Source organism: Rana temporaria, chromosome 3 (assembly GCF_905171775.1).
Source record: "Rana temporaria chromosome 3, aRanTem1.1, whole genome shotgun sequence".
In the NCBI taxonomy this organism is placed as follows: Eukaryota; Metazoa; Chordata; class Amphibia; order Anura; family Ranidae; genus Rana; species Rana temporaria.
This window is the reverse complement of record NC_053491.1, coordinates 355,427,254-355,571,432: the sequence shown is the minus strand read 5'-3', so window position 1 is coordinate 355,571,432 and position 144,179 is coordinate 355,427,254. Positions and strand designations below refer to the sequence as shown.

The following is a 144,179-nucleotide window of genomic DNA, read 5'->3' as shown; positions in this document are numbered from 1 at the left end:
TACAAGTTCTATTGCATGCCCCTTCCAAAATGTTGGTGGCCTACTTTAACTGCTTGCCGACCTGCCGCCGTCATTCTACGGCGGCAGGTCGGCTCTCCTGCGCGAGAGCCCGTCATACTACGTCGGCTCTCTCGCAGGCTACCAGGGGCGCGCGCGCACCCCCAGCTCGCCCCTGACTCCCATGCGCGTGCCTGGCGGGCAGGGGGGGAAATGCTGTCATACAATGTATAAACAGAAGATCAGTGATTTCCCCTAGTGAGGCCACCCCCCCACAGTAAGAACACACCCAGGGACATACTTAACCCCTTCCCTGCCCCTTAGTGTTAATCCCTTCACTGCCAGTGGCATTTTTATAGTAATCCAATGCATTTTTATATCACTGATCGCTATAAAAATGCCAATGGTCCCAAAAATGTGTCAAAAGTGTCCGAAGTGTCCGCCATAATGTCGCAGTACCAAAAAAAATCGCTGATCGCCGCCATTACTAGTAAAAAAAAATATTAATAAAAATGCCATAAAAATACCCCCTTTTTTGTAAACGCTATAACTTTTGCGCAAACCAATCAAACGCTTATTGCGATTTTTTAAACGAAAAATATGTAGAAGAATACGTATCGGCCTAAACTGAGGAAAAAAATTGTTTTTTTATATATTTTTGGGGGATATTTATTACAGCAAAAAGTAAAAAAATATTCATTTTTTTCAAAATTATTGCTCTATTTTTGTTTATAGCGCAAAAACTAAAAACCGCAGAGGTGATCAAATACCACCAAAAGAAAGCTCTATTTATGGGAAAAAAAGGACGCCAATTTTGTTTGGGAGCCATGTCGCACGACCGCGCAATTGTCAGTTAAAGCGACGCAGTGCCGAATCGCAAAAAGTACTCTGGTCTTTGACCAGCAATATGGTCCGGGGGTTAAGTGGTTAAGGAATAAACATAATAAACAACAGGCGCTTGCGATCTAAGGTTCTAAACTTGCATACTAAGGCCAATTTAGACAAGGACCAATTAAATTAATAGCATGTCCTTGGAGCGTGGGAGGAAACCCACACAGACACAGGTAGAACATGTCATTTAATAGTCTAACTTCAGTCTCCAAACTGTGCACAGTGCTCCACAATACTAAGATTACTCTCATTGATATTACATCTCACACTGCATGCTTCTGTTAAATCATGCTGTGGATAATCCACCCACTCATCAGACCATGAGATCCGTTAATTTAATAAGTGGGTCAATTGTGCTTATTGTTACTCCAGGAGACACAATCATCATTCATATGATTTCCATTATAAGAAGCAAGAAAAGGTAAAAAAATCCCATAGTGTAAAAACCATTTATTAAAATGAATACATAAAATAAGATCACTCACAAAAGTCGGTGTGTGATCCCGGCACTAAGATTAAAAATGTGTACCCTGTACTAGATACTGGCTCCACTTTTTTTGCCTGGTGCAGGTTGACGTCAGCATGTCTAGAACCGTTCAACGCGTTTCATCATTAGGTCGTCATCAGGAGTGGTGACTATTGTGATTCTTATAACTTGTTTTATGTATTTATTTTAAAAAAAGGGTTTTACGCTATGGAATGGAAACCATATGAATGGTGATTGTGGCCTCTGGAGCAACAATAAACACAACTGACCCACTTATTAAATTAAGGGGTCTTATGGTCTGGTGAGTGCTTGTCTAATTGAGTGAATTATCTACAGCAAGATTTACTGGCAGCACGCAATGGCCGAAGGAATAACAATGAGTGGCACTGTGCACAGTTTGGACAGTGAAGTTGGATTATTACATTGGCCCAGCAATAAATAAAGCATTATGTAAAGCAATATACAGTAAAACCTTGGTTTGCAAGCATAATTTGTTTCAGAAACATGCTTGTAATCCAAAGCACTTGTATATTAAAGCATGTTTTTTACAGGGAATAAAAGAGAAGAGAGGCGCCTCTAAGTGTAGCAATAAGTTGCTAAATGTTGTGCCTTCATTAAAGCGGAGATTCACCCTAAAACATCTATATACCATTAAGTCCAGCATACTTCCGACATGTACAGTATGCTGGCATTTTTTAATTTTTTTCGCTGTACATACCGTCTTATAGTCCACTTGGAATTAACTTGTCTACAGATGGGGATTCCCCTTCAGCCTGTCCGCCAGACACCAGGGGACGTCCGCTACTCTACGCTGCCCCGAAGATTTAGATGCCTTTTGTGACACGCTGGGCATCCCCGTCCCTCAACTCCCAGAATGGGACGTGGTGGCCACTCCGCCCCCCCCCCCCCCCACCACCACTGGTCTGGCAGAGGGTTCCCTTGTCTAAACGGCCCAGGGCTCCACTTGTTGCACCTTTTTTTTCCCCCGGTTGCCTTTGCTTTACCCCTGATTCGCACAACGGCACGTCTCAGATGAGACCCCGCTGAGGTTGACTCTCTGGTTGCTAACCCCCCCCCCCCATGGTTTGTTGCCTGAGAGTTCCTTTCTCCCCAGCCCCCCTTGTGGAGTTTCTCCACATCACCCCTCTGCCCCCCCGACCCAAATTTTTGGACTCCCTGGTCGGGTGGTCTTTAAGGAACTATTGTTGTTTGCTGCTATACCTGCTATGTGTTCTTTTGTTCTCATTTCTCTCTTTCTTTTCAGGTCCCCTCTTTCTCTTTCCTTTGCAGACTGGATCCCTGTGAGGACTTCGGTGGCCGTCGACTTTGCGACCCCTCCAGCCACCCTCCCAGACCAGGACTCAACATCTACAAATTCAGCTAAGTATGACTGACGTACACCCCACCCCACACAATGGCTAAGTTAATGTCATTAAATGTTCACTGCCTTAACTCTAACAGGAAAAGACATCTAGCACTTAGGGAATTTAAGCAGTCAGGGGCAGAGGTCATCATGGTACAGGAAACTCACTTTTCTAAGGGGGACTCCTTCACATTTGCTTCCAGACAATACCCTCAAATCTACCAGGCTTTCATTCTGCGTAAACGGGTGGGGGTCGCAATACTATTTAAGCGTGGCACCCCTTTCACCTGCACTGCCTCCTACATTGACCCCCTGGGCCAGTTCATTATCCTACGGATTCTGGTACACGCGAGAAATAACCTTTTGCACCCTCTACGCTACTAACCAACACCACTTTTTGGGCCGGGTCCTTGCTCGCCTGGCCCATTCCCCCCATGACCTACTGGTAATTGGGGGTGACTTCAACCTCTCCCAATCTGTGACCTGCGATCGTCTAGTGGTGAGCCCCTGTGCTTCCCAGCCCAGAGCCCTAGGGGACTCCAAGCTTTTTTGCCAACTTACGAAAAAGCATGCTCTATTTGACGCCTGGCGGGCTCTCCACCCGGGCGATCACCAGTACACCTTCTACTCGGCCCCCCATCGTACCCACTCATGAATAAATTACTTCATGGTTAACAATACCACACTATGTTCCACCGACTCTGCACGGATACTGCCCATCTCCTGGTCCGACCATGCCCCCATTACTTTGACACTCAACCTTAGCGCCCCCAGCTGTAGGCACTGTAACCTGCGACTGAATGACTTCCTACTGAAACAAGCCCCCTTGAGGACCGAATTAGAGTCTACCCTACAGTTTTACTTTAACGAGAATGACACGCCTGACGTCTCCACTGCTACACTCTGGGCGGCCCACAAAACGGTGATCAGAGGGCGCTGCTTGGCCCTTTCCTCGGCCCTTAAGAGGGACGCTAAGTCCGCCAAAATCGCATTGCCCATGTATGGTCGACGCTTAGGGATCTCGCGTTAGGTCACGTTGAGAAGGCACTGATCCATCTGCGGCAGGTGTACTACAACAAGGGCAATAAGGCACAAGCACTATTAGCGAGGAAACTGGCAGATCACGCGCTCGCCTCCACCCCACACCAGGTACAGGATAAATTGGGTAACACTTTGTCCCACCCCCAAGGCATAGCAGACGCATTCGCAGAATTCTACACAGATTTGCACAATAGGCCGGAGATACCCCACAATCCCCCCTCTCCTGACCTGCTTGACAGAATGGCACAATATCTTGACCAGGCAGGCATTCCTCGGCTTCAACCGGCTGATCGCCTCCTGGGGGTTCACCTAACCCCGGCCTTTGCCTCCATGTACCAGGCCAACCTCCCACCTCTGTATAAGTCAATCAGGGAGCTGATCCACAAATGGAAAACCTATCAGATATCTCTCCTAGGCCGGATAGCGGCTATTAAAATGGTTATTCTCCCTAAACTGTTGTACCTCTTCCAGACTCTCCCCATCCCTGTCCCCTACGCCCATTTGCGCACGCTGCAAGCCGACCTCCTCCACTATGTGTGGAACTACAAGCGCCACAGGGTCCCACGTTCGGTCATGACGGCGTCACGGACTGAAGGGGGCCTGGCATTGCCCGACCTGGTTAAATACTACCAAGCTGCCCAGCTGCGGGCGATAGTGTCCTGGTTCCCCCAGAGGTCTTATAATAAATGGACGGATGTAGAAAAAATTTGGCTAGCATCGGTGCATCCTAACAATCTTCTCTGGAATGCAAATGTGGAGGTTGAACCTTTCTAGTCTGCCTTCTTTTCTCTTCCCCCTCTTTCTCCTCTCTCTCTCTGATTCTCAATTACTTTTGGATGTTTCTGATTGTACAATTTACTGTGATGCTACTGTTGTACAGTCCTGTGCCACTTGAACTCTCTGAGATGTCTCCACTATTGGTGGAAGGACCGGCGATGGAGAGTGAGGGTGTTTGTCCCTCCCCTCTCCTGCGCTGGGCAAACTTTGGACATGCACAAGCACTTATCATTATACTTTTGTATCTTTTTATATATTTGTACTGCTATTCTGTTTTTACTGAACTTTACAAAATAAAAATTGTTATTTGAAAAAAAAAAAAGGTCCCTCAAAGCCTATTCACAAGATACAATAGACAGCATATAGTGCTGTTCACACTAAGCGTTAGTGCGCATCGCTTCAAAATTGAAGCCTCGTGTTGAGTTGGGAGGCATTTGAAGCCTTTCAACGCCTCCTATTCAAGTCAATGGTAACGCTTTCCAAATGTTCTGGCAGGCAGTTGTGGAGCAGCTTTAAGATTTGTTCATTTACTGTAATGGAATAAGCATTTAGTCAAATGCTTTAAAACTGCCCATAGGGCGTTTGGGGAGCATTTTTAACTCATTAATGCTTGTAAAAAGCCAGTCTAATGCCCATACTAAAGCTCATTGATGCCTGTCTGACGCCCATACTAACGCCATACAAATTCTATAGGAGCATTTGTTGAGCGATAGAAATGTAGTCAAGTGTGAACAAGCCATTAGATTTGAAGCAAAGTTTTGTAGATAGAGCTTCTTTTGCTATAAAAACATGCAATCAAACAGTCTGTTCAATTTATATTCAGTTAGGTAAGCTTTTGTACTACCTACATGGTGGTAACTCTAGAAAATATGCAATAAGATAGTTAGGTGTAGAGCCAGGTTTACTCCTGTAATCTATCACCCCTAATGTGGTATGTGGCTTTATAGCTGTAGTGGGCTCCTAGGTTCTAGGTTAGGTAAATTTAGTTCCTGGCTCACTATAATCAGTTGAGCTCAATGTGATTGTTTTGGTCTGTTCCATGTTTCACAGGCTGCAAGGTTGACTGCTTCCCCTTGTCTGTCTGCAAAGGTTCTGGAAGATAGTGGTCTGGGAGAGTCATATGCATCCCTGGTCAATCCCTGGGGAGAGGTGCCCAGATGGTGGCTGGGAAAGAGTGCAAATACTCTAAGACCTGGAGCAGAGGGGTCCTTATTCTGGCCCGGAGGACTGCTGCCCTCCTGGAATGCTTGCCATGTGTCTGCTGCTCATTGGGGTCCTAGCTAGGCTAGCTGGGGGGGGGGCTATTCTGCTTAAAGTTGCTGGAGCTGACTGAGAGACTTTCATCTAGGGATCTGGCCTGGTTTTTAGAAGATATTGGAAAGAGGCGTACAACTATCCAAGGACATTAGTGAGCACAGAATGGAGCGAGAGATCTTTCAGAATGTGTTCTGCTGCTATCCCTCAGGTGCTAGATTCAGCATTGCTCAAAAGGAAGAATTGTGTCTGGAGTCCTGGTATAGCTCAGTTCACTAACTGCTTGTGCAAGGCCTTTGCTTGGTATATTTAAAGGAAGATTAGTGTCCTTAAGTTGCTGTGAAAGTTACTGGAGTAACCCACAGTTACCTCACTCCTATCCAAGTTCAAGTTTTGCAATAAAGCATCAGAAAATAGACTGTTCATTGAGCCAAATGATTGACTGTGACTGTGTGTGCCTTGCTGCAGGTGCAACTTCAGGAAAAGACCGTAGGGACTTTAAACTGTGTGTTCCTGCGGGTGTGAGCGTTACATAGCATAATGAGATGATAGCATTTTTCACAGCACAGTGCCTTCTCATATCTGCCCTCTCTAATTTTAATGAATAGGGTGAGCAAAACTGAGTTAACATTTTCCCCAAATTTTCCCTAAAATGGAAAAATGTTAGCAAAATGTCACCATCTTGGCAAAATTCATTGGATTCAGTAAGGGAAGGTGATAGATGATTTTTAAGGGTGCAGTGGTCTTAAAATGTCTCCCAAGGGTTACAGGAGCTCCATTCAATTGGCCTGGTCCTGTTCTTGTGCCCCTCTCAAAGGGGTTGTAAACCTTCCTGTTTTTTCACCTTAATGCATCCTATGTATTAAGGTGAAAAAACATCTGCAAATTACCGGCCCCCAGCCCCCCAGTTTTACTTACCTGAGCCATTGAAAGTCCCGCGTCGAGAATCAGCTGGATCTTTGCCTGGGCTTTTTCATTGGATAGATTGATATGGTATTGCTTTAATACAACCATATCAATGCTTTAAAAAGAAAAAAGCCACATTTACAAAAAACAGTGGTGTGTGTTACACATGTGCATTGTGCTCTGCTTGCTTCAGGACTCTAAAGCAAGCAGAGAGCAATAAAATGAACAGAAAAAAAGAAGAGATAGGTCATGTGATTTGCCAAAGTCATGTGACTGGCCCTTCCTCCATTCACATACATTTCTCTGCAGTCTTAAAGCGAGTGTTCACCCAAAAAAAAAATTATAACATTACATTGAGCCGAGTTGTGAGAATGACATTATGCTGACCTTTTTAATTTTATTGCTGTACATACCGTTTTATCTATATTTTCACTGCGGCTTCCGGGTATGTAATCTGCGGGACTGGGCATTCCTATTCACATGCTTATTGATTGACATGCTTCCGACCGGTGCATACAGCGGCTCTATACGGCGCCTGCGCACTGACGTTCGGCTTCTTTCGGCAACTTGTGGCGCACTGTATGCGCCGGTCGGAAGCATGTCAATCGATTAGCATGTGAATATAAACGCCCAGTCCCGCAGATTACATACCCGGAAGCCGCTGTGAAACTATAGATAAAACGGCATGTACGGCAATAAGATTAAAAAGGTCAGCATAATGTCATTATCACAACTCAGCTCAATGTAATGTTAGAAACATTTTTTTGGGGTGAACCCCCCGCTTTAAGCAGAGGGAAACACTAAAGGTATTTTATACATTTTGAATTATTAAACAAAACATACTTAAAAAGTCTCAGTACATGTTGTACTGCACAGTGACAGGGTACAAATACAGCAATCTTGTTATATCAGGTCAGAATAGGGCTTGCACTCTTCTATGTGCAAGGATGTTGCGTGTATAAAGTGCATTTATGTAATCGACAATTTCATTATCAATTCATGTGAACACTGGGTGTGCTTTATAAAAGGAAACTGTCACTGAAATAATATTTGTCAACAGATTTCTGAGCAAAGTCAGTCCATCCAAAGACTCATATTTCAGGTTTTGTAGATGCGGTATGGTTGGCATGTGCACCAAAGACTTGCAACAACGATATACAAGCTATATGAGTGTCATTTAGATGAATCTATCTGATCTAATATTGTGTAAAAAGTTATTTACAAAAAAATATGGTTAAAATGTACAGTACATCTGACAAAATATATATATACTGTATATAGATAGATAGATAGATAGATAGATAGATAGATAGATAGATAGATAGATAGATAGATAGATAGATAGATATGCAGTATCTCTGCAATACATATACCATCCCCTGTTTTATTTCTCTACAAACTCTGCCTTTGTTGCATTAAATCTTAAAGAGTAAGTAAACTCAGGGTTTACTCCCTCTTTAGGTAATATTATCAGCCCTGTCCAGTTCATTCATCAGAATACTGAACCTCCTCCTTATGTTATGGTGGTGAGGAGAGGCGGAGGTGTTCTGCAGTCTTGTCCTACAGTGACGACACTGCTCCTCCATACCTATGGTATAGTAATGCCTGGTACACACAATAAGAATATCCACTTATTGTCCACAGCGCGGCTCTCAAGTGCCAGGTGGACGTCCCTGGACGTCCTGCTATTTACATTCCCCGAGCGCGCCACTGGGGGCGCGCAGCGGGGAAACACTGTGCCCGGCGCATCGCTGGGAAGCCGATGCGCGTGCCTGGCGGCCGCGATGTCCGCCAGATTCCCGCGATCGGCGGTGACAGCAGGGACGTGGAGCTCTGTGTGTAAACACAGAGCTCCACGTCCTGTCAAGGAGAGAGGAGACCGATGCTGTGTCCCTTGTACATAGGGACACAGCATCGGTCACCTCCCCCAGTCAGTCCCCCTCCACACACAGTTAGAACACACCCAGGGAATACATTTAACCCCTTCCTCACCCCTGGTGTTAACCCCTTCCCTGCCAGTCACATTTATACAGTAATTAGTGCATTTTTATAGCACTGATCGCTATATAAATGTGAATGGTCCCAAAATTGTATCAAAAGTGTCCGATATGTCCGCCGCAATATCGCAGGCCTGACAAAAAAATCGCAGATTGCCGCCATTAGTAGTAAAAAAAATCAAAAAATCATAAATCTATCCCCTATTTTGTAGGCGCTATAACTTTTGCGCAAACCAATCAATATAAGCTTATTGCGATTTTTTTAACAAAAATATGTAGAAGAATATGTTTTGGCCTAAACCAAGGAAAATTTTAAAAAATGTGGGATATTATTATAACAAAAAGTAAAAAATTGTGTTTTTTTCGAAATTTTCTGTCTTTTTTTGTATATAGCGCAAAAAATAAAAACCGCAGAGGTGATCAAATACCACCAAAAGAAAGCTCTATTTGTGGAAAAAAAAATAATAAAAATATAATTTGGGTACAGCATTGTATGACCGCGTAATTGTCATTCAAAATGCGTCAGCGCTGAAAGCTGAAAATTGGTCTGGGCAGGAAGGGGGTTTAAGTGCCCAGTAATGAAGTGGTTAATGATCGTCTGTTTCTTTTTGCATGCTAGTCTCATATCGAAATCCAATAGGTTACTAAAGTTACGAAAATTCTTGTATGACAGAATACTGAGCCAAGTGCATTTGGCGATATGTGTTTTTGTGCATTTTTCTTGCGTTTTTTTGTTGCATGTAGAACCCCCTAATAGCCACAACAGGTGTGCAGAACCAGGAACTCTGCAAAAATAACTGCATATGTAACTGTCTATTGGTTTAACACTTCAATGGTTTTCAAAACCTGAAATATCAGTTTTGCATGAACTAATCCTTGAATGGATTAGTCACACATTTATTACAAAAGCATGCAAGGGGTGCCCCCTCTGTTCTGTCACAGGCATTGTTTGTGGGGTCATTGTGTATGACCTGGAAATTTTGGTGGTTGAGGCTGTTGGACTTGTTTTGTCAGGCCTGCGATATTGCGGCGGACATATCGGACACTTTTGACACAATTTTGGGACCATTCACATTTATATAGCGATCAGTGCTATAAAAAAGGCAAAAAAAATAAAAAATACAACTTATGCGGTTCCACTTTATCACTGTTAGTACAATAAAATATGAATTCTGATTGGTTGCGTCACATTGCTGTGCTCTGCGTGCATCGCCCTTTGCTTCAGTTAATGGCGTAACAGCCACTTAATTAGGCAATAATTGCTAAAACATCTGCATTCTGGAAATCAAATGAAAACAAGAATACATTCTTTTACAGAGGAAATTACGTACCTGCAGGAGAGGCTGGAACTGGTTTCCAGGAAGACAATACAGAGCAGATGATATGTTGATGCTGCTTGTTTACAGGCTTGCAGGCTGCTGACAGAGCGCAGATGCCGGGATCCAAACACACTGAATGAATAAAAAGGGAATGGGCGGAGTTTAGTCACAAAAAAATAGCTTTTTTTTTTTTTTAAGGCTGCACATTTTAATGCTTAAAGGGAAGAAATCTGTGTCCTGTTTCAAAGTTATGATGAAATGCTAGTCCCTAAATTACATTTTTTTTCATGCTTCTGAGTTGATAAACTGGTTCAGCTGCAGAAAAAAAAAAAAGCAAAACTAAAATATCACAAACAATAAATAAAATATGACTAACTGAAACCAAAAATCTAAAGCTGAGCTCTGGGATTAAATGTGAATACACATGTAGCCAGGTACTGGCACAAATAGGTAGATTCAGGTACATTGGCCTAAACTTGCGGCGGCGTAGCTTAGCGTGTTTAGGCTACGCCGCCGTAAGTTAGCTAGGCAAGTACATGATTCACAATGTACTTGCCTGTTAAGTTACGGCGGCGTAGCCTAAAGTGGGCGGGCGTAAGGGCACCTAATTCAAATGTGTGTAAGGGGGCGTGTTTTATGTTAATGGGGCTTGACCTTACATTTTTGTTTGTTTTTTTTAACTGCGCATGCGCCGGGTGCCTACATTTCCCAGTGTGCATTGCAGCTAACTACGCCGCACGGGCCTAATGATTTTGACGTGGACGTAAACAACGTAAATCGCTATTCGCGGACGACTTACGCAAACGACGTAAAAATTTCGAAACTCGAAGCGGGAACGGCGGCCATACTTTAATATTACTATTCCATCTAATAGATGGAATAACTTTAGGCCTGATAATGCCTAACGGAAACGGCGTAAATGTACTGCGGCGGCCGGGCGTACGTTTGTGAATCGGCGTATCTACTAATTTACATATTCTACGCCGACCGCAATGGAAGCGCCACCTAGCGGCCAGCCTCAATATTGCAACCTAAGATAGGACGGCGCAAGCCTAAAAGACTTTAGAGTAATAACTAGAGAACTGAGTAGAGGAAGTCTTATGCCGCGTACACACGATCGTTTTTCGGCATGAAAAAAAACGATGTTTTCCAGCATGTCCAAAAAACGATGTTTTTCCAACTTCATCATTAAAAACGATGTTGCCCACACACCATCGTTTTTGAAAAATGATGAACAAAGCGCGGTGACGTACAACACGTACGACGACACTCTAAAGGGGAAGTTCTATTCGCCTTTGGGCTGCTTTTAGCTGATTCCTTGTTAGTAAAAGACGATTCGCGCTTTTTTGTCTGTTACAGCGTGATGAATGTGCTTACTCCATTATGAATGGTATTTTTACCAGAACGAGCGCTCCCGTCTCATAACTTGCTTCTGGGCATGCGCGGGTTTAATTGTTGTTTTTGCCCACACACGATCATTTTTTACAACCCGAAAAACAACATTTTTAAAAACGATGTTAAAAAATGCAGCATGTTCGAATTTTTTTTGGTCGTTTTTCAGAAGCCGAAAAACGATGTGAAGCCCACACACGACTATTTTAAATGACGTTTTTAAAAGCGTCGTTTTTTTTCATGCCAAAAAACAATCGTGTGTACGCGGCATTATTCTGCTTTCCTCTCTTTGTAAAGTAGCAGCAGTGATAGCCTGAGAGTATCACATCAACTCCAGAGGAACCCATATACCGCAAGAACTTGCCACGGACGTGCCAGAGTTGATGGGAGGGTTATAAACCCACCCTTACTTTGCTCAGTAAATGCAGGGCCCCGATGCAAGAAACCATGAAGGGCCCCCCTGACCCCCCTGGACAGGGCTCTTTTCTACGAGCTCGGTGGCGGAACAACAGGACCCGGTTGCTAGTGGGTGGTTGCATATAAAGGAACCGATTTCTCCATTCCCCCTGCTTCTCCTCCTCTCCCTCCCGCAGGCATTCAGCGGCTGCAGGAGGAAAATGGAGAGATTGGTTCCTCTATGCCAGTGTTTCTCAATATTTTTCCAGCCAGGGCACACTTGAAGTATACTCTTAGGTCAGTGAAGGTGAACCTTGGCAACCCAGATGTTTTGGAACTACATTTCCCATGATGCTCACCTACACTGCAGAGTGCATGAGCATCATGGGAAATGTAGTTCCAAAACATCTGGGGTGCCAAGGTTTGCCATCACTGCCCTAGGTGAATGGGGCTGCAATGCAACCACCCTGCAACTGTGTGCATTGCAGCTTAGCGATGATGCATTTAAGGCCCCGTACACACAACCGAACATGTCTGCTGAAACTGGTCCGCGGATCAGTTTCAGCAGACATGTTCGGTCGTGTGTAGGCCCGAGCGGGCAGGATTCCAGCAAACATTTGCCCGCCGGGCCTTTTTCCAGCGGGCAAATATTTCTGGACTTGTTTTAAAACAGCCCGCTGGAATCCTGCCCGCTCGGACATGTACGGTCGTCTGTACAGACCTACCGTACATGTCCGAGCGCCCGCCATCCCTCGCATGCGTCGAATGACTTTGACGCATGCGTGGAAGCATTGAACTGGCAGCCACGCCCCGCGTATTGTTTACGCGCGGATTTCTGTATGATGGTGAGTACAGCCACCATACAGAAATCCCCGGGCAGACATGTACGCTGAAAACGGTCCGGCGGACCGCTTTCATCGTACATGTTTGGTCGTCTGTACACGGCCTAAGGGGTTAAAACAGGCAGTCAGGAGGCAACACATTGCCTCTTTACCAGCTGTCAAATGCCTCTGAAAAGCGATCTGAACATGGATTGCTTTTCAGTGGAAGAGCATTTTTTTGCTGGTACTATGAACAAGCAAAAAATAAATAAAAAATCGGTTCTGATTGTACACATACAGTATAGGGGGTCATGTAAACACACATACATACACATACACTGTTTAAATACATATATATAAATGCACATATGCACACATATATAAACCAGTGGTGGCTGGTGCTCAACATTTGGGGGGGGGGGGTGCAAGCAAACTGAAAAATTCTTTAAAAAAAAAAAATTGCAGTCTCACTGTGCCCATCAAAAGCAGCCACTGTGCCCATCAAAAGCAGCCACTGTGCCCATCAAATGCAGCCACTGTGCCATCAAACGCAGCCACTGTGCCCATCAAATGCAGCCACTGTGCCCATCAAATGCAGCCACTGTGCCCATCAAATGCAGCCACTGTGCCCATCAAATGCAGACACTGTGCCCATCAAATGCAGCCACTGTGCCCATCAAATGCAGCCACTGTGCCCATCAAATGCAGACACTGTGCCCATCAAATGTAGTCATTGTGCCCATCAAATGCAACCACTGTGCCATCAAACGCAGCCACTGTGCCATCAAACGCAGCCAGGGGGTGGCTGGAGAGAGGGGGGCGATGCCCTGCGCTCTTATGGACGCACCGCCACTAACACATACATGCACACTCACATACATACATGTTCACATGCACACACACATTCATACACATATGGCATGCACACTCGCATACATACATATGCACATGAACACACACACATGAACACACACACACACGCATGAACACACACACACACGCATGAACACGAACACACACGCATGAACACACACACACGAACACACACACACACACACACACATGAACACACAAAATGTTCTATATTTTATGCTTTCCAATGTCCTACCTATAGTTTACACACAGGCTCCCTGTGTACCTTTTTGGAAACGGTCACACTAAGCAGAATGCATTGGACCATGGATGTACAGCCTTGCAAATAGTGGAACTTGATAATGCTACTCTTTTTATATGGTGGTATGTTTTATTCCAGAAAAGGGAGCTTGATCCAGGAGATTTGGCCAGTTTCACTTGTCCTGGAAATGACTGCTTGTTTATGAAGTTACCAGGGGGCACATTTAACACTGGCAGCAGGTCTGGCTGGCTTCACAAACACTGCTGGGTTTGTAACTTGCATTGTTCTTGACAAGAAGTTGCTGCCTCTAACCATGCTATGCAACACATAAAGTGGAAGTTTTTATATAAAGGACGTCACACACACACACAGTAGATAAACAATGGCAGACTTACCTTAGCAGCTCTTCCTGCCGGGTACTGCACTGTAGGGGGAGACAAAGAGCACTCAATGTGCTTTCACTTTGTAATGAATGTGACGAGCTCCCCGCACAGTGCCGATTACAGCTCGGCCTGGGAACGGGAGCTCGTCTCCGATTCTCGTGTATCAAAGCACTGTATACAGGGGGCCCTCGAGGGCCCCCTACAGCAAGGGGCCCGGTCGCCATGGCGACCTCAGCGACCCCTATAATTCCGCCACTGCTACCACATCTCTACCATACCAGTAAGTCTGTATTAAAGGGGTTGAAAAGGTACAACTACAGGAGAGTCAGGACGCTCTCTACGTTGCAGATAGAGGAGCTGCGTGTTAGTGGGCATCCTGACTCTCCTGTAGTCCAAGGGAGGGGGCGAGCATGACACTCCACACCAGGGAGAAAGCCTCGCATTACTGTGTGGAGTTATCTTTCAGGGGCGTTGTTAGGGCGGGGCTTGGTGGGCTGAAGCCCCGAATGGTACCCCGAAAAGCCCAGAGTCTCGGCCGTTTAATATAACATTATTAGCCCCGAATCGTCGGGCCAGGGAAAACTTTTATCTTTGTCAAGTGCAGACAGTGCTGCTTGTCAGCAGACTTGCCGTGCGAGTGCGACGGACGCATCACGGTCCCGCCCGCGATCCCAGGATTGGCCAGTGTGAGATGTCCATCATAGGCGCGCTGTGCTGTTATGATGGACATCACAGTGGACAAATCCGCAGCCGGGACGTGATGACGCGTCACGCCACGCATGGCCGGACCCATGCGCTGCCTGCAAGCTGAGAAGGCGGCAATTACAATGCCGCCCGGCGCGCCATGATGCGGCTCTCCTCCTCGGCTCCTGACAGCGCTGCCTGCACCCCACATCGCTGATCGGCTCCCGAACCTCCTCGAGTCCTGGCTGCATCTGTACCACGAGGTAGGTCACCCAGTGATTGTGTATGTAGGTCAGTGTAGTGAGGTCAGGGGTCAGTGTAGTGAGGTCAGTGTAGTCAGGTCACCGGTCAGTGGAGTCTGGTCTCAGTGGTCAGTGGAGTCTGGTCTCAGTGGTCAGTGTAGTCTGGTCTCAGTGGTCAGTGTAGTATGGTCTCAGTGGTCAGTGTAGTCTGGTCAGTGGTCAGTGTAGTCTGGTCTCAGTGGTCAGTGTAGTCTGGTCAGTGGTCAGTGTAGTCTGGTCAGTGGTCAGTGTAGTCTGGTCTCAGTGGTCAGTGTAGTCTGGTCAGTGGTCAGTGTAGTCTGGTCTCAGTGGTCAGTTTAGTCTGGTCAGTGGTCAGTGTAGTCTGGTCAGTGGTCAGTGTAGTCTGGTCTCAGTGGTCAGTGTAGTCTGGTCTCAGTGGTCAGTGTAGTGTGGTCAGTGTAGTATGGTCTCAGTGGTCAGTGTAGTCTGGTCTCAGTGGTCAGTGTAGTCTGGTCTCAGTGGTCAGTGTAGTCTGGTCTCAGTGGTCAGTGTAGTCTGGTCAGTGGTCAGTGTAGTCTGGTCTCAGTGGTCAGTGTAGTCTGGTCTCAGTGGTCAGTGTAGTCTGGTCTCAGTGGTCAGTGTAGTCTGGTCTCAGTGGTCAGTGTAGTCTGGTCTCAGTGGTCAGTGTAGTCTGGTCTCAGTGGTCAGTGGAGTCTGGTCTCAGTGGTCAGTGGAGTCTGGTCTCAGTGGTCAGTGGAGTCTGGTCTCAGTGGTCAGTGGAGTCTGGTCTCAGTGGTCAGTGGAGTCTGGTCTCAGTGGTCAGTGGAGTCTGGTCAGTGGTCAGTGTAGTGTGGTCAGTGGAGTCTGGTCAGTGTAGTCTGACCAGACTCCACTGACCACTGAGACCACAGACTCCACTGAGACCACAGACTCCACTGACCACTGAGACCAGACTCCACTGACCACTGAGACCAGACTCCACTGAGACCAGACTACACTGACCACTGAGACCAGACTACACTGACCACTGAGACCAGACTACACTGACCACTGAGACCAGACTCCACTGACCAGACTACACTGACCACTGAGACCAGTGTAGTCTGGTCAGTGTAGTCTGGTCTCAGTGGTCAGTGTAGTCTGGTCTCAGTGGTCAGTGTAGTCTGGTCTCAGTGGTCAGTGTAGTGTGGTCAGTGTAGTGTGGTCAGTGTAGTGTGGTCAGTGTAGTCTGGTCAGTGTAGTCTGGTCAGTGTAGTCTGGTCAGTGTAGTCTGGTCTCAGTGGTCAGTGTAGTATGGTCTCAGTGGTCAGTGTAGTGTGGTCTCAGTGGTCAGTGTAGTGTGGTCAGTGGAGTCTGGTCAGTGTAGTCTGACCAGACTACACTGACCACTGAGACCACAGACTCCACTGAGACCACAGACTCCACTGAGACCACAGACTCCACTGAGACCACAGAGACCAGACTACACTGACCACTGAGACCACAGACTCCACTGAGACCACAGACTCCACTGAGACCACAGACTCCACTGAGACCACAGACTCCACTGAGACCACAGAGACCAGACTACACTGACCACTGAGACCAGTGTAGTATGGTCTCAGTGGTCAGTGTAGTCTGGTCTCAGTGGTCAGTGTAGTCTGGTCTCAGTGGTCAGTGGAGTCTGGTCTCAGTGGTCAGTGTAGTCTGGTCAGTGGTCAGTGGAGTCTGACCAGACTCCACTGACCACTGAGACCACAGACTCCACTGAGACCACAGACTCCACTGAGACCACAGACTCCACTGAGACCACAGACTCCACTGAGACCACAGACTCCACTGAGACCACTGAGACCAGTGTAGTCTGGTCTCAGTGGTCAGTGGAGTTTAGTCAGTGTAGTCTGGTCTCAGTGGTCAGTGGAGTTTAGTCAGTGTAGTCTGGTCTCAGTGGTCAGTGGAGTTTAGTCAGTGTAGTCTGGTCTCAGTGGTCAGTGGAGTCTAGTCAGTGGAGTCTGGTCTCAGTGGTCAGTGGAGTCTAGTCAGTGGAGTCTGGTCTCAGTGGTCAGTGGAGTCTAGTCAGTGGAGTCTGGTCTCAGTGGTCAGTGGAGTCTAGTCAGTGGAGTCTGGTCTCAGTGGTCAGTGGAGTCTAGTCAGTGGAGTCTGGTCTCAGTGGTCAGTGGAGTCTGGTCAGTGGTCAGTGGAGTGTGGTCAGTGTAGTATGGTGTCAGTGGAGTGTGGTCAGTGGAGTCTAGTCAGTGTAGTCTGGTCTCAGTGGTCAGTGGAGTGTGGTCAGTGGAGTCTAGTCAGTGTAGTCTGGTCTCAGTGGTCAGTGGAGTGTGGTCAGTGGAGTGTGGTCAGTGTAGTCTGGTCTCAGTGGTCAGTGGAGTGTGGTCAGTGGAGTCTGGTCTCAGTGGTCAGTGGAGTCTGGTCAGTGGAGTGTGGTCAGTGTAGTGTGGTCAGTGTAGTGTGGTCTCAGTGGTCAGTGGAGTGTGGTCTCAGTGGTCAGTGTAGTGTGGTCAGTGGAGTCTGGTCTCAGTGGTCAGTGTAGTGTGGTCAGTGTAGTGTGGTCAGTGTAGTGTGGTCAGTGTAGTGTGGTCTCAGTGGTCAGTGTAGTCTGGTCAGTGTAGTCTGGTCTCAGTGGTCAGTGGAGTCTGTGGTCTCAGTGGAGTCTGGTCTCAGTGGTCAGTGTAGTCTGGTCAGTGTAGTCTGGTCTCAGTGGTCAGTGGAGTGGCGTCTGGTTGTGTAAGTGTATGCAGGTTATGTCAGTGTGTACTGACACACACACACACACACACACTGACTTAGGTCAGGGTATGTGTCAGGTAGGTCACCCTGCGCCGCGCCACTCCACCGACCGTGCTACAACACCCCCCCCCCCCAGGTGGCGGCTTGGCTTCGGGCTGAAGCCCCTGGTCTTTTTGCCACCTAGCAACGCCCCTGCAGACAGAAGAACAGGAAGTGAGAATTTCTCAGAAGAAATAAGGACATTTAAAAGCAAAATTGCGACACTTTCCAAGCCAGTTAAATGTAAGTTTTGGTGTTGGAATTTTTTCTCTTTCTTTGACGTTCACAGTAATACCTCACATATGTGGTGCAATCACTATTTACATATGTGTGCAGGATCTGCATGCACTTTCACATCTGCATGCAAGCACAGAGAGACTGGGTTGCTATAAATTAGCTTTTTTTTATTTTAAGTAATTTTTTTACACTTTTTTTAACATTCATCTTTATTGCTATCACATTTTTGTATGAGCAGTGACAGGTTCTCTTCCATTTGTGACAGGCAGCTGATCAAACTGATATCGGTTTGATTGGCTGCTTCACTTGCCAGTATAGGCCAGGTAAACACCGACCCGAAACCAGAAGTCACAAAATCCTTGTTGCTTCCGGATTCATGTGTCACAGAGGAGAGGGAGGAACAGATTATCATCCCTCTCCGTGCGCAGCTGGCCCGTCAGTTTGTAGCCTCCAACATGAGAACCTGAGAATGGCGGAGAGAGGGCTGTTAAGGTGTAAAGGTGATCGGGCTGCTGTAGAGCCACTCAGATCACTTTTACTGGAAAGCACATCACTAGCTAAAAAAATTGATAACAGCCTGTAGCCATGATCCTGGTATAACTACTTGTTCCCAAGGTTGTATAAGTATATACAGCCTAAGGACGGCAAGAGGTTAAAAGATAACTTCACCTTTGTGACAATGTTTCGTGTTACACCTGTATTTTGAGTGTAACAGGAATAATGGTCAGTATGCACAGCCTCCCACCCCCAAACTGGTTCCCCTCCTTACTTCTTTTACAACATTTTTACAGTACAACTTAATTCACAAGAAGTTGAACATTTAAATACTACAGCCACTTCCTGAATACAAGAACTGGTAGTGGATCCTAATATTTCTGAGGATTGGAGCAGTGGTCAGCTGAACACTGCTCCAATGAAATGAAATGCTGTTGTAACGGTCACCACCGTTTACGATATTCCCATTCCATCAACCACGACAGATTATCTGACACTCCACAATCCGACAGGCACGATCCATTCCATTCCCCAGAATAACCGAGACTCACACAGCTCTGGTACTGGTTTCAAAATGTATGAACGAATCTTTAATGGTCAGCTCTCTTATTTACAGTTACAAGGCATGTTTCAGTAAGCACAGGAACAATCAAACGCTCCACCCCCAATATCACTCAATGCTTTAACCCCTTAACGCCCGCCGCACGACTATTTACGTCCACAGAATGGCACGTACAGGCAGAAGGACGTATATATACGTCCTTGCCTTCTAGCGGGTGGGGGGTCCGATCGGGACCCCCTCCGCTGCGTGCGGTGGGCGGATTCCCTCGGGGAGCGATCCGGGACTACGGCACGGCTATTCGTTTATAGCCGCTCCGTCGCGATCGCTCCCCGGAGCTGAAGAACGGGGAGAGCCGTATGTAAACACGGCTTCCCCGTGCTTCACTGTGGCGGCGTATCGATCGAGTGATCCTTTTTATAAGGGAGACTCGATCGATGACGTCAGTCCTACAGTCACACCTCCCTACAGTTGTAAACACACACTAGGTGAACCCTAACTCCTACAGTGCCCCCTGTGGTTAACTCCCAAACTGCAACTGTCATTTTCACAATAAACAATGCAATTTAAATGCATTTTTTGCTGTGAAAATGACAATGGTCCCAAAAATGTGTCAAAATTATCCAAAGTGTCCGCCATAATGTCGCAGTCACGAAAAAAATCGCTGATCGCCGCCAATAGTAGTAAAAAAAAAAATTATAAAAATGCAAACTATCCCATATTTTGTAAACGCTATAAATTTTGCGCAAACCAATCGATAAACGCTTATTGCGATTTTTTTTACAAAAAATAGGTAGAAGAATACGTATCGGCCTAAACTGAGGAAAAACATTTTTTTTATATATGTTTTTGGGGGATATTTATTATAGCAAAAAGTAAAAAATATTGCATTTTTTTCAAAATTGTCGCTCTATTTTTGTTTATAGCGCAAAAAATAAAAACCGCAGAGGTGATCAAATACCACCAAAAGAAATCTCTATTTGTGGGGAAAAAAGGATGCCAATTTTGTTTGGGAGCCACGTCGCACGACCGCGCAATTGTCTGTTAAAGCGACGCAGTGCCGAATCGCAAAACCTGGCCTGGGCATTTAGCTGCCTAAAGGTCCGGGGCTTAAGTGGTTAATCACATTAATTTAGATAATTACATAGAGGAGTTAATTATCCCCCAGACGTTACGTCTCCGACAATAAGTGATTCACCTGTATAATATACATTTCTGTCAGACGTTTTGGCACCGATCTGACATAATTACTACAGTTGACAAGTACATTCCACACATAAAACAGTATTAGCATACATAATGAGAGATCTAGGGGCCAGGCTGTCTACCAAGCTCAAATCCACCTCACCCCAGTACAGACTCAATTAGCATATCAACAGCCTACGTTACACAGAGGAATGAGTCACTATTGACCGGTAGGGTCAGCATGAAATCAAACTGTAGTATTCCAAGATCCTGCAAAACATGAATTATCAGTAATGTCCCATCTCATGTAATTTATAATTAATATTTCTCAGTCACCCTATGCCCAAAAGGGGCACAGGATGACCCTACACCCAAGAGTTATTAGTGACGCTGGCACAGGTGTACCCCTCATCCTTCAAAAGTCTTTGGGTGTCATGGGTCATTCTGTTACAGCTGTAGATTATGAATGCTTTCAGAAATAGAAGTGTTAATGGTATATGTTTATCAATTAACAAAATGGAAAGTAAATGAACAGAAGAGAAATCCAAATCAAATCAATATTTGGTGTGAACGCCCCTTTTGCCTTCAATTCTTCTAGGTACACTTGCACGCAGTTTTTGAAGGAACTCGGCAGGTAGGTGGTGCCAAACATCTTGGAGAACTAACCACAGATCTTATGTGGATGTAGGTTGCCTCAAATCCTTTTGCCTCAATATGTAATATCGATGATAGTCTCAATGATGTTGAGATCAGGGCTTTGTCTGTGGGGGCCAAACTATCACTTCCATGACTCCTTGTTCTTCTTTACGCTAAAGATGGTTTTTAATGACAGGATACATTTGGGGCCAATCACACATCTCCCTGCTGGTATGGCATGATGGATAAGCTTCTGACTGTATTTCTCAGCATTGAGGACACCATGTATCCCGATTCTTGACCAAATCTCCAAAACAGAAATGCAGCACAAACTGGCAAGTAGAATGTGCAATTCGTTTAGTTCCAAATTCATTTAACAAATTTTGACAAATTAGTTATTTCCGAAATTCTCTAATTTTCGGACTTCTGAAATTCCTGATCTCCGAAATTTCTAATTTCCGCATTTTAAAATTTCCTAATTTTTGCATTTTAAAATTTCTGAAAGTTTTAGTTTTGGAATTCGAAAATTCAAATTCGGAAATTTGAAAATTCGAAAATAAGAATGAAAATTCAAAAGAACGAAAATTCGATAATTAAAAAACCCGAAAATCTGAAATAATAACTAACTAATAATAACTTAACTATTGCTAACTATTAAAATATAGGTATTGGAATTTCCTTTCAAATTTGGCTGTTAGTGAATGTAACGAATACGAATTTATCCAAAGTAACAAATTATCCAAAATAACGAATGCTGTATCTAAACAAATGGAATGTAACAAATTAATAATAATAAATAACAATAATAATAAAAACGTTTTATTTTTATTTATTTGTTCCGTTCCATTTGTTTATTTCGCAATATTCGTAACTTCATATAAATTCCTTTTCGTAATGTTCACTAACAGCCAAATATGAAAGGAAATTCCAATACCTAAAATTGAATAGTTAGTTATTATTAGTTATTATTTTGAACTTTCGGATTTTCGTTCTTTTGAATTTTACGGATTTTCTTTCTGATTTTCTAATTCCAAATTTCCGAAAACTCGGAATTTGAAAATGTGAAAATTCAAAAATGTGGATATTTTTATTTCTGAAATCCAAATATTTTCATTTTCGAATTGGAAATAGGTGGCACTGACGGACAATGATAGGCGGCACTGAAGGGCGGCACTGATTGGTACTGATAGGCAACACTGATGGGCACTAATAGATGGCACTGATGATGAGGCAGCACTGATGATGAGGTATTGATTGGCATCTGACATGGGCACTGTTGGCATCTGACATGGGCACTGACAGGCGTTACTGAGGGGCACTGATTGGCACTTTGGTGGGCACTTATTGGCAGCTGGGCTCTGGTAGGTGGCACTGATGAGGAAGCACTGATTGGCAGCACTGGTGGGCACTGTTGGGACTGCACTGATAATCAGAACACTGATAATCAATGCCCTGATTATAAGTGTCAATGTCCCTTTAACAAAAGCCAGTTATCGGCTCTCTCCTTCTCTCCTCACACTGTCAGGATGAGAAAGGAAAAGCTGATAACCGGCTTGTGTTTACATCTGTGATCAGCTGTCTTTGGACACAGCTGATCACGATGTAAAGGGCTGCTGTGATTGGCTATTTACCCCGTTCTTGATCAGCGGAGTCCGAAGCACTGCAGGGGGCACGCAGGCAGCATGATCACAGGAAGACATCCATGTATGCCCTCCCGACAATGTAAGCCCTCAAAAAAATACTTGATTTTTACAAGGTCTCTTTAAGTCTTTTGTAGAACTCCACATAAGTTAGACCCCTTTCACACTGAGGTATTTTTCAGGTGCTAAAGTGCTAGAAATAGCGACTGTAAGGCCTTGTACACACGATCAGTCCAAACCGATGAAAACGGACTGAAGTTCAGTTTCATCGGTCCAAACCGACCGTGTGTACGCCCCATCGGTCTGTAGTCCTTCAGTCCAGAAACAGAGAACTTGCTTTAAAATTGGACCGATAGGTCAAAACCGATGGTTAGTACGCAAAAGCATCGGTTCCAAACCCGGGCATGCTCAGAATCAAGTCGACGCATGCTTGGAAGCATTGAACTTCAGCACGTCGTTGTGTTTTACGTCACTCGATCGGTTTTTGAACTGATGGTGTGTAGGCACATCAGACCATCAGTCTGCTTCATCGGTGAACCAATGAAACTGAACTTTAGTCCGTTTTCATCAGTTTGGACTGATCGTGTGTACAGGGCCTTAGCACCTGAAAAACGTCTCCCCTGCAGCCACAGCGTGAAAGCTTTCACACTGGAGCGGTGCGCTTGCAGGACATTAGAAAAAGTCCTGCAAGCAGCATCTTTGGAGCTGTTTAGGAGCCGTGTATATCACCACCCCTGCCAATTGAAGCAATGATTTTCGGGCACATTTAACCCCTTCTTTGGCCACTAGCGGGGGTTTAAAGCACAAAAGCGCTGCTAAAACTATGGTAAAGTGCCACTAAAACTAGCGGTGCTTTACCCGCCCGCTGGTAGTGTGAAATGGATCTTAAAGTGATATTAAAGGTTCAAGTTTTTTTTTTTTTTTTTAATAACAAACATATCATACTTACTTCCACTGTGCAGTTAATTTTGTACAGAGTGGCCCCGATACACCTGTTTTGGGGTCCCACGGCGGCCCTCGCGGCTCCTCCCCGCAATAGATAACCCCCTCTGGGAAGCTCTCTCCCGAGAGGGTTTCCGTGCGGGCACGCTTCTGTTGCATACACTCCATAGACGCCGAATGTATTACTCCCCGGCGGCCGCATAATTGAATTTTATTGACAGCAGCGAGAGCCAATGGCTGCGCTGCTATTAATCTATACTATGAAGAGCCAAGAAGCCGCGGAGAGAGTGACGCGGGATTGCGCACACTGAAATTCAGGGCCCAGGTAGGTAAAAGGGGGGGGGGCTGGACACTGCAAGGATGCCATAAGGTGAAAAAACACGAGGGTTTACATCCCCTTTAAGGTTTGAAGTAAAAATAAAACACTGTCATTAAAGAAACAGGTAGGCTGCCATTGCTAAACTCTTTTTAAAGTCAGCTGTCTGGTTGTAATCCTTATTGTGTTGCTTCACTACTTTGCAAGCCCCTGAATAAATGCACAATTTTTTTAAACAAATTTTCTAAGGAAATGTTCCTATGGATGAATGTGTCTCGGAATAAAATACCATTATGATTTGTAAATCATTTTTGTACTGCTTTCAATCACATTGCACACCTGACAGACAAGTAAGGTAAGGTTTACGATCACGGTGCAATTACAGAGAATCAAGGTTCACGATCACTATCCAATCACAGAGAACCAATCAGTGAGGTGTTTGAAGCTCAGGTACACTCAGATCACAAATCACTGGCCCGGATGATATTATCTGACTTTATTCTGGGTTGTTTCGAAATCCTTATCATGTAGTACCTACGTGTTTATGGATCCCCTTTTACATTCTGATATTTAAAAACATATAGAATTATCCATAAATTCTGCAAAGCGCTTTAGTACGAGAATATGTCTATAACTACCTTTCAGTTTGTCAGTCTCGTGCAATATTATAAGTCGTGTACAAGCTGAGATAATGATTAACAGAATAGCTTTGTAAAAACCTTGTCTTGACAAACAAGACAAATCACTAAGCACTGAAGTCCCAAGCTCAATGGGTTATATTGATTTGTCTCTTGTCATTTTTCTTCAGTACAAAAATACTATTTAGATTTGTACAATTGAAGCCATTTAAAGGATGTACATTTCAGCAAGACAATGATCCCAAACACATGGCCAAGAAAACTGTCTGTTGATTTAAAAGAAAGATAAAAAAGCTGCTTGCACCCTGGCTGTACATAGCGATCCTTGCACCCTGGCTGTACATAGCGACCCTTGCTCCCTGGCTGTACATAGCGATCTTTTCACCATAGCTGTACATAGCGATGCTTGCACCCTGGCTGTACATAGCGACCATTGCTCCCTGGCTGTACATAGCGATCTTTTCACCCTGGCTGTACATAGCGATGCTTGCACCCTGGCTGTACATAGCGACCATTGCTCCCTGGCTGTACATAGCGATCTTTTCACCCTGGCTGTACATAGCGATGCTTGCACCCTGGCTGTACATAGCGACCCTTGCTCCCTGGCTGTACATAGCGATCTTTGCACCCTAGCTGTACATAGCGATGCTTGCACCCTGGCTGTACATAGCGACTCTTGCACCCTGGCTGTACATAGCGACTCTTGCACCCTGGCTGTACATAGCGACACTTGCACACTGGCTGTACATAGCGACCCTTGCACACTGGCTGTACATAGCGACCCTTGCACACTGGCTGTACATAGCGACCCTTGCACACTGGCTGTACATAGCGACCCTTGCTCCCTGGCTGTACATAGTGACCCTTGCACCCTGGCTGTACATAGCGACCCTTGCTCCCTGGCTGTACATAGTGACCCTTGCACACTGGCTGTACATAGCGACCCTTGCTCCCTGGCTGTACATAGTGACCCTTGCTCCCTGGCTGTACATAGTGACCCTTGCACCCTGGCTGTACATAGCGACCCTTGCTCCCTGGCTGTACATAGCGATCTTTGCACCCTGGCTGTACATAGCGACTCTTGCACCCTGGCTGTACATAGCGACTCTTGCACCCTGGCTGTACATAGCGATCCTTGCACCCTCGCTGTACATAACGATCCTTCACCCTGTCTGTACATAGCGATCCTTGCACCCTGGCTGTACATAGCGATCCTTGCACCCTGGCTGTACATAGCGATCCTTGCACCCTCGCTGTACATAACGATCCTTCACCCTGTCTGTACATAGCGATCCTTGCACCCTGGCTGTACATAGCGATCCTTGCACCCTGGCTGTACATAGCGATCCTTGCACCCTGGCTGTACATAACGATCCTTGCACCCTGGCTGCACATAGCGATCCTTGCACCCTGGCTGTACATAACGATCCTTGCACCCTGGCTGTACATAGCGATCCTTGCACCCTGGCTGTACATAGCGACCCTTGCACCCTGGCTGTATATAGTGATCCTTGCACCCTGGCTGTACATAACGATCCTTGCACCCTGGCTGTACATAGCGACCCTTGCACCCTGGCTGTACATAGCGACCCTTGCACCCTGGCTGTATATAGTGATCCTTGCACCCTGGCTGTACATAGCGATCTTTGCACCCTGGCTGTACATAACGACCCTTGCACCCTGGCTGTACATAGTGATCCTTGCACCCTGGCTGTACATAGCGATCTTTGCACCCTGTACATAGAAAACGTCTGAGCCTTGCACCCTGTACATAGCAAACTTCTGAGCCTTGCACTCTGTACATAGCAAACTTCTGAGCCTTGCAGCATCTACATAGCGAACTTCTGCACAATGCCTGTATCACACTCCTGAACGCTGCACTCTGTATGTAGTGTACTTCTGAACCCTGTGCTTAATGCACTCATGGTATTTAACAATGCCTTTGTAAGGCCCTCCCATTGTTAGTACAATCAGCCATACCTACTCATTATCGCAGTGTACTCTCCCCCTGTGGGGGGGTTGTGGTGGAGGCATGGTTGAGCTCTTTGGGTGACACCATGAAGTCAGTGCACTGTGGCAGGCTAAACAGGAGAGAGCCTGGTGCGCTAGCCTACCAAGTGCCTACTGCTCTATCCTGCTTCTGCTGTCACTCCCAGTGTGCACAGGGGTTATACTGAATCCATTCATACACAACTGATGGTTTGTAAAACAAGTAATGAAGTTGTTCTTAAAGCGGGGGTTCACCCTTAGAGGGCACTTTTCCCCCTTCGCTTCCTGCTCGTTATTACTAGGGGAATCGGCTATTTATTTTAAAATATGTGCAGTACTTACCCGTTTACGAGACGCATCCTCTCCGTCGCTTCCGGGTATGGGCTTCGGGAATGGGCGTTCCTTCTTGATTGACAGGTTTCCGAGAGGCTTCCGACGGTCGCATCCATCGCGTCACGATTTTCCGAAAGAAGCCGAACGTCGGTGCGCAGGCGCAGTATAGAGCCGCACCGACGTTCGGCTTCTTTCGGCTACGAGTGACGCGATGGATGCGACCGTCGGAAGCCTCTCGGAAGAATGTCAATCAAGAAGGAACGCCCGCTCCCGAAGACCATACCCGGAAGCGACGGAAGAAGATGCAGCTCGAAAACGGGTAAGTACTGCACCTATTTTAATACAAATAGCCGATTCCCCTAGACCGAACGAGCAGGAATCTAGGGGAAGAAAAAAAAAAAATTTAGAAATGGGTGAACTCCCGCTTTAAGTGAAAATGTAGTAATCCTTGCCTATTTTATATAATAATGCCTTTTCTCTGTAAACAACATAATGCATCAATTAAATGAATTCAAAACTGAGAAGTCATGTGGTATAAATGATTCATTAGCATTAGGTTTTAATAAAGCTGTGATCGTTTGCGCAAGGTTAAAATAATATAGAATAGTATTTTGTGCATCAGTTAGTCTGTGACCGGATTAGAAATGCTTATAGACATTACACATTGGTCTCTTGTGTGCTGGACCATGTGATACAACACCAGAAGTCTTCAATTGTGATGGTTTAGGGGGAAAGGCTCGAGTTTAATTCACCTGACCTGTGCCGTGTGAAATCTGCATTAAATGTTTTAGACAGTGTGACAGGATGGCTGACGGAACCGTGAAAAAAAGTGAGGAAATGTATTCACTTGCTTGGGGCCTTACGTATATATGACTGTCTTCACCAATGTGAGAAAACCCTACTAAATAATTATATTAGGGTTTTTTGTTAATTATGGAACAGAAAATGAATACCAAATAAAATTGCAAATGCAAGGACAGTACAAACTATCCCAAAATGACCCCTTTTTGAAAAGTAGACACCCCAAGGGGATGTCTGTTGTTGCCAAATCTTTTTGGAAACAGACTGGTGTTGAGTTTGATAATTGTGCACTGGATTTATTAATGTACAGGCCATATACAGAGGGAGAGGGTAAAGGGGCTAATGTACAGGTCACATACAACGGGAGGATGAAGATGAAGGGGTTAATATACAGGATAAAGTGGTTGTTAACCTCTGACATGAAATATGAATAAAGCATATCCCTCTATAGCAAGGGTGTGAAACTCAATTTCATTGTGGGCCGCATCAGCATTATGATTGCCCTCAAAAGAGCCAGTTGTATCTGTAAGATTAGCTGTCCAGCGCATCCCCTCCCCTTTACATTAGATGTCAAGAGCCACCTCACCATCAGAAGTTGAGTCTCCCCCTCTCCCTTACATCACAGTGCACCCCCTTTCCTTTTGCTGCTGCTGAGAAGAAGCTGGATGCATTGCTTGAAAGCAGAAGTAAGGGTCTGGAGGAGGAGAGGAGGGCTGGAGCTTTCCTGCAGCTGCAGGAGAGGTGCGAGGGCCACATGAAATGGCCTGGAGGGCCGGATTCGGACCGCGGGCCTTGTGTTTGACACCTGTGCTCTATAGGGCAGGGATATGCAATTAGCGGACCTCCAGCTGTTGCAGAACTACAAGTCCCATGAGGCATAGCAAGTCTCTGACTGCCACAAGCATGACTCCCAGAGGCAGAGGCATGATGGGACTTGTAGTTTTACAACAGCTGGAGGTCCGCTAATTGCATATCCCTGCTATAGGGTGTACTTGTCTCAATCCAGAGTACTAAGTGTGCATTCTGTCTGCTGCCTCCTTCCTCTGCTGAGAGAAAAACGGTAACAGGGGAGGGAGCTCCAACATACAGCCTGTGATTGACAGCCTCAGCTTTGTTCCTGCATGCTGTGTGAAGGGGGCTGTGTCCTTTCCCTCCAATCAGTTCTCAGGGCTCTCGTCACTGAGCTACAGAAATTAATTTCAGCTCTCTGCCCCCTGTTCTCTGACAGCTCAGGCAAGCTGTATAAATTCTGCACTTTGAATGGCTGTAGAGCTGAGTCAGTAGCAGATAAACAGGTACAACTCTTGTAGGAAGATGTGTTTCATCTCTGTGTATCACCTGAGGCCAGTCACTTCACTGGGTATATGTAAGGGTGTACAACCACTTTAATATACAGGCGCTACAGAGACAGAATAGAGGTGAGATATGTAGGGGGGGGGGGGGGGTTTATAGACAGAATAAAACAAAACCTCACACTAAAATTATTCAAATATACCCCTGCCTGGGTATCAGGGCCGATCCGCCCTATATGCAGACTACGCAAGCTGCGTAGGGCCCCCGGATTGACTCGGGGCCCCGCTGGGAATCTCTTTGTATTGGCGTCGGATTCCTAAACATTGGCCGCCCGCGGCGCTGAATCAGTAGTGAGAGTCAGACGTTGGGTGACATCATTGAGACGGCCGCCGCTAATGTTCATGTAGTCTCTCCCTCTTTCTTTCTTTCTCTCCCTTTTTCATTCTTTCTCTACCTCCATCTCTCATTCATCTCAGACTCCGACCACACCCACGGGCCACGCCCATGTACGCCACTCCCACTATTTCCTGCAAACACGACCATTTTTCACCACCGTAGAGGGCCCCTTAGCAGAAGTTTTCTTAGGGCCCCAGGGAGGTCAGGATCGGCACTGCTGGGTATAATCTCACCTCACTTTCACCATCAAAGGAGTGAGCTCTCAATCGCTGAGCACAGAGATACGGCATCAGGGGAGAGACGGATTGTTCAGATGTTCTCTGGAAGTATACAGCGCTCTGGTCTCTCATCAGCAAAAGTCTGGGTACCGCCAAAAGGTTACTCCTCAGCCTCTGCGCACTCCGATCTGCTCTCTCTGGTCCCCACCACACAGGACCCCAATCTCTGGCTCAGGTGGGTACACATCCAGAAAGGCAAGTGTGCCCACTTTGGTCCCGGTGTGGCAAAAGAGGTAGTTTCTTGGTCTACAACCTGAAAAATTTAACCTTTCCTCCTCCCTCACACTGCAGTTCAATAGTCAATAGCTTGGACAAGAACCAATCACAAAACACAGGAAAGACCCTTCTTCTGGCTTAATTGGCCCATGTTGATTCACACCTCTATTGATTATTTCTTATATGAGGATTTATTTTGAGTACATCAGACATTGATTTTTCGTGCTTATACTACCGCTAATCTGACCTTAATATAAACGGAATAATTTTTAATTAAAAGCGGTGTGTCTATCCTTTGTGTGATAACCGGGGGGATATCTGGCCAAGGTATTACACAGTGTCACCAGGGGTTGTGCTCCAACCAGGACTCAGAAGTGAACAGGGAACCGCAAATACTTAGCGACACCTGAGGGGGTAGCGATACACTAAGTTTAGCCTAGCAGCCGAACTAGAGGAGGTCGAAACATCAGTACTACTAGGCTACTCGCAATGTCAGTCATGAGGTACAGTCCCTTGAAACTTTCCACATTTTGTCATGTTACAGCCAAAAATGTAAATTTATTTTATTGGGATTTTATGTGATAGACCAACACAAAGTGGCACATAATTGTGAAGTGGAAGGAAAATTATAAATGGTTTTCAAAATGTTTTACAAATAAATATCTGAAAAGTGTCACATGCATTTGTATTCAGCCCCCTTTACTCTGATACCTCTAACTAAAATTGAGTTGAATCAATTGCCTTCAGAAGTCACCTAATTAGTAAATAGAGTCCACCTGTGTGTAATTAAATCGAAGTAAAAATACGGCTGTTCCGTGAAGCCCTCAGAGGTTTGTTAGAGAACCTTAGTAAACAAACAACATCATGAAGGCCAAGGAACACACCAGACTGGTCAGAGATAAAGTTTTGGAGAAGTTTAAAGCAGGGTTAGGTTATGAAAAAAATCCCAAGCTTTGAACATCTCATGAAGCACTGTTTAATCCATCATCTGAAAATGGAAAGAGTATGGCACAACTGCAAACCTACCAAGACATGGCTGTCCACCTAAAATGACAGGCCGGGCAAGGAGAGCATTAATTGAAGATGCAGCCAAGAGGCCCATGGTAACTTTGGAGGAGCTGCAGAGATCCACAGCCCAGGTGGGAGAATCTGTCCACAGGACAACTATTAGTCATGCTCTCCACAAATCTGGCCTTTAAGGAAGAATGGCAAGAAGAAAGCCATTGTTGAAAGAAAGCCATTATAAGTCTTGTTTTCAGTTTTTGAGAAGCCACACGGGGGACACAGCAAACATGTGGATGAAGGCGTTCTTGTTAGATGAGACCAAGATTTAAATTTTTGGCCTAAAAGCAAAATGCTTTGTGTGGCAGAAAACAAACACGGCACATCACCCTGAACACACCATCCGCACCGTGAAACATGGTGGTGGAAGTATTATGTTGTGGGGATGCTTTTCTTCAGCAGGGATGGGGAAGGTGTTGATGAGAAGGTGGATGGAGCCAAATACAGGACAATATTAGAAGAAAACCTGTTAGGCCTTGTACACACGGTCGTTCCAAACCGATGAGAATGGTCCGACGGACCGTTTTCATCGGTTCACCGCTGAAGTGGCCTGATGGTCTGATGTGCGTACACACCATCGTTCCAAAAACCGATCGGGTCAGAACGCGGTGACATCAAACACACGACGTGCTGAATAAAACGAAGTTCAATGCTTCCAAGCATGTGTCGACTTGATTCTGAGCATGCGCGGGTTTTGAACCGATGCTTTTCTGTACTAACCATCGGTTTGGACTGATCGGGCAGCGGTCCATCGGTTCGGTTTTGAAGCATGTTTTAACATTTTGGACCAAAGGAAAACAGACCGATGGGCTATACACACGGTCGGTTTGGACCGATGAAACTGAACCTTGGTCCATTCTCATTGGTTTTGTCCGACCGTGTGTACGGGGCCTTAGAGTCTGCAAAAGACTTGAGACTGGGGCGGAGGTTCACCTTCCAGCGTAAATTTCTCTCTGGTGCTGCTTTGCTGTCTTTTTCTGTGGTGTGTTTCATGTTACTAGGAAGTTGCTTCCCTGCTCTTGCTAGGAAGATTTACCTTGGCTGCTGAGCAGATCTTCAATCAGCTGAGCACTGGATTGGTGACAAATCTTTTGGTGGGAAAACAGCTGGCCAATGAGTGTAACCTTTCACCTTTATATACACTTGGGTGGTGTCAGCATTTACTTTAGGTCTGTCATCTGGACTCACCTATGGAATGGATTATCTTCAGCCTTCCCTTTGGACCTTCTGACCCGATTCCCCACCCACCCTCTCCTTTACTCTATTTTTGTTCACCACAATCAATCTTTATGGGTTAATTTCGCTCACTGTGTGGGTTCACAGTGGTTGGTAAACTGTCATTTGGTCAATGTAAGATATTGCTGTTTGAGTCTCGGTCATGTATACAATGAGGAGGCGGGTTCCAGATGATAATCACGCCCCTTAAGCATCTTTGTCATCATGGCAACGTACGCAACAGGGGGTGGGCTCCGAATGCCAATTGGGTAAGATGGTGTTGGTGTGTATAAAAGGTAGTTGACGCACAAGCCTCTGTAATCACTGAGGAAGTCCCGTCCACAGGGACGATACGCGCGCGGGAGGACTCTGTGACGTCTTTGCAGCCACCTTCTCTGTCTCGATGTATTTTTCATTGATTTTACTCAATACTGCATAAAATCAATTGTATTTCTTTATAAAAAGCAGTAAATATCATTGTTGGACAACTGGTACGAGTACTTGTTATAGACATGGCACAGGAGGGGGACAGAGGCTGGGGACATGGCACAGGAGGGGGACAGAGGCTGGGGACATGGCACAGGAGGGGGACAGAGGCTGGGGACATGACACAGGAGGGGGACAGAGGCTGGGGACATGACACAGGAGGGGGACAGAGGCTGGGGACATGACACAGGAGGGGGACAGAGGCTGGGGACATGACACAGGAGGGGGACAGAGGCTGGGGACATGACACAGGAGGGGGACAGAGGCTGGGGACATGACACAGGAGGGGGACAGAGGCTGGGGACATGACATAGGAGAGGGACAGACGTTGGGGACATGACACAGGAGGGGGACAGACGCTGGGGACATGACACAGGAGGGGGACAGACGCTGGGGACATGACACTGGAGGGGGACAGACGCTGGGGACATGGCACAGGAGGGGGACAGACGCTGGGGACATGACACAGGAGGGGGACAGACGCTGGGGACATGACACAGGAGGGGGACAGAGGCTGGGGACATGGCACAGAGGCTGCAAATAAATTATCATATCACTTCTTCACATCATCAGTATGCTGTGTCTTCCTCCTGTGCCCCTTTCACCTCTCCACAGATCTGACCTGTGGAGAGGTGAAAGGGGCACAGGAGGAGGACACAGCATACTGATGATGTCTAGGTAGGATAGCACTTCACACTCTGCTGCTGGACTGAGGAGGACTCACCAGACAAGGCCAGGGCAGAGGCACTGAGGGCAGGCAGCAGGCGTCGCGAGGAGTCCTACTCCAACGAAGAGAGTGGAGACCAGGGTCCACTCCAGGTCCGGGCACCAGCATGGAAGCTGGCCGACTGCTACAGTCAGTCGGGCAGGCAGAGCAGGCAGGCAGGCGCACTGGTCAGTCTCCGTCTGCCTTCACTCAGTCCACTCCGTCACAGTGGGGGTGCGTCTTCAGTGTGTCCACTACATCTGCTGCTGTGTGCTATCCCGGCGGTGCCGCTCTCCACAGAGTCCACACATTCTACGATGTTCCTCAGTTTCCCCGCGCTGCTCTTTTGAATAGGCTGGCAGCAGTGTTGTTAGCGCAAAAATGCGCTTTGATAATTGGCTGCGCGGCGGGTGGTGGTTGGCTGGCCGATCAGAGAGGGTGAGGCTATGCATAATGTAGGAGGACTAGACGCTGCCTGTGCTGCGGCTCACATTTGGATCTTTTTACGGGCACATTTCCCTTATTACGGACTTTTACGAACAGGGAAAAAGTGCCTTTTATTTACGTACTGTCCGTAATTCTACGGACGGTTGGCAACACTGCCCGGGGGCCGGATTAAAAGGTCCGCCGGGCCGTATACGGCCCGCAGTTTGCCCAGGTCTGCCTTAGAGGCACACTTTCACCCCTGATTACCCTTGTGGGAAATACTTGATTGACCTGTTTTCTCAGAGGTCTACAGTTTGAGGTGGGTGGCCTGTATACACAGTGGTGGAGGCACCAATAAGGATGCACGTAAATTGCAATGTTTTTCGAGCACCCTGATCACTACTGAGGAGAATATACTTACCTCTGGTGTCATCCTTTGCTCTCATACTATATGAATGGGGACTTTTTATATGGCTCTCTTTTGACAGATATTATTCTAATGTAGGTTTAGTGATATGACTTGTTTTTAGCGCTGCACTGTTTATTCTTTTAGGTATTTAACTCTTAGTGAATAGCCCCTATAGTCTTAACACCTTAAAAAGGCCACAACATGAGTTAGAAATCAAACTATCAATACACATGTATCCGGTAGGGATAAAAATAAAATAATTATATGGTGGGGTTATCGTTTAAAAGATGCTTCTGATCTGGTTTTTGATGCTTTGGACTGCCAGTTAAAGGGTCACTAAAGGATTTTTTTTTTAGCTAAATAGCTTCCTTTACCTTACTGCAGTACTGGTTTCATGTCCTCATTGTTTTCGTTTTTGCTTTGAAGTAGCTGTAATTCTGCTGTGATCTCCAGACTTCCTGGTTGTCTGGCTCCTTATAACCACAGTACTGGGAGCTTTTCACGGTGGTCTAAGCTGTCATTACTGTGTGTCTAAAACTTAACATAACCAATCAGATTCATTTTAAAAACAAAACACTGCCCTGGATTTGTTTGTTTTTGTTCTGTGTGTCTCTTTACTTCACAGAAACATGAAACCAGTTTAAAACCAAAAGTGAAACTAGAGGCACATTATATGATTGATTTTTATCTGTTTTTAATCATTTTTAAAAGGAATCAGTTAACTTTTATGTCTCTATACCCTGTAAACAGTCATTTGAGCAAACAAAATGTTTTCCTTTAGTGACCCTTTAAGTTTCATGAGCAATGGTATCCCAGCCACATGTGTATTCTCTAAGGTCATTATACACTCACAATCCACTTTATTATGTACACCTGTTCCATTGCTTGGTAAAACAAATTGGTAATCAGCCAATCACACGGAAGCAACTCAATGCATTAAGGCATCTAGACGTGGTAAAGATGACTTCCTGAAGTTCAAACTGAGCATCAGAATGGGGGAAAAAAGGGGATTTAAGTGTCATTTTTAATGTGGCATGTTTGTTGGTGCCAGACAGGTTGGCCTGAGTATTTAAAAAACTGCTGATCTACTGGGATTTTCACACACACAATCATCTCTAGGGTTTACAGAGAATAGTCCGAAAAAAAGAAATAATCCAATGAGCAGCAGTTGTGTGGACAAAAATGCCCTGTTGATGGTAGAGGATAATGGGCAGACTGGTTTGAGATGATAGAAAGGCAACAGTAACTCAAATAACCACTCTTTACAACCAAGGTATGCAGAATACCACCCCTGAATGCACAACACATTGAACCTTGAATAAGAAGGGCTACAGCAGCAGAAGACCATACTGTGTGCCACTCCTGTCAGCTAAGAACAATCTACAATTCGCACAGGATTACCAAAATTGAACAACAGAAGATTGAAAAAATGTTGCCTGGTCTGATAAGTCTGGATTTCAGCTGCGACACTCAGATGGTAGGGTCAAAACTTGGCATAAACAACCTGAAAGCACTGATCCATCCTCCCTTGTATCAACAGTTCAGGCTGGTGGTGGTGTAATGTGTGGAGGATTTTTTCTTGGCACATTTTGGGCCTTTTAGTACCAATTGAGCATTGACCTGAGTATTGTTGCTGACCATGTCCATCCCTTTATGACTACAGTGTTCCCATTTTCTGATGGTGCATTATGCAACTGCTAGTAGCCAAGTCACAAAGCTCAAAACATCTCAAACTGGTTTCTTGTACATGACAATGAGTTCACTGTGCTGCAATGCCTCCACAGTCACCAGATCTGAATTCAATAGAGCACCTTTGGGATGTGGTGAAACGGAAGATTTGTATCATGGATGTGCAGCCGACAAAACTGCAGGAACTGTGTGATACCGTCATGTCAAAATCTCTGAGGAACGTTTCCAGCCAAAAATAATTAAAAGCAGATCTGAGGGCAAACGAGGGGCCAATCTGGTCCTAGCAAGGTGCACCTAATAAAGTGCCCGGTGAGTGTTAGTCAATAGAAAAATACTGGTATGTTAAAAAAAAAAAAAATAATAATTATAAGTAGGTACTTGCCAGTAAATCTTGAAATTCTTACTTTAGTTGAGGTTAAGCGAAGCGTACTCCATTAAGGATTTTTTTATATAACAAAAAAAGAACAAAAAGCCTTCAGTAAGTGGAAGTTCTGTGGATACAACACCTTGTGAGAGAATCGATAATGAAATGTAGGGTGTATCTATGAACCTGCTCAGCTCCTTGCCATCCATGGCTAGCTGCAAAGAGGGTTGTTTGGTATCCTGTTGATCACCATCAGAACACAAGCCAGACCCCATCACTGCGAGTGAGGCCCTGTACACACGACCGGTTTTCTCGGCAGAATCCAGCAAGAAGCTCGATGGGAGACATATTCTGCCGAGAAAACCGGTCGTGTACACTTTTCGGCGAGAATCCCGTCGGGAAACTCGTCAAGCCAAATAGAGAGCATGTTCTCTATTTCCTCGTTGGGCAATGGGAACATTTGGCTCAACGAGTTTTCTGACAGCCGAACAAGGAACTCGACGAGAAAAACGATGCGTTTTGCTCGTCGAGTTTCTCGGTCGTGTGTACGGGACCTTACACATACCACCTCCAAATGCTAAAAATCAACTTTATTGTTCTGCACTAGTACAGATACTTCACCCAGGATCCTCCCTCATGTTTTACCACTTACTGGGGCTTACTAGAATGTTACAGAATTGTGTGTAGGAGGAACCGACCCTAGTGTAATGAGTATGTGTGAGCTGGAGTTGAGGATTGCAGGTCTAAAAGTGATTGCAAGCTTTTTTTTGTTTAACCACTTCAATACCGGGCATCTTCACCCCCTTCATGCACAGGCCAATTTTCAGCACTGGCATGCTTTGAATGACAATTGCGTGGTCTTGCGACATGGATCCCAAACAAAATTGACGTCCTTTTTTCCCCCCACAAATAGAGCTTCATTTTGGTTGCATTTGATCATCTCTGCGGTTTTTATTTTTTGCGCTATAAACAAAAAAAAATGGTGACAATTTTGAAAAAAAAATAAATATATATATATATATATATATATATATATGTGTGTGTGTGTATACATGTATAGTTTTTTTCTCAGTTTAGGCCGATGCGTATTCTACATATTTTTGGTAAAAAAAAAAAAAAATTGAAATAAGCTTTTATTTATTAGTTTGTGCAAAAGTTATAGCGCCTACAAAATAGGGTATAGATTTATGACATTTATTTTTATAATTTTTTTTTTTTTTTTACAATTTTTGTCAGGACTGCGATATTGCGGTGGACAGATCGAACACTTGACACCATTTTGGGACCATTCACATTTATACAGTGAACAGTGCTATAAATATGCACTGATTACTGTATAAATGTGACTGGCAGGGAAGAGGTTAACACTAGTAGGTGTTCACAGGGTTAATGTGTTCCCTAGGGAGCGATTCTTACTGTGGGGGGAGGGGACTGACTGGGGGAGGTGACCGATCGGTGTCCCCATGTACAAGGGACACACCATCAGTCTCCTCTCCCTGACAGGACATGGATCTCTGTGTTTACACAAAGAGTCTAGATCTACATCTCTGGCGCTGTGACGAGCAATCGCGGGTGCCCGGCGGACATGGCACGCGCATCGGGTCCCCAGTGGTGCGGCGAGTGCACGCGCTCCACACTGCAGGAATCCCAGGACGTCATATGATGGCAGGGCGGAGGGACAAAAACAGTCACCATCAAAAACAACAGATGGATTACCTCACAGCGATGTCCCTAAATCTGTAGTTTATTCACAAAAAAATTAAATAAATAATTTTCATAACACACAATAAAGAGCAAGTGTTACATGCCAACAGGTTATGATTAAGCCACTGTTAGCGTTAAATGCGTCAACATTTGCCCTTTTTATGTGTTATGTATTTGGATTTTTCTTTTTTGTTAGTAAACTTCACAGATCTTAGTGATATCAGTGTGCGGTCAGCCACCTGTTGATTTTCCATTTAATTATATGTAAGAGATGGACCAGCACCAAATGCTTTGGGGTAAGTGGACCAGCCTGGAGCAGTGAAAATATATAAGGCCCCGTACACACGACCGAGTTTCTCGGCAGAATTCAGCCAGAAACCTGGTCGGAGCTGAATTCTGCCGAGAAACCCGGCCGTGTCTACACTTTCGGCCGAGGAAGCCGACGAGGATCTCGGCAAGGAAATAGAGAACATGTTCTCTATTTCCTCGTTGTTCAATGGGAAATTTCGGCTCGCCGAGATCCTCGGCGGCTTCACAAGGAACTCGACGAGCAAAACGATGTGTTTTGCCCGTCAAGTTCCTCGGACGTGTGTACGGGGCCTCAGATGCAGTCACCACATTTGAGAACTGGTAAGCTGCATTGTACTAAACAAGATTCTGTTTTTGGGCTTAGATACACTTTTAAGCAAATCTGTCAACAATTTCAACAGTGGAAGTAAAGAACATAGACAAGCTTTGTGAAACAGATTTTATATTTTTATTAGAAGGGTTTGTTTTTTCATTTTTTGAAAAATCAAAAAAGGCAATGGGTGTACAAAGAAAGGACAAAACAGGAACCTGACAGTAGTACAGCAATTAAGGAATTCGCATGCAAGCAATATACACAGCAGTGAATCTGACAAGATAAATATAATAATAAATAAAAAAAAAAAACAACCAAAAAGAACATGGGATGAATTGAGCCAGAATGGCCAGAAGCACGCAACTACGTGATACAGACCACTCTGGCCAAGGAACACAAAACCTGTCTGTACAACCTTTGTTTTCTGAAACTGCTGTGTGATCACAAGCCTTCCAACGATTATACCAGAGAAAAGTGAATTCTGGGAGATGTCACTTCAATGTAGAAAGGATATTTTCCCAGCAATGCACTTTTAAGAGACTAAACAATAAAATATACCCTCTGTGTTGTGTCAATAAGAACTTTATTAATAAAGAAATCACTAAACCCAACCGATTAAAAATTTTCACTTTTCTACTTTCGTGCCAATAAAACATTTCTATAGACTGAGGTGGGCAAGGCTTAGTAATGGCATTCGTGGGGCTTAACTGCTAAAATGAACCATACGTTTATATAACATGCAGCCAGGCAGGAAGAAATGTTAGCAAATTTACTTGCACTTCATTATACCATACCATTTTTAATAACTATTATAAAAAAGAAAGAGACAGGTTCTCTTTAACAAGGTAACATTTTCTATGCAAATTAATTCCCAGCACATTTTAGTGATCCAATCAGATTGTCTCCAGCAATAGACTCATTAGTGCAAAGAGCAGATTATCACTAGCACACCAAACATGAGTGTAGAGGAAGTAAACCCTGATGGGATTTACTTCCTATTTTTTCCCCCAGCAAAGTAAAAGCATAATGGGCTAGTATGCATTGCATACTAGTCCATTATGTGGCACTTACCTGCAAACAAAGCCAGTGATGTCCCCGCATCCATCTTTGCCCCTCTTCCTTCCAGGGCCACGGACTCTGGCTCTATGACTGGCCGGAGCCGAGTGACATGTGCGCGGGAGCAGTCAGTCATGGGACACGCGAGTGAAAAGACGGCACAGAGGTCCGTTTCTTCACAGCGCATGTGCCGCAATGACATAATCGGCACACTTCTAGGTAAATATCTCCTAAACAGCGCACGTTTAGGAGATATTTACTCTTCCTATAGGTAAGCCTCATTTTAGGCTTACCTATAGATAATAGTGACAATCAGGGGTTTACAACCACTTTAAAGTGGAGTTCCACCCATTTTTTTATGTTTGTCTGTGCTGCATGCCCTAATCTCATAGTGTTCAGAATGGACAATTTTTATTTATTTTGTTGCTTGTAAATACCTTTATTTTGTAGTCCTTCATTACTTCCTCCTCCTTATTAGCCTAGGCTATTAAGTCACAAGGCTATTCGCAAGGGTTTCTGGGATAGGCATCATGTATCCCAGTAGTCCTTGCAAATAGCCTATTTGCATAGAGAAGGGGCGGCAACTTCCTCTGACACTCCCGTTGCTATGGAAACCTGACTGAAACCTATTACATCGCTTGTGCAGCACTGAGCATGTGCGAGATCTGCAAGGCTGAAATCCAGGAAGTCATACAGTCTGGCTTCATGATGCCCACACTTAAGATGGCCAGGGTCTATTTCTAGATTATAAACTAAACTAAATGCTCTAACAACCTAACAAAACAGACCTTAGTTTACAGACTAACTTTACTAGACTACATTAAGCTTGTGTATTACAGGGGTATTTATATTTAAAAAGTGAAATTGTGGGTGGAACTTCCCTTTAAGGTTATATTCCCACTGGTGACTAGCACTGGTGTCAATGATATCGGCAGCTGCCGATTCCTGCAACTGTTTTAGACACCTAAGAGTAGCTATTCGCAGTCGCCAAGCACTGTACACTTCAATGACAGGTCGGCGGTGGCCACAGATGTTCATGTCTGTCTGCCTAACCAGCAAATACTTGCAGTACCTGCTGCTGAATCATCCAGCAGTGATCACCACAGTTAATCACTGTCTGGGCAGGCAGTAACAGAAAGCCATTCTTCGGTGTCTAAAGCAGCTGGAGGTATCAGCAGATTCTTGCCATTGCCATTCGCACTGGCACTAGTCGCCTGTGTGTATGTAGCCTCAGGCCCCTTTAACATGTACGGATCATGTGAGGATCCATACATGTCTCATCCGCTTGCTCAGCGGGGATCGCTCCGTTGATCCCTGCTGAGCCGGCAGACGACAGGGCGGTGCCTGCACACTGCAGGGACCGCCCTGTCAGATCTTCACTCTCCCCAATGGGGGGATCGGATGAACACAGACCATCTTGTCTGTGTTCACCCGATCCGCTCTGCAGATGGATGGAAAAATAGGATTTTCCTCCGTCTGCAGAATCGGAGCATAGTGGACACCGATGAGATCGGGTGTCAGCGGATGTTCATCCGCTGACACCCGCTATCTCATAGGGTTTAATGTATGTCCCGCTTTCATCCGTAAACGGATGGATGAAAAAGTGGACATACGGTCCGCTGGTGTGAAAGGGCCCTAAGGTGTGATTTCTGCCTGAGAAAGGGGTCCTCAGTGGCCCTGAAATGTTACTGTTTTTGGGTGGCAAATAAAATGTCTTGCTGGTGATAATTTGCTGTTCAGGCTACGCACTTGACAGCACCACTTGTTTCACCATTGCTCTTACTGATATCAACTGCTGCTTGGAGTGCGCTGGATTACATAAATGTAGGGATTGCTAGTGTGACATGGGCCTAAAAAGTAATGTGTGCCTATTTTAAATCAACTGCCAGAAAAAGACTGCCCTTTTGAAAAATGAAGGCGCTCAAGTTATGTACCCATTTTAGCTCGGTCTAAAACTGCTTAGCAGAGTTCTCCTTTAATGCCTGTTGGAAAAGATTCAGTTGCTTTTCTCTAAATTAAACAAAAATCTGGGACAGAAAGGGAACAGAGACATTTAAAACACAGTATATAAACTAAACAAAAACGTGGCCTTTTCAGTAACGTCAAGTTGTGAAAAACAGCCAAGTTTTGTTGTTATTCTGGTGCTGGGAAAGAGGTTGTATACAGCACAGCTTCCAGAATCTCCCGTTTAATATAGCAGTTCCCCCTGGAACGTTCGCGGAGTACTATTGCACAAACATACTGGTTTTAGAAAGATCTCCATTTTGCGTAAACAATAGTCAGCCATAAAACATACACTGGACTTTCACGTTGGGGCTAAGGTGTCTTAACCAATCATAAATGATCAATAAAACTCATCATAAATGATGGAAACACAAATTCTGGTAAACAGCAGTAACAACTTATCATATATTAACATAATAAAAATTAAATAAAAAAAGGTATTGTATTCCTTATTTGAATGGCAGATGTCCAAAAATGAAACCTGTGCTAAGAATAACCATTTCCTCCAATAATGCTGTCACTTTTCCTTTCTGTTACCTTCCAAGCGACCTGCTTGTTGAAATGACGCCGCTTTGCTTCTCCAACAGCTTCCGGGTGTGTAGAATACCTGCTCCCTTCCTACACACTGTGGTTCCTCCCACCGATTTGTAGATCACTACAGCACATGCGAGTGCACAAAAGAAACCACAGCTTGTGCCGGGAGTAACAGGTGTTTAAAAGGTTGAATTCCTCCTGCAGTCATGGAGAAGCAAAGCAGCAGTGTTTTTAATAAACGGGGTACTGGAGCAATAGGTTCCTATGGTACCCTAGAGATTACAGGGTGTTTAAGTAAAAATGACCCTGTGGTGACTGGGCCATTTTAAACAGCGTTTGTGAAAGGAATGATGCAAGACATGTGGAAACACTGGTAAAACCGATTCATTATATACCGGTGTTATACAAACTAAGCAACAAATGTCCAGGCAGAAATGAATTTCAGTGAAAACCGTATGTGAGAACAAGGATTAGATGTTCAGATGTATGCAGCTAAAGTTCTGTGCAAATCTTGACTTTTTTTGCAAACGTTTAGGCTGGTCCTGTCTTCTTCATGCAGGTTTTTTCTTTTTTTTCTTGCATGCTTTATTTATACATGGTACAAAAGCAAAGAAAAAAAAGAAAGGTACGTGGAAGGCTGTGGGAATGGGTAAATCAGGGAAAGCAAAACACTCTGTATAGAACACGGGGTGTCTAAAGCCTCGTACACACGGTTCGATTGTTGCCAGGGGATTGTGTGTTGACATACTGTTGTCCTAAAATCTTACCATTGGTATACTCCTTTTGACAATTGTTGTCCAACTTTTGGCCAACAAATGTTGGATGACAGGCTAGTAAATTTTTGGCAGACAACGGCTTGACATCTGATTTTCATATGGTTAGTACACAAATCCATCACACAAAAGTCTAAAGTACAAACACGCATGCTCAGAATCAATGCTCACCAAACATAAAATTGGCAGAAGGGGCCCAAAGCTGAAATTCCTTGTAGTACGTCACTATGTTTGTGGCCCAACAATTGTATACCGTTAGTATGCAAGACAAGCTCCTTGCACACGCCCTTTTTACAAAAATCAGACGCTCGATTGGCCAACAATCGTACTGTGTGTACGAGGCTTAACATTGTACCATCTACGAAAACAGGCTGTAAGACCTCATGCAAAAATGAAGTGCAAAGAACATTGAAGAAATAAGTGGGAGGGCAGACTTATGTTCAGCTTCGAATCAAGAATGTCCACAAAAGTCTGGGCGTTAAAGGATCCAAATGCTTGGTTTTATGCAAGTTATTTTTATTGTGATGGGTGGCCTCATAGACCATGAGAAAATAGCAGAAACAGCTCAACTTAAAGACTGTATTTATTGCAGTATAATGCCTCGTACACACGGCCGGACTTTCCGAGGAAAAAAAAGTCAGACAGGCTTTTTTTCCCCTCGGAAAGTCCGGCCGTGTGTAGCCTCCATTGGACTTTTTTTGTCGGAAGTCCGACGGACCTTAGATAGAGAACCTGTTCTCTATATTTCCATCGGACTTCCAACAGACTCATGGCAAACTTTTTCATGGTCAAAAGTCCGACAGTGTGTACAAGGCATTAACACTCACTTTTTCACCCTGCAAATCGGTTGCAAATAGTATGTGCTTGTTTTACGTTGATACTGTAATTTGGGCTGCCTCGGGGAGAACTGGGAGGGGCTCGGGACAAGCGCCATCAGATTACATACAGCCGAATCTCCTGTTTACTCAACAGCCTCTGTAATAGGAAGTCCTGTCTCCTGGGCCGGCATTGGACCAGTGTTCTGTCTATCAAAGAAGCCAGTCCAGGAGGCGGGATTTGTATTAAAGAGGCCGCCGAGTAAACAGGAGATTCTCGCTGTAGGTAATCTGACAGCGCTCATCCCACCCCCTCCCTGAGATGGGCATTGATCAGGCTGCATTCATGGCAATGGGGAGGCTTCAGATGGGCAATTGCGAGGCTGCAGATGGGCATTGATCAAGCTGCATTGATGGGCAATTGTGAGGCTGTGGATGGGCATTGATCAAGCTGCATTGATGGGACCCGACCCTTATTTTGCTTCAAAGTTCTTTATTTACATGTTTTTTTCATGAAACTTCCCTCTTAAAATGAAGGTGCGTGTTATATGCCGATAAATAAAAATGAAAGTTAAAATGTGCATGGAACTTCATCTGCCTATAAAACTGGATTTGCTGACTCCTTGTGACATACGGTTTTCACTAAAGGTAACCTCATGCTCAGTGTGAATAAGCCAGGTTTTCGACAGGTTCACTTTAATTAAACATGTAGTATAATACAGGAATAGTGCCATAAAACAATAAGATTCAGAATAAGAGATCCCGCAATTTTTGTATACAGTACAAAAAGCCTTTTCTGTTTGTTATATAAAAGACAAAAATTGTGTACAATTTAAGTAAATAGATACCTGTAAAAACAAGTTTTTCTTGAGGTCATTTATTCCCCAGGGAAAAGCTCTGGGTATATTATACATACACAATAGACCAGAGACTAATATATAAAATGGGGAAATGTTGGGCAGATCTGGGTTATGTAGTGAAATACACTTAGTCCCAAATTTGGGCATTTGTTATAAATGGAAAAATGCATTAAAGTGGCGCATGCACCCAAACTCTGTTCAGCCATTTTTGTGGTTCTCATACTCCTGCCAAACAGTATAGATAGGAGGGTGAAGCCACAATTCACTGTTGTATTTACCAAACCACCACCTTCAGGTTCTGGAAGGCTGACGGTTCAGGTTCAGAATCTAAAATCGAGGAAGAAAAAAGCTGCAGATAAGCTAGTCATCAGGATACTCATCGCTCTAGAACTCTCTACATGGCTGCTTCTATGGATAGGAGTCAGACCCTTGCTGTGGATGGCCACTCCCACATCTACCTGTCTTTGCTGTAAAGAGCGACAATCACCTGCCTTTGCTTTAAACGGCCATGCCCACATCCACTTTTTTTCTATGAATGATTACCCCCCACCTCCCTTTGCTGCAAAAAATCATTCCCAACTGCTTTTGCTCTGAATAGCCAATACCATATCCTCCTGCTGCAATTACCCTTCCCATCAACCTTCCCTGTGAATGGCCATTTCCACATCCTCCTGCCCTTTCCTGTGAATGGCCTCTTCCACATCCTCCTGCCCCTTTCCTGTGAATGGCCTCTTCCACATCCTCCTGCCCCTTTCCTGTGAATGGCCTCTTCCACATCCTCCTGCACCTTTCCTGTGAATGGCCTCTTCCACATCCTCCTGCCCCTTTCCTGTCAATGGCCTCTTCCACATCCTCCTGCCCCTTTCCTGTGAATGGCCTCTTCCACATCCTCCTGCCCCTTTCCTGTGAATGGCCTCTTCCACATCCTCCTGCCCCTTTCCTGTGAATGGCCTCTTCCACATCCTCCTGCCCCTTTCCTGTGAATGGCCTCTTCCACATCCTCCTGCCCTTTCCTGTGAATGGCCTCTTCCACATCCTCCTGCCCCTTTCCTGTGAATGGCCTCTTCCACATCCTCCTGCCCTTTCCTGTGAATGGCCACTGCCACATCCTCCTGCCCCTTTCCTGTGAATGGCCTCTTGCACACCCTCCTGCCCCTTTCCTGTGAATGGCCACTGCCACATCCTTCCTGCCTTTTCCTACGAATGCCCTTGCTGTGGAATTGCTCCTTCTTTCACCGCCTGCAACTGGTTCACTGAACAAAGTGGTTGCTTTAGCCGTAACCAAAAGATGAGATATTTCAAATGACTGGACTATAATAAACAGAAGGCCTCCCAACCAGAAAATTATATAAAAAAAAAAAAAAAAATAATCAAAAAGGAATTAGTGACTCCAAGGTCAGACTTTTTCTTGCCATACAGAATTTGTTATCAAAAATATATTGAGCCATCTATATCTAGTTCAGATATTCATATTTACACATTGGTAAAGCAAGCATCACCAAATACTTACAGAAATATATACAAAATGGGAAATGAAAGAGCTTACTGAAATATTCAAAAAAGAAGAAATGCAGCGATAAATTAAGCTTTCACAAACTGATTAGCTTACAACAGTCCACAACAGCTCCAAGAAAAAGGCTGCTCTCAAAGTTTTTTTTTTTTGGTATTTACACAGTAAAGTCCAATACTGAAAAAAACATCATATGCAGGTTTTCTTGGTGAACTCCATAATCTGCACAAGGAAAAGAAAAAAAAAAAAAAGACTGATGTGATAAATGCTATTAACAGAGGAAAAAAACAAAACAGTAAAAAAAACATTTTTCAAGCACTTTTAATGGCTGCAGCTGCCAATTGTCCAAGCTTATAACTGGTTCTTTAGGAGTTTTAGAAGCAGGGCTTTTTTTCAGGGGGAACTTGGGGGAACTCCGTTCCACCACCTCTGGTTGAGACCCTTTGGCGCCTGCTCACCACAATCACTTGTAAACACAGAAGTCTGGCTTCTGTGTTTACAAGTGACAGCTCTGCACTCTGTGTGTAACCCCCCTGAACTCTGCACTCTGTATGTAATGCAATCCTGGTATTTAATGCCCCAAGACCCTTCTACTGTTTGTGAAATTTGAACGGGGTTGTGGTTGAGTTCCTGCACCTATTTTCTGAGAAAAAAAAGCTCTGTTTAGAAGTAAATAGCTGAACGTTGTCCTGGTGTCAGCCTCTTGCTGATAAGAGAGATGAGCTCCTCATTCTGCTGCTTCTCCTTCACTGTCCAACAATAAAGTGAAAGAGGAGAAGAGACATCATTTTATTATCTCACTGCAATAGGGAAAATTCAGGACAACAGGATGGCTATGCTGGGTGGCTCGGTGTAAAAATCAGGACTGTACAAAGAAGAAATACAAATCCTTTGACAGGTAAAACAGGCCTTTCCCATCTCTACTAAAGAAAATCATTTTTACTCCTTTGTGTTGCTATTGGAGACTTACTTTCTGTGTGGTTAAAACGGTCTGCAGGACAGGAAGTGAAGGCAAATCTCTCTAATGCAGGTATATGCAATTAGTGGACCTCCAGCTGTTGCAGAACTACAAATCCCATGAGGCATAGCAAGACACTAACAACCACAAGCATGACACCCAGAGGCAGAGGCATGATGGGACTTGTAGTTTTGCAACAGCTGGAGGTCCGCTAATTGCATATCACTGCTCTAATGGATCATTTACACTTGCGAATCGGGAGGCAGTGAGCCACTTTTTTACTGCCCTTCAACTATACCCCCCCACACCCCCCCTTTTGCTGCAGAGGCAGAAGCCAGGGTTGTACACATCGCAATCCATATACAGATTTCTAGGGGCAGCACAGTGGTGCAGTGAGTAGCACTTTCGCCTAGCAGCAAAAGGTTCGCTGGTTCGAATCCCAACCACGACACCATCTGACTGGAGTTTGCATGTTCTCCCTGTGTCTGCGTGGGTTTCCTCCGGGTACTCCGGTTTCCTCCCACACTCCAAAGACATGCTGGTAGGTAAATTGGATCTCGTCCAAATTGGCCCAGTATATATGTATATGTGTGTATGACTGTGTGTCCCTAGCGTGTCATGATCCTACGGGGTAAAAATGACCGCCCCAGCCAAGCAGATACTGGCTGGAAAAAGCGCCCAGAGGCGATTCAGTTCGCATGCGTTGCGCTATACAAGTCTTGCAGCCAGAATCTGAAAACCGATCTGCAGTCAGCAAGTCATCATAGATAAGGATGAAAATCAGAGGGAGCATACATGGCACATGTTTGTATCCTGGATTACAACTTCTCTGGTTAATAGTGCAGCATTGCCAAGGTAGGGATGGAAACTGTATGCTTCACAAGAAGCTGAAGGTAGGAAAATTGATATGACAGCAGAAATTCCTTGATTTTTATCACAGTGGCATTAAGTGGTTGTTTTAGCAACTGTTAATGAGCCTAATATGTTTCCATATATCAGTTGTATTGGTCATCCAAGGCTGTAGAGGGTGGGGCAATAAATTAGATGATTCTCTTAGGTACCAATCTATGAAGAGTAAAATGGGTTCCCATAGTGACCACACTTTTTTTATTTTCCCCTAGAGAATTAAAATGATTATAAAGGGGGGGGGGACGACGACGACATGTCTATATATAGCTGCTCTGTGCAATGGAATTGCACAGGGCAGCCCTGAATCTCCTTTTCTTCAGGTCCTCCACCGCCACTCCTGGCCCCTCCTCCTCTGTCCACCACCCCTATCGGAAGCCACTTCCCCTGGGGGCAATGGAATTGCACAGGGCGGCCCAGAATCTCCTCTTCTTCAGGTCCTCCACGGCCACTCTTGGCCCCTTCTCCTCTCTGTCCACTGCCCCTATAGGAAGCCACACAAGTAAAGTGCTGCAACCTGGTTATGACTCTCTCAGGCTATAGTATGGCGCTTCACAGTGCCAGACTAGCTGTCTTCATCTGCTTCCCACTAGAACGAATGTCCGCAACAAGGCCAGGCTATGAATGGGGTATTTTTCTGGACTGAAACGGATTAGCGTGGGTTGTGGTATTTTTTTTTTTTTTTGCCTTCACCTTGTCCTTGTTGTCGATGTTCATTCATGAGCTTCCCATGGGTGCATGCTTGCTCCTAAGTCCCGCTGCTGTGTCCATCTCTGCCTCATCACTGGCTTTGATTGACAGCAGCAGGAGCCAATAGCTCCCAGTTCCCCAGCAAAGCCAGTGAGACATGGAAGTGAGGGGAGAGAAGAGCTGCACACGTGCACAGTGCTGTATCGAATGAGAGCCCAGATAAGTATTGGGGGGGGGGGGGACTAATACTGATGCCTAAGACCCCTTTCACACTGGGGCAGTATGTGTGGTGGTGGTATAGCGCCGCTATACCATCGGAATTGCCGTGGAATTGCGGCGGTATTCGGCCGCGTGCGGTATTAACCACCGCTATCGGCTGAAAAAGGGTCAATACTGCTGGCAATGCGGCTCTGCAGAGGCGCATTGCCGGTGGTATTACTGCAGTGTCACATTGTTTTCAATAGGAAGGAGCGGTGAAGGAGCTCCTCTCACCGCTCCAAAGATGCTGCTTGCAGGAGATTTTCTTTTCTCGCCAGCGCATCGCCTCAGCGTGAAAGTCCTTGGGCTTTCATATTGAGAATTCTGGGGCAGGAGTATTTCAGGCGTTATTTATGCGCTATTTTTAGCGCTAAAACGCCTGAAATACTCCTCAGTGTGAAAGGGGCCTAAACGTTTTTTACATTAAGGCAAGAAATGTCTAGGCTTCAGAACCACTTTAACCACCTGCAGCCCAGACCAATTCTGGCATTTCTCTCCTACATGTAAAAATCATAACTTGTTTTTGCTAGAAAATTTACAGAGAAATCCCAAAACATTTTATATTATATATTTTTTTTAGCATAGAACCTAGAGAATAAAATAGTGGTTGTTGCAATTTGTTATGTCACACGGTATTTGCACAGCAAGTTTTCAAATGCAATTTTTGGGGAAAAAAAATATACTTTAGTGAATATTAATGCAAAAAAAAACACTAAAACCAAGATGTTACGCTGAGTAAATAGATACCAACATGTCACACTTTAAAATTGCGCACACACACCTGGAATGGAGCCACACTTAAAAAAGTCTCCATAGGCTACGCTTCAAAAATGAGCTGGAAAGGTATTTAAAGCGTCATCTATTGTTTATTCCAGTACTGTTATTTTTCAGCTTTTCACATGCATAGGCAGTTTTGAGGCTTGACATATTTGGTATCTACTGTACTTAGAACTACCTCATCTTTTATTTTGTACAAAAATTCATTGGGTAGTAATTGTGTAAACTAAAATTTATTTTAGTGTACTAAAGTAAAAAAAAATAAAACACAAAAAAGATCGGATAGGCAGTTGCTCAAAATATCATGTGACATTAAAAAATTGCGAAAAGTTGATGCTGCTGCAATGTTACCCAGGAAAAAATTGTAAGACATTCTTTGTGCATAGCAAATAAACAAAAAGGACAGACACTCACTAGGTTAATGGCTGCTTTGTCTCTGCACCTTTGGTCCAATACTTTGAGTCTCCTCTTCAGGGCTGGGACGTTTGCAAGAAGACACCACAGAGTTCATAGCATTCCTCCCTGAGTAGAGAATAGACAATGGTCACATGTACCAGGTATGCCACAAAAGGAGGTATAATTTCCATGTATGTATACAAACGTATGATGTTCTACTCTTCCACAGTATATACATATTAGAAATACCATCTCCTGAACTACAGCAGAGCCTCGTACTTGCCTAGTTCTGCAAACCGGGGATATACACTAAACAGTTCCAGCAAAAAAGGCATCTGCTGGACAGCAGAAGGAACCGACACCTCTATGTTAATACTACATGTTCTGTAGAATATTTTTTTCAAAAGGGGGCCCATAGTGCTTTAACCTCCTGAGGCCCGCGCTATAGCCGAATGACGGCTACAGCGCGGACCTGAAAATCCAAGTGGACGTCAATTGACGTCCGCCCCTTTCCTCGTTCCCCGAGCGCGCAGCGGGGAAACTCTGTGAGCGGCCAATTGGAGTGGCCGTTCGGTAGGCGATCTGTGCGGCCAATGAGAAATGATCTCATATGTAAACATATGAGATCATTTCTCATTGCCGGCTCTCACAGACAGGGTGCTGTCAGGGAGAGAGGAGACCGATCGGTGTCTCTTGTACATAGGGACACAGATCGGTCACCTCCCCCAGTCACCCCCCTTCCCCCACAGTTAGAACACTAAGCAGTATACACATTTAACCCCTTCCTCACCCCCCTAGTGTTAACCCCTTCAATGCCAGTCACATTTATACAGGAATTAGTGCATATTTATAGCACTGATCGCAGTATAAATGTGAATGGTGTCAAAAGTGTCCGATGTACCGCCATAATGTCGCCGTCCCAATAAAAAAATCACAGTTTGCCACCATTACTAGTAAAAAAAAAAAAAAAAAAAAAAAAAATTCTGTCACCTATTTTGTAGGCGCTATAATTTTTCGCAAACCAGTCGCTTATTGTCAGTTAAAGCGACGCAGTGCCGGAAGCTGAAATTTTGTCATGAATATGCATCAAGTCTGTCCGCTTACCTGATCTCCACTGTAATGGATCATCTGCGGGGAGCGGCATGTCGGCCGGATTCATGGCTGTTCAAACTGTCAGGTCACCCGTAGCCAGGTGACAAGTGCACCCCGTAGGGGTCAGGGATGCACCACAGGGTGGTGAATCCTATGGCCGACTGCTGCTAGCAGAGACGAAGCGTGAACCTAAGATCACCCAGGGCGCGGAGTCTAAGACCCAGTTTTGTATTCACCAGGGCCCTTGATGGTAGGGATGGTCTTGGCCGCAACTGGGTCCAGGTCGCATCCCCGAGATTCCTCAAGTCACACTCCACAGGGAGAAGGGGGAAGCAGTCAGCAGGACAAACAGTGGTGATGGACAGGCCGAGGTCAGGGCAACAGGCAGACAAGGATAACCGTGGAACATGCAAATAGTCAGGAGCACAGGCAGACAAGGAAGTCGGGGACAAGCCAAAACGGTACACGGAAGATGATCGTAGCACTCTGCAAACAGGAACTAGCGATTACACTGCAGACAGGAACTAAGCATAGGAACACTGTTGAACAGCACTGCAGACCTGTAGAGCAAAGGTTAATATAGGCTTCCTGGGATGGACTAGGGTGGAGCCATACAGGAAGAGGAAGTGATAAAAAGGGAAACCAGAACAGGATCTGCCTCTAAACAACACATGGAGATCAGGTAAGCGGACAGACTTGATGCATATTCATGACAAATTTCACCTGGGCAGGAGGGGGGTATATGTGCCCAGTAAGCAAGTGGTTAAGCAGATAACTATTTTTTCTTTGATATAGGGTACAATCTATCAGGGACATCATGCTGTGTCGGACTGATGCTATCCCATGTCAATGAGATACTTTTAAACATAAAATACCTTGTATTAAGTAAGACTGCTGGCTGTCTCCATGGCTGTAATGCAGGATACTGCTCCCCTGCCAATAACCTTGGAGAAATTACATTCAATTAGGTCCCAATTAAACATTCCGTGTTAATTAGCTCTGCTTCATGATCATAACTATAACAGTATTTATATTGCGCTTTGCTCCCTCAGGACTGAAAGCTCTGTACACATGTATTATGTAAAACATAGAATCAGCGTAAAGGGTAATATCTGATGAATTCAACAGACTTTGAATTGATTGGGCCTTTAGTGCATTTCTGAGCCTTTTAGACTGAAATGGAGAGAGAGTATGATTAAAAGCATGGCCATGTGTAAGAAGGCCAATACCGTGCAGCCAGTTTTGTGATTCTGGCTTCTGACAGCACATCTCTTACTTACACCGTAGAGGTAGAGCGTTCAGCCTGCTCTGAATAAGTGCCCTGCTACTTAATCTGCTCTCTTCCACCATCAGCATCTTCCTCGTCAAAACATGTGCACTGCCACACAGACTGGCTCCCAATGTTGGACCGCCCTTTCTTTTTGCTCGATGACTGGGGCATTACAAGTTCAAATAAAAATTGGGTACCGATACTGGTTCCATTAAAACGTTAAAAGGCTTTAGTACATATTAACTGAAGTTTTTATTACCTGCCTGGGACTCAAGATGTCATTGGATCACATGTCCTTGATTAATCTTATTACACAGAAAAGCAACTTGGCCTGTTTTGTTTTTTTCTGCACCAAACTGAAATGTCACTTTTAGGTGGGGAAAGGGGGTCATATGGTTTTGAATAAGGCCCCTTTCACACTGCCAGGACCAATTAGGTCCACCTGTCAGTTTTGTCGGCGGACCTGAATGGCCGCTCCATGCTTGTCTGTGGAGCATCGGATGTCACCGGTGATATGTCGCCATCCGTCCTGGCGGATCGGACTGGGTGAGATCTGAGGAAAACGGACATGCTGTCCGTTTTCGTCCAATCTCTCCATAGCAAGCAGCGACAAGCCCCTCCTCGTATTCTAGGCGTATTCTAGGCGTAAATCAGTGTACACGCCCTTAGCGGCCGGCGTAAATAGTCAGCTAAGATACGACGGCGTATGAGGTCGTATCTTAGCTACATTTAAGTGTATCTCAATTTGAGAATACACTTAAATGTACGACGGCGCAGATTCAGAGTTACGACGGCGTATCTACTGATACGCCGGCGTAAACCTCTCTGAATCTGGCTATAAAGCAGACACAGTCAGCTAGAAGGCATACACATCACTGCCAATATTTTTTAGGACCCTCTCACCCAACAAGGCAAAGGGGAATACAAAAGCAGCTTGAAGCAGGTTAAGGGTCTGTGTCAATGGACTTTGGGCATGTGTCCCTCAGTTTTAGCAGCTTTTGAGATCATTCAGGTTTGATTTTTCACATGGGTTTTCATTTCCATAGACTAGTATGGGAGCATTATTATGATCTGACATAAGGAAAAGCTTATTGGCAGTCCATAATGCAGCTTAGAGGTTGTCTACTGCAGGTGATCACAGAAGAATCTTAAACTAATCCAACATGCAAGTGAATTGCACACAAAAGCACGCTGCATTTAACCATCAACACTAACACTAAAAGTACTACTCTGTTAGTTTACATGTTTGTATTTACAAATCATTCATGGTACTGTAATTTAATGAGGTATTTTTAAACAAAGCAGCTAATCACATCTTATTGTTGGTGTAGAATGTGCACCAAAATTAGGATTTTTCATAAAAATCTTTTTCTTAGAGTACGTTACAGGACACAGGATAACGTTTTCCGGAAGCAAAGCTACAAGGACTACCTAGAATAACCCCTTCCTACTCCCAGCATGCCTCAGTTTACTAGCAAGCAATAACAGGAGTGTGTCATAAGAACATAGAAGTGGGGCCAGAGTCCCGTGGTGTACTCAAAGAAAGGGAATTCATAGGTAAGACAAAATCCATTTGTTTTGAAATTGTACATTAAAGGAAACAGACTGAAGTATTTGGAAACCAATGGGATGTCCCAAAAGCTCTCCAACTGGGGAGTGGGCAACAGCAAACCAGGGGCTAATGAGGAACACACCAACAGTTTAACAATGGCAGCCCAAGGGAGTTATCAGTGTCACCTTAAGATCTATGCGATCTACGCCAGCAACAGCTGTGGCTTGAACAACCACCTGGTAAAACTTCAAAATGCGAGGACCAGGTGCCAGCCTTACAAATCTAAGCAACAGAGGTCTGTTGCTGAAAAGCTAATGAAGCACCAACTAGTTTAGTAGAATTTGCTTTGACCAGAAAACCTTGCCCCCTTGTCATAAGTCTGAATGAGGAGCTGACCAATTCACTAGTGATATATGAATATAAGACTGTACTCTATCATAAAAAAAAAAAAAAAAAAAAAATCAAATAAATACAAACAAAATAGAGTCAGACTGATGAAAGGCCTCAATGGATATCAAGGATGCATACTTTCACATCCCCATTTTTCTGGCGCATTAACATTACCCGCACATTTCACCATGAAACAGGATTGAGCATAAAGTATATCACAAAAGTGAGTACACCCCTCGCATTTTTGTAAATATTTTATTATATCTTTTTATGTGACAACACTGAAGAAATTTCACTACTAACACATTGTAGCAAAGTGTTTGTACAGCTTGTATAATAGTGTCAATATGCTGCCACCTCAAAATAACTCAACACACAGCCATTAATGTCTAAACCTCTGGCAACAAAAGTGAGTACACCCCTAAATGAAAATTTCCAAATTGGGCCCAATTAGCCATTTTCCCTCCCTGGTGCCAGGTGACCCTTTAGTGTTACAAGGTCTCAGGTGTGAATGGGGAGCAGGTGTGTTAACTTTGGTGTTATCGCTCACACTCTCTCATACTGGTCAATGGAAGTTCAATATGGCACCTCATGGCAAAGATCTCTCTAAAGATATGAAAAAAAGAATTGTTGCTCTACATAAAGATGGCATAGGCTATGAAGTGTAATGTGTTCAGTGTTGTCACATGAAAAGATATAATACAAATTTACAAAAATGTGAGGGGTGTACTCACTTTTGTGAGATACTGTACATCCAAAGAGTAACCACATTTTATCAGCAAATACCAGCTTGGAATGTTAAAGAGTCTTGTAATGTCTGTGTAATTGATGTATTGTATTTCTACTGACATGTCACGGTTTTTAATCATGGATAAATAAAACGTTATACTTTTATAAAATTTTATTGTAATCAATGGGTACCGAGATAGTCCATTTATCCATTTTCATCTCTTTTCAGATTACCTGCGCCTTGCTGTGGACATACGATTTTACCAATTTGTGGCCTTTCCCTTTGTCCTGTTGACTGCACCTCAGGTCTCCACTAAGGTGCTAGCCCTTGTTCTTGTAGGTCTCATCTGGCTCCTGGCAGACACTCTGTGGACCCTCTCAGTTTTTTCTGCTCCAAGGACCAATCTACAACCCTGCTTCTTGGTCATTGGCTTGGCTGTTGAAGCTTAGGTACTGAGGAATAGGGGCCTATCTGATTCAGTTACCCCTACACTCTTAAAGGCTAGGATATGGACTTCTCGCAAAGTCTACCATCGCAACTGGAAGAGTATTTCTTGTAGTGCAAGCAAGGAAATACGTTGCACAAATCCTGCTTTTTCCCCGGTCTGGCCTGGATCAACATCTTGCGTTGAGTATAGTCAAAGGTCAAATCTCAGCCCTAGTGATTCTCTTCCAGACACTGCTTGTATCTCGACTCCTTGTGAAGGCCGTCACTCATGCAAGGTATCGCTCACATTGTTCCTCCTTAGAACAACCTTCTTCTCCAACAACAATAGGTGCAGGCACCATCAGTCAATGTCCTTCAGAATATCCAGACCTGAGAAGTTAAAGTGGATCTTAAATCTCCAGAAATCAGTATTAGAACCATTTCATTGCTTGGAGTATCTGGGCATCCTATGTATAGCTCTGTCCAAGGTCTTCCTTCCACAGGAAGGCTTTCAGACTCTGCAAGCCAATTAACTCTCTACTTTTGCCTAAGAGTCTTGGGTCTAAAGGTGGCCTCCTTACAGGCAATCCCATATGCTCAATATAAATTTTCAGGTCGCTCTTAAAATCTTCAGAAACCAGTGCTGGAAACATTTCATCACTTGGAGTTTATGAGTCTAGTCCTGGATACAGCTCTATTCAAGATCATCCTTCCACAGGAAAAATGACAGGCTCTTCGAGCCAACTAACCCTCTGCTTTTGCAAAAGTGCATGATGGTGGCCTCCTTATAGGCAATCCCACATGCTCAATATCTTTCCAAACCATTGCAGCTCAACATTTTGGCAGTTTGGGACAGACGGGCTGAGTACCTGCGCCACTATATTTGCCCAAAACCAAGCTTGCAAGATAACAAGTTCAGTGCTTCCTCTTGACGGACAACAGCCTCTCAGTGCAAAGGATTTGCCGTCACCAGAGCAAGCTTGTCAACGTTCTGGAGATCAGGGCACTTAAGTTGTCCTTTCAATGTTGAACCTCTCATCTCTGGGGTCATACAACCAAAAAATTTCACAGCAGTGGCTTAGATCAACCACCAGAGAGGAACTAGAAGTTTTCGGTCTCAAATAGAAGCAGAACTGATGCTTGTCTGGGCAGAAAGTCATGTTCCAGTCCTGTCCACCATGGCTTACAGTTTCAACAACAAAATGAACATGTTTGTCTAGACCAGGTCCAGAGTTCTCTGGCCTTTGGGAGGGAAGCCCTGGTGACTCAGTTGATCAGTCTATGCCGATTTATGCCCTTCTTCTCCTAAAACCCTTTCCAGCAGTATAGTCAGGGGTCAAATCTCAGCCCTATTGATTATCTTCCAGACACTGCTTGCATCTCTATTCCTTGTGAAGGCTGTCGCTCATGCAAGGTATCACTCACAATTTTTCTCGTCGGCCTTTGAGGATGTCATCACTTCTGAAAAATGGGTTTGAGGTGGCAGCCTTAATCTGTAAGGGACCCTTCCTCGTACTACACAGGGACAAAGTTCTTTTGAGGCCCAATGTCTTCTTCCATCCCAAGGTGGTTTCCTTCTTTGAACATAACATCGCTCCACAATCTCTGTTCTGTTCCTAAACATCTTAAAAGGATTTCACTCCACTGTCTGGATTCAAGCTGTTCAAGTTTCTTTCATTAGTCAAATTCTCTGCCTTACCTGAAGTTCTCTAAAGGGGCCAGAATTCTTCTCACGTCACTATCGCCAAGTGGATTAGTCAGCTCATCATTCAGGCTTATGACCTCAGGGGCTAAGTTCCCCCATGTATGGTCACAACACACACCTATATTAGTACAAGCTTTATGGACTTTTTTTAGCATCAGGTATCTGTTGCTTAGATTTTTAAGACCATTTGGTCTTCAGTTCACATGTTTGTTAAGCTTTATCGGGTGAATGTTAGGGCCACATCTTATGTATGGCTTTGGTCCTAAGGTTCTTCAGGCAATGCTGTCATCTCCATTGAGCAGTCCTTGTTAAACTGTTGGTATGTTTCTTGTGGGCAAGTTAACCTTTCATTTGCTGTTGCCCATCATTCAGTTTGACTGCTTTTGGACATCCCATTGGATGAATATCTCATCCTGTATTGTAAAATGGATGTTTGTCTTGCCTGTAAAATCTTTTTTTTAAAGTACATTACAGGACATAGGTCCCTCCCCTCTGTTCTGTTCTTATGATCTGCTCCTATCATTGCTTGCTACTAAACAAAGGAATGCCGAAAGTGGGAGGGGTTATACTAGGCTGTTCTTACAGCTTTACTTGCCAGCGTACAATTGTATCCCATATGATGTATGATTAAGAAAATGGTATTTTGTTATATTTCTCTTCACAAACACATGTGGATTATTTACTTATTAGACACAGCAACACAATTTATTTTCCTGTGAGGAAATGTACAAGATGCACACAGCTGGAAAAACAGGGGGATAGGATTGTCTATATAGTCAATTTTGATTGGCTGCTATGAATAAAAAAAGCATATTTTTTCTGTTTAATTATAAAACCAGGCTTGCAAGTTGTTTTTTTTTTCTTTACCCCTAGATCCTAATAATTGGTCTAATGTTCTCACTAATAGTAGAGAGATGAGATTAGTACCTTGAATCCCCCCTATTCCAGTAAGAGGCTCTCCCTGGCTGTTATTGGGGTTATTGGCGTTGCTGTTGGAGTCACCGGCTCCCATCTGAGACCCTATGGAGAGAAGCACCAGATTATGCATTGCAACAAAAAAGGCATGGCGCATAAAGTAGGCTCTAGAAATATAAACGTCAATGTTCAACAATATGTTCCTCTCTTCTAACCTAAATCACTTCCAATGCCCTTTAAATAACTCATGCCATTCCTCTTGCTATTCTATTTAACAATGTCTGTGCGTAGAGGATGTTGTAAATTCATGACGGCTTCTTGAAAAGGGAGGCTAGTGCACCACCTGCTGGCTGGATGTGAACAGTATTTGTTATTTAAATTACCAGAATTATATTTTGTATTTAATCCTGACCATTATAAAGAAAGACATTTTTTTTAAAATCACAATGTATTTCTTTTTATTTTGATAATGTAGTGACATAAGGGAGTTCACTAAACATCTACCTGCCCATCATAACCACTTCCTATTCACTATGTAGAGATTAAAAGTATGGCCAAAGCATCTTTGGCCATACTTCTCTTGTAAGTCACAGGAGTGCACTTACTTGTGCTCTTCTGTGACCCAGAATCAGCTGACAGTGGGCTAAAGCTCCCTGTCGGCTAATGTTATAGAGCGCGTTTACACCATTACATTAGAAAATGCATATGTGTCTAATTAAAAACACATAAATCGGGTCTTCTGCAAACATATGAAATCCTATACATGTGACTGAAGGCACACTAAAGTGCATATTGCTTTAGGCTCCAATCCCAAAGCCGAATACTACCATGTGCCGTGCAGGGCCGTGTTCTGCTGGCACCGGGATGCACAGGTGTGGCTTTCCCTGTACCAGCAGTCCCATAGATGTCCATTTGGACACCCGGCTGCACGGACACAAGCACTGCTTTCCAATGTGACATGTGTGCGGGTGCGCTTTCCCCAAAACTCAACATGGGTAGGAAGTAGGGCTGTGCAAATTAACTTTTAATTAATCGATTAATCTTTAATTTTTTTGATTGATTAAAATTCTTTTGATTGGTACTCACCTCTCCGCCGGCTTCTGGGCCTTCAGGAAGTTCCGTCGGAGATCCAGTAACGTCACGGACACCGGCGGGGCTTGCCGTGTCCATATGAAGGGCTCCTTTGCTGTGCCTTCATATCTGTATGCCGGCGGGACCTTACTATCTGCCACACGCAAGGGCTGTTACACTTCCCTCTATCAACCTGGGATTCTACAGCCATCAACTGGGAGTTGTGATAGTTCCCTTCATGGGACCTCTACATGCCGACGGACTGATGTTAACCTCTCCTCATCTGGATTCAGCAGTGGTATCGTTGTACACAGTTTTTTACCAGTATCATACTTGGCTACATGTTTTTATGACTGCTTTTGGTACCGTTTGGTATTACTCGCACCATTTTTACAGTTTATGTAGCGACATCGATTTTATCTCCAGTGCAATATTTATTTGGTTACCTACTTGAAGACTATAAAAGTAATAAATGCTATTCCCATCGAGCGCTGCCTTTGTGTGTTTTTTGTATCCTGCTATCAAATTTTTCCGGTGGTTGGTAGCTGCACTGGGAATCAGCCTGCAAGGAGATCAGCTAAAAGTAGTTGGATCTGTATGTGCGTTATAATTAATCAAAATTAGTTGATTAATCGATTTAAAAAAAAAAGATTAATCGAACAAACAAGAATTTTGATCAGTAACAGCCCTAGTAGGAAGTAATCAGCCGTGTGAACTGCCTACACGTTTTTCAATAATTGAAGAACATTGGAAACCATTTTCCTCAGCAGTTTTGAGGCACTGTGAACACACGTATTAAGCAACTTACAGCTCTATAGTGTAATGCCACGTACACACGATCATTTTTCGGCATGAAAAAAAATACGTTTTTCGGCATGTAGAAAAAAAACGTTGTTTTTTTCCAACTTCATCATTAAAACGATGTTGCTCACACACACCATCGTTTTTAAAAAATGCTCTAGCAAAGCGCAGCGACGTACAACACGTACGACGGCACTATAAAGGGGAAGTTCCATGCGTACGATGCCACCCTTGGGGCTGCTTTAGCTGATTTTGTGTTTGGAAAAGACGATTCGCGATTTTCTGTCCGTTACAGCGCGATGAATGTGCTTACTCCATTATGAATGGTAGTTTTACCAGAACAAGCGCTCCCGTCTCATAACTTGCTTCTGGCGTAAGGATGAGCTCTGGCGTGTTCGCATAGAACACGTACAGAGCCCGCCAGGAAGTGTGCACGGCGCTGCGCTAATAACAGCCAGGGAGACATTTCACGATCCCTGCAGCCGAGCATCGGGACAATGTCTCCCTGGCTGTGATTAGCACAGTGCCGTGCTCACTTCCTGGAAGGCTCTGCACGTGTTCTATGCGAACACGCCGGAGCTCATCCTTACTTCTGAGCATGCGCAGGTTTTTAACATCGTTTTAGCCCACACACGATCATTTTTTACAACCCGAAAAACAACATTGTTTAAAACGTCGTTAAAAAATGCAACATGTTAAAAAAAAAAAAAAAAATCGTTTTTCAGAACCCGAAAAATTATGTGAAGACCACACACCATCATTTTAAATGACATTTTTTAAAAACTTCATTTTTTTCATGCCGAAAAATTATCGTGTGTACAAGGCATAAGAGTCTAAAAACTACAGGGAGTGCAGAATTATAAGGCAAATGAGTATTTTGACCACATCATCCTCTTTATGCATGTTGTCTTACTCCAAGCTGTATAGGCTCGAAAGCCTACTACCAATTAAGCATATTAGGTGATGTGCATCTCTGTAATGAGAAGGGGTGTGGTCTAATGACATCAACACCCTATATCAGGTGTGCATAATTATTAGGCAACTTCCTTTCCTTTGGCAAAATGGGTCAAAAGAAGGACTTGACAGGCTCTGAAAAGTCAAAAATAGTGAGATATCTTGCAGAGGGATGCAGCACTCTTAAAATTGCAAAGCTTCTGAAGCGTGATCATCGAACAATCAAGCGTTTCATTCAAAATAGTCAACAGGGTCGCAAGAAGCGTGTGGAAAAACCAAGGCGCAAAATAACTGCCCATGAACTGAGAAAAGTCAAGCGTGCAGCTGCCAAGATGCCACTTGCCACCAGTTTGGCCATATTTCAGAGCTGCAACATCACTGGAGTGCCCAAAAGCACAAGGTGTGCAATACTCAGACATGGCCAAGGTAAGAAAGGCTGAAAGACGACCACCACTGAACAAGACACACAAGCTGAAACGTCAAGACTGGGCCAAGAAATATCTCAAGACTGATTTTTCTAAGGTTTTATGGACTGATGAAATGAGCGTGAGTCTTGATGGGCCAGATGGATGGGCCCGTGGCTGGATTGGTAAAGAGCAGAGAGCTCCAGTCCGACTCAGACGCCAGCAAGGTGGAGGTGGAGTACTGGTTTGGGCTGGTATCATCAAAGATGAGCTTGTGGGGCCTTTTCGGGTTGAGGATGGAGTCAAGCTCAACTCCCAGTCCTACTGGCAGTTTCTGGAAGAGACCTTCTTCAAGCAGTGGTACAGGAAGAAGTCTGAATCCTTCAAGAAAAACATAATTTTCATGCAGGACAATGCTCCATCACACGCGTCCAAGTACTCCACAGCGTGGCTGGCAAGAAAGGGTATAAAAGAAGAAAAACTAATGACATGGCCTCCTTGTTCACCTGATCTGAACCCCATTGAGAACCTGTCGTCCATCATCAAATGTGAGATTTACAAGGAGGGAAAACGGTACACCTCTCTGAACAGTGTCTGGGAGGCTGCGGTTGCTGCTGCATGCAATGTTGATGGTGAACAGATCAAAACACTGACAGAATCCATGGATGGCAGGCTTCTGAGTGTCCTTGCAAAGAAAGGTGGCTATATTGGTCACTGATTTGTTTTTGTTTTGTTTTTGAATGTCAGAAATGTATATTTGTGAATGTTGAGATGTTATATTGGTTTCACTGGTACAAATAAATAATTGAAATGGGTATATATATTTTTTTTGTTAAGTTGCCTAATAATTATGCACAGTAATAGTCACCTGCACACACAGATATCCCCCTAAAATAGCTAACACTAAAAGCAAACTAAAAAATACTTCCAAAAATATTCAGCTTTGATATTAATGAGTTTTTTGGGTTCATTGAGAACATGGTTGTTGTTCAATAATAAAATTAATCCTCAAAAATACAACTTGCCTAATAATTCTGCACTCCCTGTATTACCAATTCTGTTTTAGTGTTCGAGGGCCAATACATCAATTAGCTGATCTCCTAAACCAGACAACTAGAATTAGGCATGTGCTCCTGTCCTATAAATGGTTTGTGAGCAGAAGGGTTGTGGGTTTCTTAAAATTGCAATTAGGTTATGTTATCAGTTGAGATGTAAATAATGCTTGGAAGAGTTATCTTTAAAATCTATTGGGCAATAGATTACCTCCGTTGTTGCTGCATCCTGGCATACTGTCTCCTGGAGAGTAACTTATAAGTCCACCATTCCCATTTCCATTTGGATTTGAAGGCACAGATGCAAGAAGTCCTTTAAAAAACAAAAACGCCACATTATCAAGAGCCTTGATTTGAAACCGTTCTGTTCTAGAAAGTCTACTAAGCCAATATAGTGTGAGAATAGTCAGAAATTAATACAAGCAACAAGTCTCAATGCGACTTACCAAGTCCTCTGTATCTGGAGAGCTGCTGGTAGATCTGTTTCATTCGTTCAATATTCAGCCGACTGGCCTCGGCATGGTTTACCATTGGTTTAGGATAATTTACCCCAATTATACATTTTGCGGCTTTTTGCACTGCCTCAGGAGCATTCCAGGGGTCGTAGATATACTTTGGAGGGAATCCTTTCAGAATCGGCAAGTAACGACTTTAAAACAAAAATAAACAACCAACAATGAATATATTACCACCTAGGGCAGGGCCTCAAGCAATAAATTAAAGTGATACCAAAGTCTTGTTTTTTCTTGTGTAAAAATAACAAACACATCATACTTACCTGCTCTGTCAGGCCAAATTTTATGTGGCCCTCGCACCTCTCCTGCAGCTGTAGGAGAGCTCCAGCCCTCCTCTGGTCCTTCTCCAGACTCCTACTTTCTGCTTTCAAGCAATGCATCCAGCTTCTTCCCAGCAGCAGCATAAGGAAAGAGGGGTGCACTATGATGTAAGGAAAAGTGGCGTACTCACCTTCTGATGGTGGGGTGGCTCTTGACATCTAATGTAAGGGGAGGGGATGCGCTGGACATCTAATCTTACAGATACAACCGGCCCTTTTGAGACCAATCATAATGTTGATGCGGCCTACGATGAAATTGAGTTTGACACCCCTGATCTATGACTAGCTTAAAGGTTTGCGTAGATGTAATGGATTGGGAAGAAGTTTGAAGGTAGAGGCTTTTAATCGCCTGCATGCTGCAATTTGAATTGCATTAAAATGAAGTTTCACCATCTGTGTCAGTTGAATTGAAAAAAGAAATGTAAGAAAATAAAAGCATATCCTAAAACACCTGGCAATATGTCAAAGTGTTACTAAACCCACAACAGTAAAATCAGTCTGTATATCCAGTAAAGCACGCTTCTTATACTCACTGTGGAACCTAAGGGGTTAATCCTACGCATTGTGTAAAAAGACTGTTTGATCCTGACTTCTCTGATCGTCCCCTTTTAGTGTCCCCAACCAATCTGCTGACAGTACATAGCCCTAGGAGGCACTCTGCACATGCTCAGTTTGGTGTGTATTGCTAGAGATGTTTGTTGTGTTTTTTTTTTGGGGGGGGGGGTGCATGTGATCAGCACAGGGTCAATCAGCATTGTCCAGACAGAGGGTCAGGGGTAATGCAGCTGCTGCTGCTGGGAATAAGCTGAATGCATTGCTTGAAAGCAGAAAGTAAGGGTCTGGAGGAGGACTGGAGCTCTCCTGTAGCTGCAGGAGAGGTGTGAGGGCCACATGAAATGGCCTGGAGGGCCGGATTCGGCCCGAGGGCCTTGTGTTTGACACCTGTGTCATAGAGGATTCGATTCTCTTATCTGCAACCACAGAAAAATCACTTGATTGCCCTATCAACCCAGTCAGTGTTGATGGGGGAATTCCTGCCACAGAGATATTTTGTTCTCCCATAGGGAACTTTCCCTGCTGGGAGAACACAGTGATTATTGCTAGCGGCTATCATTTGATCAACTTCGGTACAATCAGTCTGCCCATACATGTTCGAATCTCAGGTGGTTCAGCAGGGATTCAAACCATCTATGGCCGGCTTTATCAAATGGCTAAAAAATAAAAACTTTTCCTTACCGGATGTAATCCCCATTAGGGTCAGTTCTTCTTCCAAATCCAACTGGACAGTAACAGTGGAAAAACTGCTGGAAGAATGAGCTGCAGGACAACCACATCCAGCTTCCAGCATTGACACTCCAATCAGCATCCAGTAAAAGTTCCTCAAATACCTATGTAGACAGAAAAAAAAAACTATGTTGGTCTTCATCACATCATTAGGCATTGCTTTAAAAGCAACACAAACTGTCAACATATACATATATATCAGGTAAGCAAACCCCAGCTGAGTGTTCTTTTGTTTTCTAATTTACTGTGATTTAGAATGAACCTTTTTCACCATTTTTCAAATCTAGTGCTGCTATTTATGTACTTGCTCCCGGAGCGGCTGCTCCCATTTCTCAGGGAGGCCTTCTTTAATGGACAAGGGAAAAACATGTTGGACAATGAGAGTCAGCGCAGACACTTTCAGGCCCGTGTGCTGGAGGCACATCTACAGGAGATGATGCAGGAGCATAACCGGGAGACAGGGATAGCGTGTTGTCAGTCTAAAACAGAAAGTGCCTAAAAAGCAAACATTTATTGCAGCTCTACCAATTTTTTAGATGTGGTGGCTGCATTCGTTTTCAAGGTTTTCTTTCCTTTAGTTTCACTTGGTGATCTGGCCAATATGTTTTTATACAGAACAAGCTGCCCTGCAGATGTCGCAGTTACAGGGTTGAGACAAACCATTTACCACTGGCAGGGGTGCTTACAAGGATCAGCTCCTTTATGTAGAACATTTATACCAAAAAGAAAAAAAAAGTTGCTGTAACTGCTTAAAAAGGGTGAGCTGAAGTTTGGCTTCCATTAGTTAGCGTGTCTATCATTGCGAGTGCATCTAACACTCCCCAACCCCTTCTCCCAACTGACATTGCTGCTCTCCAAAAGGGGTCTCTGTGCTCCTTCATCCACAGTTTACGGCCCCTAAGAAAAAAAAAAAAAAAAAGCCTAATGCCGCATACACACGACCGTTTTTCATTGCAAGAAAAATGCAATTTTTTTAATTGGTCATTAAAAACGATTGTGTGTGGGCTCCAGAGCATTTTTCTCAACGTGAAAAATGGGCAGTAAAAATTTAGAACATGCTTCATTTCACTTCGTGAAAAACGTTCGTGTGTACACTTTAACGACGGGGAAAATACGCATGCTCAGAAGCAAGTTATGAGACAGTAGCACTAGTTCTGGTAAAAGTAGCGTTTGTAATGGAGATGGCACATTCGTCACGCTGTAACAGACTGAAAAGCACAAAGACCGAAAGGCGTGAATCGTCTCACCGAACTTTTACTAACACAAAATCAGTAAAAGCAGCCCAAAGAGTGGCTCCACCCGAATGGAACTTCCCCTTTATAGTGCCGTTGAACGTGTTGTACGTCACCGCTCTTTGCTTAAGCAATTTTTCACGATCGTGTGTATGCAAGGCAGGTCGTGTGTACGCGGCATCAGAAAGAAAACAAAATGCAGCCGCCACATCTAAGGATTGGTAAACTGCAATATGTTACATTTTTGGTTTTGGGTTCATTGCCGCTTTCATTTAATCTGTAGATTTAAAAAAAATGTAAGCGGCTTAAAATTACATGATAAAGATTTTATGAGATTTTAGATCAAATTTAAAAGTGTTTTTCCACCTTTAGCAAATCCACAAGGGAGAAACAGTTCTGGATGCTAGTGCTGTCCCTTGCCTCTCTCAGTCTACTGATCAATGACAGAAGGTTGGCATCAAGGAAAGGTTCAGGTACTTTTGCTAGTTGTATGTACGGTATAAAAATAATTAGAATTATTTTTAGAAGGAATCATCTTCACTAAATGGAGTTTTTAAACCTGCCTGGAGTCATCAGAGCTCCCCTTCCGTCCGAGAAAAAGGTTTCCATTTCCGACAGGTAACCTACTTCCCTTGCCAGCACCTCTCATTCAAAGACCCTGATTCACACAACAGCAACATCTGCTGCTTGGTGACCTTCAATATATCGACTTCCATAAACAAGTCAGGCCGTGGGTTCCTTCAGAACATGCGAGTCACTAAATGATTGATCAGATTTAAGCAGGTCAAAGATATCACTACACAGAGGACACTGGCTATCCTATTACTTCAAGGAGATACGTCACAAATTGCTTTATATATTAATCTTGTTCAAAATTGCCTTTCTCTCATGTATCGCCTATGCAGTTTACAGAGAATGGATTTCTGCCAAACAAACGATATATCCAACTGTGAAACTGGATCGCTATATCTGCTCCCAGGCAGCACATGATTCAGCTGTGTGGGTCAGTGTAAAGTAGGAAGCACTGAATCCAACATCATATCCATCTGACCTACTACATCCTCTGGTTAGAAGTCAGAATGAGGTCATTTCTTTCAAAGCAGATTTGCCCCCACACACTCCCGATGTTTATATTTTGGCGATTTCAAACCAGTCAAAAAATTCATCCTGAAATGTACAAATATATTACTAAAGATAACTTTACCCATAGCTTAGATGTTCTGTCCCTTGGGCAAACACCCCGAAAAGACATATGCACACATTAATATAGGGAAAGAAAAATGGATTGGGGGGTGCCTGGCCTGTGAAGGGTGTGTGCACTATTATATATTACATCTTAATGGATTCTATAAAAAAAAAAGAAGAGCAGAGAGCATGTATGTACTTGGCCAATTACAATGAAGATATTTGCCAGCACACCTGGAATGACATAAATGGCATCCAAATGGATAGTTTATTGCATGATCACAACAAAAGGAGAGTGCAACGTTTCAGAGTCACGCAGGACCCTTCGTCAGGCATGTGATAAGGGGTCCTATAAGGATCATAATCATAATCATAATGTTTATAATTAAGCACTCAGATGTGTGAAATGCATTAAACCCATCCGTGGACTCCTGTATTTACTGTCTTCAATTCAATAAACAAAATGTAATACCGTTTTTTCATTACGGTTTGCGACATTCATTCTTCATCTTCCTATCCGTCGAGGTGGTGGGCCAGGGCCAGGGCAGGGCCCCGTGGGGTTGCTGCTGTGGGACCGATTTCTCAGCCTCACTGGAGCACTGATTTGCCTTCCTGCATTTACTCTAGACATCCTACCAATTGTGTTGAGGCAATTTTGTAAAGAGGAATGGTCAAACAATCTTCCTGAACGTTGTGCAGGCCTAATGCAGAGATACCAAAAAGCGCTGGCTTGACGTTATTGCTGCCCTAGGAGTTCAACTAGCTATCAACTCCAGGGTTCACTTACTTTTTCCTCCAGCACTGTGAGGGGGAGATGGGCTAATGTAAATAAACAAGTTTCCTGACCTACACAAGCAAAGCACAGGTCCACTCAAAAGTAGCCATACAAGTAACAATAGTATACCTTCATTCCTTCTTCCCAGCTTATCCACAGGTCACCTCTGGTAAGGAAGCAAGCCACAGCATGTCTTGCCAGGTGATGAATCCAGCCTTCTTGCCGGAGCTGAGTCATAATGGCATCAATCCATGGAAAACCTGTCCTGCCTTCAGCCCACTTGGCCAGGGCCTCAGGGTTCCGATCCCATGGAATCTGGACGCAAATGGGGTTTCCTTCCATCTTATCAAAGCGTGGGTTGTTTGTGGCTGCAGTGTAAAAGAACTCACGCCACAGAAGCTGCCCATAGAGAGAAAGAGGAGGCGAGCTATTTTTCTTCACCTAGAACACAAGTTAAAATGGGGATGGGAGGAAAAAACAAATATATAAAGTAAATACATTTTTTGTTCACTGGTTCCAGCTTTATTTTTCAGTATGTAAAAAAAAAAAAAAAAAAAAAAAAAAGCCTTAAAAAGGAACCATACCACTCAAAAAAGTATAATGACATAGCACTAAAAGGTGCGTGTCCTATTAAAGTTGATCTCCAGGTTTCTTTTAAAGTGGTATTAAACCCAAAAGCAAACATTTATTATATTGTTTTTATTATATTTTACTATATAATTTTCTTTTTCTTCTTTTCATCTGGTGATCTGGCCAGTAAGTTTGTTGTTTTTTGAAAGAACAATCTCTCTTGCAAGATGTATCAGTTACACAAAGATGAGACAAACCATTTAACATTGGCAGGGGTGTTTACGATGATCAGTTTTTATTTACCGTAGAACATTTTTGGTTTGGAGGTTTAATACCGCTTTAACGTTAGTTTTCTTGGACCAAGCTGGAGCACTGGGCTGTGGAGTGGGAGGAGCTGGTTTGGGCTCTCGGCAGATGACTGAGAGGCTGAGCCAGCTGTCGGTCCAAGCTTCTGGGCGGGTCCCAACCATATTGTCTGGATGTTTTTAGAGCCTGGACTGACCCTGTGATGTCAGCTGACAGTGTTTTCAGCCTGCCGTCGGCTGAAAACGGATCACAGGAGTGCAGAACGAACTGCACTCCTGTGATCCATAGAAGCTTTTGCTATACTTCTTTAAAAACAGCATTTTTGTTCACACAATTGGATCATGAAAGTCAGCAGAGATCCCCCTCATTTACTAAACTCTGGAGCAACTGCATCTGAAAAGTTCACAGTCCATTCGGTAAATCAACCTGACAGTGTGTGACCGGCATTTTACTGCACTTGCTGCATTTTATCGCAGCACTCTATACAGAATCGCACGTCACTGTATAGCAGCGCAGAAAAATAAGAGAAGCTGTGCAATGCACTGAACCATGCACCATACTGTCCCCTACCAGTTTTTAACTTCATGGATGCTTTTACTTGGATGAGAATGAAAGAAGTGTCTTGCTCATAGGCACACCTACCTAATAACATTAGAATTACCGATAAAGTAAACTTTAAAAATATTTAGCACTTTAAAAAAAAAAAAATTGTTTCTAATAGCTTTATTATCTCAAATCGTTTTCAAAACATCTACATTGAGTTTCATATATGCATGCCCGACATTCTATCTGCAAAGTATGCTTTTAAGAAAACTGGATAAAGAGTCACTTGTAAGCTTTTTTCTGTGGAGATTGATGATCAGTTTTGAAATAAGAAAAATAAAAAACTTAGTGCTCAATTTAAAAGCCAAAACCTAATTGGCCACTGTAGGAAGCACCTCTGTTTATTTTATTTTGAATACTCTTGTGTTTTTTTTTTTCCCCCCATGTTTTCCAGAGCAGTGCTTAATAACTGTACCTTTTTGTAAAGATCTGTCAATTTGAAGTAAACAAGACGACAAGAGAGGCATCCAACCGCAGATAAGGGCTAAGTCCTGTAGTGCTTGCAAGAAGGGAGTTGGCATTCATGCGAGGCCTTTCAAAATTTGCCACCCAAGCCTTTAATGCAAGAAACAAAAATACATATATTATATGCCAAAAAGTTTAACAGGTACAATTAAGATTTGTTTCATCAGAAACTACATAAATACTGGTGAAAATAAAAGTGCTATTTGGACAGACCTATTAGGTAGGGCATCTCAAGCAAAAAATATAGTCAGACAAGGTAAAATATAGTCAGACAAGGTAAAGTTTCCAAAATGCTATTTGGCCATGGAATGGTTTGTATTTAAAGCTGAATACAGTACACAGGCAAAGTATTCATAGACCTTGAGTTATACAAAAATGTAACGTTTCTATGGTGTGAACTGGCCCTCAGTCTCCTATAAAAAAAAGTCAGTTGTTAGCCTCTTTAAATGCTATTCAGGCAACACATTTATGTAAGGGCTCATTCACACCAGAAGCAATGATGCAGTGTTATTAGTCATTTTAGTGCACCCCAATGCATAGACGTAGCAAAATGCATGCAGTACATAATTTCAGTGCAGCGGGTTGTGACACAAACCACTGCATCACAATGCCACCGCGGTGTGTTAAATAGTTTTGTCACTAAAGCTCTGTGAAAAAATAGTACACTGTGCAATACACCCAGGCACAGCGTGTCTCGGGTGTGAATGGGCCTTAAATGAGGGGTAAAGAACAGGTTGTCCAGACTGGGTTCACACTAGCTGCAGTCATGGCTTGCAGCAGGGGGCCGCGGCGTGTCCCTGTTCTCTGTTTCAAGCCTGAATTCAAACCTGAAACAAAGCCAAAAGACACACCGGACCATTTTCCAGTGTGAATGGCGGGCGCCCCTGAGGTGTGGGAACCGATTCCATTGAGACCCGGTCACACTGTCCTGTCATGCAAATTTGATGCAAGGAAACTCGCATCCAATTTGCATAAGTGTGAACTCAGCCTAAAGGAGAGCTGTGTCTATGGGGCACAAGTCAGACAGACATTCTACCTACCTTTCTCTCCAGGTGCCTTTCTAACCGTGTCAGTGCTTCAGTCTCTCCTCCGGGCCACACGGCGGACGGCAATCCTTCTACATCAAACCCTAATGGACGATCATAAACATAACTTTAAATCCTCTCTCTCCTATTTGTAATCAACACAAAATAAAACATGAAAATGTGGTGCATTTCTTTTGCCAAGCATAATGCCGCGTACACGATCATTTTTCGGCTTGTAAAAAACATTTGTTTTTCAGCCTCTAGAAAAAACGATTTTTTTTTCAACTTCATCATTAAAACGATGTTGCCTACACACGATAGTGAAAAAAAAATGCTCTAGCAAAGCGCGGTGACGTACGACGGCACTATAAAAGGGGAAGTTCCATGCAGATGACGCCACCCTTGGGGCTGCTTTTGCTGATTTCGTGTTAGTAAAAGACAATTCACGCTTTTCTGTCTGTTACAGCGTGATGAATGTGCTTACTCCATTCCGAACGCTAGTTTTATCAGAACGAGCGCTCCCGTCTCATAACTTGCTTCTGAGCATGCGCAGGTTTTTCACGTTGTTCAAGCCCACACACAATCATTTTTTACAACCCGAAAAACAACATTTAAAACGTTGTTAAAAAAAATGCAGCATGTTCGGATTTTTTTTTGTCGTTTTTCAGAGCCCGAAAAATTATATGAAGCCCACACACGATAATTTTAAATTACATTTTAAAAAAACGTCGTTTTTTACAAGCCGACAAATGATTGTGTGTACGCGGCATAAGAAACAGTCCATAACTGAATTAGATTCTTGATAATGGTCAATATGTTAACTCCTTGGAGCTAGCAGCCCAGGTAAATCCATTTCCGGCAAAGGGACACATGCCGACAAAATCTGACTCCTGGCATGAAAGGATCAGAATTTAGAGCCAGTTGGCTTTAATTGGTCTGTCTGTATAATTTATATTTAGTAGATATTTTTGTTGAAGAAAATAAAAATAAACATAAAACTAGGACAGACAAAACACATGCTAAAACACCAAATATAACGCTATTCAGGACTTTTGACACATTGTAACCCCTCCACCCAACACTGGGAATATACAAACTTCTTTGCTTAAAGGGGTTGGCCAACTTATTCGCTTGTCCATATTCCTCTGAAAAGTGTTGCACAAGTGCACAGATTTATCTTTTAAAAAAAATGTTGTGCTTTGCTGCCATACTGTTACGTCATCAGAAGAGCTGCCTCTCTCCATTCCCAATGGTCGGGATATAGCTCCACTTAATTGGATATGGCTGACTCTAAAGGGCAAAGCTGTACCATCTCCACAAAGGCCAAAATAAGCAGCTGTGCCTGATGACAAAAACATGGTTGGAAAGCACAGGAAGAGACTGATCTGCCCCAATCTTCAGTACACACCACCAGTCCTGAATAGGGTTAAAGTGTATATAATTGTTTCCAGTTTTGGATAGAGTGGGGTAGGATGAAAGCTCCCGTTGAGTTTTTATGGCTATCTGGGCTCCATTAGTGTGATATTTCACCTTCCAGTCCCGCCGACAATGGTTTTCCCAGAAAACAAGTTAGGGAAGATCTGCAACAGGAACAGAAATAGAAATCTGATATGGATGTAGCTTTCCCCTACTCATTTGTGTTTCTGCTGCTGAAGAATTCCCCTCACTTCCTGTGTGGTAAAATGTTGTCACCGGGACATGAGGTGAGGATAAACCTAACAGAGCCCCAAACAACAATACAAATCTGACAGGTGGGTTAGCCTTTCCCCACTTCATCAAAAATGGAGAAAAAAAAATATTTTTAGATGGACATACACTTTAAGAGGAGATTATATCTCCATCTTAGATAATTTAGGAATCCAGGATTTTTTTTTTTGGTAGGACACATTAACACAAGTTACATAAAAAATGCTATTGAAGTCTTCACTGCTCTATGGGATTAACCCATAGGTCAATGTTGCTGCACAACATTCACTGTGCCATGTAGACATACAGGTTAGGCCCTGCCACACTGTGGTTCTCTTTACAAACATGAACGACCCCACCTGTGCCGCCTTGTCACTGGGTTTTTGCACACGGAGAGCTTCCTTGCCACGAATCCGGCCAGAGCTGGAGCAGTTGGCATCACCCGAACGCTGAAGTCAGCGGGAAAGTGATGCCACCGCCCTTTTGTGTCCGTTTGTGATGTCTTGCAGCTGGAAAGTTACCCCACTAGTTGTCAGCCTAATGGCACCCTGTCTAATTGAGATCCTGGCAAAAAAAGCTTTGTGAGAATAAAAAAAAACAAAAAAAAAAAAAAAACACTCTCAATGATTTTAGTGTGCAGGGACTGCATTTTTGTTATTGGTTTCCTGGAGAACTTACAAAGAGCCGTTATTTCTGTTATGTGCAAAATGGTGGAATAAAAAAAAAGTTTTTATGAAGTTCACAAATGATTAACGTTCCAGACATTGTGCTGTTGCTCAGTTGGGGGATGGAACCAAAAGGAACTGAAATTTTCTCTGCACATTTATTAAGTGTAAAAGTCCAAGATGGAGTTGAGGATATGCCCCTTCATAGGTCAGGAAAATAGCACACTTTTTTTTTTATTCTTTTGTAACTTTAAAAACCCTCCAAACAAATTGTATGAGGTTCGGTTAAATAATAAACTACTTCAATATTAAACAAAATACTTTTATTATCTGCAAAACAGGAGTGAGATTTTTTTCGGACATGCATCCCATTGCTGGTAAATGTGGCACCAAAGAGTTAAAGGTTTTTTTCTTTCAAAAAAAAAAAATTCAAAATTAGACATCCCTAAATGTCATAAGTATATTTCATATTCACATTAAGGGCCTCACATTTTGCATACAGCTATTGATAATATAGTGTCCTGTGTTTATGTATTTAAAAAAAAAAAAATTGTACCAATAGCACATATTCTAGGGAGTACGGCAGCAATAGGGGGGGGCTCAAAAAAGCTGGGGAATTTGCAGTGATTAAAAAATAAAAATGAAGCCAAAGTTAAGCAGCCATGGTATTTTGTGCTCTGGGATTGCAATACCTTACTTAAATTTTACTCTGCAAATACAAACCCAACAAGTTTTACACTTGGACTTACATTTTAAAATGTGCCACCAAACATATAGCTGCTATTGGCTATATATGAAAAAAAAATAGACTCTTGATGCTTGCACTTAGGGATGTGAAAGCCAGGGCACGCTGGGGAGCTGGATAGTTTACAATTACTAAGTGTGCACATCTATGTGAAACTTTAGTGTTCCTGTATCCAATCAAGATGTGAGATGAGGAAAAAAAATGGCTTTCAAAGCAAAATAAATGAAACATAAATGTACATGAATAAACACATCAGTCCTGTCTTAATCAGCAATTGAGAAAATAACCTTTGGTTCATAAGGGATGTGGATGCAAGCTCGGAATACAGAAAACTATTATTTTTAGTTTGGAACGGTCATTTCTTTCCATAAAGTGAACAAAATTCTGTTACCCTGTATTTTCCACCACCAACAGATCACAAACCAACTACCACCACATAAGGGGTCATAGTAGTTGAAGATAGGAGTGGCTTATTTAGAAGCCTGCACTTTCACATTGTAGACCCTCGCTCAGATACGATTGGTATTAGTAACTTGATACCAGCAATATGGCAATAAGCCACTGCCCACTAGAACACCAAATTAACTGGGGCTCTTGTGATTCTGCCATTCAGCCGGAATCAGAATAATCCAAAAAGGTGAAGCTACACACTGATGCTGAATGTCCTCACGGTCATAACATCCAGCCGACAAGCTTCAGTACGTGGTCACACCCCCAGGAACACTCCTTTGACATGTTTCACCCGATGGGCTTCATCATAAGATTCATATCAAAGTTTTGCCTGTGAAGACATCATCTGTGTGCAGATTTTCTTTTGTATTACACTGGGCTATAGTGTGGAGGAGTGATGTGGACTGCAACCAGCATCTGTTTTCAGCATATGAGGGGAGAGCTTGGAGAGTTGGAAGGGTTCATTTTTCTTTACCTCTACAAACTGAATCAGAAATGATTGAAAAACTATGGTCACTGTGGTTGAATAAAGTCTGATTGCTAGGTTTCCAAAGTAACATGAATAGCCAGTTTCAACAAAAGAAAAAGGCAATCAGATTTCAGAGGAAAAAAGCCATGCTACAAAACCCTCAACAGGGTGTATTCGCATTTAGAAATGCACTTGCTTCACATCTGCAGAGAGAAAAAGAAAAACCATGCCAAAAGGCCTCTTCAGTTTTGCGGAGATTAGCCTTCAACAGAAGCTACTGAATTTGCAGGCTTCAACTTCTTACACCAGAGGGTCCCCCATAAGCGCAGCTTTTCAAAAGCTCATACGGCACCAGCATTATCTGAATGATTAGGCTGTAACACCATATTTACCCAGCAGAGGCAGTGCAGGAAGACTTGCTACTACTAATCCTAGGTGCAACCCCTTTGTAAGGGAAAAGTCCAGCAGGGGTTCAGTTTTTAGGTGGTCTACAAACAAAACTCTTTTTAAGTCAAAACGGAGAGTATATCAAATAATGTTAAACTGCACTCATAAAACTAGAACTTGTCCAAATCGGGAAGCATTAGTTGATACTGTCAGATCACATTGTGAAGTTACGAGGATATTATATATTTTTTCTCATAAAATGTTTTTTTTTTTACACATTCCAAAAAATGATGGACTGTATACAGGTCAACACTCAAAATTAACTAATAGACAATGAATAACTACAGACCCCACATTCCCCTAGGATATGGATATTTTGTCAAAAATGCTGAATATTTAACCCCCATCTAGTCAAACACATTTTATCAGGTTACCAATAAGTATACAATAATATACCTAATTCTTCCAGAGAGGGGACGCCGTATTTCTCGTCATGATCATCGGACACTGGTGTGGTGCACTTATCCATTACTTCGGTTGTAATGGTCTCTGTGGGCATCTCCAGTGGCTCCATTTTGCTAATAAGTGTTTGGAACCTCTTGTAAGTCAAAGGTGGTTGCCCACCATTCAACTCAATAATCCTATTAAAAGATAAATACTTCTATAGTAAGAACATTCTTGACACAGCTAGGTGTGCAACAAGCATACATTTTAATCCAGACAAACATCTGCCTTGCAAAATTTGCAAAAAAAACAAGTGCACTTAACCACTTAAGCCCCGGAGCATATTGCTGGTCAAAGACCAGAGCACTTTTTGTGAATCGGCACCTGCGTCGCATTAACTGACAATTGCGCGGTCATGCGCTCCCAAACAAACGTTGATGTGGCTCCCAAAACAAAATGGCATCCTTTTTTCCCCACAAATAGAGCTTTCTTTTGGTGGTATTTGATCACCTCTGCAGTTTTTAGTTTTTGCGCTAATAAACAGAAATAGAGCGACAATTTTGAAAAAATGAATATAACTTTTTTTACCATAATAAATATCCCTCAAACATATATTAAAAAAAAACAATTTTCCTCAGTTTAGGCCGATACGTATTCTTCTACATATTTTTTTACGAAAAAATATCGTAATAAGCGTTTATTGATTGGTTGCGCAAAAGTTATAGCGTTTACAAAAAAGGGGGTAGTTTTATGGCATTTTTATTAATATTTTATTTTTACTAGTAATGGCAGTAGTAATGGCTGGCGATCAGCGGTTTTTTTTTTTTTTTTGGTACAGCGACATTATGGCGGACACTTCGGACACTTTTGACACATTTTTGGGACCATTGGCATTTTTATAGCGATCAGTGCTATAAAAATGCATTGATTACTATAAAAATGCCACCGACAGGGAAGGGGTTAAGTATGATCCCTGGGTGTGTTCTAACTGTAGGGGGGGGGGCGGGTGGACTCACTAGGGGAAATGACTGATCGCTGTTCATACATTGTATGAACAGACGGTCAGGCATTTCTCCCCTGACAGGACGGGGAGATGTGTGTTTACACACACAGCTCCCGGTTCTCGCTCTGTAACGAGCGATCGCGGGTGCCCGACGGCGATCGTGCCCGCCGGACGCGGGAGTCAGGAGCGCGTGCGCGCCTCCGCCGAGCGCTTGCCCCTATTGGCTGCTCGGCGAGATGACGTTTAGCTACGTGCTCTCGCCCAGCAGAGCCGGCCTGCTGCCGTATAACTGCGGCGGCTGGTCGGCAAGCAGTTAAAGTGGCCATAAAACTGTGGACCCCGGACCATCACACCTACTATATAGACAAAAGTATGTTAACAACCCTCCAAATTATTGCATTCAGGTGTTGCGAATGAAAGGTACCGTTGATGCTACAGCATACAAAGGACTTTTAAAGTGGTTGTAAAGGTTGATTTTTTATTTATTTTTTAATAACAAACATACGATACTTGCCTCCACTGTGCAGTTCGTTTTGCACAGGGTGGCCCCGATCCTTGTCTTCTGGGGTCCCTCGGCGGCTGTCTCGGCTCCTCCCCCGCAAGAGCTAACCCCCTTTGGAGGAAGCTCTCTCCCAAGTGGTTAGCTTGCAGGCACGCTCCCTGCGACCATTGATTTGATTGACAGCAGCGGGAGCCCATGCTGTGCTGCTATCAATCATCCAATGAGGAGCCGTTCAGATATTGAGAGAACAACCCCTTTAAACAATTGGGTGGTTCCAACCTTGTAGTATTTAGTTTGGGGAAGGCTCTTTTCTATTCCAACCTGACTGTGTCCCTTTGCACAAAGCCAGCTCCATAAAGATGGTTTAAAGGTTTTTTGTAAGGGAGAACCCCAGTGGTCTGCACAGAACCCCGACCTCTACAACTACTAAACAAGTTGGGTTGAACTGGAATGCCAATTGTAAGTCAGGGTTTTCCTTGTTCAAAATCAATACCTGACCCTAACAATGTTTTTGACAGAATGGACAACGAAATTCCAAAGACACGCTCCAAAAAAAATTATCAAAAGCCTCTCCAAATCCCCTGAATAGTGGAAGCTGTTACAGTTTGCAAAGGGGAGAAATAAGGGGGGATTCCATATTAATGAAATGGGTTTCGGAATAGGATGTCCACAAGCTCATAGAGGTGTAATGGTCAGGAGTCCTGCCATCCTATTCAGAAGCTTGGGTATGGGTGTTCAAATCTTCTCAGCGCTCCCGTTCCTCTGTTAGCGTCCTCTGGTGTTGATGTGGAACATGACTGAATATAAAGGACTGTTTAGTAGGCATCTTTAAGGGTGTATGCTATGAATGATGGCCTGGCCTGTTAGCACCCATAGGGGAAATAACAAAGCGGAAGTAAACCCATCCATTTAACAGTTTTAAAAAAGTTACATTTCAAGCACATGCCGGGAATGTAACACTCCCATTGGTTGTGCTCTCAACCAAACTGTCAAACCATCCAATGGCTGGTGTCATAGCTGATCACATTGTGCAGCATCATGGCAGTTGTAGCTCAAACAGAGCCTAAGATGGCAGCTTCCTTGGCTAAAAACAATAGGAGGGTTTACTTCCACTTTAACATAAGCAACGGCAGCTTAAGGCCTCTTGCACACAAAGGTATTAATTTACTGATGTTTACACAGAAGATCTTGCTGACAGAGGCTGTTGGAAAAATCTTGAGTAAAAACGCACGTTTATGTTCGTAAAGACCTTGTGAACATGTGTATGAGTATACATGCATACAATGCTTCACCCTCTTAGCTGCCAGTGCTTCATTTTATGCGTATACGCTTATGTACTTGCATACAAGCATAAATTACTGCACTCAATCACACTCACGTTTTTTTTTTTGTTTTTACGGCTCTAAACGCATCACTGTGTTACAGATTTGCACACAACTGTGTGTATTTTCCATTAAACAATGCTCCTGTGTTTTGGAAGATTAAAAAAAAAAAAAAAAAAAAATGGAAATAAAAAAAAAGGAAAATGTTACACATCTATAATGGCAGCATTTTTTTTTGCCCATGTACAATAAGCCTTAAAGGAGAAATACAGGCTGAGCTTCTCCTAAAGGTCACAGGAGTGCAATTCGTTTTGCACTCCTGTGACCCGTTTTCAGCAGAGAGCTGTCTGAAGTCCACTCTCTGCTGACATCATCAATATTAGTCGAGGCAGCACGTCATCTTGACTTTCGAAGTCTGGATCCGCCAGCTGCCCTGACTGATGGCAGTCTCAGCGTCTCCCTCCATTCCACAGCTCAGTGTTCCAGGGAGCGTGGAGGAGCAGAGAGGAGAGATGCTGACTGACAGCAGCTCTTCTCTCGGGGAGGAGTGAGAACCGAGCTATCGGTGATGTTCGGTGGCTCGGTTCTCAGTGCAGCGACGCTTGGGGACAGCTGCAGCATCAGTCTGATGCTGCATCCACCTAGGTAAGTATGAATAGGAAGAGAAAAAAAAAAACATACTTCTCTTTTAAAGGTAACTTGTGTAGCATTTACTACATAAAAATGCTGCCTGGGATTTTTTATAATACTCACTTATCCAAATCATAGAGAGTGTGTGAAATTCGTACGATGACCTCCACGCCAGCTTCACTTGCCAACTTCTTGATTGCAGCATCTCGCTCTTTTCCAAATGGTTCAGAGTCATACTCAATAGACAGCTTGCTGATCTTCCATTCCTGCAAAAGGGCAGAATATACATTGATGTATTTACATTGTTTTCTTTTAAAAGACACAGATTCAGTTAACTAGATCTATTAACATTTTAGCAAAGATGGAATGAGAGTGCCACATGGTAGAGGAAGTGGGATAGAAGAAGGCAATTGATAAGCAAAATAATAGGAATGATGATAAAAAACATACTTTGAAGAGCCGAGGAAAGACATCAGCAGGTTGTCCGCGGATCACAAACAATCGGGAGTTTAATTTACGCAGATTAGCATCCAGGTCTTCTAGACACCTGCAAAAGGAATCTAAATAAAGCAAAATAGATACCGGTAAATAGGTTAGCAACATCATGGGCAAAACATAGCCAAATAAAAAGCTTTTAAGGTAAAAAAAATAAAAATAGTGACCGCCACTAATCAATCACTGCCTTTATGATTGTTTGCTATTGCTAATTAGACATCAATCCTAATTAGTGGACACAGGCTAAATCTTTATACATACATAACATAAACCAGATAGGCACATTCAATACAAAAGTGCATGAAAAAAAAAAAATGCACCTACAGCAATGCTACCATATAAGAAACTTCCAGCTGGAATTGGGCACCCCAGGAACCCCAAACCACAGGGTGCGCCAGTATGCAAAATGTTCTACCTTCTGTTGTCAATTTCCTGGTCCCCTCACAATGATGGGTCAATTGTAAGATGCAGAATCTAGGAGCAGGGGTAGCACAATTATTTTTTCATTTATACACAGTGGGCTGAACGGAAAAAAAAACCCTGACAGATTGATGTACTAACATCGGATAGGTTAGTACAGCAATCTCCCCTGCTGTGCTATTGTGTTCTGAGATTTTTTCATGTTTGGGGAGTAATTGGTCACCCGCAAATGTCTGACGCAGGAATCCATCATGAAGGCAGAACATCTGCTCTTGCAGGCTAACTTTCTTGACTAGTATTAGGCCTGGCTAGCTTCAATTTAGCTTTACTGATTGCTACGAGTTTGGGACAGTGTAAATCGGATGTAGGGCAGTGTTCAGGGGGCTAGTAGCAAATAGGACAGTATACAGAGGTCAGTAGAATGTAGAGTAGTAGACAGAGGTCAGTAGAGGTAAGTAGTAGGTAGGGAAGTGTAAAGGGAAAATCAAGGCAAAAAGACAAGGGGTCAGCAGCACAGAAAAGCGGTTTCCAGATACAGAGTAGCGCAGAAAAGCGGTTTCCAGATACAGAGTAGCGCAGAAAATCTTCTGTGGCAGATCTACTTGTCCTGGTGCTCTGATCTCATGTCCAGTCCACATGATGTCATCCACAAGCACCTTGGATAGACTGGAGGAGAGGGCCAGTGGGATCAATGTAGTACATGCTAGAGATGACCACAAGAGCCCGAACCTGCCATCAGCTATCCCCCCTGAAAGTTGTCAAAGCTGACAGCAAAGAAATTGGCAGAATCATTCCCCGCCCCCCACAACCACACGTAAAGCAAGGGGCATGCTGTGTGGTGGGGGGAATACCTCCACTGCCTAGGATTGGATTTGACAGCTTACCAGCCTCAGACCTCAGGTGGCCCATACATCCAACTTCATTACTTCTCTGCATAGCTCTGCCACTCTGGGGGCGAAGAACTTGAGGGTTGGCAAGGCAGGGACTTGAACCTGCCCATGGTCAGCTGGTAGAATGCGATCAATAGATTGCCAACCCTAGCTCTAGAGGATTAGAAGTAGTAAGAATGAGCATGTACGGATACAAAAGACCACATCCCAAACGATGTGGTGTCTGCCCCCTCCCTTCTCTGTTTCCCAGCTCTAGAGGGTTCAGGAAGGCACCCAATTACATGAGTTGGCCAAAATCTGCATACCAGATTACCCTATGCAAGGATTTGGGGTTCCCAAGTCACTCAAGAAGAAATCAGAGCTAAACTGGGGGCACATGGATATGCCCATTTCATTCATCATCAAAATGAGTTCAACGTAAAACATAGTGTGAAAAGCTAACTTTATAATATGTGCCCATTGAAAATATTGTATACTCTCTTTAAACTGAGCCAGTCAGCATTGGATTTCTTGTAAACTAAGCACAATCTTAGCATCTATACGTACCTTTCCTGTGGTCCATGCCTTCAAATTGTTCCAGTTTATTGCTGATTTTAGGCAGATCGTATGAGCCTACAGGAGCGAGCACAGTATCGGACACATCCAGAAGTACCAAATACATGCAACGGCTGAAGAACAGCAAAGTAGAAGAAGAATTTGCAGACGCAAGTTGCAGTAAAGGCAATAGTATATGTTTCAATTTGACAGGCTGTGCTTAGTATACAAGTGACCCTGTGATGACAAATTCAATTTGAAGTATGTATGTATGTATGTATGTATGTATGTATGTATGTATGTATGTATGTATGTATATATATATATATATATATATATATTTATTAGATATAGATATTTTTTTTGTTTTTCCATATTCTTATGGAATAACATAATTCTTGTACCATAACAACTTACCTTTAAGTTACACCCTGTGCTTAGAAGGCTGGATGGGTATGTACATTTTCAGATCATTTTAATAATTTAACAATTCTACACAACATTTAATTAAGGACAATCAAAAGCCTGGACAAGGTTGGAGACTACAGACAGAACAATCTGAAAAGATCCAATAGAACAAACTGCCTGACCTATAAACCCACTCCCATGCACGGTGTGTCTGCGGGATCAACATCTGCTCCCCGGTATGTACGGCTGATTAGCTACACGACTGTACCTTCTGTCTGATAGGTGGATTAGAACTGTATTTGGACAGGCTTCTGACCTGTAACCTTGTCTGCAGGCTTTACAATAAAGCCATTTCAGTTACGAGCAGAACAAATGTTGAGCACGTGTAACTGAGCTACTGTTATAACCACCGGTGAGCAATGGAAGGTGAGCGGGGCACGTCACATTTCCATCTTCGTGACCTGATATCAATGCCATGAGGTTTGGGGCTCTTGCCGTACAATACGTTATGTGAAACTACTGCAGGCTCCTTTGCTAGAAAAAAATGTATTCACTTGTTTTATGTCTTTTTAAAAGTACAATTTGTATATTATATAAAAACATGTATGTGTTTTCTTGTAGATACAGTATTTATTGGCGTATAACACTCACTTTTTTACCCTGAAAATTGAGGGTAAACTGTGCCTGTGTGTTATACGCAGGGGGCGGTGGAAAGTTTTTTTCCTGAAACTTCCCTCTTAAAGGGTCACTAAAGGAAAAAAAAATATGTTTGCTGAAATGACTGTTTATTGGGTATAGAGACATACAAGTTAACTGATTCCTTTTAAAAATGAATAAAAATTGAATTTAATCTATCATAAAATGTGCCTCTAGTTTCACTTTTGTTTTTAAGGTACATACATGAAGTTCCGGGTGAGAGGTGAGTCGGGAAGACTCACAGAACAAAAACAAAACAAATCCAGGGCAGTGTTTTGTTTTTAAAATTAATCTGATTGGTTCTGAGGAGTTTTAGACACACAGTAATGACAGCTTAGACCACCGTGAAAATCTCCCAGTACCATGGTTATAAGGAAACTTCAAAGCAAAAACGAACAATGAGGACATGAAACCAGTACTGCAGTAAGGTAAAGGAAGCTATTTAGCTAAAAAAAAAAAAATTCCTTTAGTGACCCTTTAAAGTTAGGGTGCATGTTATACGCCTGTGCGTGTTATACGCCGATAAATACGGTATGTTGCTCTATATGGATATAGGACTCTGGGTGCAGGGAGAAGATCCCCCACTCACTCTCACAGTGGGGGATCAGGGGGTGCTGCATAGTAACTAAATACATGTTACTAAGACCCCTTTCACACTGGGGAATTTTTCAGGCGCTTTAGCATTAAAAAAAGTGCCTGAAAGAAGCTGCATCTGCAATCCCAATGTGAAAGCCTGAGTGATTTCACACTAAAGCGCCTGAAAAACACCCCAGTGTGAAAGGGGTCTTAGCGTTAAAAAAAAAAAAAAGTGCCTGTAAAGCACCTGAAAGAAGCTGCATCTGCAATCCTAATGTGAAAGCCTGAGTGCTTTCACACTGAGGTGCTGCGCTGGCAGGGCATCAAAAAAAGTCCTGCAAGCAGCTTCTTTGCAGCGCTTTAGGAGCGTTAATACACCGCTCCTAAAGCACCCCTTCCCATTGAGGGAGCATTGTTTAAAGCCAAAACGCCCCAGTGTGAAAGGGCTGCTTAGCGACGCTTTACCAGCGTTTTTCAGGCGCTGGCAGTGTGAAAGGGCTCTGTAAGCACTCGGGCTTTCACATCGGGATTGCAGATGAGGCTTCTTTCAGGCGCTTTACAGGCTTTTTTTTTAATGCCAAAGCGCCTGAAAAACGTCCCAGTGTGAAAGGGGTCTAAAAGGTGAACTTAATTCGGGATCTTTCCCTGTAGATACACCCTCCCTCACCCTCCCTCCAGATTGTCTTGTCCTTAGCCCACACTTCCCCCCCCTCGAATCCCCTCTTACCGGTCTCTCCTTCGTCTCCCTCCTTTCTCCCCCTTCTCCCTCCTCTTTCCCCTTCCATTTCAATTTTTCCTGTATTCTTGTTTCTCTCCTCCTTTTTTTATTTATTTTTTCTCTTTCCCTCCCCCTTTTTTTTTTGTTTCAATACCGTAGTTTGCAGTCACAGCTCTGCCAAAAAGAAAAGGCCCTGGCGGTCGCACATAATTTCTTTATTATTGGTTCATTGTATATACAGTTGTTGGCATATCTATTGTTATGCTTATCGGTGAGAGTCTAGCTGTGGGCGATAGCCATTTGGCTGACTCTTCCCCCCAATCATTATTGTGACTGTATGCGGACTGTGCCTTCTAATGTTTACTGTTCTTTTTTTTGTTTGTTTGTTTGATACGTCGAAATTTCCAATAAACATATTTTCAACTCTAAAAGGTGAACTTAGCTTTTAAGCCAGTAAGAGCAACACCATAGGAGCAATTGAATGGTCTCTTAGAAATCTTGTGGCAGGCCATTTACCACCAGGGACAGGAGCTCTAGTTATTTTGCAGCATTCCTCTTCACATTCTGAAAATAAATATTTATGTCTTTTAAAGAGAGCATACTTAACTAAGATTTTCAAGCTACAACATTGATGATAAACACAGTAGACAGTAATTATTTATAGTGCATTTAGCAACACTATAGGATTTATCATCATATCAAAACCACCTAATCCAGATCAGTGTGGTGGCATTTGCTACTAAGACGGTCACCTGAGTGACACAATTAGACACTTCAGCCTCTTGTGGGGATAATGCAAACTGTATTTGGAAAAAGACAGTCTAGGACAAGTCAGCAGCACTACATGGTGATTACATTTAGAGTGGATTGAGACAGATTTAGATGTACAATTCTTTCCAGACCTAGAACGGGGTGCTGAATCCATTCCTAGACTTAGGACCCATAAATCTTCCTATAATTCCAGAAGGAATAAAGCAAGACTACTTCTTAAATTTAAAGAGGACCATTTCCCTTTTACAAAAATTCACATCAGTGGTGTGCATCTCTGCAAAGGGAGGGAGGGGTGTGTGTGTGGGGGGGGGGGGGGGGGGGGGGGTCCTTTAGGAATGCAACATATAATGCACATTACCTTTGGGAAGAAGTTGGTAAAGAAAAATTATATAAATTTACTTGTTCTTGTATGCTACACTGATTTGTTTTCTCTCTTTACTCACAGGGATCCCTGAAATGGAACTAGTGGAATTATGGGCAATATTGAAAAAAACATGTGATGTGGTCTACCAATGAAGTTCAGCTTTTAAATAAAATGGACTATGCAGTCTAATTGCCACATTAGGTTTAAAAAAAAAGGGCAGCTAAAAAAAAAAAAAAAAAAGGATTGTGCCAGGAAAGGAAAAGCCCTGTCCCCACAAAACCTAGTAACAACTGGGCTTGTGCCAGAAACAATATTATAAAAAGGACAGAACATGACAGCTAACACATTTCTCCACTAAAAACGTTTACCTATTTCATTCTAACAATGGGAAACTGCACCCACAAAAGGGCTCCTGAACACATCCATGAGGGGCCAATATGTCTGTTGAGCCATGAGGGGCCAATATGTCTGTTGAGCCATGAGGGGCCAATATGTCTGTTGAGCCATGAGGGGCCAATATGTCTGTTGAGCCATGAGGGGCCAATATGTCTGATGAACCATGAGGGGCCAATATGTCTGTTGAGCCATGAGGGGCCAATATGTCTGTTGAGCCATGAGGGGCCAATATGTCTGTTGAGCCATGAGGTGTTTGAAGAAGAGCTGGCTTTTAACAACCTTGTTTCTTGATAGTCAGCTAGCATACTGACCACCTTGGATGACGCCCCAGCCAAAGTGACTGATTAATAACCAACTATCTAGGGGTCCCCAAAGCTGGTATGAGGCATAGGGGCATGCTGCAGGACAGTACAACATATTAGCAGCTCAGTCAGTCTGCGACAAAATTGATGAAGACATGGGGTGTCCATCAAAAATCTCGGCGGGATTTTGCATTAGGTACACGGCCTTGAGATGCAAGTGTTTCCAAAGGGGGTGCCGATGGAGCCACAATGTCTAACACTGTTCACGTTTTAGCTGCAAATGTCCTATGGGACTGTTGTGGGGAGGGAAAAACCAAGAAATTTTACACAAAATGTACTTCAGACAGCCTTTGCTGCCTGTACTACTTGCCAGCTGGACATTGAAGAGCAGAAGACCCACAGTTCATCAGTTTAACCAATACCATGTTAATACTTATATCAGATTTTAGCAATTGGTTTTAGATCTATTTTCAATTAATTGGTTGCGGGGGGGGGGGGGGGGGGGGATACAAAAAGCAGCTTTACAAATAAGGTAAGAGAAGCATCTTTTTTAACCAGTTGGTGGCATGTGCCTGGTACCCTCCAAGAGAGCACGTCCCAACTGCCGGTTATCCTAGTACAAGGGCTCATGCACATGGGCTTATAAAAATATTGATATATACACTCAGGATTTTACCGACAGAAAGATCCTGTTTTAAAAAAAAAAAAAAAGCCATGCTCCAGTTTATATGGATTTAGTTACTACTACGGTTTTCAATCCTAGCATGCACATGCATTTACATACGTACAAGAATAAATTGAGAAGAATCGCAGATCCCAAAAGCAGAATATTCTGTTTTTTACCAAGCTGAACGCAGCGCAAGATTACACAGCTATGTGCATGGGTCCATAATATAAAAAAACTGCTGGTTCCAATTCACAATTTTATGCTTTACAAAATCTGAACAATTTTTTTTTTTTACACACCTGTGTTCATGAGCCCTGAAGCAGGTGTTGCCAGCCTACGTTTTTCACACTGGTGACAGTGTCCCTTCGATGCTTATTTTAATTTACTTGTTTTAATTAATTTATTATAAAATCAGGCTGCCTAAAAGATTCCAAAACTTCAAGTAAAAAAATAAATAAAAATAAAAATAAAAATTGAAATACAAAGGGGACTTCACAGTCAGGTAAAATGTTCTGAGGTGTTTTTCAGATATTGGCTAGAAATGTAATGACACAAACAGAATGCTAATAGTGCAGAAAAATAGCCTTGACTTTTCTAATAGGCCAACAATTTATTGCATCAGGGAAAAAAGTGCTATTTTAAATCAATTTTAGTACAAAAATAATTTCAGCAAGGCCCAGATTTATAGGTTCAGGCTTCACCTGAATCCATGGGTTTCCTTTTATTGTGTATCTTTTATTGTGTACTATTTCAACATGTCACAACAATCTGAGAAAGTAGGTCACCTCTCCTAGCACCCGCCAGGGGGAGTGAGCTGCTCCTGTATACTGACCTACTTTGCAGTTTACATGAGAACTACGTGTAATCATTCGCAGCCATTTCCCTTTTTCATGCTTAAATCAAAATGGCCATGACAGTAAAATACAAATGTTCTCAGAGTCTGTGACTGTCATGAATACAATGAAGTGTACAAAGATTAGATATTTACAAACAAGGGGGACATGATCACATAAGGAGTACATTTTGTGCTTTGCAACGGGCGCTGTGCCCCAAATAAATGGAAAAAAGGCCAGGCATTCTATAACCTTATTGCAACCAATACACACATAAAGGGGCAGCACATACACAATTCTAATTGGGATTATACCAGGCCAGTAGAGCTGCATGATTCTGGCTAAAATGAGAATTGCAGGGTTTTTTTTGCTTAGAATAAAGATCGCGATTCTCGTGGTGTAACATCTTCTTTCACATTATACAAAAAAAAAAAATTGGGCTAACTTTATGGTTTAATACTTTAGCTGTTTGTTTTTTTAAATTGCGTTTGAAAAACCGCTGCGCAAATACGGTGTGACATAATATATTGTAACAACCATCATTTTATTCTCTAGGGCATGGGTGCTCAACATGTGGCTCTCCAGCTGTTGCAGAACTTCAAGTCCCATCATGCCTCTGCCTTTGGGAGTCATGCTTGTAACAGTCAGTAGCTTGCAATGCCTCATGGGAATTGTAGTTCTGAAACAGCTGGAGAGCCACAGGTTGAGCACCCATGCTCTAGGGTCTCTGCTAAAAAAAATATATCATGTTTGGGTGTTCCAATTCATTTTCTAGCAGAAAATAATGATTTTTACTTGTAAGCAGCAAATGTCAAAAAAGGTTTGGTCTTTAAATGGTTAAAAACTTCCTTCATCTACAAGCCAAGTTCTTTCCTTTGATAAAAGAACGAAAAGATACTTTGTTTCTACTTATTCTGTGTTGCCAGACTGCCTGGATTTGGTTTATCTATGCACTCGTAATGCCCTGTACACACGATCGGAATTTCCGATGGCATAAATCCGATGGAATTTTCCGTCGGAATTCCTTACAAGCTGTCTTGCATACACACTGTCAGACCAAATTCCGAACATCCAAAACACAGTAACGTATAAAAACACTACGACGAGCCGAGAAAAATGAAGTTCAATGCTTCCGAGCATGTGTCAACTTGATTCTGAGCGTGCGTGTTTTTTTCTTTGTCGGAGTTCCACACAGACGATCTGAATTTCCGTCTAAAAAAATAAATAAAACATGTTCCATTTCTAAACTCCGAAGGAAAAAAGTCAGATGGGGCCAACAGACGGTCGGAATATCCGATGAAAAAATTCCGTCTGACTTTTTTCATCGGAAATTCCGATTGTGTGTACAAGGCATTAGAGAGAATCGTTGCATGCTGTTTTGAAGATCGGAAGGGAAAAAGATCGCCATTTTAGAGATTAACTATTAATCGTGCAGCTCTACAGGCCAGGGAGCAGAGCATTAAAGCAAAATGAATCCCCGTATTACTTCACCTGAAAAAAATCATAACAGTTCACCATGTGATTTGTAAACCCTACATTTACATATATGTGTTTTTTCTGCTTTTCAATGTTTTTACCCCACTCCTGAAGAGGCTGGCACCAACTTTAAATACTTCCCGAACTTTGCTTCTGCCCTACACAGATGTCATAGCATCAACCTTACCCATGCGCAAACCAAACTAGCTAGGAGGGAGGTTTCACGAGATTGAGCACCTATTGCGAGGGCACAGGATTACATCACCACAACAAGGCGCTGAGAATAAGCATGGCACGGTCAGCCTGCTATGAATGTATAATACAGTAGGTGTGCTAGTGTAATATCACCAGCCCAAACAGTCATATTTCCAGAACTACACAGCTTTAGAAGGAGATAGATAGATTATATATATATATATATATATATATATATATATATATATATATATATATATATATATATATATATATTATATATATATATATATATATATATATATATATATATATATATATATATATATATATATATATATATATATATACACATACATACATACATACATACATACATACACACACACACATACATATATATATATATACACACACACACACGGATTAACTTCAAGCGGAACTAAAAGGGTAAAATTCTTACCTGTCCAAAAGGTACCTACAGGAGCTAGTAATCCCGGCAAGAATACTAAATAAAATACTGTTGAGTTCGATTTTAAAGTGGAAATAAACTTCCATCTTTGGCTTTTACCTATAAGTAGTGTAAATATCTTCTAAGCGGTCACAGTTTAGGAGAGATTTACTGTACATGCAACCAGTGACATCATTCTGAATGAACAACCACCTGTGCTGAGCCCTGTGCCATAAACATTCATACATACACATATTAGGGCCAATTTAGACAGAAGCCAATTAACCTACCAACATGTCTTTGGAGGGTGGAAGGAAACTGGAGTTCCCGGAGGAAATCCACGCAGGCACAGGAAGAACATGCAAACTCCAGGCAGGTAGTGCCGTGGTTGGGATTCGAAACAGTGACCTCTTTTACTGCTAGGTGAAAGCGCTAACCACTACAACACTGTGTCGCCTGCGATGCAACGCCTCCTCACCGCCTGTTTTAATCTAATTTTTGCCAACAAATGCTTTGCAACCACGTGCATTGCAGGGCATTTGCGGTGCTTTTCCATTTAATTAAATGTGTAGCAATCAGTGGGTGGAAAAAAATAAAATAAAATTTTGGCACCCATCGACGTCTAAGGCCCCATACTCACGAGCAAACATGTCTGCTGAAACTGGCCCGCAGGCCAGTTTCAGCAGACATGTTTGGTCGTGTGTGGGCGCGAGCGGGCCGAATTCCAGCAAACATTTGCCCGCCGGGCCTTTTCCCAGCAGAACAAATATTCCTGGACTTGTTTTAAAACAGCCCGCTGGAATTCAGCCCGCTCGGACATGTACGGTCGTCAGTACTGACCTACCGTACATGTCCCAGGCGACCCGCCGTCCCTCGCATGCGTCGAATGACTTCGACGCATGCGTGAAGCATTTTAAAGGCGGGCCGCCGACGTCGGCCGCGTCATTGTCGCGGCGACATTCCTAACCTCGGCGTCACGACGCGGCGACAACCGCGGACACGCCCCGCGTATTAGTTTACGCGCGACTTTCTGTACGATGGTGTGTACAACCATCGTACAGAAGCCCTCTGGCAGACATGTATGGTGAAAACGGTCCGACGGACCGCTTTCACCATACATGTTTGTCCGTGTGTACCCGGCCTAAACTTACACTTTTTATTTTTTTAAAGGATCAGTAAGGCTAACACAGAAGTAGAACCCCAGCTGAGCGTCATACTAAAGCAGAGAAACTAAAATGACTTTAGCCACGGGAGAATGGTAGAGCAGAATGGTAAGTGGAAAGAGAAATATTGATTTGTTTGTTTAAATGTGCTTTACATAAGAACTTCTGTACTGTAGAATATTTACACATAAGCAAACCCACACGTGACCAAGGTCAAAAGGCGCAAGTACATTATTAAAAAATGATGTGTGAAAGAGGATTTGACCTACATTGGATGTGTAGGCAGTGCTTCTGAAGTAATGGCTGCAGAAAAATCAGTTCAACAAGTCGTTGAATAAAAAAAATGCAGCAAAGAACAGACCTCCTTGCTTCTCCCAATAAGGCTGTCAAGTGAGCAACGCTACCACATCACGTTTTCAGGGCTCGATTTTTTTTTTTTTTTTTTGCAGCACCATTCATTTGAAAGGGCCTCCCTCTGCTCTAAAGACACACTAAAAGGGGTTGTAAAGCTTATTTTTTAAAGAACAAACATGTCATACTTACCCCCACTGTGCAGTTTGTTTTGCACAGAGTGGCCCCGATCCTCCTGTTCTGGGGTCCCACGGTGGCTCTCTCGGCTCCTCCCCACAATAGGATGCATTAAGCTGAAAAAACACGAACCTTTACAACCCCTTAAAGGAGCTCATGCACCAAATTCACGATATGAGCCAATCATGTTTTGCACAGCGCAACTGCTACCCATGGGCTGAAATCAGCTGGTGCAGTAGAAACCGGACAACCTTCGGCTCATGTGTACAGCTGCCTTTCCCGACAGACGCCAAACAACCAACTTCTGTTGAGCCAGCATGCTGGAAATCCAGCATCCGATCAGCCAATAGCACAGCAGGGGGAGATCACTACACCAACATTGCTTGTATTAGTACAGAGATCTCTGTCAGTTTTTTGTGTATTTGTTTCCCCGTTTCAACATTCATATTAATCTGAAGTATCTTGAAAGCGTTTTAATAAAAAAAAAAAAATATATTATATTTAATTATATATATATACACACACACACACACACACGCACACACTTCTACAAACATGTCATACTTACCTGCTCTGTGCAATGGCTTTCCACAAAGCAGTCCGGAACCCCATCTTCTTGGGTCCCCTGCTGGCACTCTTGTCTGCTCCTCTTTATGTGCCCCAGTTGCAAGCTTGCGATATACGGGCACACCTGCATGCTTGATGCTAAACCAGGCAGTATGCATCCAATGAAACACACAGCATGGCTCAACCCTGCCCCTCGCTCTCACAGGATTTGATTGACAGCAACATTGCAGGATTTTGACATCGATTCTGGGTTATTTTGTTTTATTTTAGGATCCTATTAAGGATAAATTATAACCCTTTTTGTTACCATTGGGGGTCTGTTGCCGATTTAGTCACTCTCAACTTGGATCTATAAAGTGAAGGAGGAAAGCAATTAAGGGTAGACCCCTTTTAATTGTGACCCCAAGGGGCCATATTTTTACATATGACTTGTAGTAGTATATGCATGGTTAATAGTGGGATATGATGTATCATTATCCTCTTTAGGGCGTTTTCTCAAATGAGGGGCAAACGCCACACTGGCCATGATTAGCTTCGTTATGATTTGGATTCCATTTGTGTGGTTGGGCTTATCTTTGTTTTTATGTGAACAGCTTTAGTGCCGGTTCACACTACAGCAACATGAAAGTCGGCACGACTTTGTGAGGCAACTTCGAGGCGCCTCCAGGACAGGCAACTTTGCCAGTGGAAAAATCAAAAAAACAATCAGCTCTGTGGGAGGGGTTTGCCTGAGAAAACTATTTTCTCTTCCTGTAAAGTTGCTTCAGTTAAGACAGTGATCCAACTTTGGAGGCAACTTCCATTGAAATCAATGGGTACAGGTCACCTTGAAGTAGTACAGGAACCTTTTCTGAAGTCGGAGAGACTTCAGTAGTGTGCATTAAAGCGGTAGTTCACCCTCTCGTACTTGATGTTACCATCGAGACAGGCATTGTAGCGCGAGCTACAGTATGCCTGTCCCGATTTTTTTAACCCCGTACTCACCTTGTAGTCGTCCATCGTAGATTCCGGCTCCCGCGGGGAATGGGCGTGCCTCTGGAGAGGGAGGATGATTGACGGCCGGCCCTGGCACGTTACTCTCCCCGAAGACAGCCGGAGTAGGTCTCGGCTCTTCACGGCGCGTGCGCACAGGCTATGCGCACGCGTCGTGAAGACCAAGCCTATTTCGGCTATTTCCGGAGAAGCGTGACGCGCCAGAGCCGGCCGTCAATCATCCTCCGTCTCCAGAGGCACGCCCATTCCCCGGTATCTTCGATGGACGACTACAAGGTGAGTATGGGGGGAAAAAATTCGGGACAGGCATACTGTAGCTCGCGCTACAATGCCTGATTTAAAGGTAAAAGAAAAAAAAAATATTTTTCCCGTCGATAGGGTGAACCCCCGCTTTAAGACGGCTCTCATTCACTTCCATGTAATTTCTTGTGTCACGCAACTTGGGGCATCACAAGTCGGATCCCAAGTCGCGGTAGTGTGAACGGGCACCAATCGCAGTGCTGACAATAAAAAAAAAATGTTACCGCTTGTGGCACGCATGGTTTCCACGCACACCTTAATGCAGGGTTTGACAAATTTGCTTGGACTCTAGGAGCCAGCTAAAAAAGTTAGGAGCCAGAAAACGCACCCCGTCCCGACAAGCTTGCGCGCAGAAGCAAACACATACGTGAGCAGCGCCCGCATATGTAAACGGTGTTCAAACCACACATGTGAGGTATCGCCACGATTGGTAGAGCGAGAGCAATAATTCTAGCCCTAGACCTCCTCTGTAACTCAAAACATGCAACCTGTAGATTTTTTTAAACGTTGCCTATGAAGATTTTAAAGGGTAAAAGTTTGTCGGCATTCCACGAGCGGACGCAATTTTGAAGCGTGACATGTAGGGTATGAATTTACTTGGCGTAACATTATCTTTCATAATATTAAAACAAATTGGGATAACTTTACTGTTGTCTTATTTTTTTTAATTTAAAAAAGTGTAATTTTTTCCCAAAAAGTGCGCTTGTAAGACCGCTGCGCAAATACGGCGTGACAGAAAGTATTGCAACGATCGCCATTTTATTCTCAAGGGTGTTAGGATAAAAAATATATATAATGTTTTGAGGGAAGAAGATGGCAGTGAAAATAGTGAAAAATGACATTAGAATTGCTGTTTAACTTGTAATACCAACGGCTCACCACCAGATGGCGCCAGCTCACAAAAAAAAAATTTCCCACCTTCCAAGCCAAGTCGCCAGGACTCTATTTCTAGTCGCCATGGCGACCGGGATTCGTCGAGCCCTGCCTTAATGCATTGTTTGATGTGTTGGATGTATTTTAAATGGTGTTCCTATCTTTTATCTTTCTTCTTTGGCAGAAAATACACCCTATTTCCCTGAAGCAGCCCATAAGGGCAAAACACACAAATTTTTCTTTACACATTGTATACCAATATATAGTGTGCTCAAATAGCCCTAGTTCATTTCTTTCTGGGCATTACTTTGGTAGTGTGTGATATGAATCTAAATGGATTTGTCTAGGAACACTTAATGGGGATAATGTTCTATAACACTATTGCTGCTGCTTTATAAAAACTTATTAAAAGGGGCCAATACATTCCCCAAGTTTTTAGAAACTTATGGAATAAAGATGATTTATAGATTTAAAAAAACCAACAGTGCTGTTATGTTCTTCTGCGAGACCATCCACCTTTTTAATATCGTTTTTGTGTTAGTTTTTCCACCAATAAAATGGTTATTATTACATTAAAGTGGATGTAAACCCCCAAAAAAAATATATATATTTTTTTTTTTATGTCACAATGTAGAGCAGTGTTTCTCAACTCCAGTCCTCAAGGCGCACCAACAGGTCTTGTTTTCAGGCTTTCCATTATTTTGCACAGGTGATTTTATCAGTTTCACTGCCTTAGTAATTACCACAGCAGTTTCATCTGAGGGAAATCCTGAAAACATGACCTGTTGGTGCGCCCTGAGGACTGGAGTTGAGAAACACTGATGTAGAGAATAAGATTTCCTATTATCTGTGACCAGTCTTGCCACTTAATCCAGCGCTGAGCAATCCTCTTATTGTTCAGTGAAAATTAACAGACTTCCAGATAAAACCCTGTCTAAATTAAAAGTCCAAAAGCCTCTCTCCTTGCTTTGAGTGACAGGTTATTTACACATCTAGCTTGGACATGTTTATCATATGTTATGTTTATCATAATATGAGGTGATCTACAGGTCATTGTATATTACCTATATTATGTGGGGGAGGGTGGATTTCTCACTTTTTATACTGTGAATCACCTCATATTATGATAAACATAATATAACATACAATAAACATGTACAAGCTAGATATGTAAATAACCTGTCACTCAAAGCAAGGAGAGAGGCTTTCGGACTTTTAAGTTAGACAGGGTTTTAACTGGAAGTCTGTTAATTTTCACTGAACAATAAAAGAGGATTGCTCAGAGCTGGATTAACTCTGTGTGGCAAGACTGGGCACAGATGATAGGAAATCTTATTCTCTACATTGTGACAAAACAATTTGGGGTTTACATCCACTTTAAGTAAACGGTGGATAGAGATGGTTCTGGACCCAAAAAGTATATTTGCTTTTTCTGAATTCCAGAAAAAAACAAACAAACACACTTTTACGGATGTCATTCATGTACCTAGAAAAACAGTTTTTCCCTATACGACTCATATCTAGTGTAGCGTGACCATGTATAATAAACAGGACCCCTGTCTGTACTGAAAAACAAACTAATGCAGAATACATTTTGTACTGAGAATCTATAACAAGGGACCTCATAATATAGAGACACATACATTATGAAACTCATCCTACACATACAAGATTAACAAACTTGCTTTTCTCTCTTGTTTTGCCTGAAATTGCTCTTAAAGTGATTGTAAAATGTTTAATATATATTATGTTATATATACCTGCTCCGTGCAAGGGTTTTGCACAGAGCAGCCCCGATCCTTCTCTTCTGGGATGCCCCACCGGCACTCCTGGCTCCTCCCCTTCATAGGGTGCCCCCAGGGAAAGCGGCTTTCCTTGGCAGTACCCATGCAGGCTCACTCCTGAAGCCCGGTGCTGCGTACATTGACACAGACAGCGGGAATCGGCCCTGCCACCAATAACTAGGAGTGTGCTGATCAGCATGCTCACAGCTCAATGATACGACAAATCTGTCTGCTGAGGTGGAAGATGGAATTTGCAGTCCATTCAGATTCCCATGAATGACGCAGCTTTGCAGTGCTCCGCCTACACGGCCACGCCATTTTTAAACTGACAATGGGTGTGGGGAGAGGAACCCCCACCCACTATCCTGGAGAGGGGCGCTATGGTGGTAGGAGCATAGATGCATTTCACAGGTTAAAGAATTGTTTATGCTACAGTTTAATTAAATAGTAAACAAAATTAATCAACTCCCCAGGAAAGGTCAAAATAATATGCAATTGAGTAAATAGGCTCATGTCTACATATGTGATTGCTACAGTGACTGAGGATTCTGGCAGCTGCTTCTATACGTCACTAGGAGCTTCCCAGAAAAAAACACTTTGCCAGAGCAAGGAAAGTAGGTTCACGGGCCATTATGGGTCATTTATCACTTTTGTCACAAAGTGCACTCTACTTAAAATAAGAAAAACACATTTAATTGTTACATAGGTCATGTTCAGCCAGTTCTGTACACATTGGGGCCGATTTAAATCTGATTTATTAAAGGAAAAAAAAAAAACACACACACACCACAAAATTTAGTTTTTTCATTTTATTATCATTCTATAAAAAAAAAAAAAAAAAAACAATGAAAAAGAATATAACCTCGAGTCCCACTATATGCCAACAATATCCAGAACCATGAGAATAGCTTTGAACTTTTCTAATATTTACATGTTGTTGATGAGCAGTAGGAAGGAAAGTCTTAAAACCTAAAAAGGGGCATTTGTTTTACCTTCATGACCACCAAGTACCACTGCCAGTGTTAAAAATGGTTTGTCTCAACTAGGGATGTCCTGATACCGATACTAGTATCGGTACCGATACCAAGCATTTCCCCGAGTACTTGTACTCAGGGAAATGCTCCGATGCCTCATCCGATACCTGGGCAGGCAGGGGAGTTGCAAGTCTTCTCCCCCTGGGCTCTGTGCTGTCTTTCTCCTGTGCTGTCCTCTTTGCCCCCGTGTTCTGTGCTGTCCTCTCTCCCCCCTCAATTTGTCAGGATGGAGAGCGGAGGAGGTAGGAGCCGCTAAACCCAGCTCCAACTTTTCAGAATGAACAGAGTCAGTGATCACCGACTCTGTCCATTCATATAACTGAGCATCGTAACCTGTGTTTACGATGCTTCAGTTTATGAATGGAGAGGAGCTTCCCCAGGGACTGGGGAATCTGTGTCCTTAGTCCCTTTCTCTGTCTTAAAGGGGAGATGCCAAAGGTCTGTTAAGACCCCTGATATCTCTCCAAAGACCCCCAAACAGGGCTGATTAAAAAAATTTAATAAAAATTGCAATAAAAATATATATTTTTTAAAATAAAAATAAAAATGTAAATAAAAAATAAAAAAAACTCACAATCCACCCCTATAAAACAAAAAAAAAACACTAAAAAAACAAAAACATAAAATAAAAATGTAAAAAAAAGTTGAAAAAAATAAAAAACCGTCACATGACATTAAATAAAAAAGTATCGGTATCGGCGAGTACTTGAAAAAAAAAGTATCGGTACTTGTACCCGGTCTCAAAAAAGTGGTATCGGGACAACCCTAGTCTCAACCTTCTGCTACTTTACCAATAGCGTTAAAAAAATCCCGATATCTCAGGTCCTATTCACACCTGACTGTTTTGACGCTCAAAGCTACAAACACATTCAACATTACCCTTTGCTTGTTCACACCTGATCATTTACAAAATGTATGGGAGCTTCTTTATGCAGATTTTGGTGGGGTTTCTTGACCCCACAGACTTCAATAAGAGTGCCTGAAAATATGAGTTTCACATGTTTTTTTTAAAGGCATTCCCATAATAAAAGTCTATGGAGGCCCAAAAGCACAGTACTGTCCAAAAAGTCCCTGTATAGCACAAAAAGCATTTAAAAAAATAAATAAAATTAAGCTCAGTATGCTACACTCAAAATGTGAATATCGCCTTCCATATACACAAGTAAAAATCATCTCTAACACATTTATAGTGGTGGTACAATAAAAATGAAAAACATTTACTGTGGTATGATAAGTTGGATATTTATTTATGCTGCCGTTTATAGACCAACTGGTTTGCAGCTAAAGTACATACAAAGATCGCTGTAGCCCTCTGGTGGCCATTTTTATTCTCTGTATCCTTTATTACAGACATTTCATTAATCCATTCCTCTGTGCAGGCCTTTTCCAGCAACATTCATTCAAATCCAGTGAACCTGCTAGTCACCTTCCATTCCTAGAGCATTCTGATCACACTAAGCACAGAAGTAGATCCATGCTGGCATGATCAGTTTGCATTCCTCAGCTTCTAATCCGAGCAACAGGACACCATGCCTACACATGGCATGCTTGTAGGCTGCCACCAAAATGCCCTAAACTGCTTAATTGACAAGAGCTTCTAGTACAGCGGTTCTCAACCTGGGGGTCAGGACCTCCTCAGGGGTCAAATGACGATTTGCCAGGGTCACCGAATCCTGGGCTGTTCCTGAAGCCTGCATCGCTCCCCCAGCCCATTTGCGGCCACCACTCAGTTCATGGCATGGCTCGGGGCAGAGGTCATTGACTGGTGAGGAATGTGAAGTAGGAGGGGCTGGAGGAGACCCTATCTCCTTATTTCGGCATAGGTGTCACTGCCACAAGACACCACAAAGTCAGGGACACAGTGAGTAACACTACCTGTGATTATAGTTGCCATTAAAAGGCCCCACCACAGTCCTCAGATCAGCAGATGACCTTGATCAAGAGCACCTAAGTTGGCCGATCAGAACTCCCCCCAGCACTGCCACTGATCCAAACTCCCCCCATCAAGGAGTAAGAGAAGGAATAAAAATAGAGAAAACATGGAAGGGAGTGGAAAAGAGGGGGATGAAGAAAGCAAAAGGGAGAGAAAGAACAATAAATTAGGATAGAGCGAGATAAAAGGGAAAGAAAGGAGAACAAAGAAAGCGTGGTATAACCTAAAATGTACCATAAGCGGATTTAATACTGTACGAGTGGAAGGGACTCAGGGAGCACTAAATGTCCGTGGGTTAGGGGCACAAATTACTTGTCTTGCCTTGGGTGCCGACAACCCACGCTACGAAAATAATTTTACCGTTGGGGGTCACCACAAATTGTGAAATTTTATCATGGGGTCACGGCCCTAGAAGGTTGAGAACCACTGTTCTAGTAGAAGTCCAACCATCAATACACCAGCTTTGGAACACAAAATAGGAGAATTTAAGATGGGGAATTAATACTGAATCAACAAATGTGCATTAATGCTTGTTGTGTCACTCGTTAACATGTGCTTCTCAGAGAAAGCCCATACGTTTTGTATGGGTTGCATCCATATGTACAATATGCATTGCCAGGGTCTTTTTACCTACAGGTAATACTATGAAGGCTTACCTGTAGGTAAAATTAATATATTCACCCTTCATGCAGCCGCTGACGTCAGCAGCTTATGCACGCTGAAGTTCCGGTGGCTCGTTTGAGAACTGAGGATGCGCATGCGCAGGAGGGACGTCTGTCATCGCTGCTCTGGCCACTCACAACGATGGAGCTCACGCAACTGGAAGAAAACGCAGGGGGAACTGGCGGTGACCGGGCGAGCTGCAGGAGCTTTATTTGAATGTAAATATTTCATATATGCACTATATTCATATACATTACCCTATGGGCCATGTTTGTAGGTCCGGAAACCCCCTACTGCCAGTGAAGCCATTACATTGATGGATGAAAAATGACTGTATGATCAAAAAAGGTCTGCCTGCCGATTGGCTCTTGATCACCAGTGCTCTTAGCCAATGGCTGAGAGCGCTGCCCAAAGTGTTCTGGCAGGTGGGGGGGCGCAGTCCCCCGTGTCAGAGCACTAGCTTAGCAGGGGAGATTGCTGTACTAACATCGCACAGTTAGGACAGCGGCTTCTCCGGAGCGGTCTTTTTTTTTTGTTGGATTTAATAAAAAAATAAATAAAAATCATCAACATGCTGACAACACCATTACAATGATATTTATATGCATGTGTAACCTGCCAAGCTAGTTTCTCTTTACTTCTTTGACTTCCTTCCAAGGTAACAGAATGACCTAGATTATAGTAAAATACATGGGCCAATCAACCATTAATGCAGCTATGAGAATCAAGCTAGTGTGTGGAAACACTGGCAGTGGCCATACTCCAGATGCCTTTTTTTGTTTCTGAAATTGCATGTTGAAATGGAATGTTTAGTGTATTTTTTTTATTATGGGTCTGGATCAAGCACATTGGGTCACATCTATGCTTTTAGGAAGTCAGGATCTTAGGGGCAGATTCACAAAGGTTAGCGGATCTTTAGATCCGTGTAACCTATGTGTTTTAAGATCCGCCCTTGCAAGTTTGTGAGGAAAGTGTCAAATTCACAACACACTTACCTCCAAACTTGCGACGGCGGATCCTAACTCCCCCGGCGGAATTCTAATTCCGCGGCTGGGGGAGTGTACTATTTAAATTAGGCGCGCTCCCGCGCCGATTTAAATACGCATGCGCCGTCCGGGGAATTTCCCGGTGTGCATTGCTCCCACTGACGTCAATAGGACGTCAGTGGTTGCGACGTGAGCGGGACTTGCGACGCGCGTGTTCGTGAATCGGCGTACGCAAACGACGTAGGAAATTTCAAATTCGACGCGGGAACGACGGCCATACTTACCCCTGCTTTTAGCAGGGGTAAGTATACGACGGGTACCGCGCTACGGAAACGACGTAAGAACACAGCGTTGGGTCCGCGTACGTTAGTGAATTTCGTGTATCTCGCTGATTTACATATAATTCAGTGTAAATCAGCGGGAACGCCCCCGGCGCCATTTTTAAATCCAAAAAAAGATCCGACAGTGTAACACAGTGTGACACTGTCGGATCTCAGCCCTATCTATGCGTATCTGATTCTATGAATCAGGTGCATAGATAGGACCAGTAAAAATCAGAGATACGATGGTGTATCTGTAGATACACCGTCGTATCTCTTTGTGAATCTGGCCCACAGTCTGCATTCACAGCTAAGAATGTATTCCTTGTGATTTTTTTCCGGCCTTACACGTTTTAAGTTTACAAACTTTACACAAGTTTTTTTGCACATACGAGGGGTCTATTAAATAATGAGACTGATTACACAACACACCTTTTTTAGATTATAAATGTAATGCTTGTCCCCTTCAATGTATTCCCCATTTGCACTAATACATTGCTGCAGTCTTGTTTTCCACTGGTCGAAGGCATGGAGAAAATCAATTTCTCCTGTATCATGTCCGCAGTCTCTGACCATCTCTTGTATCATGTCCGCAGTCTCTGACCATCTCCTCTAGTATTTTGGGAGAGCCTGGAACTCCTCTAAGCCGTTTTCTGCTTCGTTTAGACTTTGCTACATGTAGGGTGTGTTTTTAAGAACAGATAAAATAAAAACAGATCCTGACTGATTGAATTTTTTTTAATGATAACCTTGGGCACTTACGCAGTAATCGCCAAACCGTCACTTACAGGACTTCTTTACACTAAATATACTGAAGTTCCTAATGACATTGGCTGTATGTTTATAGTTGTCCTGCTGCAGATTACATTTGGGGCCAATAACATGCCTCCCTGATGGTATGGAATGAGGGATAAGTATCTATCTGCCTGTATTTCTCAGCATTGAGGACACCATTGATCCTGACCAAATCTCCAACTCCATTTGCAGGAATGCAGATCCAAACTTGCAAGGAACCTCCACCATGCTTCACTGTTGTGTGCAAACACTCATTTTTGTACCGCTCTCACACTCTTTGGTAAACAAACTGCCTCCTGCTACAGCCAAGTATTTCACATTTTGACTCAGTCGAGAGTAACTGCTGTCATTTTTCTGCACCCAGGTTCCTATGATTTTGTACATAGTTGAGTCACTTAGCCGTGTTACCGTGTTAGATGTGTTTTTTTTTTTTTTTTTTTTTTTTTTTTTTTTACACATAATTCTTACATGGAGACCACTTAAAGTGGAGATTCACCCTATAAAAAATTTCTAACACTAAATCCAGCCCAGTCCTGCATATAATATGACTGACCTTTTTTTTTTCTTTGCCGTAGATAGCGTTAAGTCGTGGAATTCACTGCGGCTTCCGGGTAGGGAGTCCCGCGGGAGTGGGCGTTCCTATTGTCATGCCAATTGATTGACATGCTAAACGACGGCGCACAGTGCGTCACGACTTCCCGAAGGAAGCTTGGGTCGGCTCCATTCGGCGCTTGCGCACTGGCGCCGAATAGAGCCGAGCTGACCCGAGCTTCTTTCTGTGTGCGCCGTCGTTTAGCATGTCAATCAATTGGCATGACAATAGGAACGCCCACTCCCGCAGGACTCCCTACCCGGAAGCCGCTGTGAATTCCACGACTTAACGCTATCTACGGCAAAGATAAAAAAAAAAGGTCAGAGTCATTTTATATGCAGGACTGGGCTGGATTTAGTGTTAGAAATTTTTTATAGGGTGAACCTCCACTTTAAAGGGTCACTAAAGGATTTTTTTTTTTTAGCTAAATAGCTTCCTTTACCTTGCTGCAGTCCTGGTTTCATGTCCTCATTGTTCGTTTTTGCTTTCATGTTGCTGTAAATCCTCTCTGTTCTGGACACTTCCTGGTTGCCTGTTTCCTGATAACCACAGTACTGGGAGATTTCTCACGGTGGTCACTAATCAAGGAGGTGTGAGTAAAACGAAACTGGATTGGTGCTGAGGAGTTTTAGACAAAGTATCACTGCTCTCTATTGGCTGACTGCCCTCTAGTGGCTCTCTGTACATCAGAGAACCAGCAAACAACAGCAAAAACGAAACTACACTGCAGGCACATTATATGATTGTTTTTTTATCTATTTTTAATCATTTTTAAAAGGAATCAGTTAACTATTATGTCTCTATGCCCTGTAAACAGTCATTTCAGCAAAAAAAAAAAATTTCCTTTAGTGACCCTTTAAGTGGTCTCCATGTAAGAATTATGTGTAAAAAAAAAAAAACACACATTTGACACGGTAACACGGCTAGGCGACTCAACCATGTACAAAATCATAGGAACCTGGGTGCAGAAAAATGACAGCAGGTACTCTCGACTGATGAGTGTTAGAATTTTTTTATAGGGTGAACCTCCACTTTAAGGCCAGATGTATCCGAACAGTAGATGGGTGTATTTGGTTCCCACCAGTTCTGTGCTGATGGCACTGCTGGTCCATCTTCCAATGTCGAAGGAAATTTTTCTTCTGTTCACTCACTTTGTTTTTATCAATTTTCTTCACACCTGCCTTAAAATGTTTACACAGTACTATGTAAAATTCCATAAAGTGGAGTTCCACCCTAATTCCCCCCCCCGCCCAAAAAAAAAAAAAAAAAAAATTATACTCACCAGAAAGGGCTGTTGCTATGCGGAACTAGCCCTTCTGCCTCTTCCTCCACCGCGGTCGTCTTCTTCCTCGTCATCCGTTGCGGTGTCTTCTGGTGAATGGGGCGCGCTGCCTTCTGGGAACTGTGTGTATCCCAGGAGGCAGCCGCCCATTCACAAAGCGCTGTGCAAGTGGCACGAATGCGCAGTAGGAAATGGGGCAGTGTTTAGGTTTTAGAACAACTTTAACTGCTTTGCACAATCTTGTAAATATGTGCCTTGGCAACAAAAGCACTGGTGGTGTTAGGTGCAATCAAAATAAATGTTACATAGTAAGTAAAAAGGATTCAAAGATATAAAAAAAAAAAAAAAGTATGAAAAATAAAGTTCAGATGAGCACGAGTAAACACAAGACTTAGTATAATATGAATGAATGTATCCAGGACTTTTCGAAAGAGAACATGCATAAATTCATAGTACACAACACAAGAGGCCTGATAAAAGCAAAACACAAACAGCTGTTCACAGATGACTATGCAGCAGAAGATTACACTATTCACAACAAAGTCTTGTCTTCTAACAGAGGTTAAAAAAAGTATACAAATGAAAACCCAGCTCTGGGTTGAAATTACCCCTCACAATAGCCAAAAAAAAAAAAAAAAAAAAAAGAAGAGGGTGCTATTGTGTTTACATGCAAACAAGGGACATGCTGATAAAGCAGTGTGACAGAGATAAGGCACACCAGCATGCTGGAGTCTGCGCTCACTGTATGCAGGGCCGGCCTTTGGGGTGTGTGGGCTGTGCGCCCGCACAGGCCCCATGGGCAACAGGAGGGCCATGCGTAGGGTTGCCCCCTGTACTGACACATGTGCCCGGGTACACATTCCATCGTCCTGTGGCCTAGACGGGCGGCACGCATAATCCCGTACCCGCTATCACAGCAATGCGCTCTGAGCCAGTGGGTGCCCTGTGAATGGCCGAACGGGCGGTGTGCGGGGTGGGCCGGGAAGCAGACATGGGGGTCTGTGAATGGCCCTGCGGAGCTGGTGCTGGTCATGTGTGGAGGCGTGGGCGGGGCTGCACTGTGGATTCCAATCGATAATCGTGCCTGCTTGAGTCCTGCTTCACGATGTGTGTCTCCTGAGGTGAGGGCTCCTCTGCTCTGTGTCACACCCCCCCCTCTCCTCTGCGTCACACCCCCCTCTCCTCCTCTGCTCCGTGTCACCACCCCCCCTCACTCTCTCTCACTTAGCCCCTCGCTTACCTCCTCTCTCCCACCCACCACTCTTTCTCTAATCCTCTCTCTCTCTCTAATCCTCTCTCTCTCTCTAATCCTCTCTCTCTCTCTCTAATCCTCTCTCTCTCTCTCTAATCCTCTCTCTCTCTCTCTAATCCTCTCTCTCTCTCTCTAATCCTCTCTCTCTCTCTCTCTCTCTCTCTCTCTCTCTAATCCTCTCTCTCTCTCTCTAATCCTCTCTCTCTCTCTCTAATCCTCTCTCTCTCTCTCTAATCCTCTCTCTCTTTCTCTAATCCTCTCTCTCTTTCTCTAATCCTCTCTCTTTCTCTAATCCTCTCTCTTTCTCTAATCCTCTCTCTCTTTCTCTAATCCTCTCTCTCTTTCTCTAATCCTCTCTCTCTTTCTCTAATCCTCTCTCTCTCTCTTTCTCTAATCCTCTCTCTCTCTCTTTCTCTAATCCTCTCTCTCTCTCTTTCTCTAATCCTCTCTCTCTCTCTTTCTCTAATCCTCTCTCTCTCTTTCTCTAATCCTCTCTCTCTCTCTTTCTCTAATCCTCTCTCTCTCTTTCTCTAATCCTCTCTCTCTCTCTTTCTCTAATCCTCTCTCTCTCTTTCTCTAATCCTCTCTCTCTCTTTCTCTAATCCTCTCTCTCTCTTTCTCTAATCCTCTCTCTCTCTCTAATCCTCTCTCTCTCTCTAATCCTCTCTCTCTCTCTCTAATCCTCTCTCTAATCCTCTCTCTCTCTCTCTCTCTCTCTCTCATCCTCTCTCTCTAATCCTCTCTCTCTCTCTCTCTCATCCTCTCTCTCTAATCCTCTCTCTCTCCAATCCTCTCTAATCCTCTCTCTCTCTCTCTCTAATCCTCTCTCTCTCTAATCCTCTCTCTCTCTCTCTCTAATCCTCTCTCTCTAATTCTCTCTAATCCTCTCTCTCTCTCTAATCCTCTCTCTCTAATCCTCTCTCTCTAATCCTCTCTCTCTAATCCTCTCTCTCTAATCCTCTCTCTCTAATCCTCTCTCTCTAATCCTCTCTCTCTAATCCTCTCTCTCTAATCCTCTCTCTCTAATCCTCTCTCTCTAATCCTCTCTCTCTAATCCTCTCTCTCTCCCCATGAGGATGAGAAATATGGGGCCCCAATAATTGCTAACAGCAGCCCTGTGAGTGTACCAGTTTGGATGTGTCCTGAATCCTGTGTCTTGCCGACACACTTCTCCCCAAGGCTCTCCACACAATGAAAGGAAGGAAAAACGACACTACAGTAGAGGAGCTCCACCCCCACACTTCCTCGCTCAAAGCGCCTCTCGGTAAGGCAGGCTAATGGGGGTCTTTCGTGGGGTTAGGGGACACTGATGGGTGGGTTCCCTGATCTAATCAAGGGGGGACCGATATAAGGGAAAGGGAGTCCTGGTGGACTACAAGGCCCAGCATTTTACTATAGGAGGCATTGATGGGACTAAAATGCTGGGCCTTGTAGTCCACCAATGCCCCCTATAGTAAAATGCTGGACTTTGTAGTCCACCAATGCCCCCTACAGTAAAATGCACCAATGCTGTAGTGTCAGTGTGTAGTGGTCTGTGTGTGTAGTGGTCTGTGTGTGTATTGTGTAGTGGTCTGTGGGCAGTTTATTGTGTAGTGGTCAGTGTGTAGCGGTCTGGGGGGGGGGGGTGCCACAGGATTAGCTCGCACAGGGCACCTGGACACCTAAGGCCGGCCCTGACTGTACGCGGGCCAAAAAAAAAAAAAAAAAAAAGGGGGGGGGGGGGGGGAGGTGGAGCTCAAAGAGGAAAAAGGTGAAGCCTAAAGAGAAAGGGGCGTGGTTTACAGAAGACAGGGCAGGCCTTAAAACAGGAAGGAGTGTGACCATATTTAAAGCGGTAGTTCACCCCCCCCCCCCCCCGACACATTTTACCATCGAGACAGGCATTGTAGCGCGAGCTACAGTATGCCTGTCCCGATTTTTTTAACCCCGTACTCACCTTGTAGTCGTCCATAGTAGATTCCGGCTCCCGCGGGGAATGGGCGTGCCTATGGAGAGGGAGGATGATTGACGGCCGGCCCTGGCACGTCACTCTCCCCGAAGACAGCCGGAGTAGGTCTCGGCTCTTCACTGCGCCTGCGCACAGGCTATGCGCACGCGTCGTGAAGACCGAGCCTATTTCGGCTATTTCCGGAGAAGCGTGATGCGCCAGAGCCGGCCGTCAATCATCCTCCGTCTCCATAGGCACGCCCATTCCCCGGAATCTTCGATGGACGACTACAAGGTGAGTACGGCGGTAAAAAATTTGTGACAGGCATACTGTAGCTCGCGCTACAATGCCTGATTTTAAGGTAAAATAAAAAAAAGAAAAAATTTCCCGTCGATAGGGTGAACCCCCGCTTTAAAATTTGGGGGTGCAAGAGTTTAGTCAGGCCTAGGGCAGCACAAAACACACACACAAAAAACAAAACCTCATGGATGCAGGGAACCCGTTGCTGTGCCATTTTAGTCCAACATCAGGGACAGGGATTCTAGGCCACTCCAAATAGCGCATTTTCCTTTTCAGAGGCCGGTTTGTAGTGGATTTAATTCCAAGCTTAGGGTCATTGTCCAGCTGCATCTCTCAACGTCTACTAAACTTCAGCAGGCAGACAGCCATCCTGACATTATTGTAGGATATTTGGTAAACTTGGGAATTCATTTTCCCCGAGACGGCGAGTGGTCCAGGCCCTGAGGCAGAGAAGCTAGGCCAAATCATGATTTTCCCTCCAGCATACTTCACTGCTGGCATGAGGTTTTGATTTTGGCAAGCTGTGCCCATGTCATGCCATCATACATGGTGCTAATTATTCTTAAAGTGGATGTAAATCCTCCATACACCCAGTGAAGTGAACAGCCTCAGATGATACACTGAGATAAACCAAATCTCCCTACATAGGTTTTACATGTATATCTGCCGTCTTTCCATTTATATATGGTTTAGAAAGGTCAGATTGTGTTAGGAGATTTTTTGTTCCTGTTTAACACAGAGTGTGATGTCTGGGCATACAGCCAAGATAGCTAAAATTGCTGATTGGAGGAAAGGCACACACTCCCTCGTAGGCTTAGACTCTCAGAGGTGTTTTGTAATAGGGCCAGCTCCCTGTTAATGTATTTTCGCAGCCTCCCCGGACAGAAATTTCAGGGTGCTTTTATCTGATGAGTCTAAGAATTTGTCCGGAGTTCTCATGCTGATAACAGAGGAACTGTTCAGGAGAGAGCTATGGTACTTGGCTCTTTGAAGATGGGCGTTGAAGCATGATTTATAAAAAAAAAAAAAAAAAACTATTTCCTTGTGTAATTTTTCGCAGCATTTCAGTGCCAGCTACCTGTCAGTGCCCATAAGTGCTACCTATCGGTGCAATCAGTGCCATCTATGAGTGCCCACAAGTGCCACCTATCAGTGCAATTAGTGCCACCTATCAGCGCCAGCCACCTGTCAGTGCCACCTATTAGTGCCCATCAGCACCAGTCACCGCCCATAAGCGCCGCCTATCAGTGCCAGCCACCAGTCAGTGACCATAAGTGCCGCCTATCTGTGCCAGCCACCTGTCAGTGCCACCTATCAGTCCCCATCTGTCAAACTGTCACATGGGGGAGATTAGAGAGCTGAATGCATGGCTAAAGACCTGGTGTAGGAAGGAGGGATTTGGGTTTCTAGAGCACTGGGATGACTTTTCATTGGGGTGCAACCTATATGCTAAGGACTGTTTGCACTTGAATGGAAGGGGGTCTGCTGTGCTGGGGGAGAGGTTTATGGGAATGCTGGAGGAGTATTTAAACTAGGATTGAGGGGGGAGGGTGAACTAGAATTACATCGGGTACACAGGTCAGCTAGGGGTCAGACATTAATGGAGAGTGGAATGGGGATAGATGGGGGGAGGGTTATGGCAGGTGACAAGAAAGTTCCCATGTTGCAAACAGCCATTGGAAATAATAGTGCCATTTGTACTACTATAAATTATATGAAAAACACTAGAGAAAAATGTAACAATACATTTAAGTGTTTGTTCACCAATGCCAGAAGTCTGCCAAGCAAAACAGGTGAGTTGGAAGCTCTGGTGCATGAGGAGAGCTATGATGTAATCGGTATTGCTGAAACTTGGCTTCAATCCTCACATGACTGGGCTATTAATATTCCTGGCTATGCTCTCTTTCGGAAAGACAGGGTAAAAAGGAAAGGTGGAGGGGTCTGTCTCTATGTGAGAAGTGACCTCAAAGCAAGCGTGAAAGAGAACCTGGTTGATGGAGAGTGTGATGAGGCCGAAGCATTATGGGTGGAACTGCATACAGATGTGCGTAGTTCAAAATTAATCATTGGAGTTTGTTATAAACCACCCAATGTTAATGAGGAGGTGGAGACTCAGCTCCTTGCACAGATGGAAAGGGCTGCAAGGGCTGGGACGGTGATAATAATGGGGGATTTTAACTACCCAGAAATTGACTGGATTAATGGCACTTCTGGGACAGTTAAAGGACAACAATTTAAAAACCTATTGCAGGACAATTTTATGGTGCAGTTTATTGAGGCCCCAACTAGGAATGATGCTCTGTTGGACCTGATAATCTCAAACCATGCAGAGCTTATTACTAATGTTCAGATAAAGGAACACCTGGGTAGCAGTGATCATAACATGATTTCATTTAATGTTAACTATAAGCAAGAAATACATACAGGAAATATTAAAACACTAAATTTTAAGAGAGCAAATTTTCCAAGGATGAGGGCTGCTCTCCAGGACTTGGACTGGGAGGGACTATTGACACAGATGAACACAGAACAGAAATGGGAATTTTTCAAAAAGACTGTGTGGAACCTCACTGCAAAGTATGTTCCCATGGGCAATAAGTTTAAAAGGCTAAAAATAAAACCTATGTGGCTCACGGGCAAAGTTAAAAAAGCTATAAACAATAAGAAAGTAGCTTTTAAAAAATATAAAAATGAAGGAACACTAGTGTTGTTTAAATGTTACAAAGAATATAACAGGATATGTAAAAAGGAAATCAAGGATGCAAAAATTCTAAATGAACGACAGATTGCAAAAGATAGTAGGACAAACCCCAAAAAATTCTTTAAATATATTAATAGTAAAAAGGTGAAGTCTGAGCATGTAGGCCCCTTACAAAATAATCTAGAGTGGGTGACTGGGGACAAAGAGAAGGCAAATTTATTAAATGCTTTCTTCAGCTCTGTGTATACAATGGAGCATGGGGGAGCTCATGTCCATAATGGGGGTGGGAGTGACACAGCCCCAAATCCACAATGGCTCAAAAGTGATATGGTCCAGAAATATTTAGACAGAATAAAGGTGGATAAAGCACCTGGACCTGATGGCATCCACCCACGGATCCTAGGTGAGTTGAGCTCTGTCATTTCAAAGCCACTGTATCTAATATTTAGAGACTCATTAAAGACAGGAATAGTACCACTGGATTGGCGCAGGGCCAATGTGGTGCCCATATTTAAAAAGGGAACAAAGTCTTTACCAAGTAACTATAGACCTGTTAGTTTAACTTCTATAGTTGGGAAGATACTGGAACGTTTAACCAGTTCCCGACCCCCGCATGTACATATACGTCCACAATATGGCACGTACAGGCACATGGGCGTACACGTACGTCCTCGCCTATTAGCGGGTGGGGGGTCCGATCGGGACCCCCCCCGCTACATGCGGAGGTCGGGTCCGCTCGGGGAGCGATCCGGGACCACGGCGCGGCTATTTGTTTATAGCCGCTCCAACGCGATCGCTCCCCGGAGCTGAAGAACGGGGAGAGCCGTGTGTAAACACGGCTTCCCCGTCCTTCACTATGGCGGCGCATCGATCGCGTCATTCCCTTTATAGGGAAGACACGATCGACGACGTCATTCCTACAGCCACACCCCCAAACAGTTGTAAACACATACTAGGTGCACCCTAACTCCTACAGCGCCACCTGTGGTTAACTCCCAAACTGCAACTGTCATTTTCACAATAAAGAATGCAATTTAAATGCATTTTTTGCTGTGAAAATGACAATGGTCCCAAAAATGTGTCAAAATTGTCCGAAGTGTCCGCCATAATGTCGCAGTCACGAAAAAAATTGCTGATCGCCGCCATTAGTAGTAAAAAAAAATAAAAAAATAAAAATGCAATAAAACTATCCCCTATTTTGTAAACACTATAAATTTTGCGCAAACCAATCGATAAATGCTTATTGCGATTTTTTTTACTAAAAATAGGTAGAAGAATACGTATCGGCCTAAACTGAGGAAAAAAAATGTTTTTATATATGTTTTTGGGGGATATTTATTACAGCAAAAAGTAAAAAATATTGCTTTTTTTTCAAAATTGTCGCTCTATTTTTGTTTATAGCGCAAAAACTAAAAACCGCAGATGTGATCAAATACCACCAAAAGAAAGCTCTATTTGTGGGGAAAAAAGGACGCCAATTTTGTTTGGGAGCCACGTCGCACGACCGCGCAATTGTCTGTTAAAGCGACGCAGTCCCGAACTGTAAAAACACCTTGGGTCTTTAGGCTGCATATTGGTCCGGGGCTTAAGTGGTTAATAAAAGACCACATGGATGAGTTCTTGCTGGAAAAAAAACTATTTAAGCAGCAGACAGCATGGATTCATGAAAGACAGAAGTTGTCAGACAAACCTGATTTCCTTTTATGAAGAAGAGGTAAATAAAACCCTGGACAGAGGCGTGGCTGTGGACGTGATATATTTGGATTTTGCAAAAGCGTTCGATACAGTTCCGCACACACGGCTCATGTGTAAGGTAAGGTCTACAGGATTGGATATATCAGTTTGTAAATGGATAGAAAACTGGCTGAAAGACAGAATTCAGAGAGTCGTGGTTAATGATTCTTACTCTGAATGGTCCAAGGTTATCAGTGGTGTACCCCAAGGTTCAGTGCTGGGACCCTTACTTTTCAATATATTTATAAATGATATTGGGTCTGGGATCAAAAGTAACATTTCTGTCTTTGCAGATGACACCAAGCTATGCAGTGGAATAACGTCCTTGCAGGATGTCGCCAATTTACAAGCCGACCTCAATGCTCTGTCTAATTGGGCGACTGAGTGGCAGATGAGGTTTAATGTTGATAAATGTAAAGTTATGCACTTGGGGGGCTAAGAATATGCATGCATCATACATACTAGGGGGAGTACAACTGGGGGGATCTGTAGTGGAGAAGGATCTGGGGGTTTTAGTTGATCATAAGCTCAATAATGGCATGCAATGCCAAGCTGCGGTTTCCAAAGCGAGCAAAGTCCTTTCTTGTATTAAGAGAGGTATGGACTCCAGAGACAGAGATATAATTTTGCCCCTGTACAAATCATTAGTAAGACCTCATCTGGAATATGCAGTTCAGTTTTGGGCACCAGTTCTCAAAAAGGATATCGGAGAACTGGAGAAAGTGCAGAGAAGAGCAACCAAATTGATAAGAGGCATGGAGGAGCTCAGCTATGAGGAAAGATTAGAAGAACTAAATCTATTCACTCTTGAGAAGAGGAGAATTAGGGGGGATATGATCAACATGTACAAATATATAAGAGGTCCATACAGTGTACTTGGTGTTGAGTTATTCACTTTACGGTCAACACTGAGGACAAGGGGGCACTCTTTACGTCTAGAGGAAAAGAGATTTCACCTCCAAATACGGAAAGGTTTTTTCACAGTAAGAGCTGTGAAAATGTGGAACAGACTCCCTCCAGAGGTGGTTCTGGCCAGCTCAGTAGATTGCTTTAAGAAAGGCCTGGATTCTTTCCTAAATGTACAGAATATAACTGAGTACTAAGATTTGTAGGTAAAGTTGATCCAGGGTAAATCCGATTGCCTCTTGGGGGATCAGGAGGGAATTTTTTCCCCTGCTGTAGCAAATTGGATCATGCTCTGCTGGGGTTTTTTGCCTTCCTCTGGATCAACTGTGGGTATAGAGTTGGGTGTATGGGATTGTATTGTGTTTTTTATTTTGTTTGTTTATTTTTTTTGTGGTTGAACTGGATGGACTTGTGTCTTTTTTCAACCTGACTAACTATGTAACTATGTAACTATGACATGAAAAAAATAAAATGGTAATCAGCATCGGCGAGTACTTGAAAAAAAAAAAAAGTATCGGTACTTGTACTCGGTCTTAAAAAAGTGGTATCGGGACAACCCTAATATGTTTATTATGGAGTCAATACATACGTGCCTTAACTAAAGTCAACAGCAAAGGATGTACAAATGTAGCATTGCTCACCTGGCCTCCAAAATGTATCTGACCTTGGCCAAAACGTTTCCAAACCAGTTAGAAAACACTAAATAGACTTTTCGATTCTCTGCCGGTTCAGTAGGGACCGGCCGAGATTTTAACCATGTATAGGATGACTGATTCAATCAACTTGGGTACAACCAAGCGGTTGGATTTTCCCATTTGATTATTGCTAGTGGTTATAAAACACTATCCATGATCACGGTGGGGTTGATTTACTAAAACTGGAGTGTGCAAAATATGGTGCAGCTGTGTATAGTAGCCAATCAGCTTCCAACTTTAGCTTGTTTAATTCAGCTTTGACCCAAAACAACTGGAAGCCGATTGGTTTCTATGCCCAGCTACACCAGATTTTGCACTCTCCAGTTTTAGTAAATCAATCCATGCATGTTCTAGCAGGGATGGCTCCCTGGGCGCCCCCTCAGACGGGAGAATACAATAGCTCCACTGGAGGGATTTCCCCATCACAGTGTGAAAAAAAAAAAAAACACACACACACACACACACACACACACACACACAAATACACTTGTGTACTTGATCACTAGCCCAATTGTTGCCCTTACACAGGTCAGCAATACACAGAAGTCATCCACAGCCACTAAGCACATGTACGTGACAAAAAAAAAAACTGCCGTTCATTGGCACCAACGTTACAACAAGAAACAAAACCGATATGACAACTTGTAGAATACAATCTGAATGGACTGAAATTAAACAATTTACCTCCAACTGAAAAAAAAAATTGCAAATCCATGACCTTGACACATATAAAGTATGCATAAAGTAGCTCCTGTCTGACAATGTGAACATAAATAACAGGTCAAAAAAGTGACCAAGTTCACTGGTAAAAAGACAACATTATACTAGAACTTCAAATGCATTGTGGAAACAGTGGATATTATGCAGTGAATATCCTTGAATCACAGGAGGTTAGCATGTACATTATATAATCATCATGCTTTACATCCAACCCTGAAACATTTATATTAGGTCTACACAAAGTTACAACCCAATATCTCACCAAGGTAACCATTTACCCTGGAAGGTAGCATTAAGTTATCATTTTTGTTTTCCCGTTATACCAATAGACAATATTGTCACAAACTATATAAACCACAGAGAGAAGAGAGTTACCCTCTTTAAATACATCACTAATATCTCAGATAGCTTAAACTGCAGTAGTAACTGGCAGACGTACTTGTAACAACTGCTAAAAGATTCTGTTTTCGAATGCACATAATTTAGCATATTTGCAGACTTTTTGCATGGAACAAGAGCAGGCACACAAATCCTGTTACACCCTTTTACATAACGCGGAATGGCTCTTCCTACAGGTCACATTCTCCGGCTGTAGAGGAGGAGAAAGCGGTGTTGCCAACTGCTTACTACTGTGTCAGATATGTAAAATTATGCCCGGGTTTCAGATGCCAAAGATACTTGGTTGCTGCTGTTTTTATCTAGGAGGTGGATCTTTGCCATGGCTGGTTGCTATAATAAGGGCTATGATCCAGAGCAAGGCATCAGTGCTTTGATGACTAAGCAAACACTTGGAGAATCCATTGGTTTAGTACCACAACAGAGCCAGAAAGCACACACCTAGGTGCGACTGGCAAAGAAGAGTTTTTACAACATGAAGTCAGCTAGGGCCGAAACAACTAATCGATTATGAAATTAATCGATTACAATTTTCATAATCGATTAATCGGCCAGTAACATAATGGGGTTAATAAAACTAAAATTAGCCCTTTATAGTACAAAAAAGCAAATCGCTACTGTAAATATTATTTTCACTGTCCCAAAGTAAAAAAATGAACCCCTTACAGTAGCGATTATTTGCTCTTTTTGTACTTATTTTTGTTTTTTTTAACCCCATTATGTTACTAAACATCGCAGGCCTGGTTCACATCTCTGTTTTTTGGTGCTTTTTGCAGAAACACACTACAGTTCAGTTACATTTTTTCCTATGGGACACGTTCACATCCATGATCTTTTTTCAGCTGCTGCGTATTTGGAAAGGGCGAGGACTTTTTAACGCAAAACGGTGCTATTTTGTTTTTTTTTTGGTTCAATATACTTCAATGGAGAAGCTGCAGAAAAGCATGTAAAGTGTTTTTGCAGCAATTCGTGTTTTGTAATCTGCCCAACAACAAATTGGCCCATTGTCCGATTAATCGAAACAATAATCGGCCAACTAATCGATTATGAAAATAAGCGTTAATTGCAGCCCTAAAGTCAGCACTTCTTACAACATGTAGCCAATGAATCATTTCAATGGCCTATATAGGTCAAGTCATTTCTTAAGCCATCTCTACTGCTTATTATAAACTACATTATGTAAATAATAATACTTCTAAAATGCAAAGGTTGATAAACATGTGGCTCGGTATTTGTGTTTGTTACAGAAACAAACAGGTCACCTCTCATATATATGTAGCAACACCATTTACTTCTATAACTTTCACATATTATGAAGGCTAACCAAACGTTTTAAAAAACATGTGTGCAACTTGTGCATCTCAACCCCAACAATATTCTTGGGATTTGACTGTGCTCTTAAGGTAACACAGGCTACATCTTTGAGTTCCAGCACAAGAACAAAACTGACACTTGCAGAATTAGCCAATCAGTGCGTGTTTACAGTAGTGTACAATGCTATCACATAGCAGCCAATCAACTGAGTCAAGTCAGACTCATGAATGATGCTGGGGCTGATGTGTGGTTATTGGACCCTTGCATTTTACCTTACAGAATAGACCACATCCTAACTTTCTTGTGTTACCGGCCATTTTGCAACCTCAAAGTATCTGCAGGAACCACCTTTATTAAAAGAATATATATATTTTTGGTTTATAATTGCAAACTGCAGTTTTGCTGGAGCAGCCTTTGTTATTATAATTAATAAAAAATGCTTATAAACACAGTCTTATTCATGAGCCTCTGTGCGTAGGACTATAATGAGCAGGGAGATTCTTAATCTAGCTCCCTTACTGGCCAGAATGCAGTGACCTATAAGCCCCCATAACAATTCTGGAAGAGTAAGGTCTTCAAACTCATACTGAAACTCAACCTTACCCCAAACGAGCCCCTAAAATATTTTTAAGACCCCAAGGAACCCCCAGCTAAAACCAATCATTTCATCAGCGGGTCAAGAAAATGCCCCTTACACTGGTGGTCAGTAGGAGGAATGCAACCCTTGCTGACAACTACAAATAATAAGGTCAGACTGCTGGTTTTGTTAGGGTTAGTCCTGAACTATGAAGGCACCATCAAGGTCAATTTTCCACAGCTCAGGGAGAAACCTCTGGAGGAACCCTGGCAAATTTAGAGACTGAAAAGTCAGTGTAAATACATTTAGTAATAGAAAAATAAGCCATTAATCCTTCATGACTTTCAATCCGTGCCCAGCCAGGAATCTGAAGACCAATGACCACTGACCTGTGGTTGAGGAACACTCTTCAAAAACTAGCTGTAACATTAATAGCAAAACTGTTACGAATGGTAAAGCCCAGTAAGCCTTAATCCCCAGCTCTCTGCTGGACTCTAGTTGCTACTAGTTACTACAGCATGCACTACTTCATTCTTCTTCATAACTTTCAAACTGTGCCCTGCCATAAGTGTGAGGACCAAAATGTACAAGGAAAAGGGTGCACCGACCTAGTGCATTACCAATGGCTAGGTTTAATTAAAAATTGTATAAAAGATCATGAATACTCACAAAACAAGTTAAAAACAAACAAGCATAAATATCACTCAATTAAAGGGATAGATGCCTCCGGAAGGTCTCCTACTGGAACCAAACAGCCGGAGAGTCCAGGCGACATAGATTACAGCTACGTTGCGAGGGCGGACCCTCTTCCTCAGAGCCAAAAGTAGCAGTGATAAGTGTGAGGACCACCAGAGGCTGACCTGTGGTTTGAGGAACACAGTCCTGGAAAACTGGCCTAAACGATAACTACAAATCTAACAGCCAATGGCCAGCAAGTCATAATTAGAAAAAGAAAAAAGAAAAAATCGCGCCAACTAATTAAACGACAATCAAGTCCTTGTGAATACACAAATTAAATGTGATAATAAAGTACAAAAAGCAAATGAAGTTCTGGAACAAACAACACCCGGTGCACTGATGATTGAGTGAGCCACCACCACATGGACTGAGGCTTACTAGAAGGTAAATAAATAACAGCGTTATCTATTATTCCACAGTAGGATATCCAGAAAAATGTAGTCACATCACAGGATGGATCAGAAATGCAGCATAGATCTTAAAGCGGATGTGCCATGGGGAAAAAATATTAAAAGCCAGCAGCTACAAATACTGCAGCTGCTGACTTTTAATATTAGGACACTTACCTGTCCTGGAGTCCAGCGCTGATCGCAGCAGAGCACGAGCGATCGCTCGTCTCTCTGCTGCTCCCCCCGCCATCCACGGTGAGGGAACCAGTAAGTGAAGCGCTGCGGCTTCACTGCCCGGTTCCCTACGGCGCATGCGCGAGTCGCGCTGCGCCCGCCGATTGGCTCACACGTTGTGTGCTGGGAGCCGAGTGTTCCCAGCACACAACAGGCGACAGACGGGAAGTCAGAAAAACCCGTCTTTCGCCCGTAGCGTGAGGCCGGAAGTGGGTGCAAATACCTGTCTTTAGACAGGTATCTGCACCCCCCTGAAAGGTGTCAAATGTGACACCGGAGGGGGGGCGGGTTCCGATCAGCGGGACTCCACTTTAGGGTGGAGAACCGCTTTAAACCATAGAATCCACGGAGGGATATACCAGACTTGGCATAGAAGGATCCTCTTAGACCGTATCAGGAGCCCAACGATATGCCATATAAAGAAGAGAACCGCAACATAGCGTAATACGTCCAAAAGATTTTATCAAAAAGTAAAAAATCCTACTTACATCAATAAAGTGTAACACGGGCATGTAAGAACAAGTGCCGGCCGGCATAAACAGGAGCCCTTCCTCCTCGTACGAACGTGGTGACGTCACTGCACGCCGTTGTTGTTCCAGACGCGTTTCGTCATAATTACCCCCTCTTTCGTCATTGGACTCTAGTTTCTACAGGTTATTGCAGCATGCACTACACTATTTGTCTTCAGAACTTTCAACCTGTGCTCAGTTGGTAGTGTGGGGACCACCAGAGGTCTGTGACCTGTGGATGAGAAACACTGACCTGAAAAATGGGACGAATAATTAAAATTCAGTAAGGAAGACCCATGTCCAGTAAGCCAGCTCTTTGTTTACTGGAGCTGGGTTGTAATGAGTTGTTGCAGTATGCACCTCACAAGTTTTCCCCCCATATTTTATCAGCTAACCTTGTCTGGGTCAAACCATCACTGACTACCCCTGTCCTAAAGAGAACCCATGAAGACACAAACATAGGGACCACCACAGTTGTCACCATCATCTTGGCTTAACCAGAGCTCATGGCCTGGAACATGCACACAACCAGAGAAGTTTCAGAAGTCTGACCTCCCATCCAACGTACATTTCCCATTATGGTGGCTCATTAGTCAGTGCGGCCAGGGTGGCGCGAACAACCCCAAGGCCTACCCTTTTTGAAAACCAGGTCAACTAATGAAATGCCCATGAATGATTCTATTTGGATGAGTTCCTCTTAAAAGTTCATGGGGAAGGGAAGGAGGGGGGTTCAGCTTACCTCCACCTGTTGATCCCCACATTGGACGATCCAGCAAACCAGGGATCCAAAATATAGACACATCTGACGGTGTCGGATCCTTGGATACACTCCCTCAAGGCTGGATTGTCATGGAGTCGCAGACCCTTCCTGAACCAGTGGACAGCATTCACCCCCATTTTCTGTTTTTCTTTTCTTTTTTGGGGGGGTTAAATGTTGTCCTAAGCAATGGTACTAAGGGGAGGGTGCACCAGAATAAAAGGACCCCTTGAAATATCAGATGATGAAGTCAAGTCCAGAACAAGCTCATAGTGTACAGCCTGATGAACTTGGGGGGATTACAGCAGTATCTGGTGATGGGGCTTTATCCTCTGCAGTCCTGTGGAGAGGGGCAGGATGGAGGCTCAATGCGGTGTATTGAGAAAAGCTGTGCTCTCCCTAGCATGATGTTCACAGAGAGAGAGAGAGAGAAGCTCCAGGGCTGAGAGGGTCCACCACTGAGCTCTCCAACACCTTCTCCAGCTTCCTCAGCCAAGTGCGCACCTCTTGCGCCAGCACACTGTGCCACACGTCACCTAAGCCCCACCCTCATCCCACGATTGGCTGCGCGGGCAACACGTGGGACTGCAGCCCTCACGTTTCTCTAGTGTGTTCTCCAGTCCGCCCCCTCCCCTCTGCGGGGGCGACCCAGCGACCTGGTCCTCAATGATGCCTGCCGCTCACTTTTTAGTACTCCGTTCGCGTTCTAACTACTCTTTCACGGTTTTGTGAGGGCAATAATTACTTCTAGTGTTTAATTGTACTCAGTCTGTTCTGGCCGGTGACGTAGGGGCGGCCTAGGGGGAGGATTTGGGCGGGCCTGGGATTGTGACGCGCTAGGCAGGTTCCCGGATGAGCACGTGGATGAAGGCAGCTGGCGCCGAGCGCGCGCACACTACCGCGTGCACAGCGGGAACACTTTCTGACGGGAGAGGGCGGCTCGGTGTGAGGGGATGAGGAGCTTGACGGTGGCGGTTGGATGGTGCACGGCGGCTGTACAGGAATAATCTTCCTGTCAGACGGACCGCGGTAATCCTCTCCTCCCCCAGCTTGTTGCTATAAGTAGCTGGCAGGCTGCTGGTTACGTAACCCTAATACAGGACACACCTGCCCCAGATCTGCTCGGAGCAACATAACGCTGGGGGAGGGGGTGCCTGGACTGGACATCGACTGAAGGGGGTGATTGGAAGAGAGATCTTGTAGGGGGTAGTCTGGAGGATACAATCCCAATGATGGGGGGCTCCCTGTTGACACATACATCCCTGTGTAGTTCTCCCATCCATTCTTAGCCAATGTTCACATACAGTGGATACAAAGTACACTCCCCTGTAAAAAATTCCAGGTTTCTGTGATGTAAAAAAAATGAGACAAAGATGAATAATTTCAGAACTTTTTCCACCTTTAACCACTTCATCCCTGGAAGAATTGGACTGACTAGAGGAGTAGACAGATTGTTGTTCCTAGCTAGTCTCCCCTCACAGAACAGGGATTTGTGTGTTTATACACACACACACACATGTCCCTGTTCTGGCTTTTGTGCCCGGCCGGCGGTCATTGTGATCGCTACCCACACGCATAGGTTACCCCGTAGTGCAGCGCACGCCTGCTATCCCTGCTTAAATGGTCGACGGCTCCTGGGAACGTGCCGACCATCCTCAGTATGACGGCAGCTGGTTGGCAAGCGGTTAATGTGCTCAATTGAAAAATAAAATCTTTTCTTGGGGGGGGGGGGGGGTTGTAAAAATTAAAAACTAGAATAATGTGGTTGCATAAGGGCTCTTTCACACGGGCGGACCGTATGTCCGCTGTTTCATCCATCCGTGTACGGATGAAAAAGGGACATACATTGGTCCCTATGAGATTGCGGGTGTCAGCGGATGAACATCCGCTGACACCCGATCTCACCCGGTTCCACAATCCTCCGATTCTGCAGACGGATGAAAACCCTATTTTTCCATCCGTTATCGCAGTGGTCATCAACCTTGTCCTGCAGGGCCCACTAACAGGCCAGGTTTGCAAGATAACTGAAATACATCACAGCTGATATCATTTGCTCCTCAGTGATTGCAGTATTCTAGACTGCATCTCCCCAAGATAATACATAAAACCTGGCCTGTTAGTGGGCCCTGCAGGACAGGGTTGATGACCACTGCGTTATCGGATCGGGTGAACACGGACAGACGGTCCGTGTTCATCCGATCCCCCCCTAGAGGAGAGCGGAGAAAAGACAGGGCAGTCCCTGCACAGTGCGGTCCCTGAGTAAATTGATACCCAACGTGTCATGCTTCAAAATGTGCAGGGACTGCCCTGTCATCCGCCCACTCGGCAGGAATCAGCGGAGCAATCCCCGCTGAGCAAGCGGAGGTTCACGGGGTGGATCACATTAAAACTCATGTTAACCACTTCCATACCAGGCACTTATGCCCCTTCCTGCCCAAGCCAATGTTCAGCTTTCTGTGCTGTTTAAATGACAATTGTGCGGTAATGGTACACTGTACCCAAACAGATTTGTTATCATTTTGTTCCCACAAATAGAGCTTTCTTTTGGTGGTATTTGATTGCCTCTGGGGTTTTTATTTTTTGCTATACAAATAAAAAAAGACCGTTTTAAAAAAAAAAAAAAAAAAGTTTTTATTTTTTTTCTGTTATAAAATTTTGTAAATAAGTAAGTTTTCTCCTTCACTGATGGGCACTGATACGGTGCATTGACGGGCACTGATAAGGCAACACCGATGAGGCGGCGCCAATGATGTGGCACTGACGGGCACTGAAGATGGGCACTGATATGTAGCATTAATGGCATCAAAACTATGACTTAACACATGTGGAATTATAGATAACAAAAAAGTGTGAAACAACTGAAAATATATTTCATATTCTAGGTTCTTCAAAGTAGCCACCTTTTGCAGCAGACACATCTCTAGAACTGTTAAGAGAAGACTGTGTGAATCAGGCCTTCATGGTAGAATATCTGCTAGGAAACCACTGCTAAAGAAAGGCAACAAGCAGAAGAGACTTGTTTGGGCTAAAGAACGCAAGGAATGGACATTAGACCAGTGGAAATCTGTGCTTTGGTCTGATGAGTCCAAACTTGAGATCTTTGGTTCCAACCCCCGTGTCTTTGTGCGATGCAGAAAAGGTGAACGGATGGACTCCACATGCCTGGTTCCCACCGTGAAGCATGGAGGAGGAGGTGTGGGGGTGCTTTGCTGGTGACACTGTTGGGGATTTATTCAAAATTGAAGGCATACTGAACCAGCATGGCTACCACAGCATCTTGCAGCGGCATGCTATTCCATCTGGTTTGCGTTTAGTTGGACCATCATTTATTTTTCAACAGGACAATGACCCCAACTTTCAGGCTGTGTAAGGGCTATTTGACCAAGAAGGAGAGTGATGGGGTGCTGCGCCAGGTGACTACCTCTTGAAGCTCATCAAGAGAATGCCAAGAGTGTGCAAAGCAGTAATCAAAGCAAAAGGTGGCTACTTTGAAGAACCTAGAATATGAAATATATTTTCTCTAGTCGTCTTCCAGGACAGCCTCTTGAGACCTTGGGCTCCTCCCTCCGGGACAGGAAACACGTACACCCTTTTCTTTAAAGGGCAGTCCTCCAGGTCTCCTCAGTTATTTGTGTTTCCTGCCAGAAGGGAAGGAGCACGTCAGGGACTATAGAATTGCTGGACTTCCCTCTCTGCCTTGGTACCCCTCTGTTCCTGGTCGGAAGAGGAGGTCACCAAGTTCCTGCTGCTGTCCTAACGCTCGGGGAGAGCGGGAACCCTTGGGACTTAAAATCCTCCCCCCTATCCCCAGTACCTGGACCTCGGTCGCGTGGGTATTCCACAGCAGGGGACTCAGCATGGCGGCGGCGAGTGACGCTGGCTTAGCCATGCCGCTCGGCACTTTACTTCCTTCTTCCGGAGCGGCGCTGAGGGGTGGGGCGGATTCGTTCTTCGGGCGGAAGTGCGTCAGAGGAACGAGTCATCAGGGGGCGCCGCCGGATGTGGTCCCGTCCGTCAACAGGCGCAGCAGAGGAACGAAGGCTCCGGAGCGGCGTGTTACACGGCAGCAGCGCTGTTAGAACACGGGGACTGATGGAGGAAGCGAGGGCTACAGACTCCGGGTCAACCGGCTCCGGCATCTCCCAGGTAAGGGGGCGAGGCCGTTCTGCCTTACTCTGGGGGATTAGGTCTGGAACAGACCACTATCACTTCTCCCTCCCTGGGTGGGGAACTTTGGTGGAGGGACTGCCCCGCACTTATTTTCTGACTATCTCACAGGGGTGTGTGGTCAAAGGGGCTTTTCTGACGATTGTGCTTTGGCTATGTGTTTGTTTGCAGGTCAAAGCTCAGGACAAGACAGCAGTCCAGGCCCCAAAAAGAAAGTGCGCTGTGTGTGGGGAGAAGTTAGGCTCTAGCTGGAAAAAGCCTCTATGTGCTGAGTGCATCTTCAGCTTAGTTACAGACGACTCCACTGCTGAATGTCATAAAGTTTTGACATCTGTCAGGGACGAATTGGCATCCACCTTCAGCTCCTTTAGGGGGATGAAATGCCATCCCCAATTTATAAATCCTCTAGTGCACCATCCTTGGTAGCCACTCCCGGAGTGTTTGAGCAGGAGGAAGAGGAGGCTGGTGGGTCCACACGGTCCCAAGCCTCTTCCCAGATGACGTGTATGTCCACACTTTCCGGTAAGAGTACCCATCTTTATACTTGTTTATTTGGATACTATTATGGATTGCCGATGAGGTTCCAACTGCTTATTAAGAACATCTGAATTCCATACCTGAGAAGATCACAACATCTTCCATTCCTCTACAGTCATTTGGTCTTTTCCACAAAGAACTTCTGACCAACTCCAAAAAAGGAAATACATTGCATATATATATTTCTTTGGACTGTATAGGCCATTTTGACCTTGGACTATCACATTTACATTTTGGAGTTACACGTTTAAATTATATGGACTTCATTTGAGGTTCTTATTATCATTTATTTTTGTGTCCCCTCACTTATCACGGTGTGTTCACATTACACATTATCCAGCTAGATCTCACTTTCTAGCTGCCTTTCAGGTTATTTACCTGTCACATTACTTGGGGTTGTGTCCCCCTCTTTTGTGTTTTTTTTAAATTTCTTTGATTTTTCACTGAACTTTGATTATTTACCATATTTTTTGATTCATTTCACTGAATACTTAGCGCTGCACTTTTTCTTTTTTATTCTTTGTACACAATATTGTCTCTTGTTGGTGCTAGCTGCTACTGGTTTACAATATTTACAGTTAGCGCAACTTTTTTTCCTCATTTTATCTCTTCCCAGATGGACTCAGCATCGGGCTCAGAGGTAGAGGAAGATTCCTCCAGGGGGACAAGATATAAGTTATCTCTAGAGGACGTAGGAGATTTGCTTAATGCTATCTACGAAACCTTAGAGATCCGAGAGGAACCGGTCCAGTTATCAAAGCACGACCAGTTATACCAAGGGTGCGGTGCTCAAAAGACCAAGGTCTTCCCCGTCCACAAGTCGCTAATAGAAGCTATCTTGCAGGAGTGGGAGCAGCCAGAAAAAAGGCCCTTTTTTGCGGGGAATTTAAAAAGGAGATTTCCTTTTGAAGATAATGCATCACAGCCCTGGAATAAAACCCCCAAGCTTGATGCACCCCTGGCCAAGGTCTCTAAAATAACCGACCTGGCCTTTGATGACCTTGGATGTCTTAAGGATCCCATGGACAAGAGGGGTGAAATACTACTCAAAAGAGCATGGGATGCCTCCACCATTGCACTAAAACCTGCGCTGGCGGCTACGTGCGTGGCTAGGAATCTAGAATGTTGGCTCAATCAGCTTCAAGCCCACATTACAGCGGGTACTTCTAGGCAACAGATTTTAAAGTCTTTCCCGTTGCTTATGAAAGCTGTAGGCTTTCTAGCTAATGCTTCTTCTGAATCAGTGAAGCTGGCAGCTAGATCAGCTGCCCTGGTTAATGCGGCCAGAAGGTCAGTCTGGTTAAAGACGTGGACCGGAGATGCAGCGTCAAAACTGAAACTCTGCGGCTTGCCTTTTTCAGGGGACCATTTGTTTGGCCCTGGCCTCCAAGAGGCTTTGGAAAGGACGCAGGATAAAAAAAAAGCTTTTCCCGAGAGAAAGAAAAAAGATGGGAAGTTTTTTCGAGGGTTCAAGCAGAACCAAAAAGACGATAACCGTCCTAAAAAACACTGGGCTAACCAGAAGGGACGAGGTCGAGGGGGAATCTTGTTTAACCCTCCTCAAGCTACCCCCAAAACCCAGTGACATTCAGGTCCCCGTGGGAGGAAGATTGGGGGAGTTCCTCCTGCAATGGACAGAGTCTACAGTCAGTCCGTTTGTTTTGGATATAATAAAAAACGGTTACAGACTAGAATTCCTTTCCCCTCCCCCTCCATTACTTCTAATCACCCAACTACCAAAAGATCGGGAGAAAGCGGAAGCCCTAAGCCTCCTCATAGGAGACTTATTAGACCAGAGAGTCTTGGTGGAGGTTCCCCTAGCGGAAAAGGGTCTAGGAGTGTATTCACACGTGTTCGTGGTGAAAAAACCCTCAGGGAAATACAGACTGATATTGAACTTGCGCCCCCTGAACAAGTTTGTCAGGTACAAGCGCTTCAGAATGGAGTCGATTTTTTCAGTGACCAATCTTATCTTTCCAAATTGCTTTATGGCCACGGTGGATCTCAGGGATGCATACCTGCATATCCCAATTCGCCCGGAAAGTCAGAAATTTCTGAGGTTGGCGGTGAAGATGGGGTCGACAGTCAAACATTTCCAGTTCAGGGCTCTCCCCTTTGGACTTTCGTCCTCCCCAAGAATCTTCACCAAAGTGCTGGCAGAAGCCTTGGCGCACCTGAGAACACGGAATATCACAGTGATTCCATACTTAGACGACCTCTTATTCTTAGCCCCATCAGGTCCCCAACTAGAGAGCGACCTAAGGGTGGCCCTGTCCTTCCTGAGCTCCTTAGGGTGGTTGGTCAACAAGGACAAATCACAACTGGTACCTTCCCAAGAAGTCATGTATTTGGGATACAGAATTTCCTCAGTGGAAAGAAGAACATTTCTCCCACTGAAGAAATTCCACAAGTTGGAACAAGCAATTGCACAGCTTCAAACAAATTTAGAAGCCAGCATCAGGGAGGTGATGAGAGTCTTGGGACTAATGTCAGCCTGTTTCCCAGCGGTGCCCTGGGCCGGGTTCCACCTACGCCCCCTACAGGGGCTGATGCTCAAACATTGGAATGGCAGGAAGGAGGGATTGGACCTTCCAATGCCTATCCCAGACAGAATCAAAAGAGATCTGTGGTGGTGGCGGTCCAAAAAGAACCTAGAGGGAGGGCTCTCATGGCAACCCCCAACTGCCCTGGTGCTGACCACCGACGCCAGCTGAAAGGGTTGGGGAGCCCACTTAGAGAAGACTTGGACCCAGGGACAATGGTCCTCTTCAGAAGTCCTAAAGTCATCAAACCAAAAGGAGCTGTTGGCCGTCCTAAGAGCCATACAGACTTTCGGGAGTCGCCTAGTAGGACAACACCTACAAGTAAGAACAGACAATGCGTCTACGGTAGCCTACCTAAACAAACAAGGGGGCACAAGAAGTCCAGCCCTTCAGGCCACAGCGACACAAATTCTAAGCTGGGCAGAGAAGAATTTGATATACCTTTCGGCAGTCCACTTGAAGGGGTCTCTAAATACCCTGGCCGACTTTCTCAGCAGACAGTCGGTAAATCAGGACGAGTGGTGTCTGAACCAGGTTGTGTTCGAGCAAATAGTGCCTCTCTGGGGATTACCAGAAGTGGACCTATTCGCAGCAGAAGGGAACAAGAAAGTTCCAGTGTTCTTCTCTATCCACCATCAGGACAGGTCGAAGGGCATAGATGCCTTCGCCCATCCCTGGCATTTCAACCTAGCATATGCTTTTCCCCCAGTGAGATTAATTCCCAGGGTAATTCAGAAGTTTATCAGGGAATACACGGACCTGATTCTGGTCACGCCGTTTTGGCCGAAGCGGCCTTGGTTCACCAGCCTAAAGAGGCTGGCCCTATATCCACCTTGGACACTTCCGGAAAGAGAGGACCTACTGTCCATAGGTCCGGTTCTTCACCCTCGGATAAAGAGCATGAAATTAACTGTTTGGTTTCTGAGGAACAACTCTTAAAAGCCTGTGGCTTTTCAGATAGGGTAGTGAAAACCCTCTTGGAATGTCGCAAGCCAGTAACAAGGGCTATCTACTCCAAGATCTGGAAAAGGTTCAATTCCTGGAGGTTGGAGCAAGGGTTTTTCCAAACTAACATTCCAGCAGTGCTGGATTTTTTGCAAGCTGGGGTAGAACTGGGCTTATCCATAAGCACCCTCAAGGTACAGGCTGCGGCCTTAAGCATTTTTTTGGAGACTCCCCTTCAGCAAGATCGCTTTGTTAAATTTTTTTTCAAAAGTCTAGCAAGATCCAAGCCCGTTAGGGTTAAAGCATGCCCCACGTGGGATCTCTTGCTGGTACTAAAAGCTCTCACCAACAAACCTTTTGAGCCGCTGGAGGAATCTTCTCTGAAGCATGTGACATTAAAGACAGCATTTCTAGTCGCCATAACCTCGGCTAGGAGAGTTAGTGACCTTCAGGCCCTCTCTATTAGAGAGCCCTTCCTGAAGGTTTTTGATGACAGGGTCATTCTTAGGACGGACCCTAATTTTTTGCCAAAGGTGGCATCCACCTTCCACAGAACTCAGGATATTATCCTACCAACACTGCATTCCTCGTCCGATAGTGATGAGGGGGAATTGTTGTCCCTATTGGACGTTAAAAGAAATATATTATTTTATCTAGAGGCCACTAAGCAGTTTAGACTTAGTGATTCCCTTTTTGTTAATTTTTCTGGTACCCGTAAAGGTTACGGGACGTCTAAATCCTCTTTAGCCAGATGGCTGAGGATGTTAATTATTGAGGCTTATCAGGTAGGGGGAAAAGAACCACCGATTGTCAAAGCCCACTCTACCCGGGCAGTTGCAGTTTCTTGGGCAGAGAGAGCCGGAGCTTCCCCGGAAGAGATCTGTAAAGCGGCAGCCTGGACATCTTATTCAACCTTTGCAAGACATTATCGGTTGGACCTTATGTCAGATAAAGATCAGGCCTTCGGACGAAGGGTCCTACAGACAGTGGTCCCACCCTAAAAAAGAGTAAGTTTCTTGCTTATCATCTCAAGAGGCTGTCCTGGAAGACGACTAGAGAAAAACCGGAGTTAGGCTTACCGGTAACTCTGTTTCTAGGAGTCTTCCAGGACAGCCAGAGTTTTTCCCACCCGGTGTCAATTTAGGAACTGGTAGTGTGATAATGATCTAACGATGTGTAGATTGTGTCTTTCAGAGTCTTCTGTTATTTCTCGGGCAAACTGAGGAGGAGACCTGGAGGACTGCCCTTTAAAGAAAAGGGTGTACGTGTTTCCTGTCCCGGAGGGAGGAGCCCAAGGTCTCAAGAGGCTGTCCTGGAAGACTCTTGAAACAGAGTTACCGGTAAGCCTAACTCCGGTTTTTCAGTTGTTTCACACTTTTTTGTTATGTATAATTCCACATGTGTTAATTCATAGTTTTGATGCCTTCAGTGTGAATCTACAATTTTCATAGTCATGAAAATAAAGAAAACTCTTTGAATAAGAAGGTGTGTCCAAACTTTTGGTCTTTACTGTATATATTTTTTTCAGACACCCTGGAGAATAAAATGACGGTCATTGCAATAGTTTGTCACACCGTATTTGTGCAACGGTCTTACAAATGCAATTATTTTGGAAAAGATACACTTTTTTGACTAAATAAGAAATCAGTAAAGTTAGCCCATTTTTTTTCTATATTGTGAAAGATAACATTACACTGAGTAAATTGATACCCAACATGTCATGCTTCAAAATTGTGCACGCTCATGGAATGGCAACAAACTTTGATGCTTAAAGATCTCCATAGGCGACGTTTAAAAATTTCTACAGGTTACCAGTATTGAGTTATAGAGGAGGTATTTTGCTATAATTATTGCTTTCGCTCTATCGATCGCAATGATGCATCACATGTGTAATTTGAACACTGTTATCATATGCAGCATGACATACATATGCATTCGCTTCTGCGCACGAGCACTAAGGGACGGGGAGCTTAAATTCCTTTACATTTATTCTACTTTTAATTTTTATACTGTCCCTTTAAAAAAAAATGTTGGATCACTTTTGTTTCTATTACAAGGGATGTAAACATCCCTTGTAATAGAAAAAGAATGACAGGACCTCTTTAAATCGGAATTCCACCCATCTAAAAGTCAGCAGCTACAAAAAGTTTAATAATCAGGCACTAACCTGTCCCACAGTCTAGCGATGCGGGCGTATGAAGCCTCGCTCCTCTACCCCTCCTCTCTGCAAAGCCGGCATTCTAACTGTGGGCGCCCGGCTGTGGCTTCACAGCCGGGCGTGCACTGTACATGCGTGAGCCGCGCTGTGATAGGCTGGGTAATCTTCTGGGACCTGTGACGTGTCCCAGAAGATTGTAGGGGGAAGAGGTGATCTTCCTTTCGGTGTCAGGGGAGGAATTGGGAGCTGGGTGTCCAGCTCCCCCCCAAAGTAAGGACCTGCCAAATATGGCATGTTAGAGGGTCACCAACACTTAACACGAAAGGTCAATTTTTGGGTGGAACTCCGCTTTAATGTGAGATCTGGAGTATTTTTTTCAATAGAAAAAAATGGTCCTTTTAATGCCGTATGGAGGAAGTGACATTTGACGTCGCTCCCATTATCCAATGTCACAGAGTCGAATGGTGGCCATCATTCCCTCACTCGACTTCTTGTCCATCGGGGCAAGGATTTGATCGTCTCCACCGCTACTAACGACTCCGGTAAGCGGCGGGGGGGGCATCTTTTCCGTCACCAATAAAAGTGATCTTTTGGTAAATCCGCCACTGAGACCACTTTTATCTTAAAGTGGACCGCCCTCTGTTTAAAAAGAATATCGGGGGTCATGGCGGCTATCTGCTGCCATAACAACGGTATTTAATGTCAAAGTAGCGACAGTGGGCGGGTCCATAAGTGGTTATAGGAACTACAGGAATATCTGGCACGTACTGTGTGGTACATGTGACAACATTCTCCCTTAATCTTCATATGTCTGGGCTATGGGGTAGAGTGGCAAGATGGAAGCCCTTTCTTACAAAGAAAAACACCCAAACCTGGCTAAATTTTGCAAAAACACATCTGAAATCTCTCAAAAGCATGTGGGAAAATGTGATATGGTCTGATGAAACCGAGGTTGAACTTTTTGGCCATAATTCCAAAAGATATGTTTGGTGCAAAAACAACACTGCACATCACCAAAAGAACACCATACCCACAGTGAAGCATGGTGGTGGCAGCATCATGCTTTGGGGCTATTTTTCTTCAGCTGGAACAGGGGCTTTAGTCAAGGTAGAGGAAATTATGAACAGTTTCAAATACTTGTCAATATTGGCACAAAACCTTCAGGTTTCTGCTAGAAAGCTGAACATGAAGAGGAACTTAATCTTTCAGCATGACAACGACCCAAAGCATACATCCAAATCAACAAAGGAATTGCTTCACCAGAAGAAGATTAAAGTTTTGAAAAGGCTCAGCCAGATTCCAGACCTGAATCTGATTGAAATCTGTGGGGTGGGAGGGCGCACAAGTGAGGGAGATGGCTGCCCGATCCTCTCGCTCCGCGCGGTTGGAACATAATGACCCAGCTGATGAGGCACAGGCACTATACGGCGCACACAATCTGGCTCTTGAGGCGGTTGACACTCTCAAGATCCCGACGGGCATGTACCGCACACCCCAGAGTAGCCAGCGGTACCGTTCTCAGGCGAAGGTCCCCCCTGCTAATGGGAAAGGCAAGGGCAAGATGGTGCCTGGACCACTGGAGCCTGACAACTCCATGCGACTTTCAGCAGCAGACCCTGCTTCCCCAGAAGACAGCCTGCACCAATTTCCATCAGATCTGGTAAGCCCCTTAACTATGGATTCAGACGCTTTGCTGAACAAATTTCACATAGTGCAGGATGAAATAACATTTGCCTACTGCAAACTTTCAGCAGACCTAGTAAAAGGTCTTAAAGAGCTAGACCACCGCACTAACCAATTGGAGCAACACATGGACCTCGCCACAACCGTGCTTGAGGGGCACGAGGAGGTGGTTGATAAGCTAAATCCTGAACTTGAAAGTTTGCAGAATAAGCTGGAGGATGCAGAAAATAGGGCCTGCAGAGATAACCTCCCCATGCACGGGGTCCCCGTGGCATCATTGATTTGTAAGGTACTGCTACAGTTTTTTCAGGAACTTGCACCTTAGATACCCATTGAGCGTTTGGAATGCTATCGTATCCACAGATCCCTTGCTCCCAAACCTACTGATGGTTCTCCAAGGGATATTATTAAGTTTCATTACTACTGCACCAAAGAACAACTTCTGTATGCTGCAAGGGACCACCATGATCTCTCCTTTCAGGTCAACTCCCTGCAACTCTTGGCAGATCTCTCCCCGGTTACCATCACTAAACGAAGGAACCTTACTTGCAGGTTCTGCAAACGCATGGGATCAGGTACAGGGGGGACTCCCCTTTAAGCTTTCATTCTCCCACCGGCCGCCAGTTTCACGCCTCTTCCCCATCTGACCTGCAGTGACATTTTCAGGACCTGTAGTTTGACCTGCCCCTTCTTAAAAGGAGATGCTCTCCTCTTCTGATTATCTGAGACCTACACTGCCCTCCCACAAGTCCTCGCAGCTGTCTCACCAAGGATCTAAAAGCACTTTGTTCTCTTCAATACCAACATTTTCAGGATGTGCCCACAGGATGATAGAGCAGACTGAACTTGATTGGATTGCTTTCTACTCCACCCGGAGTCTGACATTCCTACCAGATCACCTGCCTTTATCGCCCATTGAAGGCTTTGATCTGCATTTTGTTGCCAGCCCTATGGAGCTCCAGCTGCACTGCCCACCTCAGTAATGTGTCTTTTACCTGCCAACCGGACATTTAATGGCATCAGATAATCCTTATCTTCCTTGAGTATCTTTTACTTCAAGGTATTATCCAGGACACAGAAATTACCATTATGACCTACTACGCTCCTAACTTTACCCCAGGACCTTTCTTGACCCAAGTTAGCCTTAAAGCGTAAGTGAGAATGCCTCCTAAAACAACGGGACTCAGAGACCTGTTTGGGCTTTACTCTCCACTGCTTTTAAGCAGGCCCCCTATTCCCACCAACCGCAAACTTGCTGAGAGCTGGATCTTTATCTCACTGGTGGGGCTGAGTGCATTTTGCACTGGTCCCCCCAGAAATGGTATTCTAAGACGAATAAGCCAAATCGGATGTTGGGTAACAGGTTACGCACTTTCGCTCCTAAATTTACCCCTATTAATCTACGTACTCAACATAATGGATGGTGTAAAATGATGGGTTGTTCCCATATTACCCTGGAAAAACACGTCTGGCGGCCATCTTGGACTCTTTAAGATTTTCCCCACTAGGGGCAGTGTTGTATTAGAATTGACTTTAAATGTTTTTTTAATGACCTTCTGACCTTGGCATTATTAGGTTTTGCTGCACTGTATTTATTTTAGTTGAGGTTAATACACTTATTAAGGATCCGTATTAGCGCAAAAGCACTCGTCACTTTATTCAATATCTGAGACCTACCCCATGTGTCCAGACTTCTAATTTACGATCTGGGATAAAAATACAGATAACTAACAGTCTCCTTGTGAGGCACTCAGATTCATTTTATTTAACATGGCTTCTTTCATGTTCATAGCATATATAAAAAATATACAATATACAGGCCTTGTATATATTCTTTTAACCTCAATAGTCCTGACAAATCCCCCCTTCATGTCTTAGTATTCCGGAGAACAACCTTGGATATACTAAGAAAACGGGTCTGAAGAAATGTGATAGTCGTTTAAAAGATATGGCCATATTATTTTTCCTTATACTTGAAGAATGTTTCTCTCTTCATCCGTATGATGAAGTAATGTTCTTGTCTGTTGGAAAAAGAAAAATCGCGCTAACCACACCAATTGTAAACAAAATAAATAAATATGTGAAAAGGCAGCAAAAAACGTGACAAAGCACCAGTATATATGGAAAAGAAAATTTTGCGCCACTAATTAATAACATTCAAGTCCATTGTGAACAACACAAATAAATGAATAAAAAAGTGAATAAAAAAGTCCAAAAATTAATGAAGTTCTTGTGACAAACAACACCCGGTGCACCGATATTGATAGTGAGCCACCACCACACGGACAGAGGCTTACCAGATGGTAGGTAAATGTAAGCGTTGTAATACAATCCACAGCAGGATATCCAGATAGCATGAACACACACAGGTTGGGATCAGGGATACAGCTCATCCACGGAGGGATGTGGTTGGATCAGCACAGACAAAAACCTCTAAGACCTTTCCAGGGAACTCAGCAGCATATCATGTAAAAAGGAAAGCCGCACATGGTGTAATACGTCCAACGTAGTTTATTTAAAACAGATTAAAATCTACTTACATCCATAAAATGTAATAGCAGCATAAAAGAGATGCCGGCCGGCATGAATAGGAGCCCTTCCTCCTCGTACACACGCGATGACGTCACTGCACGCCGTACCCAGACGCGTTTCGTTATACGATAACTTTATCAATGGGATAAAGTTATCGTATAACGAAACGCGTCTGGGTACGGCGTGCAGTGACGTCATCGCGTGTGTACGAGGAGGAAGGGCTCCTATTCATGCCGGCCGGCATCTCTTTTATGCTGCTATTACATTTTATGGATGTAAGTAGATTTTAATCTGTTTTAAATAAACTACGTTGGACGTATTACACCATGTGCGGCTTTCCTTTTTACATGATATGCTGCTGAGTTCCCTGGAAAGGTCTTAGAGGTTTTTGTCTGTGCTGATCCAACCACATCCCTCCGTGGATGAGCTGTATCCCTGATCCCAACCTGTGTGTGTTCATGCTATCTGGATATCCTGCTGTGGATTGTATTACAACGCTTACATTTACCTACCATCTGGTAAGCCTCTGTCCGTGTGGTGGTGGCTCACTATCAATATCGGTGCACCGGGTGTTGTTTGTCACAAGAACTTCATTAATTTTTGGACTTTTTTATTCACTTTTTTATTCATTTATTTGTGTTGTTCACAATGGACTTGAATGTTATTAATTAGTGGCGCAAAATTTTCTTTTCCAAATGTTCTTGTCTGACCTGGATTTTCCTTGATGGATTGAGGTCTTTATGAAAACAAAATAAACTGTTGCAGTGGTGGTGTACCCCACCATTTCAAATGTAATAAAAACAAATCTAGTAAACCAGAAATTGAAGAAACTCTTCAGTGGATCCATTCTTGTATCTCTACAAGCTGAAAATGGGATTGATTATGCCTCCTTTTAATGGATATTCTTGGATTCAAGCACACAAGGGACTTCTGCAACAAATATTTATTTCCGGCATTACGAATCCTGGAGTGTCTTGCATCATGACTCCTGATGAAGGATTCGGTTTAGTAGGCATCACGGATTAACATCATCCAAATGACCGATGTGTCTTTGGTAGTCATCATCGTCTTTACCAATCAACTATCTGGTCTGGATTGTGGTTTGCTGACAGGTTCCATTCGGAACTGGACACCACGGATTAACATCATTCATACGATCGCTGTGTCTTTGGTAATCATCATCGTCTTTACCAATCAACGATCTGGTCTGGATTGTCAATCTTTTTCTATTTAAGTAATTAGACATTATGAATACATATTCTTATTAAATAATGTTTACATTTTCGAACTATGCTATATAGATGATATAACGATTGGTTAATTATATTTTAATTAACTAAAATCATCAATGATCTTATGATGATAGTATTCTGCCATGATTGGCAGGATCAACACTAATGCACATAAGTATAAAATTTGAAGATCTGTAAGTCAGAAGAGAATATATATGTCAAATTATTACATTCACATTCTCTTGAGGTCTTAAAAATCTCTTCTTATACATTACTTTCCAGCATTCTTAGTTGGAACCTAGGATGACAAGCATACAATTGAATACTTTATACAATACCCAAACATGTCCTCAATTCACTGATATTGGCAGATGCTTTTGACTTTATCACGACCTCCATTTTTTTCTTGTTGGAGACTGATGCCCCGTACACACCATCACTTTATGTGATGAAAAAAAATGATGTTTTTAAAAACGTCACTTTAATTGACCGTGTGTGGGGGAAAACTTTGTTTTATGTCTTCTAAAAAACGACCAAAAAAAATTGAAGCATGCTTCAATTTTATGTGTCGTTTTTCAAAACGTCAACTTTTACTTCACAGAAATTGACCGTGTGTAGTAAAAAACATTGTTTAAAACAACGTTTTTTCACCCGCGCATGCCCAGAAGCTACTTATGAAGCAAGCTTCAATGGAAAAAGTGGTGAGAACGTAACCTCGCTTTGCTAGAACATTGTGAGAAAAACGATGGTGTGTAGGCAACTTCGTCTTTGAAAATTGAAGTTTCAAAACGTCATTTTTTACTTCACAGAAAATGTCGTTTTTTTTCATCACATAAAGTGATGGTGTGTACGGGGCATTAGGCCGTAAGTAACCTTAGGTCTCAGGAGATAAACCTTGGAGCGACACCATTGGTCTTTCTGTAATAAAATTTTAACACCCGCCTCTCTCAACTGGTTAAGAACATGTCTGATCTCTTGTATATACTTTTCAAAATGTTATGCTATTCAACAAAACTATCATCCACCTATGTTAAATTTCCTCTTTCAGGTACATCAAGCATAGCTTTATGTAAAATAAAGCAAAAATCAACTTCATAACCAAAATTGATATAACCAAATAGCATTCGGTTCCAGTTGTACTATTTCTTACCACATTTAAATGCCAGCTTGTATGGGTCTTTAGGCCTTACCTGAATGTTCCAACATCATTGAGCATAATCTAGTGTAGTGAAGTACTTATCACCTTGCAACTGTATCAATCATTAGTCAATATATGGCAGATACCAGTTGTACATATATTCTCGCTTATTTAGCTGCATAAGATCAGCATATAAACACATTGACCATTTGGTTTAGGAATACCAAGTATAGGATTATCATAAGAACTATGCACTGTTTTTACAACGTTCCTCTCTCTTGAAATTCCTAATGATTTCCACTAGTGAAACATAGCAAGCTAGGGAAAGACAGTAATGTTTGATATAAACATGAGGAGCGTCTGGATCAGACCTCATGTGATACTAATATGTATAGCAAAGCGATGTAATATATCGTTGCCAAAGTATAATATTTTGGGTCATTGATTATCAGGAATAAATGATTGGCTGTTTTTCCCTCCATAGAAATTGATAATATGCATTTAGCAATTATTATGACTATTAGAGTCATTATCCAGATCATGGATCCTGTGATCCTGAGGGTTTGAGTACCTAATTACTTTAGGACTGGCCAACTATTCTAGTAGCTTTCTACTACTGTAATTATATTCCTGGCATAAATCCATTTGAACCTTATTAATATTTCCCAGCTTACTTACCTTTAGGGAAAACAACACCTTACCATACACCTTTTCAATCCCAGTAAAAAATTGAGTATAATTACTGAACCCATTAGAGTCAGTATACAATACTGGATGGAGGTGAATATTGAGAACATCACCTTCCAAACTAACCTCTCAGCCTTTTTCAGGGGACATACATATGGTATTTTCCTCCTGCCCAACCCTTCTAGGGGTATTGGAGTTACCTGTACAAAGGTAAAAAAAAATCACAATAAAATTTAATCTTTTAAGGCGATCGATACCAATACTAAATCGATTATAGGGCATAGCAAAAGATGTGGGAATGTAAATGACTTTATTACCTAAATTGAAGTTCAACTACGCATTTTCTATGACTTCAGGACTGTGTCTAAAATATTTACAAGGTCAGCTTTTTAAAAATAAATACAATTTCTATGTTCTACAAGTTACTTAATGATAAAGAGGTCTTTACCAAAACTTCAGCGGTACTTGAGTGGGAGAGAGAGTGGGGTACAGCATACTCTGCAGAACAGTGGCAAAAGGCTTTTAACATAACATACTGTATACAGCTACAAAATGCGTGAACCTGTGGGAACTCAACCAGAAAATCTTACTAAAATGGTACCTAACCCCCTCTAGAATAGCGAAGTTCGCCCCGCAGGCCCCAAACTGTTGTTGGAGGCTGTGTGGGAATTTAGGATCTCTGTTTCATATTCTCTGGGGTTGTCCATTGGTGGCAAAATATTGGAAGGATGTTTTTCAGGTTATACTCGATGTCCTGGGCCTGCCACTACCAACGGAGCCAGGTATGGCACTGCTTTCGTTGGGCATAGAAACTCTCCCCCCTGACAAAAGAATAATAGCTACCCACATCCTCCTCAGTGCGAGACTAGTACTCGCCCGCCACTGGAAACAAGCAAACCCCCCTCCCTTGCTGGAAGTGATCACAACCACACACACCCATGCCACGTACGAACTACTATTCGCCTCCTCGCAAAATTCCCTACATAAAATACGTCCCCTATGGCAATTATGGTTTGATTGGTATGAGCGGTTCAAATTTCCCTAAACTTCCCTGAACTTACATTTCGCACAAAATAGAATTTTGACTACTTAATCCTTCAATGAGTTGGCTACTGCCTCCATTGGTGTAGTGAAGGCTGGACGGAAGGTTGCGCCTGTTTGATTGTTTATTTTCCTTTTGTACTTTGGTACCTTATGTTTTCTTTTCTTTGTTATGTTATTTTCTATGATGTCTCGGCTCATTAGACCTTCTAAGAGTATCTGAACGCCTCATTTGAGATTACATTACTAAGTACTGAATGTATTTCTTGCTGTTGCATCAGCTATGGGCTTCGAGCCTTGTTATCTGTTACTTGAAAAAAAAAAAAATTTTTTCCAATAAAAACGTATTGAAAGTAAAAATAAATACAAATTATTAGAAATATTTCTGAAACAAAATAGTTGTTTGGATAATTATCCATTAACTTTTTATGGTATCCTGATTTTATGAATACCTGCATGGAACAACAATAAAAAAACCTGAATGACATATAACAGTTGTCTCTTTTGCCTGCTGTGTGTAAGGAGGAGCAGTTGGCCCCCACTTTGTATTACACAAGCATTCTAAAGACTGTCAGATTTTTTTTTCTTCACAGCAAGAGTTTGGCTGCAAACTCAAATCACAAACAGGTCTCCCTTCCTCTTGCCATTTTGCAAAGGAGGGGTAGGATTCAGTTTAGAAAGAAAAAAAATATATATAAACATTAGAGTTGCTTTCCCATGTTTTTTTTTTAACTGGTCACTCTCAGACATTAAATATTTGAGCTAAGTTTGCTCATTGTTGCTGACTGGCAAATCACATACATTTACATGATTTGACACCTCAGCTAGCATTTTGGGATGGTAATCCTGGGCCATAACATGTTTTATTTGATTTGGCAAAGCCTCATAAAACAGTTGGAAAAATTCATGGCTCTCAAAATCTGGGGTTTTCTCAGCCAAGCTATAGGCATTCTTGAGAACTTTGATCTGGCCTACATTTCAAAGTATACATGGTCCTTCTGGCAGCAATAGGTGACTTATAGGGACCAAGGTCTCTTTTCATTTCCCATACTTCTCTGATAGAAGATATTATCTGATATTTTACCAATTCTGTGGTTTTTCCGTGATGCAGACCAATTTCATTTTCTGCATCAGCAGGGCCTGGCTACACTAGAAATAACTTTAGTGTGAGTCATTTTTTAATATTGCAACTAACAATGGCAATATAAAAAAAAGACAATAAAATATATATAATTTGCACAAATATATCACTGTTTCAAACTTCGGATCTCGGTGGGACCTCCATAATATGTCAGAATGTTTATGGTGAAATAATATTGTATTTATGAATTACCAGCAAGTAATTCAAGTTTGTTTATCCATGCTATTTTGAAGACAAGTGACAATAATGATATGCTTAAAATATATATTTTATTAACTAAAAATACAGTGTAAAATAATATCAGGTATATTTCGTGATAATACAGAAAAAAATGCAAAAATTTTAAATATTAAGGGGCAGATCCTCAAAGAAATTCCGCGGCGTATCTCTTGATACGCAGCATAATTTTTAAAATTTTGCGCGTCGTATCTTTGTTTTGGTATCCCCAAAACAAGATACGACGGCATCTGTGTTAGATCCGACAGGCGTACGTCTTCGTACGCCGTCGGATCTTAGATGCAATTTTTTCGGCGTCCGCTAGGTGGCGTTCACGTTGTAATCCGCGTCGAGTATGCAAATTAGCTATTTCCGACGATCCACGAACGTATGAGCGGCCGTCACATTTTTTTACGTCGTTTCCATTCGGCTTTTTCCGGCGTATAGTTAAAGCTGCTATCTGGTGGCGTACTCAATGTTAAGTATGGCCGTCGTTCCCACGTCTAATTTTTAAAATTTTACGTCGTTTGCGTAAGTCGTCCGTGAATGGGGCTGGACGCCATTTACGTTCACGTTGAAAACAATGACGTCCTTGCGACGTCATTTAGCGCAATGCACGGCGGGAAATTTTAGGGAAGGCTCATTTACACAGTTCGTTCGGTGCGGGGACCGCTTCATTTAAATGAAACACGCCCCCTACCCGCCCAATTTGAAATCCGCCGCGAGAGATACACTACGCCTCCGTAACTTAACGGCGCAAATTCATTGAGGATTCAAACCAAAGCCAGGTAAGTTACAGCGGCGTAGCATATCTCACATCTGCGCCGGGCGCAGTGGAGGTACGTGGATCTACCCCCAAATATATATGGGAATACAAATGATAATCACATTTCTACTCTACCATATTTCAATACTTGAATGATAACTGGGTAAATTTAGACTTGATAACTCTAAGGCCCCGTACAGACGAGGAGATATCCGATAGAAATGGTCCGCCGGACCGTTTCCATCGGACATTTCTCCTGCGGATTTTGATCTGATGGCTTGTACACACCATCAGATCAACATCCGCGGTCACGTGTCTGCGCCATCGCCGCGACAATGACGCGGCGAAGTGCGCGACGCTGGAAGGTAAATTCTTCCACGCATGCGTCGAATCATTCCGACGCATGCGAGGGATGGGGATCGAACGGACTTATCCGGTGAGTCTGTACAGACGACCGGATAAGTCCGAAGGACAGGATTCCAGCGATAGATTTCTTAGCATGCTAAGAAATTTTTACCTGCTGGAAATCCGTCGGCTTGGACAAATGTCCGCCGAAAATTGTCCGCTCGGGCCTACACACGACCGGATCTATCCGCTGGAACTGTTCCGCGGATAAATCCCAGCGGATAGATCCGGTCGTGTGTACGGGGCCTTAGGCCTCATTCACATGAGGCGTACTCCGTTGCTACGGAGGCCGCCTGCTCCCGCTAGGTCAGCGGGAGATCAGCCTGCAGATCTCCGCTGAGCCGACGGATGACAAGCTCCTCTCTGCTCACTGAGCGGGGAGGGGCTTGTCGGGCACCGCTGTCTCCTATGGAGCGATATGATGAAAACAGACAGCATGTCCGTTTTCATCAGATCTTACCCGATCCGCATGGATGGATGGAGACGTGCCCCCTAAACTTCTGTTTTTAGCGGATCGGATAGGGTCGGATGTCAGCGGACATGTCTCCGCTGACATCCGACGCTCCATAGGGATGCATGGAGCGGCCGTTCAGGTCCACCATCAAAACTGACAGGTGGACCTGAACGATCCATCCGTGTGAATGGGGCCTTAGTGGTTAGCTTTCCATGGCTTCACAGACTTTTAAAAACAACCTGGTGTTTACTTTAACACTGTGATTCCTTCTCAAAACAAACAGATTTTAAAGCTAAAACCACTTTTTCAATATATGGACCATTTGGTTAACCATATACAAACTTGGGGCTCACAGAAGCAAGCCAAAAGGGACGACTTCCCTTCTCTGTGCACCTTTTACACATTCATTCAGACCCACTCGTAACCACCCCCACTTGTCTCCTGTCCGATGAGACATTGCCAAGAGGTAGTCCTTTTAATATATTATATTACTATCCATCCTGCCATATTGGCCTCTAGGGGCAGCATTGTACATGTATCATCCCTAGGTGCCTGTTAATCCTTTGATCTTTGTAACCCACCGTCATTAATCATCCTGGCAGCCATGGCTCTCTTTGAAGCAGTCAGCCTGAAGCCAGGCCTTTGTTAAACTTGATAACTTTCAGATGCAGATTCTGATATGCTATGAATGTATCTGGTTACATTGCAACTTGGGGCCATCTGTCTGTATCAACCAGGGAGTGGCATACCAGAAATATGATAATAAACCATGTTGCCTTACAACATATATATGATTGATTTTACTGTTGTTGGTTTAGTAACACTTTAACTCAGTGTCCAAAGAGTTTCTCCTTACATCAGAGTCTGCAGGATTCCCCATTATAGTGTAAGGGAAACTCTGCAGACACCGATTTGAAGGGGAACTCTGATTTAGAGGGGAACAGCATTCCCCCTTAAATCATGGTCTGCTGCTTTTCCATTTACATCAGGGTCTACAGAGTTTGCCCTTGCAACCGTAAGGGGTAAACCTGCAGACTCTGATGTAAGGCCTCTAGGACTCTTGTGTAAGGGGAGAGTCTGATGAAAAAAGCCCCCCTTACATAAAGTGTCAGGGCCTGGTTCACCAGCTGGTGGCACTGTGGTACTCTGGGCTGAAAGCTGTAGTTCCAGTAACCACCAATCTGTGTCTCACAGCAACCAGCAAGTTCCTGCAATCAGTTTCATCTGGCCCCAGCTTCTGGGAGCATACTTTAGACCCAGCTCTACTATTGCAACTTGCGTCATTGTCTTGATTGCCATGCTTGCTGCCAGACCTTTTTTTATCCTACCGTGAGCTAGCCTTGCATCCTGTCCCCTGCTGCTTTTACTCCTGCTCCTTGATCCTGTATCCAGTGTTGATTTCCCCCTTTTTATTGCATTGCCCTTGTTCCTCTTGCTTCCCATATTGTACATATCTGTACATATGGTATAGAGTTTATTTGCTAGGTTTCTTTTACTTGGGCATTTTACTTAGGCATTTTTGGTTGTGGTAGGGTTGAGCGAACCCGAGCTGTAAAGTTCGGGTTCGTACCGGACTTTTGGGTTTTTGGTACCCGGACCCGAACAATTTACTGTAAGTTCGGGTTCGAGTTCGGCAATGTAATGGCGCGCTGCAGGGCAGCCAATCAACATTTGTTTTACTCTTGTGACCTAGAAACCATCACAGCCATGCCTACTAATGGCATGGATGTGATTGGCCAGTGCAACACGTGACCCAGCATGTGACCCAGCCTCTATATAAGCTAGAGGCACATAGCACAGCACGTCACTCTGGCTTTAGATAGGGTAGGGAAAGGCTGCTGCGTGTTGCTGCTCTGAGGGAGAGAATTAGATAGAAGTAAGACTGTCCTGCTTCAGAAATCAATTACTCAGGCGATCTACATAGCACAGCAAGTGACTCTGCATTAGATACTTTAGGGAAAGGTTCCTGGTTTTGCTTGTAGGGAGAGAAATATATAGGAGTCAGTCCTGCTTCAGAAATCAAATTACACCAGCACTGCATATGTTACTGTGAGATACTCTGCATTAGATACTTTAGGGAAAGGTTCCTGGTTTTGCTTGTAGGGAGAGAAATAGATAGGAGTCAGTCCTGCTTCAGAAATCAAATTACACCAGCACTGCATATGTTACTGTGAGATACACCCTTTACATACTTTTCTTCTATTGTGCTATTCCAAAAACATCCATTTAGAGAGAAAAAAAAATTTGCAGTGTTGCAGTGTTTCCTCCATATCTGTATGTGTGAGATAAACACTGTAGATACTGTTCTTCTATTGTGCTATTCAAAAAACACCCATTTAGGGCAAAAAAAAAAATATTTTGCAGTGTTTCTGCCATATCTGTACGTGTGAGATAAACACTTTAGCTAGTGTTCTTCTATTGTTCTATTCAAAAAAAACACCCATTTAGGACAAACAAATTATATTTTGCAGTGTTTCCTCCAGTGTTTGCAGTGTTTCCTCTCATATCAGAGTACTTGCCATACTCTTGCCAACATTTTGCAGCCCTCTAGCCCTTTCCATTACTTTTTTAGAGACATTTTAGTACTCAAAAGTTGGGGTCCCATTGACTTCAATGGGGTTCGGGGTCAAGTTCGGGTCCCGAACCCAGGCTTTTTTTTTCCGAAGTTCGGCCGAACCCGTCGAACCCGAACACTTGTTGTTTATGCCTGGGCCAATTTTCAGCGCTGTAACATTTTGAATGACAATTGTGCAGTCATTCAAAATTGTACCCAAATGTTTTTAATCATTTCCCCCCCCCACAAATAGAGCTTTATTTTAATGGTATTTGATTACCTCTGCGGTTTTAATTTTTTATAACAAAAGAAGAGCGTCAAGTTTAAAAAAAAAACACAATATTTTTTACTTTTTGCTATAATAAATATTCCAATAAAAAAAAAGCGAATGTAGCGCCCCCTTTACTTCAGTAAGGGCGCTACGCTAAAGTTAGTAGGAGAATGAGAGAGGTAAGTTGCTCTCATTCTAAATTTTGTTAAGTTTTGGCTGTCGCCAAATTCTGGATTGTCTGAGGGTTAGTCTGTGCGTCCAGAGATATGGTCTCATCTCTGGACGGCAGATGGCGCCAGAGGCATCAGGCGGACCGCTTCTCCCCAGCAGCCAATGAGAGGAGTTTAGCCTCGCTGTGCATGCTGGGAGGGGGTATTTCTGTGGCGGAGGCCGTTCTGGGTTCTTCGCGGGTTCCTGGTGCGGCGCCCACCTTTTAGGGGTGTGCGCGCACATCGCGGGCCCCACCACTATGGCCTCCCTGGCCTGGGGTCGAGCGCAACGCGGAGTTCCAGACTCTGGGCCCTCCTGGTCTGGAGCAACTGATGCCACAAAGGGGCCCCAGTGACTTACTGGTCCCAAAATTCTACTGAGGAGATCCCAGGGCTGTATGCCATTCGGTGGGGGGATCGGCTTGAGGAAAACCCGGAGGCAGGTTATCCAAAAGGGCTTGAACGAACCATCGGGATCTGGTGACCAGAGTATTGACAGGTACACTTGCACTGTCAACTGGTGACCCTGAAGTGATTTATTGGGAGGATTCGCTCTGCTGTTCACATTGTCAGCATTGAGCCTGTGGCAGAGGGTTTCATCTGCATCCTAATCTAAATCAGAGCCATGACTAGGGCAGCCGGATAACTTACTGCACCAACCAACACAAATACCTATACCCCTTAATTCTCTATAAATGACCACACTGACACCTGCTGGATTAAAATGGCCTGTTCGGCCTTTATTTAACAAAATAACCAAAATACTTGTATAAATATATAAAAATATATATAATATATATCCCAATCCCAATATATAGAAACAACAACATTTTAATAAACATTTTACCATTCCTTGGTTGTCAGCCCCCTGACAACCCACTGATCACTCTTTTTTGGTCCAGGTGGTACCCTCGTAGCTACCAACATGTCCCCAGTCCCGCAACCACCGCCTCGAGGACCCTAGCTGACCACAGACCCACCCACTTCTCCCTGGTGGTCCAGACTGACACCAGACCACCGAGGGGGACTCAATCCCTGAAACGTGCCCCTACCGTTGTACCCAACCATCCTTCTCTTTAGAAAAACGTCAGGGCACACACCGCTACACCCTAACCAACCACCCCCAATTACCTCCTGAAAATAGGGCGGGAGGGCGGGACTTTCCTCTCCGGCTTCCTCTCACCGACTGCTGCTGTCCCCTCCTCCTCTCTCCACACAAAATCAGCCAACTCCTCCCCTTTGCTGTATCCTCCAATCCCTACGATTCCTACTCTACTGACCACCCCCACTCCTTTAACCTCTTCCCCCACTGCCAGTTCCCTACACCCTGTCATGCTGTACTCCACCTACGCTTCACTACGGCTCCATACTTGTCTTGACTAGGGCAGCCGGATAACTTA

At 43.6% G+C, this 144,179-nt stretch overlaps 2 protein-coding genes across 2 annotated transcripts in view; both read right to left on the bottom strand.

Annotated features, from left to right (window-relative positions):
* Positions 1 to 24,517, bottom strand: part of LOC120932663 (dihydrofolate reductase-like) — a 42,915-nt gene extending 18,398 nt beyond the window's left edge. The window contains exons 1-2 of the mRNA XM_040345201.1: positions 24,476 to 24,517; positions 10,045 to 10,164 (exon numbers count right to left, since the gene is read on the bottom strand). The gene's annotated coding sequence lies outside the window, so the exon portion shown is untranslated. The remainder of the gene's footprint in view (positions 1 to 10,044; positions 10,165 to 24,475) is intronic.
* A 21,639-nt stretch (positions 24,518 to 46,156) lies between these two features.
* CRY1 (cryptochrome circadian regulator 1) lies at positions 46,157 to 118,693 on the bottom strand. Its single transcript, XM_040345200.1, is given in 15 exon segments — positions 46,157 to 46,238; positions 50,020 to 50,127; positions 51,969 to 52,037; positions 58,094 to 58,186; positions 62,575 to 62,676; positions 62,810 to 63,012; positions 64,435 to 64,586; positions 67,804 to 68,115; positions 69,569 to 69,624; positions 69,627 to 69,708; positions 70,659 to 70,747; positions 75,502 to 75,686; positions 79,070 to 79,212; positions 79,397 to 79,506; positions 118,083 to 118,693. Coding segments are annotated over 14 exon segments (1,722 nt in total). The 5' UTR covers positions 118,105 to 118,693; the 3' UTR covers positions 46,157 to 46,238; positions 50,020 to 50,023.
* Positions 118,694 to 144,179: the final 25,486 nt, after the last annotated feature.